Consider the following 144,179-nt stretch of genomic DNA (forward strand, 5'->3'; position numbering starts at 1 on the left):
TCCAGCTGTTGTTGGGCTGCAAGTCTCACTATCGCCTGCTGGCCCTGCCGGCTGGGTCTGATGGGAGCTAGAGTCCTACAACACCTGGAGGACACTCAGTTGGCTATCCCTGCCCTAAAAGCGTAGAACTGGCAGGGGAACATCATCTTTGGAACTCAAAGCTTGAGGAGTACTGCGGTGATAAAGGCATTGCTTAAGGCAGAGGTAGACAACATGGTGCCATCCAGATGTTTTGGACCACAGTTCCAATCAGCCCAATTAAGCAATAGCCAGTGCTGAGAGCTAACACACCTGGAGGGCACCATGTTGGCAACCCCTAAGTTGAGGAAAGCTGCACCCAGCTGTGTATAATTATTTAAAGCAGAGAGGACAACCTCTTGGTCTTGCAGATCTTACTGGACTCCAGCTCTCCAACAGTTTGCCTTCACCTCCAAAGGCTTTTATTGCCTCCCAAGACAGATGGATGCCAACCACCAACTCTCTCTCATAACCTCTGACTGTTGGTTATGCAGAGGATATGGGGCAAAGCTGAAGGAAAAAAGGAGCGATAGTGGAAATCCAGTGTGGTGTAGTGGTTATTGTGTCAGACAGGGACCTGGAAAACCAAGGTTCAAATCCCCCACTCGTGCATGAAGCTCACTGGGTGACCTTGAGGCAGTCACTGCTTCTCAGCCTAGCCTTCCTCACAGGTGTTTTTTTTGGGGGGGTGTTAAATGAGGGAGGGGGTTAGAACCACACACACCACCTTGAGCTCCATGGAGAAAAGTTGGGCTATAAAGGCACTAATTAATTATAATTTGTTGTTGTTCAGTCGTTCAGTCGTGTCCGACTCTTCGTGACCCCATGGACCAGAGCACGCCAGGCACGCCTATCCTTCACTGCCTCTCGCAGTTTGGCCAAACTCATGTTATTAGCTTCGAGAACACTGTCCAACCATCTCATCCTCTGTCGTCCCCTTCTCCTTGTGCCCTCCATCTTTCCCAACATCAGGGTCTTTTCCAGGGAATTAATTATAAACTGATTAATGAAACCTTATTTGATTAACTATATAAGCCAGAAATTGATTAAATAGTACAGGTTTTTTTCTGAAGGTAAAAAAAAGGTTTTCAATGACACCCATTTCTTACACTAGACATCCTCTTTGATGAAGGATTCCATCCTGCATGTGAGGGAAGGAGGAGATGTTTCTTCTAGGCTGGTGCTTGCGGTCTCCAGCTTCTGTAAGTACTTTCAGAACCAGCGTGGTGGTGTGATTACAGTGTTGGACTAGGATTTGATAGACCCAAGTTCAAGTTTACTGAGTCACCTTGGATTGGTCACTATCTCTCAGCCTAACCTACCTCACAGGATTCTTGTAAGGATTTGAAAAATGAGGTGTGGGGGGAACAATATACACTCAGCTCAGTGGAGAAACTTTGGGATATATAAATGTAATAAAATAAGTAAAAGTAAATATAAGTAAATAAGTAAAAAGTTCAGAGAATACTTTGCATGATGAGTTGGGGGACGTTTTCTGCCAGTTCAAATGGTTTTTAATCAATTATCTTGCTTATTAATCTGTGAAATGCTGCAACCCTAATTATAAATCCCTGAATCTCTGGTTTCCTCCTTATGTGCATTTTCAGAGAAGTCAAAAGAGCAATGGCAGTTTATCTCAGTCTGGCCCCTTTTGAATGTTAATTTTAACATAGAAGCTGCAGTAAATGAAAGTGGCAATAAAAACAGCAGCATTCAAAGTTTGTAAAGTATGTAAATACAGCCAGTTCTCTCTCATGCTGTTCTTTGGCAATATGCAATGCTCCCAAGAGTTTGATATTATTATTATTTCTACAAAAGGAAATCTTACACAAGGCTGGATACCCAATTTTAAAACTTTAAAATGACTTTTAAATTATAACCCTTAGACTACCTCATAAGTACTTCTTTTTTTTAAAGTGTGTATTTCCAGGCAGATTTGTAAGCATTTTAGTCTCCTCTGAGAACTGGGATGGATTGGAATTTAATAGGTCCTTCCATCCATACCCATGAGTGTGCGCACCTTGGTTAATAACCTTTGCACTATTAGGGCAGGGCCCAAGTGTCTATAATAGCTCTCTTTGATGGCTCATAACTGTGAATTTCCCTTCCTCTGAAGAATCTCCGAAATCTGATTCCCCACCCCCACCCCAGAAGTGATGCAAGTATTTATTGTTATTATTTGAGCTAGCAAGGGTTAAACAGATGTGAGGAATTTACATTTGTTAGGCTTTAATTTGATTGATTTTGATTGTTAGTTATACAGCATTCATTGAATTAATTATCTGTTCATTTGCTTTTCTGTATCCTGGTCTAGGAAGAATGGGCAGGCTAAAAATCCAAACTGAAATAAATGTATTCATAAACTAAATAGGTCAGGAGGCATCATTAGTCTCAGACACACTGAAGTCCACCGAGTTCAATAAGTTTTTAAGGATGCTTGAATTTTTTGCTGGATTGTAGCCAGTGGCCATTGATGTGAAAATTGACAAAACTTCAGAGTTGTGTACATTTCCAGATTTTACGCGAGTAAGTTACATTTGACTGGTATTTTAAAAAACAAACAGAGCAGAACTCTTCTCATATTCTTTGAAATTCTGGATGTTAACACATTATGGCTTGCATCCAAAGTTACTCCTCCATCCATGTTGAAAGGGGTGGGGGGTTGGTTTCCATCAGGATCTTCTGCCATGGTCCATCCACCTCCAGGAACAGAATTTTAGAAGGGAGGTATACAAGGGGGGGGGGGAAGCAGAGGGAAAGCCTTGTTCTGTGAACATGAACTCTTGTTCTATTTATCTAAGGAAAGTTAGGATCCAAGTTCATGGGTTGGAGATTAATGTTTTATTAAATGAATATGTGCTTTGTTTTGTTTTTACCTCTTGAAAGTCTGTTTCAAGGTGTTTTCTTCTGAAAAATCTGAGAAAAGAATACACACACACACACACACAAAAATCTACCGGTACCTGCTGGGACACGGGTGGTGCTGTGGTCTAAACCACTGAGCTTGCCGTTCAGAAGGTTGGCAGTTTGAATTCCCGTGACAGGGTGAGCTTCCGTTGCTCTGTCCCAGCTCCTGCCAACCTAGCAGTTTTAAAGCATGCCAGTGCAAGTAGATAAATAGGTACTGCTGTGGTGGGAAGGTAAACAGTGTTTCTGTGCGCTCTGGTTTCCGTCAAGGTATCCCATTGCTGGCCACATGACCCTGAAAGTTGTCTGTGGGAAAACGCCAGCTCCCTCGGCCTGAAAGCGAGATGAGTGCCACAACCCCATAGTCGGCTTTGACTGGACTTAACTGTCCAGGGATCTTTTACCTTTACCTTTTCAACCTGCTGGTGTTTCCAAGAGAAGTCCATGAACTTCTGGGTGGGGCACTTGCATTTAAAACCTCAAGAAATGCAGGTAGTGTGTTTGTTTAAAAAGTCCTTTCTGCTAGCCATCAGTGGTGTTGACCACAAAAGAAACATGGAGACACCTACATAAACAATATGATTTCAAGTCAATGCACATTTAAAATGATCCATGTAGTGAGCATTTCATTTCCACACCGTTCTGCTATCTATTTCCTTACACAGAATTCATAGCCTGGAGCCCTGGCACCAGCTGTCAAGGAGAACTCCCTCTGAGGCTGCCTCTAAGCACACATGCCAAAATAAGTTCCACAGGAAATGAATAGGATTTATTCTCACGAAATGTGTTTATGATAAAGATGAAAGAGCTGTGTCCTGCAAACGTCACCCAGTGATTTATTTTTAGCTAAGGTTCAGATGTCAGGCTAAGAAAACCTTCCACGTGGGTGTTCTATTGCTCACATTTTTGCCCCACTTTTCCTCCAAGCAGCTAGGGCTGGTTTCCCCCTCTCCTTTATCTTCACAACAACCCTGTGAGGTGGGTTAGGCTGAAATATAATGGGCAAATATCACTCAGGTCTCCTTAGCTCTTAGCCACTGCACTGACTTGTACTATATAGCTGGTGAACTGTTGGTACTTCTAGTCGGACCTCATAAGGCTGTTCAAAGAACCATGAGAGAGCAGTACACAAGCTACTTTTGCTTTCAGAGAAAAAGTGTCCTGGTTCACACATGGCATTACACCATGGTTTATTTAACCATGTCTTAGTGTTTGAACCCAGCCCAGTAGCTTAACTATGTTTTATTAACTGTTGTTAAAGGTAACTTCTTAACCAATGTTTGCAGCTGGTTTATAAAAGCATAGTTAACATTTAACCTCAGCTTACTGTTATGAGAAAATCCAGACCTCCTCTTTAACCATGGTTAAGGAGTTATCACCACCCAAAATCTACAGAGCCACAAGTGAAGGGCAGCAAAAAAAATCAAATCACTCTCAAAGTTCAGCTGCTGTGTGGGGTAAGAAGTCAACAAGTGTTTGTCTGCCAGATGCTTCAGCTTTAACTATGGTTTATTGACTATGCTTCCTGTTAACTATGGTTAACATTAACCATGGATAGCATACGTGTGAATCAGGTTAATGCCCTAGATTAATTTGAGCCTAAAAACATTTTCCCCAAACTAGCTAGGAGCCATTTTTGTACAGAAGTGGGCTTCTGTATCACAAATGTACCTGGATAGATAGTGAATTGCATGCACAAACTTCAGCTCTACTTAAATGTTGACAAATTTCCATTAGGATTAAAATAAAAATGCAAATTGCTGCAGAAATGTAGAGAACTGACTTTAAGATTGAGCAAAACAAAATAAAAAATATAAAAATTCCTTCCAGTAGTATCTTAGAGACCAACTAAGTTTGTTTCAGCATATTTGAAGAAGTGTGCATGCACACGAAAGCTCATACCAAGAACAAACATAGTTGGTCTCTAAGGTACTACTGGAAGGAATTTTTTATTATTTTATTTTGTTTTGACTATGGCAGACCAACACGGCTACCCACCTGTAACTTTAAGACTGAAAAATGAGAAACTTAAGAGAACTGAAATGGTCATCACTAGCTGTAGCTGCATTGCTGGGTCAAGTCCATGAAGAAGGAGGGCACAGGGTCAGGGGACTGGGAGTATATCTCCTCCGTACTCTCTGGCAGCCATACTTTAGAATGGTCAATGCTCAGCTAGGCTACCAGAAGCCAAATAGAATAGTTTTCTATTCTATTCACCAGGTGGAACAGCCAGTTCGTTGCCACTTGATCATCTCAGGGTTTCTGGATTAAACACTAGAAGTTATGAGAACAGGCTATATACCAGTAAGTAGCTGATGTATTATATTGCATTTGCAGCAGTGAAGCCTTGCTAAGGACATGGTATTTGCTGGGGAAGAGACAGTGAGATAGAGGTGGACTATAAGAGAGAGAGAGAAGCACTGTACATTGTACACAGTACATTTTATGTGAAATTGTGAGGATGGTTTTAGGAAGAAGGAGAAAGAGTGGTGCGACGTTTGGGAAATTGGAGGGGGGGAATAGGGAGAATCCTACTGGAATTCCAGGAGAATGTGAGATCTGGGATAAAAGGAAGGAGTATCAGTTTTAGGAAGGAGAAAAAGTGGGGTAGATAATTAGGTGGGGGATAATGGAATCCTAGGGAGGAGTGAGAGAGCAAGAATGAGGTTGGGGTTAGGATCTTGTGAAAAATGAGATGTCAGGAGAAGGAGAAAGAAGTAGGGTGCGGGTTAAGATATTTGAAGAATTAACAGTAGGAGGGAGCAGGGGGGAAATGGGTTTGTGAGTTGGGACCTTGGAGGGAAGTGAGATCTGAAGGAGGAAATAATGGGGATGCAGTGGGTGAGAGAAGTGGCAAGGGGCAAAGTGGAGGAATTATTCCACAATTTCTTGTTTTACATTGGGCTTGGGTTCATAGGTTTCTACAGGCTTCTAGTAATTCTATTAGGTATCAGTGGGTATCCATTAAGCTTTTAAATGAAATATAATGAATTTGATTAATCAGTCCATATAATTCCAAAGTTGCCTATATTTTTAATTACCTCCTCCCCTCATCAAATATCATGGAAATGAAATATTTGGGTAGCATTGGGGGTGCATGAGCTTAAATTTATTTAACAGTGCATGCATGTCCTCATTTTTCTATAAGATACTAGTGCAAGATATTCATCTTTACGCATTACAGCCATCCTGTCCTCCCTCCCTCCTCTTAAACAAAAAACCTTTAGGTACCACATAAGCACCAGTAAAGTGCCACAATGAAGCATCTAAGACCTTTACACGGAAACAACAACGCTCATTCGACACCACGAATGTGGCTACATGTTAGCCGATTCATTGGTGCAAAGTGTCACCTCTATTCTTATCTCCAAAAGAAAACGCCAAAAAGAAACTTTGTGGCTGCACACACTTTGGAATGCTTTTAAAATGAGAACAACCCTCTCATCAAACGGGGCGATTTCACCTCCGAAGGGGAAGCTCAGCAGCTGCTAGAAACCCTTCGATGGAGACTATTATTATTATTATTATTATTAATCATCGTCATCATCGACGGCGATGATTACTGCTGCTACTGGCACCGAGGCAGCGGCGGGCATACAGGATTATTTCCGTGAGATTAAGTCTGGAGTCTGAGGGAGGCGCTTTTTTTGCGTTTGGCGGAAGGCGCTGGGAGGAATAAAGCCGCCTGGGTCTTTAACTTCTAGGATTCAGGGTTGTTAAGAGCTCTTTCCGCGCGAGTGGGAGACCTCCCAGTGCAGCGCCTCCCCTCTCTCTCCTCCTCTCGAAAAGCCTCTCCAGAGCCAACGGCTTCTCCTCCCCGGCGGCCGCCTGCAAATGGTTAAGAGGGCGCCTGGGCAAGGGGTTGGGCCTGGGGGAGCGAGGCGAGGGGTGCTGGTGTGGAGAGCACCCTTCTCTAACAAGCAAGGACCTTCCCACTTCAGGCTGCGGCTGGGGGAGGAACTCTCTCGCCTTCGCCTTCCCTCGGCAGCAGCAGCCGTCGACTGGAGCACACCCTCCAACGCCACCCCTCTCTCACACACACACCAGCCACCCCCCGCGCGCTCTCCCCTCTCCCCCTCCCCCCGCTCCTCCCTCCCTCTCCCCCGGCCTCCCTTGCGCTCTCGGCACGCACGCACGCACAGAGGCAAGTTAATGGGGAATAAAGAGGCTGGAGTCCGCGGCAAGTGCCTGCTCCTTACAAATGAGCCTCCAGGCAGCTTTTCCCACCCACCCACCGCCCCCCTTGCTCCTCCACAGCCGCCGCCGCCGCCACCCGCCCCTCCGCGGAGGAAGGAGGGGCGGCCAAACGTGGCCTCTCGCTGCGTTGAGCGCGCAGGAGGAGAAGGAGGAGGAGGAGGCGTGGGGGAGGGGATTGGAGAGGGAAAGCGGAGCAGTGGCCCGTGCGCGCCTCTTGTTCCCGGTGTAATTTGCAGCCAATCATCAGTAGGTGTCCACATCCCTGCATCCTCACCTCCCTGGCGCGCCTGAGCCTCTCCCTCTCCCCCCCTCCCGTTTCTCTTCTCTTTCCTCCCCTCCCCCAGCAACCACACACACACAAACAGAGAGGGGGAGAGCGAGGGGGGAGAGAGAGACTCCCCCGGCTGCCTCCCTCCCTCCCTCGCACACAGCGACTGGAGAGACGGACGGAGCGCAACGCGCAGGAAGAGGAGACCACCGAGCAGCACAGCCAAGCGCTCTCACACATTCACGCGCGCACGCACACACACACACACACACACAAGCGCGCGCACACTCACACAGACATTCAGTGCCTGCTCTTTCCTCTCCCCTCTCCCTTCCCCCCTCCTCCTTTCTCTGCAACAAGGGGAGAGAGAGAGAGAGAGAGAGAGGAGGGGGAAAAAAAGAAAGCCACTTACAGGTATTTGCTTAGTGGATCGGCGTCTTTATTCCTTTCCCACCGACCCCCCCTCCCTCATCACCGCCCTTTTACAGTTTGTTTACAAGTATCAAAGTTGTAATTGAGGAGCTGCCAAAGACACATCGGGATATTCTTCCTTTCCCCCCCTTTTTCTTCTTTTTTCCCACCCCCTTCTTCTTTGTGTTAGGGAGTGATGTGCAACTAATTAAAGACAGACAGGCGGGTTAAGCGTCTGCAAAATCCAAGTGTCCCCCCCAAAAATACAGAGACTGGTAAGTGATTGTTTTTGGATCTCTCTCCTTCCTCCTTCACCCCTTTTCTTTCTCTTTTCTTTCTTTTTTTCTCCCTTCCCCCTTCCTGCTATCTCTCCTCTCCTCTCTCTCTCTCTCTCTCTCTCTCTCTCTCTCTCTCTCTCTCCCGCTCTCTCTCTCCCCCCCCCCCCCCCACCTCTTGTGGTCCGCTGGGGTTGTTAAAGTAGATGAATGCTAGGCTTGGGCAATAAAAGGCGCTGCTGTATTAATTTATTAATTAATCTGCACCAGCCCCTCCTCCTGAATGTTAAATATGACCTTTGATCTCTCTGTCTCTAGCAGGAGCAGATATGCAATATTGAACATGTACAGTCACATAGGTTTAAACAGCGAATAGATCGCAGTCTCTTTAGCTGCTTTTAATTATCCCGGTTTGTTTTTTAATTTTTTTTTTTTAAATCGCACTATAGTTTTAATTTAAAAAAGAAAAATCAATAACTGCGTCTTAGGCACCTCTTTCGCGCTCCAGAGATGCATCGATTAAACAATAATGACCTGGTTGGTGGGCACCATAATTTTCTCGTTTCTGGTAGCAGTAAACCTTCAAAGGGGATTTGGTGGTGGCGGTAAGAGAGAAGAGGCTGAAATTGTAGCAGAGGATTTCCTGGAGGGGGAAAAACATTTAAAATGCAACGAAAATAGGGCATAAAAGTGTGTTCTATTGAGAGCCTATGTGATATTACTATTATTATTATTCAAACACTATCACTATCCTTTCCAGTGCGAGTGCCTTGCCTATGCAGAACCAGGAAAACTACTTGTATTAAGTAGTTGCTGTTAATGGAAATGAAGTTATACTTTCTTTTCCTTTTTAAAAAGTAGCCTTATTTCATACACTGAATTTTTCTGTGATTAGGTTGTTTTTGTGCGTGTTTTAAGAATAGGGAGAAGACCTCCTTGTTGCAACCAAATCCTTTCAAGGAGCAGTGGTTTCAGGTCCCCCCCCCCATGTAAAAATGCAGAGGTGGCTATAGTGTGATTAGGGTCTTTCCGTGATTAAAAGATGCATGTTGGTCCCTATATGCCAGACAAGGCTGATGTGACTTTTCTTTCTTTCTAGATTTGCTCTCATAATCTGGATTAGTTTACCTAAAACCCTGCTTTTCAGTCTATCCCAGCAGTTAAATGATGAAGTCCCCCTGCCCCCAAGCTAGTAGGATGGGCTAGAAACGGTTCATTACTCTAATTATGACTGTAATTAGTATAATTGATAACTATTTTTCAACTGTAGGAATCAGGCATAAAACTGTACTGGGGTCCTTTCTTAGTGTCTCTGGGGGACCTAATGTTCTGTTTACAAGTGGAAAAAAAACAGGTTGAGAGAAGGGAAATATTGCAAGTAAAAACATTTTTGGTGGGAGGTGGAACCACATTGTGGATGACAAAGATATGGTACTAGATATCTTGTGTCCAGTTTGGTTTTGGGTTTGTTTTACTTCCTAGAGGTTGGGAGAGTGTACTTCTCCCCTTGTTACAAACTAATACGCCAAAACAAAACAAAACAAAATTTCCTCCCAGTAGCACCTTAGAGATCAACTAAGTTTGTTCTTGGTATGAGCTTTCGTGTGCATGCACACTTCTTCAGATACACCGAAACAGAAGTCACCAGACCCTTATATATAGTACTAATACGCACTCTCTGATATTGGATGGCCTATGTGAAATAAAAACAAAACCCCACAACCCATATGGGAGTAGATAACCCACAGCAAGGGGTATACCTTGTAAATCTTTTTTTTTAAAAAAGGCTGATAAAGCGTATTTGGGAGGTGGTGCGCGCCTCCTTGATATCTATCTCTCTAGATTTTTACATAGCGCCCCTGGCTTGAAGGTTGTGTAGCATGTGAAGTGACTGCGTGGATATTCAGTCCCCATGCAGCTGCAGGATCTCATACCCCAACCTGTGAAATTGCCTTGCATATGTGTGTATAAATATACCCCCCACCTCAACTCAGTCACTTTATTATTTACTTAATTTGGGGGGGGGGGCAAGGACCTTTGCTCCCCCTCTACCAAAGAGACCTGATCTAGGGACCCTGCAACAGATCCAGCTGTGATTCAAAATGATTACCCCCTCCCCCATTCAGAAAGCAATTGCTGCTAATCCTCTAAAGAACCAACTAGGTTAAAAACAAAACAAAATCTCGATATTCCGACGGAGGAAGGTCGACTCTCGGCGGCATTGTGCTTCCTCCTACTTTTTAACGCCTGAACAGACTTTCTCCTCCTCCTCCCCGTGCTCCCTTTGCTAACCCCCCCCACTCCCGCCTGGTTTTCTCCTCCCGAGACCGCTGATCTCCAGCCCCGTCTTGCCCTGGCAACCCGGCTCGTTCACACATTTCCTAAAGCTCCGATGCCCTCTGGTGAGAGGATTGGGAGCCCTTTCCCACCCCTCATTTGCATGTGTTTAGCACTCCGGTTGCCCCTTCTCCCCTGGCATTTGTCAGCCCGCCCTCCCCTCCCTCCCTCTCCCCAGCTATTAAAGCATTTACCGCGGGGTGGAATGGGAGGGGGGCGGCGGCGGAGGGGGGTGGAGGAGGAGGAGAAGGGAAGGTGGCCGGAGAGCGGAGGAGGCACAGGCGGCTGCTGGGCTGGGATCATGTCTTTATTGATTGTTATGCAAACGAGCTGGGGTGACTGACGGGCACCGTCTCTCCCCGCAGCGTGTGTTGTGTAGTGTCTTTTGAACACAACAAAACAAAAACCTCACACGCATAGACAGTCCTTTCGCGCGCACCCCGGATCCTCTTTTCCTTCTTCTGCGTGGACTTTTTCCCGAAATGACTTTCTTTATTTCAGTTGCGACGGTTCCTGGGGAGGAGGAGGACGACGACGACGATGCAAAGGAAGAGGCTGCCTGAGAAGACTTCGCCGTGTGCCGAGATGCCCCCCCAAGAGGATTAGAGGGCACCGCTTCCCCCCCTTCCCTCCCCCTGACCCCCCGGGCTACCCAGCACCCGGCCCGGCCCCCCCGACGGCTCCCGTGGCCCTCCTCCCCGCCCTGCCCTTCCCTCCCCTGGCCCTCCCCGGCCCCCCCTTCCTGTCCTCGCCCCCTCCCTCCTCCTCCTCCTCCTCCTCGTCCTCCTTCCCGCCCACCCTGTTGCCCCAGGCCCACCCGCACCCCCACCCTCACCCTCACCCCCACCACCCCCACCCCCTGGGCACCATGAACACCAACGTGTGCGTGGAGACGGGGCCCACTGCCGAGGCGCCGGGCCTGCCCAAGGAGAACCACCTGCCCGACGGCGCCCTCAACAGCCTTGTGGATTACAACTCGGAGATGGAGAGGTACCGCTCCTTCGCCACCTTCTACAAGACCAACGGCGGCGCGTTCCCGCAGGCGGCCAAGATCGCGCGCATCACCACCCCCATCTTCCCCAGCGCCGCCGCCGCCGCCGCCGCGCGCATCGGCATGTCGCCCTGGAACTGCGACACGGCCACGGCCGCCGCCGCCACCGCCATGCTGTGGGGCAGCGGCGCGGGCGGCGGCGGCGCGGGCGTCGGAGGCCCCGCCAACCCCGCGGCGGCCGTCGCCGGCGGCGTGGCGGCCCGCAAAGCCGCCGCCGCCGCCTCCTCCGCGGCCGCCGCCGCAGCAGCAGCTGCAGCCGCCGTGGTGTCGTCGTCGTCGTCGTCGTCGGTGACCGCCTCGTCGCTGCACGCCGCCGGCAGGAGCAGCAGCGGCGGCGCCGGGGGCAGCGGCCTCCACCACCGCGGCGACTCGCAGCAGCGCCTGGGCAAGCCGGGGGGCTGCACGCCGGCCGAGCAAGCCTCGTTGCAAATGGCCAACAACAATTTCCTCTCCACCTTGGCGCCCGAGCACTGCAGACCTTTGGCGGGGGAATGCATGAACAAGCTCAAATGCGGCGCCGCCGAAGCGGAGATAATGAATCTCCCCGAGCGCGTGGGGACTTTTTCCGCTATCCCGGCTTTAGGGGGCATCTCATTACCTCCCGGGGTCATCGTCATGACAGCCCTGCACTCCCCCGCCGCAGCCTCCGCAGCCGTCACAGACAGCGCGTTTCAAATTGCCAATCTGGCAGACTGCCCGCAGAGCCATTCCTCCTCCTCGTCGTCCTCCTCCTCCCTGGGAGCCGCCGGAGGAGGAGGAGGGGGAGGCGGAGGAGGAGGAGGAGGAGGAGGAGGCGGGGGAGGCGGAGGCGGAGGAGGGGCAGGCAACCCTGCCAAGAAGAAGAGGAAAAGGTGCGGGGTGTGCGTGCCCTGCAAGAGGCTCATCAACTGTGGCGTGTGCAGCAGTTGCAGGAACCGCAAAACGGGACACCAGATCTGCAAATTTAGGAAATGTGAAGAGCTAAAGAAAAAACCTGGCACTTCGCTAGAGGTCAGAGGCGATGATTTCTTTCTTCCCAGCCTGCCGCCGTCCCTCGTGAACCCCCTTCCCCCGCCGCTCCAGTGCTTCTTGTCTAGTTTCAAGATGCAGCATCCCTTCTCTGAAGCCTCCTTCAGATTGTGAGGAGGTGGGGAGAGAGATGGAGAGAGAGAGAGAGAGAGACCCCTGCCTTCTCTCCCTCGGCCCTGCTTGGGTCTCTCCACACACACAACACAGGCGCAAGCCAGCCCCCCCAGCCCCGCAGCCACTGGTTTTTGGATCGCCCATGAACCCAGCTCGTCAAATAGGGTGGCAGGTCCCCTGGAATAAATCTATGGCAGGGGACTTTGGGGGATTTTGTCCCGCTTTTCGTTTTTTTCTTTTCTTTTGGTCCCATGGAAAAGGGGGGGGGGATAAATAAGGGTGGTGGCGGATGGAATCAAGAAGCCCCCTAACTTTTGTTATGTGGAAATGAAAAGAAAAAAAAGTCTGACATAATCATTTAACATCAGAGAAAAGGATTTTTTTATATATTAAAAAATCATTATATGAAGATAAAAAAGAAACACTTCTACACAAGTTGAGCTTATTACACTATAAATTGATCTGAACAAATCCTGTATATTTTTTCTGTTGCTATAAAGAGTTCTGTCTGGTGACATGTAAACTATTTTTTACTTATGTGAAACCAATGGTGAAGGGTGAATCTTTTGAAAACCTGAAATATTTTTTAATGCACATGAAGCATTTATTTTTAAGTTTTAAATTGTGGCCATTTGGAGGGACCCCCCATTGTGTGTGTGTGTGTGTTTTGTTTCATTTGGAGGTTAGGGCAAAAAACTTTTTTTTTTAAGTTGACCCCCAATTTTACCATTGTCATCAGTTCGGAACAAATCAATAGCTAGCTGATTTTTTAGGGTGACTCTTTAGGTGTGACTTGGTGGTAATCAGATGCAAGGAAACATTTGGTGGTAACAGTAAATCAGCTGGTGAATTGGGCTAAGAATAACATACTTTTTTTGCAATGCATCCTTACCAAAAAAATTAACCCTTTTGCAGTATGTTTTACAATTTGATAAAGTACATCTATGACTGAAGTTATTATGTGTGATTGAAATGTATATACATTTATTTTTAAAAAGAATCTTGTCCTCAGAATTGACAATGTATCACAAAGCTGTAAAAGACAACTTTCCCAGTTTGGTAGACAACACAAAAGCAACAGCCAAGAGGGGATGTTGTGGAAATATCAGTTCATTGACGAGGGCCTAGTTTCCCTACAGTTCATGTATTTAGTCTAGCAGAAAGGGGTGGGGGAAGGAAAAAAAAATGTGTAAAATGACTAATGGTATTATTTTTAGATGGAGGAAAACAAGAGGAAAGACTTGTAATCATATTTAAACCCCTGTCATTATTAAAATTATAGTGTTGCTGGTTAGATGAACATATCAGAAGAGACTGTGTGTGGCTGGGGAGAGCTTAAATCAGGCACCCCCAAACTTGGCCCTCCAGATGTTTTAGGACTACAATTCCCATCATCCCTAGCTAACAGGACCAGTGTTCAGGGATGATGGGTATTGTAGTCCCAAAACATCTGGAGGGCTGAGTTTGGGGAAGCCTGGTTTAAATGGTACCAAAAGTTCTTTATAGGCTGAGAGATGTAAAGCAGGGATGAGGAACCTGTGGCCTGAGCAGGGTCAATGGCCAGGTAAGATGGGAGACCTGTAGCCCAACAACACCTTGCAAGGCCACAGGTTCCCCAGTCTTGATGTGAAGTCACCCAAATTAGGAACTTGGTGAGACTTGCAACTGTGACCAACAGGAGTTCTATAAATGGATACATTTCACTGGCATTAAATGTTACCTCTAAGTTAAAAGTTCTCATTTTTTTTAAAAAAACAACTAACACATGATGATTTTTTTTCTTTTCTTTTTAATTTGCCCTTTGCAAGATTGAACTATCCTTTCGGAAAGTTTAATAACTCAGGCTGCAATCCCATGCACACTTTCCTGAGAGTAAGTCTCATTGAACGCAGTGGACCTTACCTCTGCATAAACATGCATAGATTGCATTTGTCATTCTTTCTTCATTTCCCATTGCTGCTTATTGTGCATATATGATAAATGGATGTCACATCAATGCAACACACTCTGTGGATTACGCTTCAGATGGTAGAAATCGGTTGTATATAGATTTGCCTGTTATTTTTGGTTGCGAATGCACTCCTGTTTATTTCATAGAACATTTCAAAAATGTATATTGTGATTTTTACAATAAACGGTAAATGCTGGATTTGAACACTTAACCATAACTAAAAATAATTTATTTTTCTCTTCCTAATGGCAGTAAATGTAATCTCTGCAATTCTGTGATACTTCTCCGTAGACAATGTGGCCCCCCATTCCGTTACTGGTAGTTTAGTTATGTCTCTGGTAAGGCTGCAGTCCTAAGCACATTTACTCAGGAGTAAGCAACATTGAAAACCATGGGACTTACTTTAGAGTAAACCTAGGGAAGAGAGGGCTGAATGTCCCATTCAGATTAGTGGGAAAACTTTTGTAATGATTGAGGTCCCACTGCATTAAACGGATAGCGAATCTAATACTATGCATGTTAACTTTGAAGTATACCCCACTATGTTCAGTGGGGCTTATTCCTAAGTAAGTGTGCGTAGGCCTTGTGACCCTAGCAATTAACTACATGGTTGTCTTGGCAAATGCATGTTTCCAAGCCCATATTTGCTAAAATAATGGAAATGTTGGAGGTAGGGAAAGAGGTGCTTAACCCTTCCTGCACCAGCAGATTTTTGCCTGCAAATGCCCTCACCCTGGTTAAGGTAAAACTGCTTGGGGGAGGCAGTGGAAGGGGATTTGGCAGCAAAATGTGAAGACTTAAGCACTTCTTCCTATCCTCTAGTTTTCCTTAAAGGTAAAGGTAAAGATACCCCTGACCGTTAGGTCCAGTTGCGGAGGACTCTGGGGTTGCGGCGCTCATCTCACTCTATAGGCCAAGGGAGCCGGTGTTTGTCTGCAGACAGCTTCCGGGTCATGTGGCCAGCATGACTAAGCCGCTTCTGGCGAACCAGAGTAGTGCACAGAAATGCCATTTACCTTCCCACCAGAGTGGTACCTATTTATCTACTTGCACTTTGATATGCTTTTGAACTGCTAGGTTGGCAGAAGCAGGGACCGAGCAACGGGAGCTCACCCCGTCACAGGGATTCGAACCACCGACCTTCCGATCGGCAAGCCCTAGGCTCAGTGGTTTAGACCACAGTGCCACCCATGTCCCAAGCTAGTTTTCCTTACATTCCTACAAAAGAGGTTTGAGTCACAGGGTAGGGGCTTCAGGATTCATTCATGCCTCAGTCGCAGCTGAACGTTTTTGCTGGGCTGAGGCCAGGTCTGCTTTCAACAAGTCTGCAATCTTTTGTAAAGCAGCTTGTTTTGTGAACTTTTCCTAAACTTTATAGCCCCACCCCAAGTACTCAGAAATAAGCCCCAATGAATTTAGTTGGCTTTGCTTCCTAGCAACTATGCTCAAAACTGTACCATAAAGTACGGTTGTAATGTAGCTTTGGGGATGTAAATCCTGCAGGATTATTGATCTGTCCAATCAATGAGGCAGTGGGTGGAAACTGATTTATGAATGAAGATTTGGCAGGTGTCTCTGAGTACATTTGATGAACTTTCTGTTTGCTGGACAAAGAAAGCCCTGTACGTTCAAAAATTGCCCAAGCATGTCATATGAGATCATTGCATATTAAAACTGCTTAATAGCTATGGCTAGTAAAAATGCATGGGTTTATTAGTACTTCCTTAACTTTTGTTGTTGTTGCTTGTCTCCTGTTGACACACACACTGTGCTGTTACACCTGAACTAGAAGAAAGGAACCACCCCCTTCTAACTAGTTACCAGTAGTCATTCGCTTTTGTGGATTGTAGCCATTCAGTCTCAAAGGATATCATTGCATGTGGCTAATATCCATATAGGCACATTACTTGTCAGTTAGAAAAAAAGTTTAAATTGACTCATTTTCTATTCAAGTTAGGTCCACTATTTCCCCCCCCCCTTTTATTTCTCTTTTCCCAACTTTTTGTTTTAATTGGATAATAAAGAGTGCCAGAATGACTGCCTAAAGCACATGTGCAGCAACACGGGTCTGGTTGTAAGGCAACCAGCTGGAAGCATGTCAGAGACTGACAGGGCCTACAGGACTGAACTGATGCATCCACAGCGGTTGCAGGTGGGTGAGAATAGCCTCCCCGCTGAACTGGCTTCTCAGGCTGAGATTGGCTCGTGGTGTCTGCCAATCAACGCTTGGGCCAGCGGTGAATCGCTGCAGTCTTGACGGGTTGCTGTCTGAAAGGAGGCAGAAAAAGTAGGGCTCTTCAGTTCTGTTGTGTGTTTTGAAAAAGCTCTGAATGGCGCTTCCCAGTTAGCACAAAATGCATCCTACCTTGCCCGGAAAACCTGGACATGCGTGAAATGGAAGCTACAAACAATGTACCCCATCTTCCAGTTGAACTTCTTCCTCCCCTGCTTTTTCTCCTTTGTATTAATAAAACTTGATTTTAATACAGTTACAGCCCCAGCCAAATGCTCTGGTGTGCAAGCAGAGACTTTGGTGTACAAACAGAACTATCTGAGAGGAAGGATTTCCTATTCACTTCAATAAACTCTGGATATTTTGCTCACATGAGTCTTTTGCATCTATGAAACGGTCCCCAGCTCTAAAGCAGGGATAGGGAAACCCTCTGGTCCTCCAGGTGTTGTTGGACTCTAAATCTCATCATCCTTGGCCATTGGCCATGCCAGCTGGAGCTGGTGGGGAGTTGAATTCCCGCAACATCTGGAGAGTTACAGATTCCCCATCCCTGCTTTAAGCTTGCTGAGTTTAGGATTGGAGCAATGAAGTTCAACACTGCTTCGCGTTTGCATCAGTATGTTTTCCTGGAACATGGGAACATTGACAATATAGCATGTTTTGTGACACTGTGCTATGGTACACCTTCTAAAGGTATGCAGGAGTAGCAAGTCTTGGGGCTTCTCTTAAAGCCTCTTACCCCTCTCTTTTAATATGCAAATAAGTCCGCAAAAGTTTGTGGCCACTTTAATTTGTGTTGCTAGCCACATACCTGGGCAAGTCACTTGTGTTAGTTAGTGGAAGAAATCAACTCTCTTGTTCACAGAAAATGAACAAGAGAGCCACAAGAAGATCAAAAAGCTTCCATCTCCAGGTCTGTGTTTTTATGCATGACCCATAAGCTTTTGAAGAAAGAGTTGCCTCTCTCTCTCTCTCTCTCTCTCTCTCTCTCTCTCTCTCTCTCTGTGTGTGTGTGTGTACACACACACACACACAAAATCTGATTTCATTTTTCTTACATAAATCTCACCCAAAGAGCACTTAGTGACTGAGTGATTTTTAAAAATGTAACATAATAATATGAAAATTTCAGTGCATGCAATTAATAGTAGCAAATGCATAAAATAAGATTGATGTCATGTAGAGCCCTGTGTATTCACACCCATCCACAGTGTTCATTTAGATTTACGGTATGTTTAAAAAGGCATAATCATTATTTATCCAGAGAGACTACTTATTTGCCTCCCATTAGTGTACATTAATATAATTTCTACTGTAAATTATAGACTAAGGGGCATGGCCAACATTGCCTCTTTCACACATTGAAAAATCAAAGGGTCTGCTTCCACTTCATTTTGATTGCCATTATTTTACATTTTGCCCAATGTTATTGATGTTACCAATAAGACACCCCCATTTCCCCCGTTTTGCTTTCCAAACCAGTTCCTGTAGGGCAAAGACAGGCAATCAGAATTTGAGCCATAATGTTTCAAAACAGATTCTTGAACAAAATGATCTTGGTCATATTAAACCTCCATGTTGTTAAATATCACCCCTCACATTGGATCTAATTTTGGCTATTAAATTTTTCACTATGGCAATTTATTCCAAGTATTAAATCTTATTTAATGGTTCAGTTCTAAACACACTCAAAAAGTAAGCTCCATGATAACTTCCAAATATGTTCCATAGAAATCAATGGGACTGAACTTCCAAGCCAGGATACGACCTCACTTCAGAGTGCATGACCATAGTTTTCAGTTTTTATTAACATTGAGGAACATAACTGCTTTTATTTATACCAGCTAGTTATTTGAAAATGAGTTGACTGAGAACCAGAATCTGACCTACTGACTGAAATGAAAGTAGCAGCAGTCTATGACCCTTAAAAATGTAGCATCATCTGCGGTAGCCACTAGGGAGGGGAAAGGTCCCGTAGCTGGTGTTACACTGTCTGCTCCTTGTTTTTCTGGGGAGTGGGAAGGTTGTTAATGCAACTCCACTGAGCTCTGTGAATAGGGATCAATTAGGAAGAGTCTCAGAGGGGATATTTCCCCCTTTTGCCTTTCAGTAGCTGTAGATTGCATTCTGTGATGGCAATCAGCTGTGCAGGGAGATTATTGGAGACGAAAATGGAACAGGCTGCTAACATGATTAGGGTAGCTAACTGGAAATCAGCAGAAAAGCTGGTCTGCTTTCTGGCTCCTAGACTTGCCACAGGGAGAAAAATATTCAGCCAACACACCTGTGTTTGTTTGGTATTCTGTCTTGATTTGCACTACTTGAAACCACGCAAAAAGGCAGGTCACTGGAACATGGGGCCTCCTGCTCAGCCTCGTATTCCAACATTTTTAGATCATTCATGTTAGTGAAAGTTTCATTATGGCAGAATGTGCTGCTGTATTGGCCGGATTCTACCCAATAGGGAGGCACTTCCAGATGACCAGTTTATTGAACAATCGCCCTCATTTGTTTGCAGGGCGTTTAGATGACATTGCCTGTTTAATGAGCATTCACTCTGATTTGTTTGCGGGGAGGCTAGACGATGTTCTGTCAAACCATCTCTCTGTCATTTTTCTCCTTGCAAAAAGTTATTTTTGGAAAACAGGTTGGTTGCATAAGAACTGCCAATCAACTAAATGGTAGAGTCTGTCTAGCATGCCCATAGCTCAGTTGGTAGAGCATAAGACTCTTAATCTCAGGGCCGTGGGTTCAAGTCCCACGTGGGGCAAAAGATGCCATTACTGCATGGGGGTGGAATAGATGATGCTCGATGCACCTTCCAGTTCTATGATTCTATGAATTCACTGGTTTGTGATTGGATCCCACCTGGAAATAGTGACAGCCTGGAAATGCCCTTGGTATTCATCATGGGATAGAAAAATATAACTCAAAACAGGTGCGCTGAATCTGTGGCCCTCTAGATAATGTGGGACTCCAACCCCCATCAGCCTAGAATTCAGCAACATTTAGGAGGCTACAGGTTCCCCATCCTTGAGATAAAATGCATGTACCTTAGCTGTTGTAAAGTGTTTTGTCTATCAATTGCTAAAACAAACATGGATTGGTGTACAGTTGGGCTCCCCTCCCCCTTAAATTGGGTACCGATAGTCACAAATTTCATTGTGAGCAGAGGCAGGGTTTTTTTATATTATAAAACACCTGTTTCATTTTTGTACTCTGCATCGGTATTGTGTACAATACGTCCGTTACAGTAGTGTGTGGATCCTGAATTAATAAGCAGACTGTGCAGCCATTTGAGCTCTCACTAAAGCTATGCATCTCCCTACTTTCAAGGCATATTTTCTGAAATAAGGAAGCAACGCCTTTAGCAATTAATGTGATATTTGTCTCCCTCCTGACTTTAATGGTAACTGAATTCACCCTAAACTTGGACTCCATCAGGTTTATTATTTATATCTTTTCATGGAACCACTGGATTTTCATTTGTGAACTTGAGATTTCTTTTGAGTTTGGTGGGGGGGGGGAGAGATTCAAGAGGTTTTAAATATTGTGATAGGAGTCACTGTGCACCTGGCAATGTCAGACCAATGGATTAAGCAGCAGGATCCGATCTAGAGTCTTTTTGCTGATCAGCTGTTCTAATGGCCCCTTGATCTTTAAAACCCTTAGAGGACTTGATATCCTCTTAAAGACAGCTGAAATTTAATCCCCCTCATTCAGTTTTCCCTTTTCTCACCAATTCCTGCACATGATATTTTTCAACAAAACCACAAAAAATACACTACAGCATGTATAGTGTGGGTGCATGTACTGTGTATGCATTAGTGATTATAAGTAGGTGTGCAACATGGAAACTTGCCCCCAACAAAGCTCTTTGAAGTGAAAATTAATTTCTATAAGAATGTAGTTTTGTTCTGTTCAGTCTCAGTTAATGTGGATGGAGTTCCTTTGGGATTGTGCACAGAAAAATGCCAAACTCTTTTCTTCTGCATCTGTTTTAGAGGAGGACATAGACAGACTTCTATTAAACTCATAGGCAATCCAATTTATATATACATGAATGGAGATAAGTCCAGAAAAATTGCTAGCCCACAACAATTTTTAGTAGCTTGTCTGCTGGCACATCTGTTAATCAACTGTAGTACATAAATACCCTGAAAGAAGAAGGAAGCCAGCTCCTTCCCAATTCATGAAATGTTTTGCGCTAAATACATGCTGAAATTAAATGGATTTTCAGTAGATTACTTTTATAAACTGCAAGCATCCTTCATCCCATTCCAGTAAAACTTCAGAGACTGCTCAATTGCTCTATAAGCTCATGTCTTATTTGAAAATGTATTATGTACTACCCAAAGTTTAAGTTTACATTTGAATTTAGATTCTTAGAAAAAAAGGAAAGACTCTATAAACTAGTGTTGTTTAAAAATGTTTGTCCAATTCCCCACCATTCTCCATCAGTTATTGAGAAAAGTAATTGCATTTTGAAATTGTCAAAAGGAGAGAGGAATCATCAGTGAAATTCTTGTCTTAAGTTTGAGGTGGCTGAGGGGTTTCTGTGAGTGTCCTTTCTACAAGTTCTCTAATGATCTACACTATGCTGTCTTCCTGGGTGCCCACACTTCGGTTAAAGCTCAGGAGAAGACACCATTAGAAAACCACTCTTAAGGTCAGGATATGTGGGCAGCTGGGAAGACTTCAGAGCACTGGGTGGGGAAAAGCTTAATGGAAGAAAATACACACCCTGCAACAAGCAGGTATGCTCAAAATCCCTTACCTGCTGAAATTCTAAAGGAATTTTAAAGCCGCCCAAGACTGAAGCAGAAAAGTGGAAGCTACTTTTGCAGGGGAAGAAACCCCTTTCAAGCAATCAGAGGACAAATTCTGGCGCAACACTATTTTAAGCAGTCCACTGACTGGGTTGGGTTCAACAATGGATCTGGCATGGTATACAGAGGGCCCCTTCACCATTATAAAATACGATGGTTGAGGAGGATTGTTTAGTGACTCAGAGAGTAAATATTATAATATAAAATCTGTTAAACACAATCTGTTCTTGCAGTTTCTGTGTGGTGCGCTGTTACGTGTTTTGTGTCTCTGTCCCACACCACATTTTAAATTATAATTTTAAACAGTTTAGATTAAGAAGCTACTGATATCAGACTAGCTTTAATCAAGTTTGATGGGTTTTTTTTTTGTTTTTTTAAAAGCATTTTCAAACTTTGCATATTCAAACTTTGTTGGATATGTTGCTGTGTTCTTAAACTTTAATATAAGTTTAACATTTGTTTCCATTCTATAGTCCTGGATGATAGCTTTTGCACCCGAGCTGAAATGCCTTTAGACCTAATTCTGGACCATAGCTATTACAAGAGCAAACATAATTTTATCCTGGACCTATGTGCTTACTGCATCCCCTTTCTTCTGCCATTTATGGCCATGAGCAGGAGATTGGAAGCTTCTACTTCCTGAACCCTAAATTGTGGTAACTTTTAACTATGGTTAGTTGAAGCAAGCTAGTGACATAACTAAGGATTTAACCTTGAATTGCTTCAACAATCCATTGTAAAGATAAACCATGGTTTGTTGAGTTTTGGATGACACCAAGAAGTTGCTTTTAGTTTTAAGAATAAGTGAAAGCTTCTTAATAGATGCTTCCAACTGAACCCCAAGGAGGGGAAGAAGGCCAGGCTTGTTCTTATAAGGCTAAGCTATGTTTAAGTGCTGTCCGATTGAGACCAGTGACTATGGCCACATTCTACAGAAAAAATTACAGACCTAAATTGAACATAAGCACATGTAGCTTTCTGTGAATCGCACTGTGCTTCTATTGCTTATATTTTGCCAGTCTGGTCTTATGTAAGTTTACTTTGTTCAAAGTAAGTTTCACTGACTTCAATGGGGCAAATTCCCAAGTAAGTATGCATAGGACTGCAGCCTTAGTTTAGACAAACCAAGTTTTATTCAGTGTGTTCAATCTAGCAACATAAGCACATGAAAGGAGCCCTGCAGGATGAGACCAAACACCCACATAGCCCAGTAATTTGTTTTCACAGAGGCCAACCAGAAGCCTCTAAGAAGCCAACAAGCAGGAAATTGGCACAAAATCCCTCTCCTCAGTTGTGATCACCAGCAACTGGTATTCAGAAGTGCTTTGCCTTCTATAACAAAGTCGTCATAGCTGGTATGAATTTGTCTAAGCCCCTTTAAAATCCATCCAAGTTGCAGGCCATTACTATCTTGTGGTTGTAGATTCCAGAGTTTAACTATGCTGTGCGTGAAGCATATGTGATATTGTATTTGTTTCCTTTGCTACTTGGAATTTGCCTCACTGTGTACCTGTGACACTTATATTTGGAGTTTGCTGTGAATTAGGTACAATTTCCTTTATCCAAATGCCCAGAGGGTCACTAGGTACCCCAGACGGAAGTATGAATGGACAGAATTATTCTTTCTGCAGATTAACATTCTTTTGACTGTTTCCTTTCCAAAGATGCAGAAACTGAGATTTTCAGTTTGTTTGGAGTATTCGTATCACCTATATTTTTTTAAAGTTTCATTCATTTCAGACAGTGCATGGACTTCAGAAGCTGCATGTGTCCCAATAATTAGACATAGCAGACAAATAAGACATTATAATTAACACTGTGTCACTTTCAGTTCAAGTGAGTGCTAACCCCACCAAAGTTAGGGTTTGTAACTTTGATGCAGAAAGTGGAGTGGCATTGGTAAACAGCCTTTCCCACATAAAATGTGAGAAATAAACACAGGAGGGTTGTATTCAACTAATTTATACTCGGTGTAGATCTATTGAAATGAATAGCTGTGATGACTGTCTGAAACCCATTGATATTTATGGGTGTACTGTGAGAACCAGTGTGGTGTAGTGGTTAAGAGTGGTGGACTCTTAATCTGGTGAACCAGGTTTGCATCCCTGCTCTTTCACATGTAGCTGCTGGGTGACCTTGGACTAGTCACACTTCTCTCTGAAGTCTCTCAGCCTCACTCACCTCACAGAGAGTTTGTTGTGGGGGAGGAAGGGAAAGGAATTTTTTAGCCGCTTTGAGACTCCTTAGGGTAGTGATAAAGTGGAATATCAAATCCAAACTTCTCCTCTTCTTCTTCTACTGTGAGAAAATGTTAGTTGAATGCAACTCATAACATGATCCACTCATCTCTTCTGCTCATAGAAGGACTGTGGATGTTGCCAACCAAGCAGATGAGGGTTGCATGAGAAAAATGACCCCAAATCCAGACATACTGTTAAGTTTGCACAAGTTATTTGCTTTGCACAAATGCTTAAGACTTTTTAATGGGCCACTAGATTAAAAAAAAAATGTTGTAGCAGGCACAGGGAACTTGAGGCTTCCAGAAGTTGTTGGACACCAACTCCCATCAACCCCAACCAGCATGACCAGTGATCAGGGAGTGATGGGAGTTGTCATCCAGCAACATCTGGAGGACTACAGGTTCCCCATCCCTGTGTTACAACCTATGTATTCCTTATATGCCATGTTTCTCGTATTGATGCTGCTCTGTGAGTGCCCCATTAGCTTGCACAAGCACTCATAGAACATCAGTAATAGATTTCCTCTGTCCATTCTTGTTTCTTCGGATCCAACCCAATAGCAGCCTTATGTGATATTTGGCAAGATAGACCAGTGTGTGTGTTTGTTGGACCCAAACTGATTTCCTACATTCTTAGGAGTGGTTAAACCAATTAGTTTACTTTTTGAGTTAATCTGGATGAAAGTTACGGTATTAATTTTTAGAATGCTGTATTTTCTTCTATTTTTCTTCATTAAGGTTTGCAGGCTGCACACAGTTTTATTTATTTGTTTTGTTTAGTTTATTAAATTTCTGTATCTCCTTTCACCCAAAGATCATAGGGCAATTTACAATATAAAAAAAACAAAAAATATATAGCATTGTAACAAACAAAAACAATACCCAGTTTTAAAGGTCATAGATTTATTTTATGTACAACTCCCACTGATATTTGTGGGATTCACACATAGCTGACTGGCAGCTGAGGAAGCACTAACACTAGTAAATTTCAGCATTTCTATCCTTTTAATTACTTATAGAAGAGCAGAACTTGGTTGATTTATTTAGCAGTATGCAAAATTTACTGAGTTCTCCCCTCCTCAAGTCAATGGATGTTTTGCTTAAATAAGCAAAGAGGTCTTAACTGTCCTGTAATGAATTGGAAAGCCTTCCCATGTACTATACAATATATTTGGCTTTTAATAAAGTTGTGCACTTCAAAGTGTTTTCAATAAGACTTAATTTCCAGGTAAGTGTGCATAGGATTGCAGTGTATGGATTTTTAAAAATATGTGCTAAACTTGGCCTTGGAGTTGTTTGAGATGTGAGGGGGTTATTATTTTGTAAACTGTAGCTGTGCAATAGGCTGCTTCAAAAGAGAACACTTCTTATCAAGATTGTTGAAACCAGAGATACAAGTTATCAACGAATGACAATTTTTGTCTGGAACTTAGTGGGGAGAGAAAGACTTAACCCTTCGCCCCACTGTTTAGGCTCCAGGTTGCTCAGGTTCCCCTGCAGTTGCTATTTGCATGACAAGCTACATTCAAGCAATTAACCTCCATACCAGGGGTCGGCAACCTAAGGCCCATGGGGCACAATTGGCCCATTGGGGTTGTTTAACCGGCCCATGGACCCCCGCTGCCCACTCAGGGACCCCGTGCACCACACTAAACCCACGCGGAGCAGAGTGGGGACCACCTTCCGCAACACTGATCGACTTCCCATTGGCTGCAGGAAGCTCCTGCAGCCAATGGGAAGCCACACACGCCTCCTCTGTGCCGGAAGGAACGCTGGAAATAGTGTTTCCGGCCCACCACATTGTCTGCGGTACCACGAACCGGCCCAAGCCACTGAAACTTTGCCGACCCCTGCTCCATACAGTTTGGCCCTAATATATCAAGGGGCTCCCAGTCAACATTCATCCTGATTTGCTTGCACAAACCTTATGCCATGCTTAGATGGTGTCTGGTCTTCACTAAGCATTTTTTTTTTTGGCTGGTTGTATGGCAAGCAGCATTAATCATGCATGCATCCTTTTTGCTTGCAGGGGGGTTACATGTCTTCTTGTTAATCATTTGTTCATCCCACTCTTGTGCATTTCACTGTCACTTTTCAAACTGCAAGAAGTTCATTTATTAGAAAAAAAGTGGATTTGTTGAGTTAAGGCAACAGAGTACTTTATTCCACTTCAAATGCATCAATTTAAAGTTCCGGTATGCACATGAAGCCTTCCTGCAAAACAGTGACAGTCTGGAGGCCTTGGAGGCAAGTTTTATAAGCAATAACACACAGCCATGATGACGAGGGATTGCTGGCTACATTTCTTCTGGAGTTGTTTCACCCAGTTACATTTGCTGCTTTGAAACATTACAAAAGTAGCCACAATGTATTATCCATTCTTCTCCATGACTGATTCGCAACATGTTGAAGGGGTGTGGGTGGAGCACCAAACCAAATTACCTCTTGTAGAGAATCGAATTGAATAGGGCTAATGAACAGAGATGGTCCAAAGGCCTCTACAATTGTTTGAAGGTGGATAAAGAATCAGAAATTTCACTCCTCCAAGGAAACTGTAGTAAGGAAATAGTTCATGGGGTGTGTCAGACCCTAAAATTGTTGAGATTTTTCTAGGAACCCCCCCCCAAACGCTGAGTTTTTTAAAAGTTGTCCAGCTCTCCCCTCCCCCAAAACCGCAAAAATATGAGATTTTTCTATTGACAAAGTGCCACCTTCCAGAAATTCCAGACGTATGGCAGCCCTACACTAGACCAACATCCTGACATATGGGGGCACAGTTGCTTACCCTGAGAAGGAAAAGCAAGGCATTGGGAAAGTTGGTGCAGTGCAAACACACTGGCAGGAGTGCTGACCTTCCCACCACCTTGTCCTTCCAGTAAACAACAGAAACCCACCTGTCAGGAAGTGTAGCAGTCCTGCCACACCCCATGACTTGCTTCTGGTGAGGACATTAGGAGTTATTCTTTAAAAGATTTCTATCCTTCACATAGAATTAAGTCCCTCGACACTTAATTTGTATCCAGCTGCTGCTTCTACACCAGTCCAGATATGCACAAAAACTCTCACACGTTTTGTTGGTCTGTATATTTGTGGATGTCTAGTCCCTTGGAAAGTGCATTCTCTCTCTGTTATGTGATACATACCAGGATGAACCATCTGGCCAGAATTTTTTGTACATATTTGGACCAGCATGGAGTCACTACAGAGGTGACAACATCCATATTTGTACAGGTGCATATAAAGAGGGTCTTCGTTTCCAATGGCTCCTTGGCTGTATTCAGCCTGCTTGAAATTGGTTTGCATTTGTAATGTAGATATTCTGTTAGGCCTCATAGTGATTGTTGTAATTTAGGGGTGCTACCTTGTGAAGGACATAGATATGGTAGTTTTGAAATGATCCCTGGAAGAATAGAATGCAGTGTAGCTGAGAGCAGACTGAGAGAGGTGCTCCAACAGATGCCTGGCAATCAAACAGTAACTATTTCTCAGTGTAATCTTTTTGTCAATGGACCTACAACTTATGACATGGCAGTAGGATATAAATTCATGCCTCCATTGGGATATCCCATCCCAAGTAAGGATGTGTCTCCAAACTATAACACTCACTACAGACTTGGTATGTGTTTTACACCTTAATTCAAAAAGGGAAAGGTGTTGGCAAATTCTAACCAGATAGAGCCACTGTCTTGCTGCCAGCCCCATTGCCACCAACTCATCAGCTCAGTGTAGGGTTGCCAGGTCAGAAGAATCCCAGACCTTAAGATTTCAAGGACCAAATCTGAGACATAGGAGTAGTCTTTGCTGATGTCATGGGGGGCTGGCCCTGGTGATTCTTCCTCTGCACTTCCTCCCACCACTGAGTCCTGGAGACAGAGGTTAATTGGGAGAGAGCAGGTGGGAGTGGAGTGGGGCAGACCTTGCAGAGAGTCTGTACAATGATTTGCAGCCAGTTCCTGACAGGCTGAAGCTTGCAAGCTACACATATAGTCTTCTTAATAAAAAAAGAATTTTTCTTGCCCACCTGGAGATTCAAGCCCTCCTTCTGCCTCCTGGAGTGGTTTAGGCAAACCTGGAGACTTCAGCTCAAGCCTGGAGATCTGGCAATCCTAGCTCAATGTGCTTTCTTATTAGCTAGCCCTCCCATAGTTCTTTCAAGGAGCATCTGAGACAAATGTAAACATGTAATCTCCACCAAGATTGCAGAATCTCCCTGCCACTTTCCCCCATCAGCAGGATACCTGAAATGGTGGAGGAGCTTAGCTCCTAATATCTATTTCTATTTTCTTTCCTCTCTTGTCCTGGAGCAAGATAGTTTTGGAGGAGAAACTTCTTTTTACATGCTCATGTTGATGGAGACCCTAATCTCCCAAGGGGTGGTTATTTGGGCTCTGTTTACTCAACCATTTAACTCAGCCTTCATCTCCAGAAGAAGCGCAATCCACTAAATATTTTTGTTTCAAAGAGTTGGGTCAACTGCTTTGGGTGCAATCTTGCTTCTACTCCAGGGGTGACCAAGCAACTGACTCAGGCTGCAATCCTATGCACATCGTATTTAGCAGAGTAAGTCCCATTGTATGCAGTGGGGATTCTCAACAGCTCATCTTGTAGTGAAGTTGCTCCATTCAGGCTGTCCTTCCATATGAAAAGAAACAAACACATATTAAAAACACCTCCTAGATGTCAGGAAAAAAATGTTTTAGCCTAGACAATGTGACATAATTAATTTTCCATGTCCCGGATTCCCTACCCTGTTGGAGGAACAGTCAAGCTTGCAGTTCCCTGCCTGCAATCTGAAGTGCTACAGCCCAGAAACAATTTGACCTGTGATGAGTGGTTTGCCTAGAGCTGAGATGAGGAATCTGTGGCCATTGAATGTTGTTGGACTACAATTCCCATCACCCCTGACCATTGGTCATGTTCAGGCTGGGGCTGATGGGAGCTGAAGGGCTACAGGTTCCCCACCCTTGACATAGTCTCACATTTGCGTGAGAAAGACAGAACTATGGTCGCTCCAGAACACTTTCGGCATGTAGAAAACAGCGTTCTAGATGGAAATAAGCAAACCAGCTACATTCCTTTGAATGATGAGGACTTCCAACCCTTCTCTTTTTGCAGTGATGTTAGCAATCATGTTTGAAAGAGGTCACCGTGCTCTCTTCATCTTTATAAAGGAGATGTGAGCAGGCTTAGGTCAGAGTACAGTACTTTCCATTTGGTGCGAGTCTTTTTCACCACAGTGCCTTCCTTATAGCTGGCAAAGTGATGCAAACTTATTTGACTGATTATAAACAATAGCCATGGCTATTGCCTTATATAGATAAGCAACTGTGCTTTATACACCTACAGTATATTGTTACAATGGAGTGTGCTCTTTTTTGAGGTAGTAAAACAGAAGGTCTGTAACTGTTTTCACAAAAGATACTGCAAGTGCTTTTTTATTTTTAAGTTTCCCCATGTCTGTAATGTAGGTGAATGTGAGACTGGCATTTCTAGAATGCCTATTTGGCCTAAAAATGTCTCTCTTATGCTTTCCGTTCTGCAGCAGCAAAGTCTGCATGCTGTTTCTATATGTATTTTTCACATTTGTATCCATCCTACCTTCAAGGGGCTGACACTATAAGTAGGGCATTACAAGATTAGGCAAAGTGCAACTAGATGCAATGTGTGAGATCTGCAATTAGGATCTCCCACAATGTTAAAATAGGGAGTGTGTGGATGGTGGTGACGGGAGATACCTTTTCTCCCACGCTATTTTACTGGTTAAAATCACTCCCTAAAGTTGTCATTTACCCAGAGGGAAACTTTCAGGAATCATAGTTAGTGTAAAGTGGCTTCTTGTGGTCCAAAGTCAGAAAACTGCTCCCTCTAAGTTCAATGTAGTCTGCACTGATTTACTGTAATTTTCCAGGTCCAAATGTCCCAGGTTTCTATGCTATTCTTCTATGAATGATGTTCAGTCCACAACATCTCCAGCTAGGGCCAGGAGGAAACTCTGTCTATAATCCTAGACAGATGCTGTGAGTCAGTGCAGACAGAGAGTTAGATAGACTAATGGTCTGACTCTGTATAAGGCATCTTCCCAGTTTCCTACTGGTGTTTCAGACAGGAAGACTTTCCTACCTTCAGATGCCAGGGGTTGAACCTGGAAGCTTTTGCATACAAAGCAGGTGCTCTGCTGCTGAGCTGAAAGTAACTGGATAAATATTTGCCCGCAGAGCAAAGAATGGCTTTAAAAAAAAATTGGGGAAATAGCACTGTGTGTTTTGCAAGAAGGGGGTGCATAAACCCTCCTTCCCCAGCACTGTGCTCCTGATCTGATTCTCCTCTCCCTCACCTATTATTATTTTTTAAAAGCAACCATGGGAAATCTGTTATTAGATCTGTCACATCTCGTTACACCCTGAGTGATGGTGACTGTCTGATTCATGGCTGAGCAGGGATTTGAACCAAATCCAAGACCCGATCTACTACATCAAACTGGCTTTCATTCACACAGACGGCAGAAGAGTGGCTCAAAGGTTCATTTGGATTGAGAATTGTGTGTGAGAATGGACCCCTGTGTCTTTGAGCATATCTGCACCACGAATCTGAGCAGGTTTGAGCGTCACAGTTTCCCCCATGGAATCCAAGGAGTTACACCTTTGTGAAGGGTCAGCGGTTCTAACAGAATTCTTCTAACTATACTTACTACAGTTCCCAAGTTTCCTAGGGAACTAATGAGAGAAAACCAATCAATATTGTAGCGTAGATGTGGACAGGTTCTTATTGTTCACTGTGTGGACATTGATGACCATTATTCATGCCTTGTTGTGGTTTTTGGGGAGTGATAGAGTTCATGCACCAGCAAAGCTATGCCTGACATCTTGGAAGCTTTAAGCTTGTTATTTTCCTCCTAGGAAACTTTGAGCATGTGTTAGGATATCCCATGAGCACACTTTTGTTTGTGCCTCAAGAGCTGAATCAGATTTTTGTTTCAGATGGGGCTTAGCAACGGGGCTTATTTATGCTCCACTATAAGGTGGTTATTGCATTTTGTTAAATTAATTCTGCTTCATTCCAATATAAGTATGAATCGGTGTGTACAGAAACATCTGTGCTACTGAATGAATGCCAGTTTGCAAGAATATGTGATTGGGTCTCTTCAGGTGTGAGTTTATAGTATCTGGGGCAAGAATTAATAAGAAGCGCATTTGTGTGCAATGGATAGCATATTGGGGTTGTGCTTTTTTGGGGGGAGGCCACAGGACTGTTAACTGGGGTAGGGCAGATCTACTATTAAATGAATGAAACTTAAGCTTCAGGGTCCCTAATCCTGGAGGGGACCCCCAAGTCCAGGTTGCTTAACAATTTTGCTTTAAAAAGCAAACTGTGCATATATAACATTTCCTTATTTATTTTTCTTAATGTTCACCCCTCCCATAACTCAGAAACTATAAGGCAGAGGAAATTTTTATTCACACCAATGATTTTGGCATGTGAGAAAATCTAGTGCAGCAATTTTAATCAAAGTCTGAGATGATATAGCTGTATATATATTATAAAGTGGTGATCTGTCATGGAACAACCCCATTAAGAAGATAACAGTGGTTACTCAGACCTTGGTGGTTGCAAAGGGCCTCCCATATCCGTTCAGGTTTCAAGACCAAAGATGTAGGTCTGTCACTGAACTGGAGTGCCTTGAGGAACTCTCTATTTCTCTGCACTTGGGAGAATATTTAAAGTTCTCTGTATATTAAAAAGTTCTCTGTATACTAAAAAGCTCTAAAGAGATTCTAAAAATATAAAACAGGTGTCAATCCACCTACAAACAATCTACAAAGTATCATTGGGAATATTTTATCTCAGCACTTCAGATTTTTTATTCTGAAAATTCTAATCCCTTTCCCTCTTATATAATCAACTGCATTTGTCAAGTAAATATTTCAAAAAGAGGTGCTTTAGTGAAAAGAATATTAAAGCATTTAGGAATCTGCCACGAGAAAGATGTTTTAGCATAGACAGGCGCAGGATCTTTAACTTTTAAAATGCAGGTTTTTGTTCGTTTGTTCATCATAGCTTTAAAAAGAGTAGGTTTAAAAAGCCACAAGTACCCCCCCTTTTCCCCCCTGACGAAAGGCTCCAAGGCTACACAACCAATCCACAACAGCAGCAAAGTTGTTGCATGAAATCCTTTGGCATAAATAAACTCCAGCCACAATTAATTTATCCTAAACTCGACAGAGGACCTTGACGTTTGGAATTTAAGAGGTGTCCCCATTGCTTTGGAGCAGTCGGCTTTTTTGCCTGAGGTGCCACACCGAACTCTGTGGCATCAGAGCAGCTGAGCTAATGGCAGCCAGAAGGGCAGTGGCACACAGGGACTTTCATCAAGTCCTTTGATGTCACAGAGGGCCTTGCAAGCCTAGGGCCAAGCAGCTGATTCACTTGCAAGGGTAACGCCAGACCCCGTGAGATCAGAACCAAGAAGCCAAAAGCGCTAGGCAGAGGACTGAAGCAGAGGAGGAAAAAGCAGCTTTGTTGATATACCAGGCGCAATGCATTGCTCATCTCATTATCGGTGCAGTGGGCTGTTCCTTGCCAGTGGCCTTGTTCCCTCGTGTGTTGCTTGTGTGAAGGGAGCATAAGCCCCTGTTGATGTTCGTCGCTTTGAGATTCCAGCTTATGTGTAAATATAAAATATGCATGTTTCCTGCAGGTTTTAGTTTTGGATATTTATGCTATTTTGGAACGGCAAGTTCTGTGTGTCCTTGTTTGTGTGACAGCCTCCTTTTTAGCTGCTCCTCTCCTCCCTCCCACCCCACCCCCCGCCACATTGCTGTATCTTGTTCTCTTATGCAAACACCTGTCCTCAAATTGAATTATTCTGCAGGGTAATCGAAAGCCTCCCCCACTCGGCATCGTATGTTTTCTCTTGTTTATTGAGTTATGTTGCACCATACTTCAGATGCGACAGCCATTTAATAATCTTGAAGCCTTAGCTCTGCAGGGGCTAAAAAGATCCCAGCAGGCTTGTTAACTTCTGCTCTGAAACATTATGGGAAATATTTTCTCCTCCTAGGAATCCATGGGCTTTCGATTAATTTATTTTAAGGCTATAAAAATCCACAGTCAGGTATGTGGTGAGCATATTGAATGCTCCCTCCCCCCTGCCACCCCCTCCACTTGTTAAGGGTGCAATCCTATGCACACAGTGGGTTTTACTTCTGATTAGACATGCATAGGATTGCAGTGTATGTTTCCCTTTTTTCAGGAATTAGCTGGTCAGTTTCATACTGCACACCATACTGGAAAAGAGAACATTGGTAAACTTATGAAATCTACACATTCCTCTCTTTGAATATTCCTTATCAAACATTTAACTACAGTTTACTTAAAACTTAGAATATATCTAAGAATATATCTATATCTGCCTATATGCATAAAAATGTAAGGCTGTCATCATGCAATCCCCATTGGTGGATTTGTAAGTTGCATGGCATAGGAAGGGGAAGTTGTAGCAGGGTTAATCTGGAAGGAATGGCAGAGGGGTTGGTGAGTGGTTTGAGCAGGGACGCAGCCCCCAGTATGTGTGTGTAGATATGTGTGTGTATGTGTGTTTGTGTGTCTACAGACATACGCAAGCACTTTTCTAAGAAGTTTATTATTCAGCTAAAGAAAACAAAGAGGTTTAAACTGGATAAAATTATTCAGAGCGGGGTATGAAAGAGCATTCCTGATTAAATGGTTGCAAAAAAATAAAAAACCAAAAAAACAACAACCCAAGCCTGGCAAATTTTAAGAAAAAAGGAGGTTCAAAGGTAATAGAAACAGTACTGTTGATGAAAATGAGCTGAAAGACAGGCTGGGGTGGAATAAATATATAACATTTCTCATAGTCAGCATTTCTGGTTGGCATTCAGCACCTGCTGAAGCTAACTAATGACAAGCTAAAGAATGGACAGGACAGTTGATGTGCTGTATGAAAAATGTAAAAATCCTTACTGAGAAAGCTTGGCTTCTTAAAACTAAAGCAAAATCTATTCACAGAGCGAGTTATGCAGATCATTTAATTGTATGCTTGTTGGATAGTGTTATTAACCCTCTTATTAAGCACTGAAAAGTTCTAAGCATGCTCAAGGTTCAGAGTCTTGGATGCTAGTTCTGTTACTGCTCCCTCCACCCTGATCTTGCTGCCTTGAGACAGTGTGGTGCAGTGATTAGAGAATAGGACAGGGATGGGGAACCTGTGACCCTCCAGACATTGCTGGATTCCAACTCCTACCAGCCCTTGCCAGCAATACCAATGGTCAGGGATGATGGGAGTTGTTGTAATCCAACTTCAGATGGAGGGACACAGGCTCCCTGCACCCAGACGAGGACTTGGGAGACCAAGGTTCAAATCCCCATTCAGCCATGAAGCTCACTGGATGACCATGGGGCAGTTGCCATGTCTCCGCCTAAACTACTTCCTAGGGCTGTTGTGAGGATAAAATGGGTAGGGGAGAGATACAGCTCAGTTGGTAAAATCATGTATGCCACCTTGAGCTCCTTGGAGGAAAGGCAGCATATAAATGTAAGAGATAATAGCACAATCACCCCTGTCATCAGGAAACCTACAAAATCAGGGTTCCCAACTCAAGGGAAGCTTATATGTACATTCAGGCAAACATTCTTATAAGCCTCCCTTAGACCTTGCAAGGCTGAAAGAGGAGGGGACCAGCACTCTCAGCCCTATGCCTCCTTCATGGTTGTTGTTGTTTAGTCGTTTAGTCGTGTCCGACCTTTTGTGACCCCATGGACCAAAGCATGCCAGGCAATCCTGTCTTCCACTGCCTTCCACAGTTTGGTGAGACTCAGGTTGGTAGCTTCGAGAACACTGTCCAACCATCTCGTCCTCTGTCGTCCACTTCTCCTTGTGCCCTCCATCTTTCCCAACATCAGGGTCTTTTCCAGGGAGCCTTCTCTTCTCATGAGGTAGCCAAAGTATTGGAGCCTCAGCTTCAGGACCTGTCCTTCCAGTGAGCACTCAGGGCTGATTTCCTTAAGAATGGATAGGTTTGATCTTCTTGCAGTCCATGGGACTCTCAAGAGTCTCCTCCAGCACCATAATTCAAAAGTATCAATTCTTCGGCGATCAGCCTTTTTAATGGTCCAGCTCTCACTTCCATACATCACTACTGGGAAAGCCATAGCTTCATGGTTCTTCGTGGTTGCAGCTTCCTAATACCTAGAAAGGGTGTTAAGTTAGTGCCTGAATCTTTATTGGAAAAAGAATGTTCTGCAATAAGAGCCTAGTTGACATATGTATACATGTTGCTTTAATTCTCTGTGCTCGGTGAATCTATGCTTGATGACTGGGAAGTAAACGTTTGAACTGATTCTACTGGAAGAAATAATTGCACTGGAGGGAATGTGAAAGCTCTATCTGTGATGGTGTGTTGCACACATGACCCAGACCAAACATTGCGAGGTGCAGGTTGGGAATGAGCAGACCATCTGTGGTAAAAGAGCTTGAAAAGATCATGCTGGAGGGACTTTTAGCTATGCAGGATATCAAAATATCACCCTCAGATCACTTTGGCCAAATGAACCTGTATATTGGAGGTTGGGAAATTGTGGTCCTCCAGATGTTGCTGAACTACCAACTCCCACCATTCCTGATGATTGGCCATGCTGTCTAAGCATGCTGAAAGTTGTAATCCAACAACATCTGGATGGACATACACACTCCACTCCTGGTGTAAAATTCCCATAATGAGAACTTGCTTTTTGAAAGAAAAAAGAAGAAAAGAAAATATGAAGATTTTGTATCAGTTACCATATACCAATTGTGAAATTGAATAAATAGCTTCAGCCTTATCTTTTGCATGCCACCTAGGGAACTTTATGGTATGGGGCAGCATACAGATATAAAAAATTAAAAATAAATTAAATGGTCTTCCTACTCAGAAAAAAACAACAGCAACATCCAAAGCACAGGACGTTTTTGTATATCAAATCAGACAATGAGTGCATCTTCCTCAATATTCCACACCTGTACGAAACCCTAAAGAGCTACTACCAGTCAGTGTAGAGCAGAGATGGGAATCTATAGTTTTCCAGATGTTTGACTACAACTGCTGTCATCCCTATTGGTCTTGCTGGCTGGGGTTGATGAGAGATGAAGTCCAGCAAAATCTAGAAAGCCATAGATTTCTAATCTCTGGTCTACACTAGCGAGGAGCTGCTCTCCAGGGCTTCATATGTGGGGTCGTGGTGGTGTCTTTCCCAGGTCTAGCTAGAGATGCCATGGATTGACCTTGAGCCTTCCATGCAAGGCAAATGTTCCTCTAATTCCCCCCTATAAATGTTTATGGCCATCCAATTAACTGCTGGGATTCACATAATAAAAGAGGATAATGGATGGTGCTGCTACCACCATCAGAGGCAAACTGGTCTGTACTAAAAAATGGGGGTGGGAGGGAGGAGTGGATGGAATTACTTCCCAAGGGACAATTCACCTGATCATCTCAATTGGTGCTTTTAGAAGGGCTTTGAAGATAACTCTCCTCTGCCAGGCCTTTAAGTGTAGGCTGTTGAGAGCTGATAATTGGTTTTTAGAGGTGGCCTCCTATTTCTACATTACATGTCATTCTTTATATTGTACTTTTGTGTTCTCTTTTTAATGGTTTGTATTAGGGTTTCACTGTGCTTTTGTGGGTTTATTTTGGAAGTACAGTATAATATTGTGCTGATGATACAACCTTGATGGCAGAAAGTGAGGAGGAATTGAAGAACCTTTTAATGAGGGTGAAAGAGGAAAGCGCAAAATATGGTCTGAAGCTCAACATCAAAAAAACTAAGATCATGGCCACTGGTCCCATCACCTCCTGGCAAATAGAAGGGGAAGAAATGGAGGCAGTGAGAGATTTCACTTTCTTGGGTTCCATGATCACTGCAGATGGTGACAGCAGTCACGAAATTAGAAGACGCCTGCTTCTTGGGAGAAAAGCAATGACAAACCTAGACAGCATCTTAAAAAGCAAAGACATCACCTTGCCGACAAAGGTCCGTATAGTTAAAGCTATGGTTTTCCCAGTAGTAATGTACGGAAGTGAGAGCTGGACCATCAAGAAGGCTGATCGCCGAAGAATTGATGCTTTTGAATTATGGTGCTGGAGGAGACTCTTGAGAGTCCCATGGACTGCAAGAAGATCAAACCTATCCATTCTCAAGGAAATCGGCCCTGAGTGCTCACTAGAAGGACAGATCCTGAAGTTGAGGCCACCTCATGAGAAGAGAAGACTCCCTGGAAAAGACCCTGATGTTGGGAAAGATTGAGGGCATAAGGAGAAGGGGACGACAGAGGATGAGATGGTTGGACAGTGTTCTTGAAGCTACTAAAATGAGTTTGGCCAAACTGCGGGAGGCAGTGAAGGATAGGGGCGTGCCTGGAATGCTCTGGTTCATGGGGTCACGAAGAGTCGGACACGACTGAACAACTGAACAACAACAACATAATATTGTGATGGTCATGGTGGTTAGGAACACAGGGTAGAAATTTCTAAAATAAATTAATAAGCAAATAATAAAATGTATGAATTAGGAATGGGAGCCCCAGTGATAGTGTTGTTAAAATTTTCAGCAGAAGCTACTGCTCCAAGAATTTTGGAGCTTGTGCATCGGAAAACTGAGAGATAATAGAAATCTGGGGGGGAAATGCTCGGAGCACAACTTTTATTGCCAAAGACTTTGATCTTTGGAACAAAATTGAGGCTTGAGCTGCTGAGGATAACTGTGGAATCAGAAACATGAGCCTGTGGGATTTATCCAGGAAATAGACTTCTGCCATAGATAGCTTTCTGGAGTAGGATAGGATGGTGTTTGCCAAGAGCTGCAGTTGTGAGGCCAGCATGAGAAACACTGGGAATAGGAGCTGCCTAACAACACAGTGGGGTGGGGGGAAGAAACAGGCCACAGAAGGACCATGTTGAGCCAGGGCAATGCCTTTGGTCTTGGGAAAGGACGAATAATTGGTGACACAAAGAGAGGTACTGGGAACAAGCAGAGGAGAACGATCATTTGCTTAGAGACCAGGCAGTATGTTATTAACTGTTAACTGCTATCCGCTACACGGAGAAGGCATTTTTTTAAAAAACACAACAACCCAGAAGATAAAAAAGCCCCAGATAGAATAAGTCAGGGGTCAGCAAACTTTTCCAGCAGGGGGCACTTTCCCTCAGACCTTGTGGGGGGGGGCAGACTATATTTTGAGGGGGGAAAATGAATGAATTCCTATGCTCTGCAAATAACCCAGAGATGCATTTTAAATAAAAGCACACATTCTACTCATGTAAAAACACCAGGCAGACCCCACAAACAACCCAGAGAAGCATTGTAAATAAAACGACACATTCTACTCATGTAAAAACATGCTGATTCCCGGACTGTCCGCAGGCCGAATTTAGAAGGTGACTGGGCTGGATCCGGCCCCCGGGCCTTAGTTTGCCTACCCATGGAATAAGTTAATTTATTGGGCCTAGCACAGACCTTTAAAAGTTAGGAAATAACTCTTTGTTTAGGACAAAGAGAGGGGAGGTATGCATGGTCCTAACAATTCCTTGGGCAGGGATATTTGTTCTCTGTACCTCCAATGGTGAAACTTGAGCAAATTGTGTTACAATAAGAGCGTAAGAGGAGCCTTTTGAATCAGACTAATGCCCATCTAGTCTCAAGAGAAGAGAAGAGAAGAGAAGAGAAGAGAAGAGAAGAGAGTTGGAAGAGACTCTGAGGATCATCAAGTCCAACCCCAGCAATGCAGGAATATACAGCTGCTCCTTACGGGGATTGAACTTGCCACCTTGGCATGTTAGCACCATGCTTTAAGCAACTGACATGGAATCTACACACATAAAAAAATGTTCTGAAAATGCTTTTTTAAAAAAAGCGTTTTTAAAAATACAAAGTATTTTCCATAGGGCTCACCATCGCCATCTAAGTGTCTCATTGTATATTGCATTTAAAACACACTTAAGACATTTTATTTGCAGCTGTATAGCTGAGTCCTGAGCTATCCAGGCCAGCCTCCTGTTCTTAACCAGATGCCTATGGGAAGCAGGACCCAAGCATTGGTGAATTAGTGCATCCAGCTAGCATTTCCACCTTGAGCCCCTTCAGATATTCAGGATTTCAACTCCCTTCATCCTCAGCCAATCAGGGATGATGGCAATTGTGGTTCAAAACTTCTGGAGGGCACCAGGTTGGGGAAGGTCGGTCTATGAGATAGCATGCTTTCTTCTGCTGCTGCTTCCTCTTTTGTATCTCCTTGGGCTCCTGGAAGCTGATTTTTCCAGAAGCCCGCTGGAAGATTGTAACCTTCAAAGATGCAGTTCCTTAATACAGCCAATCCAAACCTGGCACCCTCTGGGTGTTTCAGACTACAACTCCCAACTGCATCAGCCAGCACACTGCACTAGCAGGGACTGATGGGAGCTGTAGTCCAAAACATCTGCAGAGCAGCAGGATGGTAAAGGCTACCCTAAGTGAAGGCAACAAACAAAGCCGTCTTTCTGATTTTGGATATCCCAACTTGACGAAGGCTTCATTTCACTCAGCTGAAGAAGAGGGCAGATCCACGAGTAATGCTGGAAGAAGGGAATCTGAGAATGAGAAATCATTTTGATGGCGTACTTGAAAGAGGAAGTGTGCTCTAAAGCAGCAGATGTAAAAGAAGTGGCCGGATCTTCAGTAATAAGTACAGTGTTCCTTTCAAGGGCAAGGAATAGGAAACTGCTGCAGAGAAAACAAGGAGCTTTTCTCCTGAATTGTCACCACTTGTTCAGTACCACATAAAGTCACAGAGATTATACATTGTTACTGCAGCACAAAATAAAGGAGAGCTGAGCTGAAAATTCTTGGAAATTTTTTTTTTTCTCCTGCAAAAATGTCGGATAGTTGTCTTTTCCCCAACCCACTAGAAAACTGAGAGCACTTTGCAGAATATTCTGTGATTCTCCCCCCACTAGTTTTTGCAGATAGCTGCAAAACACACACACACACACACACACAGAGAGAGAGAGAGAGAGAGAGAGAGAGAGAGAGAGAGAGAGAGAGAGAGAAGGAAGGAATGACACTAGGTTGGGAGCATTGTGAAAGATGCAAAATGGTGACAGCTCTCCAATACTGTCTCCCTTGCTACTTTTTGCAAAGGGAGCATCATCACTCCCCCTACAAAACCCTTCGGGGAAAAAGAAAGAAGCTGTTGCTGTCAACAGTGAGCCTCAACCCTGAGAAACTGTTGGCAAATTTCTCTTCCCCCTTGAGAAACTGGCGGAAATTTTCATCTCTGTTCCCCTGGCTACACATAAGGCACATCATTTGGGGAGGCTGTATGGTCAATATTATCTCAACATGCTGGTTTATATGTTTGCTCTGATTTAACTATTGCTTGCTGCTAAGTAGCACTTCTGGATGAATATGGGTTCCTTAAAAAAACAAACTCACATCTTACAAAGTTAGTCTTTACATGAGTTTTTGTACACAGCTTTGAATACCTAAGAACAAAATACGGCAGTAGAACCTCAAGTGCACAGGGCACCTTTGCATATTGGTATATCCTTAAAGCGTATGTGTTGGGGGGCGCACACACGCTAAAGGTCACATTCCTGGAAGATGACTACCATCTGATCAGGACCCCAGAAGTGGCCATAACAACATCTCTTGTCTTGCTTCAAAAATATTTTGCGTAAATTTTTTGGATTCTATATGTTTAAAGTCATTTGTGTGTGAGAGAGGGAGAGAAAATGAAGGTGCAGGATTATGCAGTTTACATTGTGAACATAGAATAAAAGGTTCATTTTCTCCTACATGAGTAGCAGCACTGGGTGTTGACATCATCATTCTTAATATTTTGTAGTGATCTGATTACATGAGATCAGATTCAGATCGCATCCTGCACCCAGGTAATTCTAAGAAGAGTTTTGTCCAGTGTTCTCCTGTTTTGATATGGGGGTTTAAAAATCTCCTCCAAAAACATTTTCCCTCCCGCAAACCCTTAGTATCATTTCCCCCTTCAATCCTGCTTTTTGCTTGTCTTATCGGCTTCTGTGCTGATGCCCTTTCAACTTAAAGCTTAGGGCTTCTTTCTTCTTCCTAGATTGATTGTACCCAGTCAGAGATCATATAGAAAAGGTGATAGCATCATGATACGAAGAGGTCAGTCAGATTTGGCTGTCATAATGTTACGGAGGAAAATAGAGGCCCATTCACACATTGAGCAATGCTTCCTGGATTACTCACATTAGACCCTGGCTAATTAAGGATTGGTTAATGAATGGGATGACATCATGATGTTACACAGGCAATTGGTTTGGGTTAGTGCTGACATCAATGAGAGCAAACCAAAGGATTCAGAGGGAGAGCAGTAACTAAAGCATTCCATCTTCTTTCAAAGCAGCCCTTGAAATATCACCAATAGCATTTGTTCACAAAGCTCCTCCAACTCTCCTACTCCTTTTCATCCCACCCTGAACTCTAAGCACATTTTTTTTTTTGGAAGAAAATGTATGGATCACAGTGGAGGACCAGATCTTATTTTCAGGGACCACTGTATGGGCAAAATGCCATTCAGGCCAAAACCATGAAAGCAAAATCCGTTGCTATTTTTATGCAGAATTAAATGTTATGATTTATTCTCTGTGTGTGTGTGAGACTCAGATGAGCTTCTGGTTTCTGTCAATTGAAATATAGGAGATATGTAGCAGAAGAGGAAAAATAGCTGCCAAAGAGTAGATTCATGTCCTTGCTATGCAAACAAAATTCACTTTTTAAAAAAAAGGTAAATCTCAAATAAGATAGCGAGAAAGTAGTAGGGTCTGGTCCTGTTAAGACCCCTTTTCTCAAAGAATGTGGAAAGTTAGCCAGCACTCTAGGACATTATTTTCACATTTCTCCACTTGTAAGAGGGATCTGAAAGTCTTATCTGCAACCTGTCAGAAAAATGCAGCGGTTCCCAAGCACATTCAGTTTCCTCCAGCACAGATATAGGGAGCCTGCGGCCCTCCAAATGTTTTTGGACCCCAAGTCTCAGCACCTGCAGCCAGCATAGCCAAAAGACAGGGATGATGGGGGCTGGAGTCCAAGAACCTTTTGTGGAGGCAGAGGCACACACTTCCCATTCCAGCCCTAGTGAGTCGTTCTGCAAATTGTAGTGGAGATTTCTTACACGTATCTGATCTTAGTTGGAGAAAGTAGCAGACCCTCCCAATACAATGGCATTGGTGCTTGAGTGCAAAGTCTTGCTTTATTAACATAGACATGCCTAGGCTGTTACAAAATAAACACATGCTGCATCAGATGCGCCAGACACATGCGCGCATTTCTCTTGGGCTCTTGCTCATATGCATTTTGAAAGAGATAACCGTGCACACACAATTCACATGTACGTACTTCACATCTGATGCAGCACATGCTGTTTTTGTATTCTGGCATGCGGAGCCCAGTACTAAAAGTAAATTGAGAATTGGCTGGGACTCAGAAGCATGTCAGCAAGTATCCACGGAAGCGACTGCAGCAAAGCACTATGAAACGTTTCTGTAAACAGTTCCTTTTATGTCGTTTGGTGGCCAAGGCAAACAATTTTGCAATTTGTGTGTATGTTGGTGTGTGATTTCTCCTGGTTTTATTCCGTGCTGCTTCTATTTTGACTACTTAGCATAAGGACATCAGAAGCGCATTGCTGGATTAGGCCAAAAGCCCAACTAGTCCAGCATTCTCTTCTCATAGTGGCCAACCATATATTTATGTTAGTCACACAACCAATATTCCCCATTGGTCTCAAGAACGCATGGCCTTTGTTTGGACTGGGATCCCTGCATATTTAGTGTCTCTCCACAGCGTGCTTTCATCACAATGTATAAATTAATTGACAAAAGATGCATTGATGAGTTCTGGCCTAGATGGCTTTGAAAAAGATACATTTGTAGAGGAGAATTGGTCATGATACCCTCCATAGTCAAAGGCAGTATTCCTGATTATTATCGGACACTGTAGATTGTAACAGGGGATTGAAAATCTCTTTTGTGCCCTGGTTGTTAGCTTCCAAGTGGCTTGTTGGACTAAATGGATGTTTGGCAAAGCAGTTCTTGCAGTTTTATATGTTGTTTTGTGTTTTGTAACAGAAGGTGATGGAACTAGAGGAGCAAACCGAACATGCAGTTCCTCAGCTGCAAAGTTGCTTAGTCAGGGAGAAAGTAGACATGATGTGAGAAGACCATGAACTCCTGCATATTATTATTATTATTATTATTATTATTATTATTATTATTATTAAAATTGGGCTGTAGCAGAGCACAAATCAAGTTAGGATCATGGAAGTGGGAAATGGGGAATGCGGCTTAGGACCCTCGTACTTACGGGACCGCCTCTCCTGGTATGACCCACAGAGAATCTTAAGGTCCACAAATAACAATAGTTTAAGGGTCCCGGGCCCAAAAGAAGCCAGATTATCCTCCACAAGGGCCAGGGCTTTTTCAGTGTTGGCTCCGACCTGGTGGAATACTCTGTCCCATGAGACTAGGGCCCTGTGAGACCTGACCTCCTTCCACAGGGCCTGTAAGACAGAGTTATTCCACCTGGCGTTTAATCTAGCCTGTTCCCCTGTTCCTTTTCCCCTTCCCTTTTTTCTGAAGAAACCCTTCTGGGTCCCTACATTAAAATTCCTCCCTGGTCTACCTACTGGCCTAGCATGACTAACCTGGCCAGTTAGCCCTGGGGAGCCCACTGATGTTTGTTTTTATGCTGTTTTTTAGCTGTTTTTTAAAAGTTGTTTTAATCTTTGTCTTATATTTGTTGTTAGCCGCCCTGAGCCCTGTCTTTGGATTGGGAAGGGCGGAGTAGAAATAAAAAATTATTATTATTATTAATGATTCCTCCAGGAGAATCCCTGTAGGTTTTCCTTGGCAGTTCAAATAGCAGCTTCAAGGAGGCTCTTTTAATAGTCTTGCTCTTTGTTGTGACCCAAATGTGACTACTCATTCCCTCCCACCCATGGCTGCTGCTAATTTAAAGGAAGAAAAATAAGGGAGTTCCTAAACACTGATCTGCTTCATCAGATCTAGTTGTATTCTCCTATTACTGATTTCTAGAATAAAATATGGGGAGACTTATATTTATTACAGTTTCTGAATAGCTGCAAATGGTGTGTGTGTGTCCGTGTCCTATGGATGCATGGATAAATATTTGTTGATTCATATAATGGTTGGAAGCATCTGGAGAGGGTTCTATCCTGCATCCCAAAACAAAATCTAAAACATCTAGATTTACAGAATTCCCCTTTATTTCATATAAAGAGAACAATGTGGAGCATAATGGTTGCCCCATATTTCAAAATGTCACGGCCCTGCAGAGCATTGCGTGGAACGCACATTACAGCTTTATTTTCAAAATGTTGACCTGGCAACCTTTCCACCTTCCCTCAAGCAGAGGAAGTGGAGAGACGAGAAGGTGGAGGTGTGAGTAACGCATGGCCTTTCCCCACAGAGCTAAGCTCAACTCTCAAAGACAACTGAATGTAAGCCACACTGCAAGGGGCAGAAAGAAAGGGAAAAGTCAGATTCCTGCTCTCTTTCAGAGAGAGAAGAATATGCTCCAATGCATTAACATAGGAACAGAGGAAGCTGCCTTATGCAGAGTCAGACCATTGGTTCATCTAGCTCAGTATAGTCTACACTGACTGGCAGTGGCTCTCCAAGACTTCAGGGAGGGGTTTTCTCCCAGCCTTACCTGGAGACGATGGGGCTTAAACCAGGGACCTTTTGCATGCAAAGCAGATGCTCTACCAGTAAGCTCTAACCCTCCCCCATTATGTTCTGCTCCTTCCTAACCTGGGTGCTTTCAGTGAGAAGAGAATGTTCAAAGGCTGCCTTTGATTTATGAAGTACTGTATCCCTTGCTTCCACAAATCCCCAATTCCCCACAGGATCCCAGAGCATCTTAGAACAGCAGCTCCCAAAGTGGCAACTAAGGGGAACATTTATTGACTTGCATGTGCTACCTTTGCCTTTCATCCACTCCTCGCTCAAGGATGACATTTCTCTTCTGTCCCCTAATGCTGTATCACACTCAGATGACTGCACAATGCCCTCCTGTAATGCATAGGTGGCAGGTGCCTTGTACTACGAAGGAAAATTTGTATTTTGCATGGCAAGTACTGCCCTGCTTGATCTCTAGAAGGCTGTGTTGGATGTTTGCCACAGGTCTCGGCCAATTTAAGTCATCTGTTCACTCATCTGTTCTGATAGGTCTGCATGATAACCTTGAATCTGTCCTGCATGTGTCTGGCTATCATCCACAGAGACAGCACAAAGGACTTGGTAAGAGTCGTTGAAACCCTGAAAATCAGGGACGGGGAATGTGTCATCCTCCAGATGTTATTAGGATCACTCCAGCTTCCATCAGCTCCAGCCAGCATGGCCATTGTGGTCAGGGACAATGTCAACAATGTGTAGATGGTGCTGAGTTTAAGAACAGATTTGCCCTTTTAAATTAGAAGAAAGGAGAAAAAGTAAGATTCAAAGGATGCTGTTTTGGACGCATAATTTGATGCATCTTTGTGTGGCTTGGAGGCATACAGAAGATTGTACAGCACAGTGCGTTAATTAACTGAAAAGAAATAGCTCCACGTAGTTCTGTGCGCACAGTTATTAGTATAGGTCAGCCTGTTCATCATTTGCGAAGACAATGACTCAATGACTTAGGATGCATTCTCAGGATTGCAGATCAAAGATTAATTTTCCCTTAATGTGCATTAACTGTTCTGTTCCCATATAAACCATTGCAACTTAATGTGGAGTTTCTCTGCTCAGATCTGTGATGATATGTGTGAGGCACCAAAAGGCTGGAGGGTGGGAACACGAGAATTGGCTTTTTCTGTGGTGGCTCTTGATGTGTGGAATGCTGTCCCCAGGGAGGCTCACCTGGTGCCATCATTATATATGTGTTTTGGCACCAGGCAAAAACTTTCCTCTATAACCAGGCCTTTGGCCTTTAACTATCTGTGTCATTTTATAAGTGAGCAGGATGCTTTTAATATATTTCTTTTTCCTCTTGGTCTTAATGTATCTATGCAGGGTTTTTGTCTAACTGTTGCTTGGTTGGTTGTAAGTTGCTTTGGGTTGCCCTGGACAAGGTAAAGCAACCAAAAATTTAAATGAATGAATGAATGAATGAATGAATATCTCTTTTAGGGGGTTAGGCCCAAGTAGGAGGTAGAGCTAGAAGCCCAAAGGAGGAAGCAGCAAATTGAGAGAAGACCAGTTGTACATAGTTCGCCAATAAGACTATGTATTGTTCAGCTCCTCTGACCTGTTCATCATTAACTGATAACATTGCAATGTCTCCCCCAAATACTTGTTGCTATGTCTGGTTGTGTGGAATACCCTGCATCCAAGTCTGGAGCTGGTGGCCATTGGGGCTGGTAGGGTGGCAGACAGAGGGACCAACAGTAAGGGAAACCAGAGCCAGTGGCAGGTTGTAAGTAAGAGGGCAGGCAGGTGGGGGCTGGCTATGGGCAGATGGTGACTGGTAGGACAGTGGCCCATTCTCCCTAATAGCTCAGCCCCCCCCCTATTACTAGCACTTTCATAGCTCTGATGGAGCTGATCATTTCAGAGCCTCTCTCTAATTCCGCCATCTCCAAGCCCCCCTTTCTCCCCCTCACCACATGTGATCAGCACCCTGACCATCTGTTCAGTGATTGGGGGAAGAGATAAGATGTACTCTAGGTACACAGCAGTGAGCACAGCTCTCTGCTGTGCATGTGGACTGGAGCAATGGACTCCACTCCCCGCTCAGATTTCTGGTTGCCTAATCCTTTGTTAATCTACCCCCCGCCATATCAGATTAGGTGTGTCTCTTCACAATAAGTAAGTTATCGCCCCAGAATGTTAAACTTTTTTTGGGGGGGCGCCATTATTTTACCATTCTATAACAAGAAAGACAAAATCTGTTATAAATCGATTTGCTAGTACTCCCTTAGAATCTCTTTGCCTAGTATTTTCCCTGGCACAATACCAAATTCCCATGGTCTCACTAATGTTAGTAAGCAGAGTCCAAAACGTTCACACAGGAAGCAATGCAAGGTGGGTGTTTTCTATCCTGGGCTCAAAAGACCACATTGCTGTCTAAATCTCCCTAGCAATGGGAAAACATGATTCAGGAATCTGCTGGCAACGATCTTCTACGCAGCTTGCCCTTGCCACACATTATTGTGGAGTGGTTGCCCTTTGCTGCTACTTTTGAGATTTTGCCAAGAGTTCTGCTTTGCTCACATATTTAACAACTGAATGTGGGGAAAAGGCATTCCTTGGGAATGTGGCGGCAATCGCTTCGTTAGGGTGGCATTGGGCAATATGCCAGTAAGTTTTGGCATGTTATGTCACTCCAGGAGTGATCAGATGGTCATGTCCAAAATATACCCCACAAGCTTACTCTGCTTGGGTTTACTGACATCTGTGGTTACATTTCAAAGAAAGAGGTTTGTGGATTGAAATCTTGGTTTGAGTATACTTCTGTGTGTGTGTGTTGTTTGAGTCAGTTTCAAGTGTGTCAAGTTTCCTACGCAGAGAGCAGCACTTATACATTGGAGGGAAGAAAAAAAAAATCCATGCAAGCCATGAATAGATCATGTGTCTGTGAGCAAGAGCTCAGAAGCTGCATCTGTGTCTTTCCACTGCATGTAAATCTAGTGCAATAGGTGTGTGCCTGCGCAAATTGTTACACGTGATGACCTGCATATATTTTGTATGCTTCTCCTATGTTGGCTGGGGCAGTAGAGGGAAATACGCTTTAGCTCATGTGATCTCTGAAGAATTTTGTATACAAGCGTCTCAGTATTTGGATGAAAACAATCCGTGTGTATGTGTAATACAGCCAGCAAACAATGGTGTTCAATTTTCTTTTCATGTAAGTTTGCAAAAAACGAATCTGCAAAGTGCAACATAATATAAGTTTTAAGGGCAAATGATCTTTATCTCATAACAATGTAGCTTTGTTTACCCTCCTACCCACTTTTGGGTGCATGGGCCCCATAAGCTATTATATTTTCTTTGAAATATGGAACTTTTTACCCTGGTGTCATGGTTAATTATTTCTAAAAAGGCAATTAGCAGTTGCCAGGGGCTTAGATAGCAACTCTGCTTTTGAGCGGCTTCCCATCTCAGCTGCACAAAATAAACACTTCGGTTTTTAGAAAAATATCCATTCTTGCAACAAAGTGACTGTGTTATTTAAGCTGAGTCTGTGAAGAAGAATAGCAATCATTGGCTGCAGATCATTTTGTTTGAGATACGAGACAGGAGAGGATGGAGTTTGTGCAATGGTTATGGGATACATCCAAACCTTAGGCCAAGAATAGGCAAACTCGGCCCTCCAGATGTTTTGGGACTACAACTCCCATCATCCCTAGCTAACAGGACCAGTGGTAGGGGATGATGGGAGTTGTAGTCCCAAAACATCTGGAGGGCCGAGTTTGCCTATGCCTGCCTTAGGCACTACTATACATGTCGCAGAAGAGAAAATGGCTTTGGAGGAGATAGTTCTGTATCTGAGTTGAACACATCACCGTCCGTCCTGGACCAATTAGGAAATGTGCTGTTTTAAGGCCCCACCCTCCAGAAACAAATAACAGGCACTTTTCAATTATTCCTGGCCACATCCAGGTGTATCCTTGTTTTGAAATTAATCTATGTAAGTAAGAGACTTACTGTAAAAAAAAAACTTTTATTAACATATCATCATAATATATGTCATCAGTGCTTTTTTCTGGGGCAGTACACAGGGGTAAGCACACACCTAAACATTTTGTGAATCTTTGTACTTTTGTCCATTTACTGTATTTATTTTCCCCAATTAGAACTATAAAATTATGGTTTTCTTGAACCAAAATGACAGTACCCCTAAACATTTTTATAGAAAAAAATCACTGTGTGTCATGCATATAATAATATGACTGGTACATAATTTAGCCAGAATATGTATGCCTCGATAACAACGAACGTGCTTCGGTATTATTTACTCTGATTGATAGTAGAGCATTATACAACAATGTAGTCTTGCACAATATTATATAATAATATTCAGTAATTAGAGTTATCCTCATTAGCCCAGCTTCATCTCTAATTGCTATCAAAATATTGTGAACCAATAACCTGTATTTGGTGCTACTTACTGTGATCCCCTACACTTGTTTGTGTGAAAGAGTGTACACTTGTTTGACTGTTCAAGTATTGTGTGCACAGGTTGTGCACTTTGTTAGATGTGCAGGGCTAGGCTGAGAGAGTAAGGTAAAGGTAAAGGTACCCCTGACCCTTAGGTCCAGTTGCGGACGACTCTGGGGTTGTGGCACTCATCTCGCTCTACAGGCCGAGGGATCAGGTGTTTGTCTGCAGGCAGCTTCTGGGTCATGTGGCCAGCATGACTAAGCCACTTCTGGCAAAACCAGAGCAGCACATGGAAACGCCGTTTACCTTCCTGCCAGAGTAGTACCTATTTATCTACTTGCACTTTGACATGCTTTTGAACTGCTAGGTGGGCAGGAGCTGGGACTGAGCAATGGCACCAGGATTCGAACCGCCGACCTTCTGATCGGCAAGCCCTAGGCCAGTGGTTTAGACCACAGTGCCACCCGCATCCAGGCTGAGAGAGTCGCCTGCCTCAAATCACTCAACAAGAGTCACAGCCTCAGTAATAACAACAGAAAATTGTATGTAAGACTTCCTTCTTTTATTTTAGTTTGTGGGAGGGGATGCCCCTTTCTATTAAAATTCACCAACAAAGACACACAGAACAAAGAATTGAAGGCTTGAAGGTTATCAGGCTTATGTTTTGGTAAATTTTCTAGGCTGCCAGTGCTTTTATAGCATTACCTGTTAGCAGAAGCTGGAACAGCAGGATTTTTGAGTTTCCTCCGGGGAACAAGGCTGCTGTTTGTCAGTATTTGCACCTGCACAAGCAGTGAAGGTTGCCTTAAACAATGCTGATCAATTCCAATTTTATTCCTGACTTCCCCTCCCCCTAACTTCCAGAGGAATCTGTCTTTCCTGTCACTCAGGATAATGATCCCCCTGCAAGCATAGCCGAGAATCCAGAAACTCACTGTAATCTCATCAAGACTTTGATTCCCCAGCAGGGACTGTTGAATTTATACAACCAGGAGGTTGGGGCACTTTAGCTTTCCACATCTGTGTGTGTTCAGCCACTAAAATGGGTAGATTTCCTTCTGGCTTTTTAACTCTGCTTGTTTAGAGAGGCAAAACCAAAGGATTTCATTCCACAAACTGAGTTTAAAATGATCTTGGTTTATTCCCCCCCCCCAACTCTAAATGCATTTGATGTTGCTGTTTTTACTTTTAAATGTGATTGGGGTTTTTTTTTGGGTGGGGGGAAGCATAGCAGTGCCCAATCTCTGGATCAAAGATTATCATTATGATTAATAATTTCTGTAGCATTTGGATGCTGCAAGCCTGTTACAAATTGCATGTGTGCAAGCCCTGTGGAAATAAATGGGATTTATATGCATTTAGCTGTGCATTCTGCAAAGTGTACATCCAGATCCTGACAATCTTTACTTGGAAGCAAGTCCCCTGTATTAGGCATGATCCGATCAACCTACTTTCATCCCATATTTGCACGTGTTCATTCATAAGTCTGTATTATAATGTTTCTGTATTCATATATTTTTTTTTTTAAAAAAAATAGCACTGCACAACCATTTGTATTTAAATACATATTTTCTTAATGAACTCATATGCTACATTTTTTTGGGGGGTACCACAAAATTCAGAGTAGTATGCAGTCCAAAGGGTAATTATGTTTTGGTCCATACTTTTGTCTGTCAGTTCACACTGGAATTCACAGAACTCAAATTCCTCCAGCATCCCAAATCTGTAATCCAACGACGTTTATCCCCACCTTGGAAATGCCCCTAGGAGTGTGCCTTTTTGTTTCTTAACTCGTTCCTTCCAACAGCAACCCTGTGAGGCAGATCTCTGGGATTGCCATGGAGAAGTGTGGCAGAGAAAGAATGAATTAGGTCATTCAGCCAACGCATTACAGCTTCCACGTGGAAGCTATTTTAAATTGTACTGTGTGGCAGCTGTTATCATGTGGTAAGCTGATTTTATGCAGTGGTGTCAATGTCATCATCATCATCATCATCATCATCATCATTTGGACTGTTTTGGAGAAAATGCCCATAGAGTGATTTAAAGTAGTTTCCATGTAATATTTACAGTGTCTGTACTCATCCTTCATTATTGACACCCAGGCAATTAATTAATGGCTGGATCTTTCTGGAATCACCACAGAAGCTGCTTGCAGGGTGGGGCAGAGCTGCTATGCTAGCTTGCTGGCAGGTGGCTCAATCTGGCTTACTGGTGAGGAGAGAGGTGAGGCAGCAGAGAGGTCGGCATGGTGCAAATGTAGCAGCAGAGCTAATCTGGCACTCCTGCCAGTGCATTTGCACCATGCTGACCTCCCCACTTTTGCCCCCTCCCAGTAACCAACAGGCAGGGAGGTAAAGTAGTGTCTCTGCTCCCTGATGCTAGCATAGCGGCTCTAACCCAGCCAGCAAGTTGCTTCTGTGTATCTGGATATATATTTATTTATAAATTACATTTTTATCCTCCAAGGAGATCAGGACAGCAACACACATGGCCCCCTCCCTTTTATCCATATAAAAAGTTGGTGAGGGCATTTGGTGAACTTCATGGCTGAGAGGTGACTTGAACCCACTCCCCCCCCCCAGTTCATTCTAGATTTCATTTTCTACAGTGTTTTATTTATATCAGAGTTGCAATGGGGCAAAGTAGAAAGGCAATGGCAGCAGATCAACTGTAGCTCAATCTGCAGTAGATCAGCAAGGGTTTCTGGCTCCCAGTTATTTAACAGCAACAATGAAATGGCTTTTCCCACCTAAATTAGGCTACTTAAATTAAGAATGTTAACCAGGACTATGAGCTCAGTTCTGTTATGATGACAAAAACTGATTCCTTGGCTCCTGATCGGCTCAGAAGCACCTTGCGATTTAATTCTATGTCTTTTGCACTTGGTTCCAGCTGGTGGATCTTGAGGTTCTAGTAAAAAAAGAAAAAAGAAACACAATGTAGATGTGACAAGTTTGAATATGCCCACTTCTGCCTTAGAGCTAGGGATAGGCCAATCTGTCAGTTTTGGGTTCTCTCTTGGTTTTTTCCAATTTGTTGTTCAGTTCTCCACATTTCAACATAAATTTGTGAGACACACATACCCTGCCGCAAAAAAGTCCTTGTAATAATTCACCAGCATTTTAGTGAAAATTTCTCCTAGTATACACATCTTTGTATGCAATGTTACTTAATATACACACTTTTGCAATCAATTATCCCTAAAACAATGCAATTTCACATGCACATTCCCGCTAATATCTGTACTTTTATGCACGTTTTACTGAGCATGTGCATTTTTGTACACATTACTTGTACACATTACATTGCGAAATTTGGAGGAATGCAAATTTTGAAGTATGAGTGTGCTTCGGATTGATTATTGCTTAGGGTAGATAGATTCACCTTTAAATGACAACTGAAACAAATTTCTTACCCATATCTTCCTAGAGCTCAGACAGACAACATTCTTGGGTGGCTTTTAGCTGTCATTTGTGATCTCCAAGCCCCGGTTTTGTACGATCCAGCCCGGGGCAGATTAATGAGAGCCAGGGAATGAAGATCTTGCCAGGGAAATTGGCACTGCGCTCTGATCATTATCCCCACCGCTCATCCTGCCTTTTCTCATTGGGGTAGAATGGAAGCAGGGGAGCTTATGCAAAGGACTTGGCAGGATGCCAACGTTCCTATTCTAGCTTCTGGGGTTAACAAATGGAGAAAGGTGGCTGAGCCTTTTGCCCTCCAGTTCCCATCAATATTTCCCACATCTGGATTATAGAAACAGAAATATTAAAGAGAATCTTAGTTGTTCCAAAATAGCATTTTGCATATTTGGAGCTAAGGTCTGCTTGACCTTTATTTGCTCTCGATTGAGATGCCATGTCTGTTGAAACATGCTGTAGCAAGAAGAAGAAGAAGGGAAAAAAGTCATCTCAAATCCTGTCATTTTCAGGGGAAAGGTGGCTTTTTTATAGTTCTTTTCGATACCTTGCTCAAACAAAGGTGTTATTTACATGTACCCCCTTTTATGTTCCTTTGAATTTGATTTGGGCAGACGTGAGTTGCTTGGCATCGTTCTGAACTCAATATCCTTTTATACTCAACTTCTTTATAAATTATACATCCATGTGCTTGTTTACTATCAGCAGCCATCTTACAGCCTGCGCACTGCTGCATGAAAAGGTCTGGCAGCGATATGTGCCGTGCTCTAGGTAGCTTTGAAAAGCATGTTTACTTTGCTTTGGTACTAGTAACACCTTGCAACCTCAGTGTGTGTCAGTATAGAACAGGGATAGTTAGAGAAAATAAATTCCTACCCTGGGATTCACCAGTACCAAAGAAAACCAGGGAATTCAGAATACCTTTCTGAAACAAAGAAATCTGCAAGTCCTCAGAAAGTAAATATGATTCCCTGTCCCCATATTTAACTAATATAGACATAGAAACATTGGAGGGCAAGGTGGAGCATTGCTTAAGTGCTCACAATGGCTTTGTTAGGGAGGAGAATGGGGAGAAAAGCAAAACAATTTGTTCCTGCCTGTGGGAGCAATGAGGGAGAATTTCAATTCATTTTGCATTTAAAGGTGAGCCTATCTACCGGTAATCTGCACCTTCTGAAACAATATGGGAACCAAAACTGAGACATCCAAAATTCACTTTTCTCTGAATTTTGCAATGTAGTCTTCCAGCCAAGTAATGTGTACAAAATTGACATGCATGTACAATATTTGTGTGTGTGTGTGTGTGTGTGTGTGTGTGTGTATCTACTGTAAATAGCATATAAAAGTTCATTATATTACACATAAGTGCTTTGCAAAAATGTATGTACTGTATTAGGTAAAATTGCATACGAGAAAGTGTATATTAGGAGAAATGTGCACTAAAATGCAAATTTTAGTGGAGAACTGCCTGAGAAATTGAGAAAAAAATACATTTCACCCACCCCTAATCTCCGGTGACCTTCTTGGATGCCCTGCCAGTTTCAGTGGCTACCAGTCACCACTGAAATTCAGTGTCACAGAGTAGACTGTAACAACGTAGTTTTAAAGAGAACTCATGAATAAATACTGGGACAATCTTCTGCCATCTAAATGAATGGCAGCTACATGTGAGCATGATAGGGCTCTCGAACACATTCTGTTCATGGAATCATAGCATTGGAAATGATTTCGGAGATCATCAAGTGCAACTCTCCACTCATTGCAGGCCCTAAACTGCAGTATGCAATTCATGGCGGAGTTGTTCTCTGTTGCTTCAGAGGGCAGGACTAAAACCAATGGGTGGGAATTGCAAGGAGGCAGAATTTCCTAATTAGCAGAAACTTCCCAAAGGTGAGAAGCATTCAAGAGTGCATGGGACAGACTGTCTTGTGACACTATTCACAGATATCTTCTAAGCAGAGGCTCGATGGTCATCTGTCAAGGATATTGTAGCAGTCGGTGGGATGGTAGCACTTATCTGACTTCCCATCACTGACATCACTCTGCCTTACCAGGATGGGGAGGGACAAGATGGTCGTGAGGTCAGCATGGTGCAAGAGCACGGGCAGAACCAATTCAGCACTGTGCCAATCTGACACTGTATTACTTCACCTCTCTCCTTCCTGGTAAGCCACAGCAATGAGAACAAGTCTTTTCTGTCACCTGCATGTTCTGTCCTACTGTCAATCCATCCCTTAATCTCCTTTCCATGCTACATACACCCAGCTCTTTCAACCACTCCTCTAAGCACAGTTTCAATCTTGTCCTCTGGACATGCTCTGCAAAGGTGTTGTGCAGCAGAACATCTGAGCGGGATGGCGGATGTGCCCATGAGTAGCGGAGGCTAAAAAAGGATCTCTTCCATCCATCTGCTGATGTATTAAACTAAGTGGAGCCTTTCCATGTAAGCTAGGTGCTTTTTACTCCTGAGAAGAATGGGAAAAAATTCTCATTGGTCCACTGTGACCGATTTGTGAGGCACTTGGTGGCTAATGTGGTTCATAACTGTTCGGACTTGGATTCTTCATTGTCAATATACATTTGATAGCTGCTCATTTTGTTATGCATTCTTTTCAGCTTTTGCAACCTGAGAATCTGGAGAGGATACGAGGCCCTAGATCCCTGCTCATCCTGGCTAGTTTACAGAGGACAGGCTCAGTGGTTGTAATAAGTGATTAATGCTTCCCTGAGAGACAGAGTGATACAATCTGTTAAAAAATGCAGTGGTTAGGCTTCTGTTTAAGAAACCCTCTTGAGATCCCACCTTACTGGATAATTACTACCCAGTATGCAATATTCCATTCTTCTGTGAGGTGCTTGAACAGAGTTTGAAGCACAACTCCAGGATTCCTTTGATGAGGCAGAATATACATTTAAAAAAATAAATAAATAACTAAATAAATAAATAATTTGTTTATTGATTTTCAATTAAAGACATTCCAATTAATGATAAATTAAATCGAATCATGCCACATTAAAACACAAACAGTAAAACCAATTGTACAATCTGAATTAAATAATTTCAGGGGGCTTCCCACTGTTTTACATCTCAGTTTGGTGACTGAAATGCCTTCAGTTGCCCTCTTGAGTGATCTGCTCTAAGAACTGAAGTGGAGGAATTCATTCCTACTGGTTGTGCTAGACTTCTCAGCAGCTTTTAATGCCACCTGCAATAGAAGGTATGGGGAGCCTATGGCCCTCCAGATGTTGGACTACAAGTGCCACCATCCCTGACCATTGGCTGGGACTGATAGGAGTTGGAATCTAACAACATATGGAAGGACACAAGTTCTCTGTTCCTTAACTGCAGTATCCTTCAAGTGTGTCTTGCTGGAATGAGGCTCGAGGATACTATATTAGTGACTCCATTCTTTCCTGGAGGATAAGATTTCAGAAGGCTGGTGCTGAATAATATCTGTTCAATGCCTTGGCCTTTAGAAACTTTAGGAAAGATTCTCCCAGATATTTGGTGTTGGCAGTGGCGGAGGAAGCCTCTTCGCCGCCCGGGACAGCAGAGCGGAGGCACCCCCCTGGGGGCAGGGCATCACAATGCACGTTGGATGCACTGCGCATGCCTGGAATTTCCGGGCATGCGTAGTGCATCCAGGCTGGCACTTCTGCTCCCACGGCGAGCCAGCGGCGGCTCATGATGCTGCCCCGCCCGTCCGTAAAGAAGCACGGACGGGGTGCTGGGTGGCGGGGGAGTGGCGGGAGGGGCCAGGGAGTGTCACCCCCCTCCCCTGGAACCCGGGGTGGCCCTGTTGTGATATTATAACATGCCGAGCTGCGAACGCTGTAGCAGCAAGGTCACAAGACTTAAGGGTCATGTTTCACCCTGTGGGAGAAACACCGGTCCCACTAATCTTCTCACACATGTGATGTCATTGTAATTTACTGTTGTACTCTTTACTTTCTGTTCTGCGTCAGGAGATGCAGACGCTTTAATAGACAGCTCGTTATTTCAGAAAGGCCCACCCCCTACGCCCCACCCTTCCTACACCACTGGGTGATGGCTGTCATCAATATGCAAATACCCCTCAGTTCTGTATCTCCCTTCCATCTCAGTTTGGGGAGAGCTTCTAAACCATTATCTGAGTGGACAAACACCCAGATAAGATAGAACTGTTCTAGATTAGGAAGGTGACTGGCCCAGCAATGTTAGCTCTTTCTGGAAATGATTGCACTCCCCTTGAAAGACTGCATCTGGTTCTGGCATTGCACTTAATTCCCACATTGCAGTTGTGACCAGAAGTTCTTTTGCTCTGCTTAGACTGGTGCGGCAACTATTCCTGTTTCTGAGAAAAGTGGACCTGTCCACAGCCGTGCCTTGTTTATGTGGAGACTGGATTACTACAACCTGTTATACATGGGGCTGCCTTTGAAGGCTGGAAATGTCAGCAGTACAAAATGCTGTGTGTGGTGCCATGCTTTTGTAGTAGCATGCCACACCATTGTTTTACTAGTCCCACTGGCCACCAGTCTGTTTCAGTGCACAATTCCAAGTCCTGGTTACTGTCGCCTCTAAATCACTAAATAACTTATGACCATGATGCCTAATGGGCTTCTGGTCCCTGTGTTAATCTCCATATCTGTTTATCTGAGGCAGCCCTTCTGTGCATTATGTTACACTCTGAGGTATGCTTGGGATGCACAATGGGTCTTTTTTGTTATGGCATCCAGACTATGGAACTCTCTGGGAGGTTTGCTTGTCTCCTTCTTTCCCATTGTCCCACTGCTGGATGAAGACCTTGCTTTTCCAATAAGCTTTTAATTTATCTGTTGTTTCATTGATGCCCTCTGTTTCTCTAATTATTGATGGGTTTCTTTTAATCTGCTGCCTTTTAAATATTGTTTTTCTTATTGACTTAATTATAGTGCATTATTGATCATTAATTAATTTTCTGTTTATGTATCCCGAGGTAGCCACTGTGATGCTCTCCAGATATTGCACTGCAACTCTAATCAGCCTCACTTACCATGGCCAGGTAGATGATCACAGTAGATGGTCAGGGCTAATGGCAGCTGTAGACCAAAAACAGATGATGTATGACAACCTGAGTGCCCTAATTTTGGAGGCAGAAGGGAGGCTATAAATTATGTAATCCATAAAGTATTAAAAATACCTAATTGGTCTACATATATTTTAGAATGGACTAAGGATCCATGTACCTTTTAACCTACTGGTTGCTTTCAGACATAATGTGAAGCAATGGTTTGGTGCTATGCAAACGAACCTTGAGGAGCCCTAAACTCTTCTTCTCCCCTTCTATCTCCTCCCATGCAATAATTTCCTGCTGCCTGATCCTGATTTGTCGCTTAGTGCAAGCCTTAGTTTCACTGATCAGACATTGGCAAACTCTGATTTGCCTGAAACCAGGATTGAGCATTAGCGAATTGCTGCTCATGAGGTGGGGAGAGCACACAGGCACAAGGTTCCTCTAGGTTTGTTCATATACCACCAAACTGTGGTTTGACCTTATGTTTGAACAACTGCTGGATATCTCATTTTAAGGAAGATTCCCCCCCTATCAGTTATTAAAGAGTTACTGTTAGGAGATTGCCTATTCCCCTCATAGGGGTACAATTCCCAGAATGCCTTGGGAAGTGGGATTGATTGTTAAATCACTTTAGGAATTGTAGGTCTGTTTATGTTTCAGCACCAGGGCCGGATTTAGGTTTGATGAGGCCCTAAGCTACTGAAGGTAATGGGGCCCTTTATATGGCCAGCTGTCCTTTGTCGACAACAAATTGTCACTGTTTTTGTGTGTGTTGAATATATTCTATATGATAATTTATGGACCTAATAGGTATCTAAAGCCACTTGCACACAACAAATTGGAGCCTACACAACACAAAACACCGTTGCTGTATGTAGGTTTTATTTTATTTGTTTTTTATCTTATATTTTGGAAATGTACATCCAGGTGTTTTTTCCTTTAATTTTTTTTGGAGGCCCCCCAAGAGAATGTGGTCCTAAGCTATAGCTTGTTTAGCTTATACATAAATCCATCACTGTTCAGCACCCTTAATAAAGTACAGTTCCCATGATTCTTTGGGGAGGAAACCATTACTATTTAAAGTGATATTTTAACTGTACAGTACAGCAGGGGCCTTAATGCAGGTGTTTTAAAAGAAAGGGGAGAGTGGGGTGCAGACAGAGGCATCCATACAATAACTCTAAGCAAAAGCTTACTATCTTGTGGCTCTGTTACTTGTTGGAATTATCAGTGCTGCTCTTTGGACAAGCAGGTGCCACACTACTTTAAAGTTATCTTGCTCAGGAGCAAACAGAAATGGACACAAATTCACTGTCTATTTTCTTTCCCACATCCACCCTCTTTTTGTGGGGTGGTGGGTGTTGTTGTTTGCTGAATGAGCAGTTGCTTTGCTTCAAGTATGCCTGCATCCCACCAGCTTCATGTACCACCCCGTACAAATCCAACTCTTTGACCTGCATAAGTCACTAAGACTTGAAGTATTCCCCTGGGCTGCAATCCTGCACACAATTAAGCTCCTTAAATCCCATTGAACTCAAGGGGATTTAAGTGGCCTAACCATAAGCAGAATTGCATTCCAAGTCAAGAGCTTATATCTAGAGTAGTAATGTGTGATTATTTGTCATCTACCCAGGATCTTCTGGGTATGTCTGCATTCTATCATAGGAACATAGGAAGCTGCCTTATGGTCGATTGGTCTAGATGCTATAGGGAAACAGTTCCATTGCTGTACCTAGCTAAGGCAATGGGTCTACTCTAGCAGCAGTTCCCCAGGGTTCCATAGAGGGTCTTCCCCAGCCCTAGCTGAAGATGCTAGAGATAGCACCTGGGAGTTTCTGTAAACCATGTGCAGTACGACTGAGTTCAGTTTGTAGTGAAAGGATGTCAATATGTTAATTATACCCAGCTCTGATGTTTGTTTTCATTTCACTGAGGTTCTACAGTTTTAATGTTTACTTGATCTCTCCCTATGATTGGGAACTGGATGTAGGCAAGCCCCAGCAGAGCTGAAACCAGATAAGGCTGAAAACAATGTTTGCCACCATACTTGGTGACCAGTGCTCTGGGGACTGAGGGAGTTCAACAGCCTTTTAGTCAGTCTCGTAATCTTGGATGGTGTGTTGTTGTTGTGCTACTGCTGGTGCTGGACTGCTTATTATGCTAATCAAGTTGTGCAAAAGAAGGTTCTTTCTTTCTTTCTTTCTTTCTTTCTTTCTTTCTTTCTTTCTTTCTTTCTTTCGTTCTTTCGATACTACTTTTCCCTGTAGCACAATGACATAAGAAGTTTCACGCTGCCAGAATGCAATCTTAAAAGTGCAGAAACTCTGTTCTCTCTCTAGCATCTAGCCTTTCTAGATGCAATATTTAACTGTTCCATCCAGAGAAGTGAATGGACATTTTCAAGTACACATTATAATGCACACAGGGCTGTATGAGAGGGTGACAAAATAAAGGTGACCGATTGTGAATGTACTGGCCTAATCTCTCAAGCTATCAAAAGAGTGAGAGAGAGAATGAGAGAGGGAACAATCATGGTCTATATACCACAACAATACTGTCACCTTCATCATTTTGTAAAAGTTCTGGGTTAACTTCTGAAAGCAGGAAGAGAGAGAGAGAGAGAGAGAGAGAGAGAATTCACTTTGCATGAAAGTTGCTGTGTTAGACTGTAGCAGAGTATAATTGTAAAAACAACCTCAAAGGTGAACTCCCCCCCCCCCATGAGATGAGCTTGCTGTCATTTATCCAACATAGGATGGTACAGGTAGAAGGAAAATTGGAACATAATGGCAGCTCTTGATATGCAGTAGACTGCCAATACTTTAACTTCTAATATTCAACAATAGCAAGTAAAAATGCAAGTTTAAAAAAATTCTGCCAAGGTTGACCATCTATTGGTTAATCACCCATGTCATAGCCTCCGTGTTCCTTACCTATAAAATACGAGTATTAACTAGTTGCCCTTGACCATGTCTTTGTGTAAATCAAGTGGCCATTAGAATCTTTTGTCTGTGGTAGCTCAAACATAGATTTGTGCATTGCAGTATCTAGCTCATAGGGTGCAGCAGGTAATTGGTGAGCCAGCATGTTGCACCTGCCTTTACCTCCAAGCTACAGTTTTGTACCTGACTCCACTTGGTGAACCTTGAAGTTTTAGTAACAAAATAAATCACTTAGGCTTGAAACCTGAAGTCCACTAAAGCTCATGCTACAATAAGTTTCTCAGTGATGGATCTTTGATTTAATCATACTTAGAGTAGACACATTGGCATCAGGGGAACTTAAATTAATCATGACAAACTGAAGTCCTGTGGTCAAAACAAAATAATAATAATAATAATAATCCTTACAGTAGCACCTTAGAGACCAGCTAAGTTTGTTCTTGGTATGAGCTTTCATGTGGGAATGGGTGATTTCGTGTGGGAATGGGTGATTGGCTGATAGGTGTGGAAAACCTGTTGATGACTGCAATTGGTCTTAAAGGAAAAAGCAAGGGGTGAGATGGCTAAGAACAGCTTTGTCATGTCAATCACCCATTCCCACCACCTTTCTGAGTAATACCCCTCCCCACTCTCTCACTATATATAAGGGTCTGGTGACTTCTGTTTCAGTGTATCTGAAGAAGTGTGCATGCACAGGACCGGTGCTAGGGTTTCTTGCGCCCTAGGCGAGACCACCTTCTGGCGCCCCCCTTTAGCAGGAGGTGGGGGTGGGGGTGGAGAGGCAAGCAGCAGTTTCTCCGCTGTAGCAGAGAAGCTGCTGCTCGCCCGTCCCGGCCCCCGCCAAAGCCTGGGGTGGTGTAGGGGGCAAGCAGCACCTCTCCGCTACAGCAGAGAAGGTGCTGCTAGCCCATCCCATCCCGTCCCCCCCCCCCGCCCAAGCCTGGCCAGCGCCCCCTCCATCTTGGTGCCCTAGGCAATTGCCTAGTTCGCCTTAATGGACGCGCCGGCCCTATGCATGCACACGAAAGCTCATACCAAGACCCGCTTAAATGCAGCAGGCACGCCCCTGCCGGCCACACCAGTTGGTCGGTTGGGCAGGGCACCACGCCCAGGGCTCGGCCAATGAATGCCAGGGGATAAAGCCATCCCCTGTGCACATGGAGGGCTCGTGATGTCTGCAACCCCCCACTCATTTCTACAGACGGAAGGGGCTATGCATGACTGTGGCTGCAGTCCTAGCCCTACTTACCTGGGAGTTAGCCCTATTGAGCTCAATAGGACTTCCTTCTGAGTAGACATAGTCAGGATGGTGCTACAACAAAATAAAAAAATAAAAAAGTTCATTCCAGTAGCACCTTAGAGACCAACTAAGTTTGTTCTTGGTATGAGCTTTCGTGTGCATGCACACTTCTTCAGATACTGTAAGTCTAGCTCCAACCTTTAGACTTTAAGCTGCCACTGAACTCCTTTGTTTTAATGTGTAGCGAGATGTCTTTGGCTTTTTTTTTTTTAATACTATGCTGCAAATGTGTTTATATCCTACCTTTCTTCCACCTTGGAATCCAAGTGGTTCCAAGATGGTCCCCCATCCAGGCACTGGTTGGTCTCAGCCCTGCTTAGCTTCAGCAAGGTTGTAACCTCATATGCTTTTAGACCATATACTGGAACTCTATTACTATTTCATTTAATTTTTTTGTTACCAAATATGTGCTTCATGGCTAAATATATAAATAAATACATCTCAATCACATATACATTCATCAGAAGGGTGATGTTTGGTTTCCAATTGGTGGGACGTGCTTTGGTTGCCAGCGGTTCCTCCAACAGCGGTTGTGAAATAAAAGGGAGTTTTAAAATATATATATATATAAATAAAACCTGATTACTAAAATGGCACCTTTGCTAAGCTGAGGTATTGCTTTGGATAATTAAAACATCATGAGGTGTTGTATAATACCTAGATAACTGGAGGGCATGATTGACACGTCGAGGAAAGAGCAAAACAAAGCAGGTGAATGAAAAGAAAGAACAAATCTTACAATGCACAATGGAAAGAAAGCTTAACTTGTTTTCTTGCTTTTTTTTATAGAGAACACCAGTTCCCAGCGCCGAAGCATTCCGATGGTTCTTTTAAGCAGTAGTATTATCTTATTTTCAAGGCAGCCTGAAGTGAATGGCAAGCTAAGGTCTTGTTTTAAGAAACTGCTTAGTCCACCACTGAAGAATATATTCAGATAACTATTTTCATTTATGTATAGGGGTTTCCTCAAAAACAAAAAACAAAAAAAACAAATTATGAACTAGGATGGTCTCCGGGTAAGAGGGGAAGGGAAAGCCACTTTGAATAACCTATCGACGATAAAGCAAAACAAAATAAAAAATAAAATAAATCCTTCCAGTAGCACTTTAGAGACCAACTAAGTTTGTCCAAGAACAAACTTAGTTGGTCTCTAAGGTGCTACTGGAAGGATTTTTTTAAAAAAATTGTTTTGACTATGGCAGACCAACACGGCTACCTACCTGTGACGATAAAGCAGACTCCCCCCCCCACTGAAATGCCTGAACATAAGATAGTACTGTTTGAGCTCCTAACTCATCATGTTCACGTTCACTGTCTTGTGTTTTCATGCTGTTCAGAAAAGCCCACCTTGCGGTCACTTGTCCCTCCCTCCACTGCTGCCCACCTTTCCCCCAAATGACCCAGCTGCGTTTTTAGCAACTGGTTCCAGTTTTAGCTGCCGTCATTTGTTTTCCTATCTAAAGACCCCTCCAAATAAAGGAACACACCATATCAGAGGACTCTAACCAGCTCGTGAGGGCCACTCTCTTATCAGGAGACCACCACATCTGGGACCCTGGGGGAATTGGCCAGTTGACTCACATTCAGTACACCAATTCTTTCTTTGATGTAATTTAGCTATACTAGTGAAGTTGTTGTCTATTTTTAAAGTGGCTGTAAAAAAAAAAGTTTGGGTAAACCCCTGCTATAAAATAATGTATCTTTACAAAGTACCATATCTATACTTCATTTTCCAATATATGTGTTTCAGTACTGTAAACTGTACAGATAGCAGCTTGTATTTTGTGTGTTTAGACACAAAGAGACAATCACGTCTGAGCGTCTATGGAGAGTAACTGTTTGTACACAACAGTGTGGTTCTGCAAGTTAAATCCGGAGCAATAAATCCAAGTTTTTTTAAGTATTATTTTTGCCAGTTGTCCAGTAGCAGCACTGTCTTTACCATTTATACCTGATATGAAGTTGTGCAAGAGTAAAGATTATTATGCATCCAACAAATACCTTTTGGACCATACTGTTGTACGAAAAGGAAAGACATAAAATGTAAAAGTTAATTGTTTGTCAGCACGATATTAGAGTAGCAAATGCGTAATTGCATTGCTTCGGAAAGAGCTTTACAGAACGGGATCCGTCCAAAGCATGTACATTTAGCAGACCCACTTTGCACTGCACCACAAAATAGAGTTTACAGCATAAGAGGACACACAGAAAGGATTTAACAGAGAGTTATATCAAAGTTGTTTTAAGATACAAAATGAAAAGAGTACCATACCTTTTTGGGGGCGGGGGGTGGGGAGGTGGAAATTTGTCATTCAATATATTTACCTTCCCTCTGGAAGTTGTTTTATAGACCTTTCCATAGGATTTTTTTTAAAAACCCTTTATAATGTATCTTTAACTATTTTTGCCCTATGTGCAACATTTATTTCTTAGAATAGTTTGTAAGTTTAGATGGTGTTACATCTTCTCTGCAGGTTATTGAGAGCCTGAATATCTTTACAGTGTTCACAAATATTAGCACTTCTAATGCAATTAAAATTGGGGCGGGGGATGTGATTTATATTTTTCCCTGCCTAATTTTGTCCTGTTGGCCCTGCTGGGAGTCAGTGGAATTACTCGACATGGAATTTTAACTGTACCGACAAACCATTGGCTTTGCTGATTAGGTTCTGGTTAAATCGTTCATAGCAAAATCCCATACATGCCCATTCATAAGTAAGCCCCCCCCCCCCCGGAGTTCAATGAGATTGAACAGGTAACTGTGCATAGGATTGCAGTCTCAGAAATGAATTTTAAAAACCCAATGTAGGAGAACGATTTTTAAAAAAATCTCCCCCAGATTACTTCATAGCCATCTTGTTAAGATTAGTACTTTGTTTAATTGGCGGAGGGAGCAATAGCAGGTGGATAGAAACAAATTATTAAGAAAGGTGTTCTGGAGGGTTCATAGCCTCAGTTCTGCTCAAGACTTCTTGAACACAGAGTGTGAGGAATCCCACCTAATCCTGAAATTTTCAGCCAATATTAATTATATATACAACTTTTAGAAATAATAGGCTTATCCCCACCCTTGGATTGCAGAAAAAACTGAAAACATGCCTGCAGTTTGCCAACAGTTTGCAGACCAGAGGTTGTTTGTATGGCGTTTCCCAGTAATTGTGGTGGGAAGGGATGTTGTAATCACTAAACTCACATTCCTATGTAGGCTTTTAAGGGTGCAATTTTGTTTAGTTTACAATTGCCCTGCCATATGCAAAATAATCGGTTTCCCATCCTTGCGGTGCAGGTTTCAGGGTGAAGATTCCAGTCCACATTGACCATTTTGAGTAGAGAACCAGGGGGTGGCAGATATTCCTGGCCAACTAACGTAATACAATTGGGGGTGATCTTGTGCATGCCACTTCACATATGTATTCCCTCCATTAGAGTTTCACAAGCCCTTTTCCTTATTCAAACATACACAGAGCTGGCTATTTTGCATAATGTACTCCTGTCTTGGAATGCCTCGCTGCAGAAATTTAAGTACAGAATCCTAATGCACACACAGGCCCAATAATAGGGCAACATGCCCACAAAACATTTTATTTCGGACTGTTACCTTATCTATTTCCCCTCTCTTTCCTTTCTTTTTTTATCATGGGGGAAACTGACAGGTTTGAAGAGTATTAGATGTTTTGGACAGCATCAAAGAGTTTTGATTTCAGATGAGCAGAAAAGGCCACCACAATGAATCATTTCCTCTCTCTAGCTTGTTTTCAGCTGCCTTTAAAACCAGGAGTGTTGTTATTTTAAAGATTTCTTTTATCATATCAATTTTGTTTAACCCTTGAAAGTAGCATTTGAGGAGTAACACCAGAAGAGTGAATTGGTTCTCTCTCTCACTACACAGCAAGGACATAGCTCTGGCTCAGGCATAGTGCTGCACCATAGCTTAGCATTACAACAGCAAGTCTAGCTTCCACCCCAGGACTATGAGCTTCCTCCGGGGCAACCATGAGGAGTCTGAAAGCTCCCACTTGCATTTTAGTACAATACAACTTGCATTATCCTTGAAATCCAGACAAATTCAGGTTAATCTTAACTATAGTCAGTGGAAACAAGCCAACTTTAAACCATAGTTTATAAAGATAGGATGTTTTCACTAACCATTGTTAATCTTTATTGCACAGCATGCTAAACCACATGTTCTGACAGCATGATAAACTGTGCTTGTCTTGGGTAATGTTAAACCATGGTTTAGTGTTATGTCCGACAACACAATTACATATTATTCCCAGAATTAGTCTCATTGAAAACAATGGAATTTAAGGGTTCAAAAGGAGCTCTTGAGGCACATTATTTTCTATTAGATCCATGGGGTTAACTTTTTGAGGACTGTGTGTGCAGTTCCAGGTTCTTTTCACAGCTCAACTTTATACATCTTTGGAACATTTTCTCTATGGCTTTGTACTGGAAAGCTCAAATGAAAGGATACAATCTTGCTATGAAGAGTTGTAATGTATGAGAAGTGCTCGTGTGAATGTTCCCATGTCCTAGTAGGGGACACCTACCTCTCAGCTGGGCTACTCCTTTTAATTAAATACAGTAAATAGGTTTGTACCAGGTCCCTGTAAAATGATGAGTTCAAGGGCCCTTCCAGGCAGCTTCAACTGTGGAGACCGGAAGCTTCTAATCCCTAGACTTTGGACCCAAGTGTGTGGTATTGTGGCACACAATGATGCCTCTCAGGGCTGGTCTAGGTTTTTGCTGTCCAAAATGGCTACTATACATGTCCTAAGAGGTAAGCCCAAGCATCTCCTGTAGCACCACACAAGTTCTTAAAGTGCACCTCTTGAACTATAAGTAATTTCCCATGGGCACCTTGAAGGCATCTCTGGGTTGAAGAACCAGTTTGGGCTGGCTTGCCAAGATGCTTCTGAAGATATCCCTTTGGAAATATCCCTCTGCCCTTCCCCAGAGATACTTCCTGCACCTCTGGTTGAGTGCCATCCTGGATGTGCCCTTGAAAGTTTCTCTACTTTAAATCTACATAAGTGGGGGAAACCTCAGGTCCAGGGGATTTACCTGTCTCCCGGGACCCTTCCCCACACCACACCTCTCAGCAGCCCTGTTTCACATCTTCCCTGAGGGTTTTTGCCTCACTGAAGTGTATCCTTGAACTCTGATGGTGCCTCTTGTTTACCTGAATGGAGGATAAAGAGGGGCGTGCAAAGGTGTGTAAAAACAAGCTTATCGCACAAAGATCACAATTCCATTTATTGCTCTGTTGGTTTTTGCCTCTGGCCCCATGTACCGCAGGGATGTAGCCCTCTGAAGCTTTCCCTAAAGGGAACATGGGAGGAGGAGAAACCCATATCCTTCTCTAGAGTAAAGAAGTTGTATATGGCCTTTTTTCATTCAAAGAAGAAAAAGCCCCAAACTTTTTATTATTATTAAGAAACAACGGATAATTGATTATCAATATAGCAAATGCTAGAAGCCTTACTGACCCAACTGGCTGTTGAGCTTGCCTTGTTTGGAAGATCTTTTGTGATCGCGGTTAAAAGTAGGGACAGTAAAATTCAGTTCAGGCTACGTTAGGTGTACAATGACTCATAGCAATGTACTAACTGTCTTAATACCCTGATGTTGCATGTGTCAATGTGGTTTCATTTCTGGGTTTTTATGTTTTGTTTTGTTTTGATTGATTTCAGAAGAACTGATGAATTTGTATATCGTAATTGTGATGTTTTTTACATGTCAAATCCGAATGGTTAAAAATTCCAAAACTGTCAATTATAATTATAATTATTAAAAAGGACATGGATACATTTACTTGGATCCCCGCAATTATTATTATTATTGGAATTTCTTTTAGTCTATGTCTACCAGCCTCATCAAGAATTTTTGTTTCATTGACACACAATTTGTATGATGTGTAGTGCATATATTTAGAGTATTTTAGTTGTGAGTGTTTTGAAGAAGGAAATCTCTTTTCTGACCTCTTAGCCTCTTTTCTCCTGTATATGGTTATCATTTGTAACATAGATTATTGTTAGGGGTTTGAATCTCATTTGTGTTTCCCGAAACCTCCTCAAACGATTTAGGCTGCAATCCTAACTGGTGTGTGTTGATGGGGGAGGACAAAGGTGGTTTGACCACCTCATCCAACATTCTGCTAGGATCTCCTGGCTTGGTGGGTGGTAGTGAAGGCAGTGGAAAACTCTACACATACATATCTTAATTTTTTTTTACACCCCCCATTTCCCCTCCATTGTTTCCAATGGGAGGTAAAAAGGAGGGAGGAGTTTAGACATGCTCAGAAGCATATCTGAGTTCCCACCTGACTTGTGGGCAGGACAGGGGACCAGGAGGGCTTGGAATCCTTTAGATCCCACATGGAATGCCTTCCTTATTGCCTCTCCAACATTGGAGCTCCGTCAAAACTTCCTTTCCAAGATCAGAGCTCCACTCTTAACACCACGGAGTTAAGAGTCAATCCAGCCTATAGCAACTTTGATGCCCTCCAATGGATCATACAATTGCACCCTTAACATTTATAATATGGACTTCTAATACTGCTCCTACACACACACACACACACACACACACACACACACACACACTAATTTGGTCCAGCAGTTTTGTGCTGAAGTTCTCCTATTTTTGAGCAAACAGACAACTCTGTGTGAACTAGTGGATGCAATTGCAGAGGTCCCCAATTCCATTGGAGTGAATGGGGAACCAAAACATGTTGTGCGAAAGGTTCTGTGTGTGCCTCACAAAATACAGGAAGAATTGGGACAAAAGACTGCAACTTTGATGTCTTTTAGAACAGAACGCTGAGTCTGCCAAACTGAATGCAGTATTTTTATTTTTTTTACCATACCTCAGATAAACCTGTTCAGCTGTAAGGTTGCAAGTGAAGCATGCCTAGGCATTATAGGACTTAATAATAGTCAACTCTGTAAGAGAAAGGAAATATTCCCTTTTGTTCAGAACCCCCTGGTATGCAAGTCACACAATTAACACTAAAGAATATGAAGTCTTTAAACGGGCTGTGTCTGTAATCAAATAATGAAAGAAAAAATAGAGAGAAAGCAATTAAATGAACATACCATCCAGGGTCGAATACATCCAGCAAAAATCAGTGGTGGGTCTTTGATCATAGTTGGATGCATAGTGATATCAAACGGATGGTTCTCATGTAACAGCTAAATGTTTCAGATTTTGTTTTTATTAAATTTGGCAGTTTCACACTGAGATCTGCTGATTCCTGGCAAATAAAGGACAGCTCAAATGTGAGAAAGTATTCAATTTTCACAATTGCAGGGAGCTAGGATTACTTTTTCCCCCCTCAGAAAAAAAGACCACAAAAATGTACTCCTTTCACACTGTTCTCCTATTTCTGAACTGTGCAGTTATCTATTAAATTTTCTAATAGATCTTTGTGTAAAGTGTATGTATGCTTGTGCAATTATGAAAAAAAGCAGTTTTTGAAAATGGTGTATTTATTTCAGATCACTTATGGGGCATGTACAAAACTGTATAAACCCATTCAATCTGCCCAGTAAAGTTGTTTTTTGTGATATTTCTGTGTTGTTGAATAAAGGAATTTAGTACTCTAAAGATCTCTCTTTTTCCATGAACAGGTTAAACTTGAGGTATCTTAAATAACAAAATGATTATCCTTGATAACAACCATGCAAAAATAACAAAAAATAACCAAAATAGGTTCAGATTCTTAATTCAGACTTACTCCAATAAATGCAATAAGGTTTTGGTGTGAAATATGTTCAGTGTTTTTTTCTTTATTAGCATTCAACAAAAGTCTCTTGAATTGCTTATCACACGTCACTTCCATTATCTATTATTATTATTATTATTATTATTATTATTATTATTATTATTATTATTATTAGAACCAGCGATTTTTTTCTGGGGGGATGCAGGGGTACACATACCTCTAAACATTTTGTGAATCTAAGTTTGGCCTCATTGAGGGGAAGTATTTCAAAGAGTAGGAAAATGAGAGTACCCTCAACATTTTTTTTAAAGAAAAAAACAACACTGAATTGAACTATTAATCCACCTTGCACCAGCAGGCCCCAGATCAAGTTACAATAATTTAAAACAAATTACAGTCACAAGAATAAGGTGGGGCCTGAAAATACACATCTCAGGTGTCAAAGGCCAGGTAAAGAGGTGCATCTTCAGCATCCACTGAAAGTTGTATATTGAAGATGCCAGATGCAACACTGTGCCACAACTGAGAAGCTCTCCTAGGTCACCCCCTGGACATCTGTGGATGGTGGAACTCCCAAAATGGCCCTCCTCTGCTGATCGAAACACCTGAGAAGGTTTGTATGGAAAGGAGGCGGTCTCTCACATATCTGCAGTCTAAGTCATGTAGGGCTATAAATGCTAGTATGGGTCACTTGAATTGGGCCCAAAACCAGACTAGCAGACATTTAAGAAGAGGGGTTATAGAAGTTCTAAAGGCAACCCCGGTTGCTTTCTGAACCAACTGAGGTTTCAGATTTGTCTTTAAGGGCACATTGCAATAACCCATTCTAGAGATCAACAGAGCATGGAATACCATGGTTGATAATCTCGGTCCAAAAGGGGGCATAGCTGGCAAACTAACTGCAGCTGCAAATAGACCTTTTTTAAAATAAAGATCTGGTGTAAATATTTGTATTAAAAAAAGAGTTACTGATTCAGAAGTATATACCTAGGGAATATAAAGAGCTTCATACAATTAATTCCAAAATATTTCTTGGTTGAAGGAGAGCTGATACTTCATGGAGTTACCCACATTGGCGGGGCAGGGGGAGAATTCCACAGAGCTACAACATCAAGCTGTATTATCATTCTGATGATCTCACCATTTTGTTAATCTCTTAAAACATTTCTGGATTGTGAAGCTGTTTCAATACCAGCAGAAGCATTTTAGCTCCATTTTACTGCTTCATAGTACAAAGTCCTGTTCAATAGATGCCTTGTAAACTCCCAAGAGGAAGGAAAAAGAGGTCCCTTTGCCTTGTAAATCCATATTGTGGTTACCAACACCTGGAACGACTTCAAACAGCTTAAAGTTTTTGGGTTCAATCCAACGCTGCGTAAAGTGCACTTAAGCCCAATGATATCAGTCATCTTGAGCATGCCTCATTTTGTGTCGGATTGCATTTTTATTGTTTTTGACATAAAGTTTGAAGTCATATTCTACGGAAATACGAGGAAACCATAGTAACGAGACGACGGCATCAAATGCTAATTGGCTCAGGAAGAAGATAATTTGATTGCTTCCCCGCCCCATTTTCAACAACTTTTGAACTGAACATGCCAAATTGGATCCAGAGTTGGCTTTCCATGAATAGAAACACTCCTTCCATTCAAGGAGTGGACTGAGATCTGGCAGAGGCTCGCCCTGGAACAACAAGGCAAGTTTTATTACATTTATATCCTATCTTTCCTCCAAAGAGCTCAAAGTGTCATACACCGTTCTCCTCCTCCCCATTTTATCTGCTCAACAACCCTGTGAGGTAGTTCAGGCTAAGAGACAGTCACGGGCCCAAGGTCACCCAGCAAACTTCATAGCTGAGTGGGGATTTGAATCCTGGTCTCCAGGACTCTAACCACTACACCACACTGGACCTCTGTTTCCCTGCTGCTGCTGCTGCTGCTGCACCACCACCCACATTATATTCCCAGAGCAGATGTTCAAGAAGTACAGGGAATTGTCAAGAAAGGGATCCCCACTTCCTTTGGTGAGAGTGTCCTGATGAGTGAAGCTCCACTCTCTGGAATGCTGGATCCAGTTCGTTGTTCTTTGCTTTTTTTTTGCTTTCAAATGCCCAACAAAGATGAAAGTGTTTGAAGCCAGGCTTTTCAAAGTGGCGCAGATTTTCATCCATGTCTTTACAGTGATGTGCTGTGGTTGATATGCCGGTTTCAGTTTAAGAAAATTTAAATAGTGAAGGTGAGTCTTCTTCAAGTTTTCCTCTTAACATTTTTGGTGGTGGGGTGGAGTAATGATAACACCAAATCCAAAGATTACTTTTAAAAATTGCTTCTTGGCTATCAGGGATGGGCAGACTTCAGGCTGGTGGGATCTACTTTGTTTGCTTTCTCTTTTTTTAATAGAACCCCATGATCCACCAACAGGAGCCCGCTGGACCTTCAAACCACAGTAGCCAGTTGGCCATGAAGTCCAATGGGAAGGAGACATGCAAATGAACACCTATGGGTTCCCCAGGAAAAGGGATCAAGTTGTACTGCAGGAGCAATGTTCCCTAACAAATACTCCAAGTGACACAGTTGGATTGCGAGGGGAAGAGGAACAAATGCACAAGGATGAGTAGAACCAAAGAAGGGCAGTGCCAAAGAATGCTCCAACTACCGCACAATTGCACTCATTTCACACGCTAGCAAGGTTATGCTTAAAATTCTACAAGGCAGGCTTAAGCAGTATGTGGACCGAGAACTCCCAGAAGTGCAAGCTGGATTTCGAAGGGGCAGAGGAACCAGAGACCAAATTGCAAACATGCGCTGGATTATGGAGAAAGCTAGAGAGTTCCAGAAAAACATCTACTTCTGCTTCATTGACTACGCAAAAGCATTTGACTGTGTCGACCACAGCAAACTATGGCAAGTTCTTAAAGAAATGGGAGTGCCGGATCACCTCATTTGTCTCCTGAGAAATCTCTATGTGGGACAAGAAGCTACAGTTAGAACTGGATATGGAACAACTGATTGGTTCAAAATTGGGAAAGGAGTACGACAAGGCTGTATATTGTCTCCCTGCTTATTTAACTTATATGCAGAATTCATCATGCGAAAGGCTGGACTGGATGAATCCCAAACCGGAATTAAGATTGCCGGAAAAAATATCAACAACCTCAGATATGCTGATGATACTACCCTGATGGCAGAAAGTGAGGAAGAATTAAAGAACCTTTTAATGAGGGTGAAAGAAGAGAGCGCAAAATATGGTCTGAAGCTCAACATCAAAAAAACTAAGATCATGGCCACTGGTCCCATCACCTCCTGGCAAATAGAAGGGGAAGAAATGGAGGCAGTGAGAGATTTCACTTTCTTGGGTTCCATGATCACTGCAGATGGTGACAGCAGTCACGAAATTAGAAGACGCCTGCTTCTTGGGAGAAAAGCAATGACAAACCTAGACAACATCTTAAAAAGCAAAGACATCACCTTGCCGACAAAGGTCCGTATAGTTAAAGCTATGGTTTTCCCAGTAGTAATGTACGGAAGTGAGAGCTGGACCATAAAGAAGGCTGATCGCCGAAGAATTGATGCTTTTGAATTATGGTGCTGGAGGAGACTCTTGAGAGTCCCATGGACTGCAAGAAGATCAAACCTATCCATTCTCAAAGAAATCAGCCCTGAGTGCTCACTAGAAGGACAGATCCTGAAGTTGAGGCTCCAGTACTTTGGCCACCTCATGAGAAGAGAAGACTCCCTAGAAAAGACCCTGATGTTGGGAAAGATGGAGGGCACAAGGAGAAGGGGACGACAGAGGATGAGATGGTTGGACAGTGTTCTCGAAGCTACTAACATGAGTTTGGCCAAACTGCGGGAGGCAGTGAAGGATAGGCGTGCCTGGCGTGCTCTGGTCCATGGGGTCACGAAGAGTCGGACACGACTGAACGACTGAACAACAAAGAGTAGAACCCAGAACAGGAAGTTAATGGGACCAGCTGTAGGAGCTTCAAGAACATTGAGATCAGGAACAACATTTTAAATCCTACCATGGGGAGATGTTAAAGTGGCCATCACAGGATGAAACTTAGTTCTTGAGCGCTCTGCTAGTACCAGTGGTTTTCAGAGGAGGAAGAGAGACTAGGGCAGCAATACTGGAATCCACTTTACATTGCAACTCCTCATCCATGAAACTCTCATTTCCAAAAGTAAGTTATCACAAAGGATGGGAAGCTCTTGTTCAAGAAACACAAGCCCACAAACCCCCTTACATGGGCAGAACCAGTTGTGCAGATCTTTGTCTCCACCCATGTTTTACAGCATAGCTGGGAAAACTCTGGTTCTCCAGGTGTTGTCATGCCTGACCGATAACCATGTTAGCTGGGGTTGTTGGAAGCTGAGGTCCAACCACACTCTGAGAATCACATGCTCCCTGTTCCAGATTTAATGTGTTTTCAGCTCCAATCTGCAGAAAGTCCTCAGCAAGCTTTATGTTATGCCGTCTCAATAACTGTGAGGCAGGTTCCCATTACTCCCAGTTGACAGAATGGGAAATGGGACTGTCATCCAATGAATTGCCCAAGGCCACCCAGTTTGTTGACTCTGCTGCAATTTGAACTAATGCTTCCTGAGTCCAACATGCTATTCATCGAATCATACTGGGCTCTCAGTTTAATCTCATTTTTTCTTCTCCACAAAGAAAATATTATTCTTCAGAGCCGCACATAAGGAAAAACTCAATGGATTCACAGACTCAGCATGGCTGCACAGATAGTCTTATTATAAGAACTGAGCTGCAATGTTGTTTTAACCACTAGCCACTTCCTCTTCTGAAGTATTTCTCCAAGGAACTCCTTGGCAATTATTAATGTCACGATCCTGCAAGGTTCCACATGCTTGCCCAGAGATAGCGATCATCATTAAATTCTCACTTGCAAACTAATCAGGTTCTAATTATATGCATAACTCTTCCTTAAAAGACAATTATTAGTATAATTATTTGGATAAGGAGGAAGGAAGTACCAAAATGAACCCAACTAAGATCTGGCCCCATGGAGGTCATCCATGGTCTAAAAACTTTGTCGTCTAAAGAGACAGGATAAGGAATGTTTGGGAGGGGAAAACAGTGATGAAGTGATTTGCCAGCATGCAATATAAGACATCAGTGGAGACAAAATGGGAATACGGATCTTCTGACTCTTTTGATGATACCTTCTAGAGTTGTTGCTGTTGGCATCTGTCTGTCTCAGGAGACAATGGAGGGGGTGAAGTCAAGCTGCTGGTGGAAGCATTCTAAACTACATCACTACATCAATTGTTGAAGGAACAACAAGGCAAGATGGGGCTCATTTTCCGAAGAGCATGTGTTTAAAGGATTTTCTCTTGCAGTTTTGATGTGCAGATAAGCCCCAAACCACAGGAGGATGGTGCACCCTGTAAAGTGGTAACTGCAATAACTTTGGGAGAAATTCAATGTAGCACTAAGCAGATCACTCAATTGGCACAAACATTTCTACTTCCCTGATGCAACGATTGGCCCTGTACTCCAGCGCTTCCATTCTGGAAGTTCTCCTGACCACTCTGGAGTCAATTTGGGGATGTTGGGAGAAAGAGTTGTGGGAAGCCCTGTTGCGACTAGCAGAAGCTCTTGCTCAGGCTTCCACTGACGGGGCTCATTAGTTGAATCCCATCCCTTATAACTTTCTCTCTCTCTCAACTTACCTGTGGGGATAAAATCAGGCAAGCCAACCAGAGTGCCTTGGAGAAAGGGTGGCCTACACATTTTTCAAACCAGTCAATATGTAGGCCCATGTGCTTCTCTCCAGCTGTTGTGTTCAGTGGCCAGGTAGAGAAGGCAACAGGGCTCTTGCACCTTTAATAATTGTATAGGAGAGAGAATTTCAGCAGGTGTCATTTGTAGAAGTGACAGCTGTTGAAATCCCCTCTTCTGCACAGCTACTCAAGGTGCAGGAGCCCCATCATCTTCATCACCCTACGTGTCCATCTGTGTTGTAATGCTTGGCATTTATGTAGCACATTTCTGCTGTTCAAAGTGCCTCCCATACATCATCCCACTAATCCCTGCAACTCTGTAAAATAAGCCACGTTGCAGGTGGAGGATTGAGGCTGAGAAAACAGGCTTCCCCAGTAGTGGAGGAGGTGCAATTTTTTTAAAAACAGGATTTTGTAGTTCTCACTTTTACTATGTAATTCTATGTACATGTTTACTCGGAAATCAGGCTGACTGTGCTCAGTGCCTAATAAGTGTAGCCAATAGCCCTGATCCTGCACCAGCTGTTTTGATCCAATGTTATGTCTGCATCAGCCCTGATGATGTGCACCTGTCTCCTCTTCATTATTGCATTTCTAATAGACCTTCTAGGTGCTATATATGTAGCTCATTATTCTTCCAGGGCATCATACAATCTACAGAATATCATAGAGTGCCAGTCTGGTGTAGTGGTTAGAGTTTTGGACTAGGACCGGAAAGACAAGGGTTCGAATTCCCACACAGCCAGACCTTGGGCCAGTCACTGTCTCTCAGCCTAACATACCTCACAGGGTTGTTGTATGGAGACAGGGAGAAAAGTGGATGCCACCTTGAGTTCCATTGAGAAACAGTGGAAAAGGGGCTAAAATATGATGCACTCAGTAACACTGCAAGGTGCATTAGATGGAGAGAGAATGTCTGTGACATTTCTCAACTCAATGGGATGAGATCTGAGTCTTTAGACCAGGGATGGGGAGCCTCAGGTCCAAAGAGCCAACTATGGCCCTCCAAACATCTTTCTCTGGCCTTTGGTACTTTCCCTTGGGACACCCTTTCACATACCTCTGTGACCTTGCTCTAAAGCCCTGTGAGTGATTTTCCCTGTCGGCAAAGTGCGACATCTTGCTTGCTTGGACGATGGACAGAGTGCATGTGCAGAAATTCATTTTTCATTGCTTCACCCGTTTTTGCCTCCAGTCCCATTCACCACTGCATGTGGCTCCCAGAAGGTTGCCTAAAAGGGAATGCAGCCCTTCGGTTGGGAAAAAAAAGGAAAACGTTATCCACGCTACTTTAGGCTTACCCAGCGAAGCTGGACACATTTGCCATTCTATCACAATGACTCTGTTCTGTTCTACAAATGGTCCACTTGGGAATGAACCGCCACATCGACAACATACATTTAAAACACTGCAGTACCACTTTAAAAAGTCACAACGTCCCCCAGAGAATTTTGGGAGCTGCAGTTAGTGCTGAGAGTTGTTAGGAGACCCCCTTTTCCTTTCACGGAACTATAGTTCTCAGGGTTCCCAATCTACTCTGGGGATTGTAGGTCTTTGAGAAGAATAGGGGAATCTCCTAATGACTCTCAGCACCCTTAACAAACTACAACATCCAGGTTTCTTTGAGAGAAGCATGGTATCATGGTGCTTTAAATGTGTAGCCATAGTGTGTTGAATAGGCTCCCAGCTAGTATGTCTAAAAAGTACCGGTACTATTCTCAGTGTGCAGCCCTGGAGGCATGATGAAACCTGCCACAAGCATGGAATTCCTCCAGGACTGTGTGAACATTCCTAAAATAGCCTTATTGTTTCAAAATGAAACTTTGCTATCAGTCTTCCTAACATTTCAAACAACAATTAAGGCAAAACCAAAGGCTTCTTTTTGCCTGCTATTTTTGTTCCGAAGAACGGCTGGGTTAGGAGCTACCTTCCTCTCCCCTCCTCAAAATGCTGGCAATTCACTTCCTCAGCAGCCAGTCCAAAGTTTTGTTTTATTTTATTTTCCTGTCGGGGGTGACAGAAATATAACAGCTGGACTATACAGACCTGCTGGGTCTCACTTAACGTCAAGGATCTCAGCTCAAACAGAATTCCAAACAATTTCCCAGTAAAATTGTGCAGATGTTGTGAGGTTAAACAAAGCCACGATTAATTATTTGGTATGGGCCTGCCTGGCTTAAGTTGCAAAGTATAAACATTCCAAAGGAGAAGAGAGTTTTGACCTCTTTATTCTTTGCCTCCCTGCCCCCGCTCCCCGTCAATTTCGGGTCTTCATCCTAAATGGCTCCTCTCCAAGAGAGAACAAGGGGAAGAAGAAAAGAAAACACCGACACCAAACTGCTAGCTCGAGAGATGTTTCTCCAAACGAAGGCTAGAATATTTCAAGTCAGAAGGCTCTGTTCTTTATCCAAACCACCTGACAGTAATCCTTATTAATGCTCCAGTTCCATTATTTTTCACCGCCAGATGTCCCATGCAAGAGTGTAAAAGGGATACAGGAAGTCCAGAAACTAGGCCAGAATTTTCTGTATAGAGGACATTCCCATGTTGGGAAAAGCACAAAAACCCTCATGACCCATCGGTTTATATATGTGCAATGATACATGTGTGACGATGGTACATGGGGCTCTTTCTCCACATATATGTACAATTGGAATCTCTGATTATGAGCATATTAATCAGACCACCAATCTATCTAGCCCACTATTACTTACTCTGACTGGTAGCAGCTCTCCAGAATCTCAGGCAGGAGACTTTCCTATCATTCGCAACATGGCCAGCATTTTTGAGAGGTCTTTCTGCATGCACAAGGCATTCAGCATTATAAGGCTGTGCACAGGCCCCCAGACACAACCTGGGCCAACTCAGGAAACAGTCAACCTGGATCCAGCGCCAAATCTATTTCAAGACGGGACCAATGTTTAATTAGGCCCAGGGGGGAGTGGCATCTCCCCCCCCCCCACCTTGCTCCCTTTTCTCACTGCAAAGGTCAGGAGGGTCAATCCTGCTGGGTGCTGTTTCATCAGCAGACCCTTCAGCCAGCAGCATTGCCTGGTGGGGTGGAGCTGTAGCAATAGCTTCCCAGCAGGGCAATCCCTGTTACTCATGGGGCAGGGGAGGGTCAAGGTAGGAGCTGCACAGGTGCACCAGTGGCAGTGCTGGATTGGCTCCACTGGTGCGCCCATGCAGTCCTGATCTTGCTACTCCCTCACTACCACTGACATCATCACAGGAGGTTGTTGCTGAGGTTCTGCCCCACCAAGTGAGCTGCTCCTGTATGCATAATGCCCTGGACCAATTTCTTCTACGAAGTTCTAACTTCGCTTATCACCTCCCCTTGGAATTTCATTTTTTTCTTTCTTTCTAAACATTAAGATAAAATAAAAAGCTTGCCATTATTTCACTTCTGAATGGAGGGGTGGTGATGACGGCACAGGTTGAAGTGCTATGAAACTTTAGGTTGGGCATAGCAATCATCACTAACTGATGGGAGAGAGGGACACAGATGCTCTGCTACACATCTACTTTCCTTGATATACTTGCCTTGCAACTTCGGCTGCTCTCCTAGCCCATGCTTGGAGGAGGTAAACAAGAGGGCTAACTGCCAGGTGATTTCATGATTTGCAGTTTATAGAAGGTAGCTGCAAATTTGCACCATCCTTTGTCCCATTTTTGGTGTTGATTTAATTCCTCTTTTTAATGAAGCAAATGTGCCAACAATATCCATAAGACTAAAGGCACACAGAGAGAGAGAGAGTAGAATAGAGATCAGAGAGTAGAATAGAGATTTAAACTGAAAAGATGGTCAGGCCAGCCCTATTTCTGAATTACTTTGGGTGTCATTAATTAAGAAATGGCGTAGCAACTTGACAATTGGGGGACACATGAGAAAACTACCACAGGCCAGCGAGATGCAGCTCATTTGCAAGTTTTACTTGTATGCTTGTAAACTATGGCTGGCATTTGACATGCCAAACGAAAACAGCCTCTTCAACATCTGTAAACAAGAGATACCTTTAGAAAGAAATTCAAGTACCTGATTCCCTCCACATATAAATACTGAAGTCCTTGAACTCCTTGCTCTGGAATGTCTGCATTTTTATTTTATAGCAGACTTGTGATACTGGAACTACTATGCCAAGGCAAGTGGAAGAGCAAATTTTTGAATCTTCACATTCACCTAGAATATCAGCGAAAGAAATGGTAACATGTTGATAGTTGTGTTATATATACAGTATTTTTATAGTCCGCCTCCTACCCCTCCCCCCGAAGGGATTCAAGTTAGCTTACAGATATAAACAAGAATGGCTAAAAACATAGAAAAAATAATCATTGAAAAACAAGTAAACGTTGATAGAATTAAAACTATATACATATAGAATAAAAGCTGTTTTAAAAAATAAAGGTAAAGGGACCCCTGACCATTATGTCCAGTCGCGGATGACTCTGGGGTTGCGACGCTCATCTCACTTTATTGGCTGAGGGAGCCAGCGTACAGCTTCTGGGTCATGTGGCCAGCATGACTAAGCCATTTCTGGCAAACCAGAGCAGCGCACGGAAATGCCTTTTACCTTCCTGCCGGAGCGGTACCTATTTATCTACTTGCACTTTTGACGTGCTTCCGAACTGCTAGGTTGGCAGGAGCAGGGACCGAGCAACGGGAGCTCACCCCGTCAAGGGGATGTGAAAAGGATCTAGGAGTCTTGGTAGACCATAAACTTGACATGAGTCAACAGTGTGATGCAGCAGCTAAAAAAGCCAATGCAATTCTGGGCTGCATCAATAGGAGTATAGCATCTAGATCAAGGGAAGTAATAGTACCACTGTATTCCGCTCTGGTCAGACCTCACCTGGAATACTGTGTCCAGTTCTGGGCACCACAGTTCAAGAAGGATACTGACAAGCTGGAACGTGTCCAGAGGAGGGCAACCAAAATGGTCTAAGGCCTGGAAACGATGCCTTATGAGGAATGGCTTAGGGAGCTGGGTATGTTTAGCCTGGAGAACAGAAGGTTAAGGGGTGATATGATAGCCATGTTCAAATATATCAAAGGATGTCATCTAGAGGAGGGTGAAAGGTTGTTTTCTGCTGCTCCAGAGAAGCGGACACGGGGCAATGGATTCAAACTACAAGAAAGAAGATTCCACCTAAACATTAGGAAGAACTTCCTGACAGTGAGAGCTGTTCGGCAGTGGAATTTGCTGCCAAGGAGTGTGGTGGAGTCTCCTTCTTTGGAGGTCTTTAAGTGGAGGCTTGACAGCCATCTGTCAGGAATGCTTTGATGGTGTTTCCTGCTTGGCAGGGGGTTGGACTGGATGGCCCTTGTGGTCTCTTCCAACTCTATGATTCTATGATTCTATGAACTGCCGACCTTCTGATCAGCAAGCCCTAGGCTCAGTGGTTTAGACCACAGCGCCACCTGCGTCCCTAAAAGCTGTTTAAAACTTTCCAATAATTACAATAAAAACAGCACAGCACCTGTCCGTTCATTAAAAGCAGTCAGTTCCCCAAAGCCTGTTGGAACAAGAAGGTTTTCACCAGGACAACAAAGAAGAAGCCAGTCTAGCTTCTCCAGGGAGAGAGTTCCAGAGTCTAGGAGCAGCCACGGAGAAGGCCCTTTCCCACATCCCCACCCAGCATGCCTGTGAGGGTGGTGGGATTGAGAGAAGGGAGCTCCCCTGAAGATCTTAAAACCTGAGCAGGTTCATATGAGGGAATGTGGTCTTTCAAATAGTACTTTGAATTCTGTCCGGAAACAGACCGGTAGTCATTGGAGCGGTTCTAGCAAGGGAGCCATACGCTCCCTATAACCAGCCCCAGTCAGCAATCTGGCTGTAGCTCTTTGAGCCAGTTGAAGTTTCTGAGCACTTTTCAAAGGCAGTCCCACAAAGAGTGCATTACAGTAATCCAAATGGGATGTAACTAAGGCATATGTTGCTGTGGCTAAATCAGACATCTCAGTGATTGAGTGCAGCCGGCGCACTAGCTTTAACAGTGCAAATGTGCTCCTGGCCACCACAGAGACCTGGGCTTCCAGGCTCAGGGCTGAGTCCAGGAGTACACCCAAATTGTGAACCCGTATCTTCAGGAGTGTTACCACATCGAGCACAGGCTGAATCCCTATTCCCTGTTCTGCCTCCTGACTGACCAAGAGCACCTCTGTCTCGTCTGGATCTAGTTTCAGTTTGTTCACCCTCATCCAGTTCATTACTGAGACAGCTTCCTTAGATTTAGGTGGAAAGGAGAATTAGAACTAGGTGTCATCAGCATGCTGGTGACACCAAACCCTGAAACTCTGGACAACCTCTATTAGTGGTTTCGTGTAAATGTTAAATAGCTTGGGGGACAGAACCAAACCCTAGAGGGACACCTGAGGCCAATGGGTTTGCCCCTCTCAGAAGGAACAGTGCAACTATAAAACAGTGCCTCCAAGTTCCATCCCAGCAAGGTGGTCCATAAGAATGCCATGGTTGATGGTATCGAACCCCACCAAGTGGTCCAGCAGAACCAACAGGGACACACTCCCCCTGTCCAGTTCCTGGCATAAGTCATACATCAATGTGACCAAAGACATCTCTGTCCCATAACCAGACCTGAAACCAGATTGAAATCTAGATATTCTAAATAATCACTCTGCTCCAGAAACTCCTGGAGCTGAGATGCTACCACATGCTCTGGTACCTTGCTCAAATGGGATATTGGAGACTGGCTGATAATTATCCAATACGATGGGATTGGGGGGGGGGGGGCTTTTTCAATTAAGGTCTTAGAACTGCCTCCTTTAGGCACACTGGAACCCTACCTTGTTTTAAGGAGACATTGGCTGCTCCCTTCATACATTCAGCCACTCAGCCAGTCTTTGCCTGGCCCTTTTGATAAGACTGTCTGACTGTCTTCTTCTTCTTCTTCTTCTTCTTCTTCTTCTTCTTCTTCTTCTTCTTCTTCTCTCCTCCTCCTCCTCCTCCTCCTCCTCCTCTGATTTGCCCTTTCCTTGGTGAGCACCACATGGACCAATGACTGCTTCCTTCCTTTCTTATGAGCCATCAAACTCCAGACTCCTGCTAACTTAATGCATGCTTTGGGAGATGCCACGTCCCATAAGCATTATTCACATACAGAATTATAGAATCAAAGAATTATAAAATTGGAAGGGTCGCCAAAGTTCATCTAGTCCAACCCCCTGCAATGCGGGAATTTCAACTAAAGCATCCATGACAGATGGCAGTGTGATTAGTTTGCAGATGCAGAATTTTACAGGTTAATAAACATGGGTTAGATTGGGATTAAAAGCAAAGAACTAGCACTTCCCTTCTGCAGCTAAAAGAGCACAAACAAGCATAAGGCACATAAATCTAAAGCCAGCATTGACTGGATGGGACCAGATATTTGTAATTGTGCCTACAGCTGCTTCTGGTAGTAAACTCAGAAATGCCTGCTTATAGAACCCTGATTTTAAAATTCATTTCACATTTGGTCCAAGGAGGGAGGGAGAGACAAGAGAGATTTTGAACCTTTGTGAATTTTTTTGATAGGGGGAGCAAGGAGATTTTGTATGTATATTTGGTGTCTGGCAATATAGCAGGAGTGACTCCAAGATTGGATAAATCTAGTGCTGCACTTACTACAATATCTTTTTCTTCACCTGGTGGAGCCAGATTACGAGATGCCTATTTATGATCAAGTAGGATACGGGCCATGCATACAAAATGACCCACCTTTTTATGAAGAAATCAGTGGACAACTTCTATGCGTTGTCTCTAGGCTGAAGTCGACAGAGACTTTACCTTTTGCTGCAGTGCGCTCAAACTGGAGCTTTATGCCAGGTCAATCTGGGACAGGATCTTGGGTCTTGATCAATAAAACATTTGAAACCAGCTCTGGATTTAGGGCAATGCAACGTGGTTGGTTTCCTCACACAGGGCACTGAGCTGAGCGGGTGAATAACAACAACAACAACAACAACAACAACAACAACAACAACACATCTATTCACATGTTTACCTACTCAAAGTTATGCCCCAGTCAGATGGGCAATTGGGTTGCCATTGGGGGGGGATTTAGGGAGGGCAACAAATTTTGTCCTTGCTTCTGCCGCCATATTACCAAAGCCCGCCCCTGTTGGAACCAGACGCCAGTTAGCTCCTCCTATCAAAGACCAGTGTCCATCTGTATCCATTCCTTCAGGCTGCACTGGGGTGGAGGGTGCAGATGCCTAGGAACAACTGCCAATTGGCTCCCACACTCCCAGGTGCAAGAGGGAAGTTCAGGACGGTACCTCACTCTTGTTGCAGGTACAAAAACCGGCTGGACTGGCTGGCAACTGCATCTTACTTCCACATCGGTGAGAGCATAGCATCCTTTAATGTAACTGAGGACAGAGCAAGTCACATGACACATATACTTCTTTCTGTTCCTCAGTATCGGCCACAGGCAGCCTCATCAATCTGCCTAATGGTAGGGCCAGTCCCGTCCGCCTTCCCTCCTTCTGCTTGAAGGCAGTAGTTCAGTAGGCATTGCTAGGTACTTAATGGATTCATGCAGAGCTGTCAACCTTCCTTTTTTATGCATTGGGAAACGGCCATAGCTGTCAACTTTCCCTTTTTTTGCAATGGGAAATGGCGCTGGAATAAGGGAATTTCCTGCAAAAAAGGGGAAAGTTGACAGCTATGGATTCATGGCACAGGCCCACGACAAAAATTGCATATACTCATTTGTATGTATAGATACAAATTTAGACCTCTGAGCAAATTAAGATGGTGGCTGGCTGGAGTCCCACTTGCTGCATAGTAAAAACTCTTCATGCAAAGTAAAAATGAATTTTTTTTAGAAGGAGAAGAAGAAGAAGAAGAAGAAGAAGAAGAAGAAGAAGAAGAAGAAGAAGAAGAAGAAGAAAGGAGGAAAGGGGTGGGAGATATGGGGCCCAACACAAAAACCTGGGGTTAACACCCCACCCCCGCTAAAAATATCCCTGTTATTTTTATACAATCTCTATTTTATGTGATTTTCTTTTGTAAGCTGCCTTGAAGGGTTGTTTTCTTTTTTTAAGTGCAAAGGTGGCAATACTGGCTGGTTCCCATTGGGACTGGTAGGGACCCTCAGGATAGGTGGACTCAGATCCAATCACAGGCAGAGGTGGAGCCTATGATCGGCAGAGCCAACTAATTTCAGTTTTGTCCCCATCCTTTTTCCATGCTGAGTTCTACAAAGGCAACACTGAGGCTAAAGAGAAGGAAGCTGACAGACAACACCCTTCCCTGGACTGGATGTAGGAAGTCAGGTAGGTGGGGGGGTCAACTGTGGATGATGGCACAGCTTCCCATCCACCCTAATGGACCAGCCTCCATTGGAAGGGAAGGTGTGGTAAAAATACCAAACAAACAAGCAACTATTTGCTTTCAAATCCCAGGAAATCAAGGTCCCAGTGCATACATTTATCACCATTGGAATGATGAAAGACTTTGCTAAGCTATCCAAATGGCCAAAGGAAGTCACTGTGTATGGATAGCACCTATAGTTTTAGACAGGATGTGGATGTGTGGTAACTGCCTGCCTCCATTACCAAATGAGCCACATGTGCCTAATTTTAAGAGACTTCCTATTTAAAATGTTGTGGTTGGTGCCCAGCAGAGCACACCCGGCCTCCATCTCTCCCACCTCAAGAAAGATGCCACTCTAGATTAGTGCGTCATCACACTTTCATATCTTTAGGTTCAGGATGTTTATTTCCAGAGTTGCCTTTCTGGTTTAAGAATGCCCATTTCTTTTTTCATAAAAATTTTATTGAGAAAATTTTAAATCCATACAATTTGTCAACAATACAACCAATTACATTTTTTCCCTTTCCCCCTTCCCCTCCCCCCTCCTGGACTTCCCTCAGCTCCCTTAACTGTTTTGTTAATTCATATTTTTTCTGCATGTTATACAATTGCAAATATCATTTTCCTATTGCTCATATTCATGTTCTACTAATAAAATTTGTGTATGTTTATTCAAAGCCTGCCAATGATTCTAAGTCTCTTTGTTGTTTTCTCAGATAATTTGTAAATAAAATCCCATTCTTCCTTAAAGTCCCGATTGTCCTTTTCCTGTAATTTATATGTTAGTTTTGCCAGTTCCACATAGTTCATCAATTTTTCTTGCCATTGTTCCTTCATTGGTATTTCTTCCTTCTTCCATCCTTGTGCTAGCAAAACCCTTGCTGCAGTTGTAGCATAATAAAAGAATACCTGTTTCCTGATGTTTCCATAAAAATCGCCGTATCCTGTTCTGAATGCAACAGAGACAGAGTTTTTCATGATGCATGAATGGACCGTGCATTAAGACTGCTGCACTTCATTGCCAACACCTGGGAAATAGCACTGCCATACTACTTGGCAATGGTAATAACACACTTGGTTTTAGAGCTCAGGGCCACAGCTCAAGAGAACACAAACACTGGAAAAAGATCCAATGAACAATTAACTGCAACAAAGGTTTCTACATCAGGGTTCCTGGTTCCTAAAAACCCTTTCCTTTAAATTCTGTCTTGCCTTTCCCAGTTGCATTTCATGAGACAGCACATACCTTACAGCTCATAGGAACCAAGCAGTGTGTATTCCCCGCCCCCCAATCTTGATCACCATTATTTATCCAAAAGAAGGTGCCTGCTTTGTTGCTGGTGCAGCTGTTTACAACCACTGCCTGACATTTTATAGCCAATTTCCAACATTTATTTGAAGATAAAGGCACCAAGCACCTTTGTGAATCGGGCCATTTTTCTTTAAGCGCTTATATATTGATACATGAGCTTTAATTTAGATGCTCCGGTTTGCGTATCTACCATGCCTTCCAACAAAAGTAAGCAGATAATAATTTGTGACATTAAACTTATAACCAGCTGGGCAAGTGGCAGCCTTAAGATCTAATTTAAGAACATGGTAATTTGTTATTATCTTTTTAAATTGAGAAAAATTAAACCAACTTACTCTGTCTGTGTTTGCCATTGTCCTCTTTTTACCTGTCAGGCAACATAAAAGTAAACATGCTATTCTACAAAGTGCTAGGTAGGTATTTGGGGAAATGGGTGTACTTAATTATTTAACTTATAGATGGCTTACTATATGGTGTATATAATATCTCAACACTGTCAAGAACTCTAAAGCACTAAAGATCCAAGGACTCCAAAGTAGACAACATCACAATACAGATAATATAAATAACCAGCAACAAATAAATAAACCAAACACGATAAAATCTTTAAATTAACAAACACTATGATTCTGCTGTCAATGGACTGGCTGGATGCGGGGGAGAGGTGGGAGGAAGCAGCTGGGGAACCCCCAAGGGAAGAAGGCTCAGAGCCAGGGGATTGGTGGTGGGACAACAATGAGTGGTCAGGGGGAGAAGGAGCAGGCTGGGAAGAGGAGGTGTGAGAAGCTGAAGAGGCAACAGGGTTTAGTGAGCAGGGAGAGGCTGTGGCAGACAGCAGTCCAGACTCAGAGGCAGGAGAGGAGTGGAGACAGGAGACAGAGATGAGGCAGGCTGCTGAAGAATCCAGGTATTCACTCTCTCCTGCTGCGACCAGCTCCCCTTCCCACATGTCTCCTAGAATTCAAAGATAAATGAAAAGAACAGAGCAGAGATTGGTTGTGTGCAGATGCAGTTTGCAGCTGCTTGGGGAAGACCCTGGAGAGGAGGAGCCTTGATTGGTGAGAAGGTGGGGACCTTCAGTCCACACAACCATCTTATTGGGGCAAGACCTACTGGGAAGAGTTGCTGGGACACAGTTACAGGTAGGTAGCCGTGTTGGTCTGCCATAGTAAAAAAAAAAAAAAATCCTTCCAGTAACACCTTAGAGACCAACTAAGTTTGTTCTTGGTATGAACTTTCATGTGCATGCACACTTCTTCAGATACACTGAAACAGAAGTCACCAGATCCTTATATATAGTGAGAGAGTGAGGAGGGGTATTACTCAGAAGGGCTGTGGGAATGGGTGATCAGCTGATAGGTGTGGAAAACCTGTTGACGACTGTTAATGACTGCAATTGGTCTTACAGGAAAAGGCAAGGGGTGAGATGGCTAAAGATAGTTTTGTCATGTATAATGAAATAAGAATCCAATGTCCTTGTTCAGACCAGGTCTCTCCATGGTTTTAAGTTTGATAATTAGTTGCAATTCAGCAACTTCTCTTTCCAGTCTATTTCTGAAATTCCTTTGTATTAAGACAGCTACTTTGAGATCTTGTATAGAATGTCTTGGGAGACTGAAGTGTTCATTTATGTCCATTTATCCTTTGGCGTAGGGTTTGGCCTGTTTGTCCAATATAGAGAGCTGAAGGGCACTGTTGGCATTTGATGGAATACACAATGTTTGAAGACGAGCAATTAAATAGTCCTGAGATGGTATGTTTGATGTTGTTGGGGCCAGTAATGGTGTTGTCCGGGTTTATGTGGCAGCAAAGTTGGCATCTTGGTTTATTGCAGGCTCTGTTACCAGTGTCCATGTTGAGTCCTGTTGTTGTATTATTGTGGGTGAGGAGTTGTTTAAGATTGGGTGGCTGTCTATAGTCGATGAAAGATCTTCCTCCCAGATACAGGTAGGTAACCATTTTGGTCTGCCATAGTCAAAAAATAAAATAAAAATAAAAAATAAAAATAATCCTTCCAGTAGCACCTTAGAGACCAACTAAGTTTGTTCTTGGTATAAGCTTTTGTGTGCATGCACACTTCTTCAGATACACTGAAATAGAAGTCACCAGACCCTTACCGGTAATTGCTGCTTCAATTATCCCTAGAAGGGTGGTGGGAATGGGTGATTGGCTGATGGGTATGGAAAACCTGTTGATGACTGTTAACGACTGCAATTAGTCCTAAAGGAAAAAATAGCTTTGTCATGTATAATGAGATGAGAATCCAATGTTTTTGTTCAGACCAGGTCTCTCCGTGGTTTTGAGTTTGGTGATTAGTTGCAATTCAGCCACTTCTCTTTCCAGTCTATGCTTAACTCCGGCCTCAACATTATATTTTCAGTAAGCTTCAGAAACACATCTGGAGTTTCCTAGATAGCGGTGAGGAAAACGGTCCAGAGAACTGGTGCCACCCTGGAGAAGGGCAATCTGCAGGTTGCAGTATGGTCAACAGTCTCCTGCGTTGATCTCAATGATTGCACAACTATATATTATGCCATCTCTGAGATGTTATAAACGGATGGCTGCTGTACTTTCATCGCCATACTTCTCTCAGGTACAAACCAACCAGGATTTATGCCAGCACCTAATTTTCGATGTTCAGTCCCCATCTTCCATTAATCCTAGGTAGGCTGAAATTTCTGGAAACATAAACAGGAGTGTATGAAACCAGTGAGAGATTTGCACATACTTAAGATAAGCTTCCCAAGTTTCCTTCCCCTCCTAGATGACATCAAGCGTGTCAAATGAAAGTGGTGGAGGTTTGTGAAGGCTGAACAAGTGTCACTGAATCCCCTAGGCATAACTTTAATCATCATCTTTAAAGGGGAAAAATTGAGGAGCAAATTAATAATAATAAAACCAACTGTTTAAGATGCACATAAAATTACACGATTGTAATCACTGCCCCATCTTAGATTTTTAAAAGATGGGATTTTAGAAGGCATAGGTTAAGAAAAGAGAAAGCAGAAAGGAACTTTAAGACCAGGTATGCAGCTGAGAATTACTGGCATTTGATTAAAATTGTTTGTGCTATGGATATTGCTGGGGGCTCAAAAAGCTATTGAACTAACTGGCAAGCTGCCTTGCTCCGTTTGTGATAAGCAGTAGAGCCTTTTGTAAACATCTACATTTTTCTATAAGATGGGAGGGCATATATTAGTACACACTGTACACCTGAAATTTAGCACAGACCAACTTCAAATGATTATGAGTTCAATCTTGGCTCTTGCAAAGCTATTAGAATTTTGACTTGACCCTCAAGCTGGCTGTGATTATACATACATGGATCCTAAACACATTTACCTGGAACATATACATGTACAAATTTGTCAATTTCAGTTCATCTCAGTTCCCCATTTTCTCAGTTTTCTGTTCAGTTTACTACATTTCTGTATCCATCTGCTTCCCCCTCCTGTATGCTGTTTTCACCAATATATGCATTTTGCTTCATGCTTTCTCCTGATATACACATTTTTTTTTGGTTGGAGAAACGTGCTGCAAAATTTGGAGAACTGTGAATTTTGAAATATAGCTGTGTTTCAGATTCCATATCATTTCAGGAAATGCAAATTGAAAGGTAAACCAAGTTGAATTTCTCCTCCATCCTTACTCAGTGACCTTGATGGAACTTCAAAATATGTGGTATTTTGAAACTTAAACCTAAGAACAGTGACAGCATTGAAATACGGCAAATCAAGGATGGCCTTCCTAACACAGACCCTATCCAGGCCTCTCTCTGTGTAGACTCCATTTTCCTTAGACATCTGTTGCCTTCAGGCTTTGGGGCTTTTTATTGGCCTAGTAAAATCTGTCATTGTAATTGCAAAGATGGAAATGCTCCCTTATGGTGCCTATGTCATTTCCCACTTATAGCTAATTAGTACATTCACAGCCCAAGATCTGTGATGTCCGAACTGCACTTACATCCAGGGCCGGCCCAACCATGAGACAATGTGAAGTGACTGCTTTGGGTGGCAGAATCCACAGGGGTGGCAGATCCAGCCTCCAAGGAACACATTGCCTGCCACCTTCATGGCCGTGGCAGCTGTGGCATACTCCTTGGAAACCAGATCTGTCACATCCTCTGCAGCTCTCTTGACATGCACAGGGGTACCAGCTGTGCTGCATCACCAGCTTCAGGATGCCTGCGCCACGGTGGGTTATGGGGATATGAGATGGGATAGCACGGGTGCACTGAGGCTCCAGCCAGCACTGGAGCATAAGCATAAGCAAGCTTGAAGGCACTGCTGCAAGGGATGAGGAGGTGGCTGGAGCCAAGTGATGCTGGGATCCATTGCAACAAAGCCTATTTCTCCTCCCCTCCCAACCGGCGATGCTGCTTCAGTTCTGAAGACATGTCTGTGCACACCATGTCTGGTGAAAAAAAACATGCTTCAGGTGAAATGTATAAGACTTTCCCTCAATCTTATCAGTTCAATGAGAAGAAAGTATCAATTGTCAATTTCACCAAAGTCCAGAAAGGAGAGGTGGCAATGGAAGTGCCATGTGGCACATTCATACAAAATAAATAAGAATCAGGCAAGAGAGCCACATTACACCTCAATCGCTGTGTGTGATTGGTTGTGTCTACAGTTGTCACAAGACTGTTATCTGGTTCAATTTACCAGTTCATAATGCTTGGCTATATTGCACGTCACACACCATTTTTCCTGGAAATTCTTCTCTGGCTCAGAATGGAAAATCTCATCCAACACATGCACATGTACTACTGAATGAGGGCAGGCATACTGGAAGGAAGACTAAAACATCTGCTTGTAGGCAACACAATGTAATTTGAAATGGAATTGTAAATCCACCTTCCTGAATGGGTATCAGCCAACAAAACCCATTTTAAAAACACCATTGCTGTCTTTCACACATGCACACCAACGTATTCAGAAACAATTCAAAGGTCATCTCAGTGCTCCATTCTAACAGGAGCAGCCAGTCAGTTGAAGAGGACCTTGAAGTCGATTCTTAAGAATTTGAAGAAGAGTATTCTGGATTAGGCTGGTGACCCACCTAGGCCAGCATCCAGTTCTCGCCAGGTTGCCCATCGGAAACCCACAAGCAGAGGTGGAGCTAGCTGCTCCGACAATCCAGAGCGGCAGGGGCGGGGCTAGCCACATGCAGGGGTGGGAGCTGCCCGCGGCAATCGTTGGGGGGTGCTGCCTGTGGCGATCATCGGGGGTGCGCTGCCCATGGTGATCGTCTGGGGAGTGCACCGTCTGTGGCGAGCGTCAGTGGGGTGGGGCAATGTCACCCCCCCTCAGGGATGATACCTAAGGCGGACTGCCCCCACCACACACCCCTTCCTCTACCACTGCCCACAAACAGGACCTGAGTTCAGCAGCACTGTCCCCTCCAGAGGCTTCCAGTAACTGGTATACAGAAACATTTCAGTCATGGAGGCACAGTATAGGCATCGTGGCTAGTAGTCATTGATCATCTCATCCTTCATGAATGTGTCTAATCCTCATTAGACCCATCCTTTAGAGCCGTCCCCATCTTGTGGGAATGAGTTCCATAGTTTAACTGTGTATTGCATGAAGAAGTACTTTCTTTCTTTTTTGTCCTGCATCTTTAAACATTAAGCTTCTTTAGATGTGCACAGATTCTAGTGTTCCAAGAGAGGGAGAAAAAGAAAATTATCTGCCCACTTTATCCATACTCTGCATAGTTTTATAAACTGCTGTCATGTCTCCACTTACTCACCTTTTCTTTAAAGTAAAAGGTAAAGGTAAAGGGACCCCTGACCATTAGGTCCAGTCGCAGATGACTCTGGGGTTGCGGCACTCATCTCGCATTACTGGCCGAGGGAGCCTGTATACAGCTTCCGGGTCATGTGGCCAGCATGACTAAGCTGCTTCTGGCGAACCAGAGCAACACATGGAAATGCCGTTCACCTTCCCACCGGAGCGGTACCTATTTATCTACTTGCACTGTGACGTGCTTTCAAACTGCTAGGTGGGCAGGAGCCGGGACCGAGCAATGGGAGCTCACCCCACCATGGGGATTCGAACCGCCGACCTTCTGATCAGCAAGCCCTAGGCTCTGTGGTTTAACCCACAGTGCCACCTGCATCCCTCCTTTCTTAAAAGTAAGAAGTCTCAAATCCTGCAACCTTTCCTCATAGAGAAGTTGTTCCATCCCTTTGATCATTTTGGTCACCCTTTTCCAGCTTTACAATATCCTTTTTGATGTGAGGTGATTAGAAGTGTACACAGTATTCCAAATATGGTTGCACCATAGATTTGTGTAATGGCATTATGATAGTGGTTGTTTGATTTTCAATTCCTTTCCCAATGATCCTGTGCATGGAATTTGCCTTTTTCACAGTTGCCGTACGCTGAGACAACATTTTCATTGAGCTATCCACTATGACACCAAGGTCTTGTTCCTGGTCAGTCATTCCCAGTTCAGATCCCATGAGCACATATGTGAAATTAAGAACTTTCCCCCCTCTACATGCCTCTCTTTACATGTGTTCACATTGCGTTATATTTGCCATTTTGCACCCCATTCACTTTGTTTGGAGAGGTCTTTCTTGAGTTCTTCACAATCTCTTTTTGTTCTAAGAGCCCTGATCAATGTTGTTATCATCAGCAAACCAGACCACCTCACTGCTCACTTTAGATCATTTACAAACAAGTTAAGAAGCAGAGGTCCCAATACTGACCCTTGAGGGACCCCACTTCCTAGATCCCTCCATTTGGAGAGCTGTCAATTTATTTCTGCTTCCTGAAACTTAGCCAATTCATGATCCACAAGAAGACCTCATCTCTAATTTCAGGACACTTGTTGAAAGTCCAAGTATGCTATGTACTTGAGTTCTGGAGGTCATTAGGCATATTGGAAGAAGAGCAGAAAGTGGTAGGAGCTTTGCCTCCTCAGTCCCTTTCCCACCAGATATCTTACTTATTCCAAGCTGAAAAGGCAACACCCAGCTCAACAGAACAGTAGAAACAAGAGAAGAGTCATCTGGGGAGATTAAGCACACTTATTCACTTGTATGGACTGAGCTCGATAAAAATGAAGTATTCTGGTGGACTTCCAATGAACTCAGTACACTTGCTTCTGAGCAGGATTGCTCTGCAAAGGGGCATCTGGATTACTGAAGGGCTAAATTTGAGAAACCACCAGAGCCTTGCTTGACTTGCAGTTTGAACTGAAATTACAATGGGGCAGCATCCCACTTTTAAAACTTTCGAGGGTTTATTTCCATGAATCTTGAGCTACCCTCTCCCTTCAAGTCCTTATGTCCTTAACTTGCCACATCCTTGATAATAGCCTTCACACACACACACACACACACACACACCAACCAACCACATAAGGCCAGACAAGCAGTCAAGGGGATTTTGCAGAGTTGTCAGGTGGACAGTGATGTGCTAAGTGAAGTGTGCAGAAAGAAGAGATGTGGGGTGGGGGCAGAGGGCGGAAGGGAAGGAATCCATAAGGCTGTGTGTGCCAAATCAACCTTTGGTCGGGTGACAACCTCAAAAGGGCATGGGAGCCAAATGTGGCAGAAAACCCATCCTGGGGGAGGTGGGAGAGAGACTGACTGCTCTCTCCATGTCATCTCTAGCAGGGATTTCAACTCAGCTTTGCTGCGTGTATATATATATATATATATATATATATATATATATATATATATATGCGCATGCAGATAAAAGTATGCACGGATTAGTGATTACCTCCCTCCTTTCCTCCCAATAAAGGTGGTGGGAGAGAAAGAGGGGGAGAGAGAGACTCTCTTTGCAAGTTATTGCTTTTATATGCCGCACCTCTGTGCATTGAACTGAAACAGCTTCCTCTGCGCATTGAACTGAAAACAAAGAGTGAGGAGAAGGAGCGAGAGGGAGGAAGGGAGGAGGGGGAATGAAAGAGCACGAAGCACCGCTCTCTGTGTACACAGGGCTTTCAGACCTGAGCGTCGCGGCGCTATGGGCTGAATGGTGGTTTAAAAAAAAAAAAAAACCTGAAGAAAAAAGAAGCAGATTCGCCTATGTGTGTGTGTGTGCGTGCGCGCGCGCCCATCTACTGGGGGCAGGGCGGGGGGAGGGGGTGTCGGCGCGTTAATGACCCTGTTTCTCTCTGTCTCTCTCCTGCCCACTCAGGGAAGCCAGGCAGATAGGAGGATATAAATGATGACATGACATAATGGTATAATAATGATAAAAAATTAATTTGGGTGGTTATCAATCCCTCCTCCATCGCCACCTTCCAGAGAGAGAGTGAGTGAGGCGGGCGCGCGCACACACATACATTTTAGTGTGCATAAATTAAAGTCAACTTTTTTGTGTTTTTTTTAAGGACAGCCCTGCAGCTCCCAGGTAAAATGGATGAATTATCCAGGGCATTAAGGCAATCTTGCTGTCCCTCTCCCCGGTTATAACCCCCCCCCCCGGACATACAGGATATGGGACAGAGATTTCTTTCCCCTCCCCCACCCAGCTTCCTTTATGATTCCAGAGGAAGGCATTTCCCTTCATTACAGTTACACTTTCATTAAGGTGCTGATTTCTCCCCTCCCCCAACTTTAAGAATTAAAAACGCAGCCAAAAAACCTAAAACACGTCTCCATCCCCCAGCACCCGCACCCCTTCCCAGGAAACCGAAGCAGACAATGCTGCCTTTAAAACGCTAATCCCCAGCGCTGTTGTTTTTATAATCAGGGGCTACACACACACACACACACACGTCCAACGTTAGCTGATTTATATAATTGGTGTGTGCGTGTGTGTGGAGGGATAATTGAAACAGCAACATTTAGGTTCCACCTTAACAGCGCACCTTAAAAGATTATCTCGGTTATTTCACAGGCACCGAGCCGGCACTAATAGTCCAAGGCAGATATTGAAAAGCAGCACAGGGCCAGGCAAGATCTATTAGAAATTCCCATCCACGCGCCTCATACATATTGATTTCTGACACCAAGCAGCAGTGAAAGCCCCCGTGGGAATAATATATTTAGCAGGGTTCGCTGCGAGGAGGTCACAGGGTGCATACAGATTAGCTACAGAGGACCAAGGCACTAGTGTTGGAGCCAAATGCTAGATTTTATATCATTTTAATCTAAACTTTTATAATCCTTTTAGCTCTTCTTCTTTCTCTGGGTGGCAAAGGCAGTGCTCCCCCCGCTTTTATCCCACATATGAGATTGTGGAAATGCTGTTATAATAGGGAAGAATGTATCTTTAACATAAAGCCGCAATTCCAAAATCCATATTAGGGCAATGCCTTTATTAGGCCAACCAGATTGTCACCCAGTAGCGTGACAAAAAGTGGCAAACCGATTTTCTCTTCTCTAATTCCACCCACCCTCTTCAAAGGAGGGGAATAGTCAAACTGAAAGGAAGATATCTGTAAGTAAAGATTTCCTGGCATTGTGGAGATTAAGGTGGCAGAGGAAGAGGTGGAGGAAATAGGCTCAAATCTAAGGTTTTCTGGCTCAGAAATAAAAACCTGGTTTACCTGCTTCCTCCTCCAAACTGGTGTCTGAATGTTAATGTCCGTGTTAATTTAGCAGAAGTTGTACTGGAAAATGTTGAGTTGAGAGAATGACAAAAGAACCCCCAAATGAGAAGTTCCCTTTCTGGGTAATGGATTTATTAATTTTTATTTTTTTTCAAAGCCAGTTTATTATGCCAAGAGTTGTCGCCACTGTTTCAGATGAAAGTGTCAAACAGGCACTTTTTTTTTTCCTTTTAAAAAAGAGTGGGGCAATGCCGCGAGAGCAAAAGGAAAGGTTAGAGTTGACACGCTGTGACAGAAGAGTGAAATATATTCAGACAACAAAGGACGTTAAAGCAACAGATGCATCGTCTTAGGAGCAAATAAATATACAAGATATGCCACCCAGAAAGGTACTTGTTGACAGTTTTGTTCCTGTGGGGGACAAATTTTTGACAAATCACGCAATTAATCAAAACAACATAATGATCAGGCAAGTTCCAGGAAAACTCTCCTGGACGTTTAACCTCTAGCAGAGGATGCTTTTAAGGACATACACCAGGAACCCAACAGTTGTGTCCAGAATGATGGAAATGTTCCATATGAATCTGGAAATATTTCCTTATCCTTACATTTTACTCAGGGTTGTTCAGCTTATTCTCAAAGGTCCCTTTCCTTTTAGACCCATTTGAATCCCATCCTGTCAATAGTTCCAGTTTTGCTGACACCTGTAAGGTCAACAAAGGACAAAGGGTAAGAAAACAGTTCCTTTCTGGTGGATCTTCAATGCCCGATACTTTGAAATTTCAGGGTGTGTGTGTGTAGGAGGACTTTCAACGAAACCATCTAACATTTGTGACATGAAAGCAACAAGCTATGCTGAGACAAGGAGCAGACAGATATGGGTCCTGTCACACTGATTTTTATTTCTGATTGTTGGCTTCTCTGCGAAAAAGATTTGACAAAGTGTCCTAAATGATGGAATAGCTGATGAGATCATTAATTTGTAGTGAGTGACTGGTAGCCACATGGACAGCAATCCAGAGTGCAGAAAATGTACATGCCTTTCTATCACTGTACAGGTGATTATTTAAATCCCACCAAAACCACAACATATCAGCGAGGGAGGCTGCAAACTAATGCCCCACCCACAAGCTGCATTGACATTCACGCTGAGAAAAAACAGAATATTATCAGGGAGGAATTATTGGAATATAGAAGGAGTTATTTAGCAGGTGCAAAATTTGTAGACAAAAAAAGCCGCTGTTAAGTTGTTGTTGTTGTTGTTTTAAAAAAACGTTAAATTCTTAGGGGAAAATATAAATTCTCCATAGCATTATCAATCTGCATAGTGCCTTTAAAACCGCACCTGATTTGCTATGTCATTTCATGGAGAATTCAAAGATGTCCACGCTAGATTATGGTGCTGCAAAACTACTATTTTAGAAAATTGATGCAAAAGTGAGATATTGCTTAGAGGTGAGGCCTTAAGTGGGGAGGGAAAATAAGACCTCGTTAGTCTGATCTCAATGAACATCTTCATATAACTGCTATCTTGTTTTTCCTTGATGGTTCCTCTGCCCTCCTCTTTCGTCCCAGATTTCAAATGAAAAATCAGAACAATTGCATGCTAACCTTCATATTCTGAAAAGGGTCTGGACCATAGTGATTGACCCCCTTTGATTCTTGCATTTTCTTTACCTTTTGCTTTCAGGCCCTAGTTAAAAAAAAAAAAAATGCATCTCCAAGATCTCTTATTTCCTTTTGATAACTACTGCCACAACTTTGTACATCACCCAGACCACTGTACCCTGCTAGTGCCTCCTGCTATAATCTCACCTGTTTCCAGTCGGTTTAGATTCTGCCCCCCGAAACTTAATTCCATCTCTCATCACTATGATTAGTCAACCGCATCTTTAACAGGGCAATGCTACGTAAGCTTACTCATAAGTAAGCCCCACTGTATTCAGTCCCAATGGAGATACTACAGTGGTACCTTGGTTCTTGGAATTTTATCCATTCCGGAAGTCTGTTTGATTCCTGAAACATTCGAAAACCAAGGCATGGCTTCCGATTGGCTGCAGGAGATTCCTGCGCTCAAGTGGAAGCTGTGTTGGACGCTCAGCTCCCTAAAAACATTTGCAAACCAGAACACTTACTTCCGGGCTTGTGACGTTCGGGAGCTGATTTGTTCGGGAGCCAAGCCATTCAAGTGCCAAGATACCACTGTATTGCAGTGTAAGTCTCTGCACCGTTTTGCAAGCACGGCACTTCTTACCAGAATTTGTGGCATCTTGCTTTTAGTTCTGCCAGATGTAGACATGGCTCAACTATAGATATGCATTGCTGCAATGGGGTGAGCACCCCACAGCTTCCATAAATGGTGGCCCTTGGGGACAGGGGAGTGCAGCAGCAGCAGCAGCAGCACAAGTCGGTGAAGAAACAGAATGAAGGAAGAGATTGTGCTGACCGCAAAAAACGTGGGGGAAAGGGAGATAAGTGGATTCCACAAAGGCAAAACCTCAGCTGCTGGATACAGGTAGGTAGCCGTGTTGGTCTGCCATAGTCAAAACAAAATAAAAATTAGAGACCAACTAAGTTTGTTCTTGGCACGAGCTTTCGTGTATCTGAAGAAGCGTGCATGCACACAAAAGCTCATACCAAGAACAAACTTAGTTGGTCTCTAAGGTGCTACTGGAAGGAATTTTTTTAAATTTTTATTTTGTTTCAGCTGCTGAAGAAGCTGCTGGAGCAGAGGAAAGAGAGAAACAGCTGGGAGAGAAAATGAGACAGGTTGGGAGGAAAGACTGAAGCTCCAGCCTCAGTACCAAGCTGGGGGAACCAAGAGAAGAGGGCCAACAAGTGCAAGGATGCTGTGATGAGAAGGGTCTTTCACTGTCTGAAAAGTTAAGGGTCCACCAGAAGGAATCTGAAGTAGGGGGTTCTGAAGTAGGAGATCCCTGGGCAATATCCCTGGGCATACTGATCCCTGAAGTACTTTGCCTCTCCATCCCAGACTATATATCCCAGCTTGTCTCTCATTACTCCACTGTTTGTTCTTTTCTTTCTACTGTTAGGCAGCTCCCTACATTCAATCCATCTTGCTTCATGAGAAAAATACAGGCAGCCATAGGAGCCTACTCTTAGGGGCCCAGGGATCTTTGCCCCCCATAAAATATTTGAGGGACCCAGGAGGCCCCAAAGTTGATGGGCATTGCCATTCAAATGGTGTGTGTACACCATGTCATGTGATTGATTATGCAGGGGAGGGCTTACCTGGGCTCCCCCAATATTTTATTCAAGTTGGCACCCCTGCAGGCAGCTATTTGGGGGGACGGCGACTGTGCCCATTGTATCCTTTGATTGTTGGGCCTAGAGACATCTTCCATCCAGGTTACGCTTCCATGTAAGATCCATCCTTTTCCCTCAGTTCTCTAGTTGCACATAATTGTTGCTGGGGAAAGGCAGTTCTTCCCTCAGCTAGTGCTATGTAATGTGGCTAGTTAACTATCAGAGGCACCTGCTGGAGAATGCTCCTCCCCATCATTATTGTGGCACATGTTTCAAAATGTGTTTGTCATGCACTTGATCTTTAAAGGGCAATCCCTTCTCCACTGGAGTGCCAATATAGCCTGTTAAAAGAGCAAAAGAAAGTCAAAGTACAAGCCATCACTTCATCTACAGCAGGAGTGCATAACCTATGGCCCTCAAGATTTGTTGAACTACAAGTCCCAACATCCTTGATCATTGGCCATGCTGGCTGGGGCTGATGGGAGATGGAGTCCACAACATCTGGGCAGTCACAGATCCCAGATTGTACTTCTAATCCTTGGCAAATACCTAACCCTTTGCACTCTCCCACTGCATCCAGGGCTGACCCAAGACATTCTGCTGTCTGAGGCAAAGGGTGAGAATCCACACATATCCCATTACACATACATAAGCTTATTGGACCAACTGCTGAAGCTAATTTCAACACTGGTGACAGAACAGTGTCTGGGGAAGGGCTGTAGGTTGGTGGTAGACAATACTGAACTAAATGGACCAGTGTTCAGACTCAGTGTAAGGTAGCTGCCCATGAAGAAATGGTCCTTTTCTGCTTCATAATGAGTTACCTTAAAGCTGCATCACGGATGGAGATGATGAGCCATTAGGCCAATTTAATACCCTGCCCGCTAGATAGCTGTGTAGGTAAATAAGTAGTTAATTTCCATGGGATATAATTATGATTATTATTTGAAAATATTGTTGTTTTTATGACCATTATTGTTATGGTAATATTGGGCTGACAACATTCCTCCCTTGATCGTAAATGTATTTTATCTTCATGAGAAGCTTGAAAGAACAATGGGTATAGTATGCGTGGGAATCAAATGCAAATCCATAAACAACTCCTTGAGAGAGAGAGAGAGAGTGTGTGTGTGTGGTCTGCAGTTCCAGATTGTGAGAGTGCCCGTGTTGTAAAAAGCGACCAGAGAATATAGAGATGCCTTTTGTAAAGGGGCCGTGGCGGTGGGTGGGTGGGAGAGCCAGGAAGGGGAGATTGTGCTGAAGGTGGAGAGTTTTCTTTTTTTTACCTTTTTAGTTGAGGACAAAACAAAACACCGACCCACCAACCCACACTCATGTATTGTCTTCCCGTGGAAGTCGACATGTTGAAATCCCTGCTGAGTTGGAGGGAAGGCCTGGCTGAGCTGCCTCAAAAGGCATCTCCCCCTCCTATTAGCCATAAAAATATATCACTTGAAATCACTGCTCTCTGCTACCGCTCTGCATTGCAACGCTGTAGCTTTTGCAGGGTAAAGGAGCACCAGGGCTGTTGAGAAAAGGCCTCATTAAGGGTGTGTGTGTGTGTGTGTGTGGAGGAGGGGGGAGGGGGAGGGCCGGGGGGGAGCAGCGTTCAACCTTTCTGGGAAACATAACAGTTTTGTACCTTCCTTCAGCGTAGCTCCCTCAACCCCTTGGCTTGACATGGCTCTTTTTGCAGGCAGGTTGGCAAAATTCCTCCCAAGTCTCATGTAAAGAGAGCAGCCTGAGCACAGAGCCGCTTACAGTGCTAACTGTTTGTTTGCTCAGGCTTTTTGGAGAATTCCCTTCCTTTTCCCTCTTGGTGTCTCCTGTACAAGGCTCGGCATTCATTCATTCACCCATTCATTCATACATGCTTACCGAGCTGACTGGAGGGAAAGGGGAGGGCTGGTGGGAGAGGGAGGAGGTGGAGGGGAAGGAGCAGGGAACAAATAAATACCACTAAGTCCTTCTGACATGTGGAGGGGAAGGGAGAACCGAATCAATCTCCAAGTCATCAAGCGCAAAGAAGCTGATCTCCAGTCTGCAGAGATTTCGGGTTTGCTCTGCACAGAACTCCTTCTCTTTTTTTTTGCCTGAACTATAATGCAGCCTTGCTGACTGATTTGTTTTCAGGGTGTTGTGTTTACCAGAGGGAAGGGAGGTGGGGAGTCAGTGGTTGCTTGGGCAAGGGCCGTGCCGGATGGTGGCCTCGATGATAGATGGCCTCACAGCCAATGGGTGTGGAAACTATTTGCTGGAGAGACAAAGCACAATTAGGATACAGGGGTGGGAGGAGAAGGAGGAGGAGGACAGCAAGCAAAGAGATTCCTCACTCAGGCTACAGAGGAGACAGTGGGGAGAAATGCAGCATGGCTCATATTTTAGTGTTAACTTATCAACACTTCCCAAAACAACATATACCATGAAACACAGGCATCCTTCAAAATGTGCACTATTCTGAATTTTGCAAGGCAGTCCCCCGAATTTTGCAATGCAATTGCCTGAACAAATAATGTGTACAAAATGCTCACATTACTGAGAAGTGCATATAGTGATGCACGTGTTGGTGAAAAGAACACAGAGAAATTTGCGGTACTCTCTTGCCAAACTACGTATGCTAAACAAAACTGCATACAAAAATGTATACATTGGTGGGCAGGAAGTTTTTTATTGTATTTTTTCCCCCTCTTGGTTTTAATGTATCTGGACAGAGTGGGTTTTCTTTTCTCTTTTTTGTCTGTTTGGTTGGGTGTAAGTTGCTATGGATTGCACTGAGCAAGGCAAAATGTCTTAAAAATAATAATAGAAGAAATACTAAAATTCTGATGAATTTTAATAAGAATTTTGAAGGTGTGGGGGGGATCCCCACAAACTGGTGTGGCAATGTGGATAACTGGAAAAAGAGAAACTGGAACTAGCAGATTCCCCCTTCCGTACTTGCAGATAGCAATATCTGGCAAAAGTTATCCTGAGGATTACCTACCATCTCACACCCCTTTATTATTTTTATTTCCATTTACCATTTATATAGCACCGCATAAATAAATAAATAAATAAATAAATAATCAGCACACATACCTGTAGTGCTGGGTGCGACGAACCTCAATTACTAAAATCATGTCCAAAAGGGTACAGGGTGAAACCAACCCCCCTCCACTTGGTTCGCCTCAAAACAAACCCCTCTTACTTCAAGGGCTTATTAGTAATGAGAGTCTTTTTCCAGCTTTCGTGGCCTGGTATCCTCAATACTCTGGGTTACTTAAATGGACAACCTCTTGCCTACAGTAAAGGGCCTCCCTCAGCTCGGATCCCCACTGTATCGATTTGCCTCAACACTCTGGCAACTTCGTGGTACTCTAGGTTTTTACCATCTAACGCTTTTCTGTGTGACTCTAGGACACAAACTATCACCTCTCTTTCCTCAGGTAAGTTTTGCCCTTTCTTGAGTCCACACCTCTGTGAGATTTGATCCCCTGCTGGACCAATAATGACGATTCCTCCTTGGCACCAAAAAGAACTGAACTTTATTTTCTTGAGAACATAGTTGTTTTAAAGATTCATGCATTCACAATCTTAGTTTTGGTAATACAGAAACATCTTTCGATCTATAGTTTCATTTTAAACTAATCCTAACTTAAACCACCACTATCCTGGCCCCACACCCTTCTTCTTCCCTGTCTCCACACACACCCTCCCTCTTCTCCCCTGTCAAAATGGCTGTTCCCTCCTTTTAAACTGGGGACCGCCCCGGCCCCAAAGGATGAGCTGCCAGTCAAGATGAAGGTGGATTAACTCCTTCTGAGCTGGGAGGTAATAACTCCTCCACCCTAGGGTCAATCCACCACACTGGGCAGAGTATGCAAGGACAAGTTCCAGCCCTGTGGTGCTTCCTACCTAAAGCTGGAAGAGGAAGAAGAGGGATGAGGAAGTAGGGGTAAAAAGGAAATCAATATTCAGTTGCTTTGGTTGCACATGCATAGGATGAGTTGCAGCAAGGTTTGCTGGTTAGGACCATCGGCCCATCTAGTCAAGCATCCTATTCTCACAGAGGCCTGTTGGAAACTGGCAAGGAGGACCTAAGCATGAGAGCCAAGTCCTATGTCTTCCAGCAACTGGTATTCAGAAGCATTTCTGCTTTCAACCAAGGAGGCAGAGCATAGCCATCATGGCTGGTAGCCATGGTAGGGGAACTCATGGGGGTGGGTACTTTACTCCAACAGCTTTACAGCAAAGGGGTATTTGAATGAAGTGCAAGGGGTGGCATGGAAGCTCCTGTAAAATTGCAAAATGTCATGTGTAGGCTTCTGCCATGATGCAGCATGCCTCAACTAGCTTACTCTGGTGCCTCCAGCAAGTGACTAGACAGGCTGAAGGTATCTTGGACTACTATGCCACTTCTCCTCACTACCAAGCCTTCCCCTACAATTCAATTTTATTTGCATTTTGAGGATAAACTACCTAATCCAAGCTCCTTGAACCGATATGTGGCTCGAAACACAATTATCCTTTGAGATTTGCAGTTCTCTGAATTTTGCAATACAGTTTTCCAGCCAAACAATGTGAATGAAAATGCATACATTTGTGGAAAGCAACATAAAATGTATTACATTAGGGGAAATGGCTAGCAAAAATGTATCTATTATGTATGTATATGAGCCAAAACTGTTTGCATGAATGTGTATATTAGTTGAAAATGTGTAGAGTAGGAGAAATTCACAGCAAAATACTGGTGAATTTTCATAAGGGTTTTAAAAAAGTAATTATTGAACTGCTACAGAAATGTGGAGAACTGAATGTAAGATTGGAAAAATGAAATCAAAACGGACAGAAACCAAAACCATCCCTACCTCTGCATAAGGAGAGGGCTTTGCATTCCCTAGAGCTTTGTGTTTGGAGAGTTGCTTGCTGCTATATCTTTTATTTCAAATCCAAGAGACAATGCAGTTAGTGGTTTTGTGGTTTGAATTAGTAGCTCTGAGATTCTCTGGAGAGCCGAAGACCTTGGAAAGTTTGTGAAGCGTGTCGTCTGTAGGGGTGGGAGCGGGGGCCAAGAAATGGAAGTTCTGCCACGAGAACCATTATCCGATACCCCTCCCAGGTTTTTCTGTGATAGACGAGGAGTTGTGAAGTCAGCAATTTCAAATTTCGACTTCCAGCTGCAAACAGAATAAAAGATCAATAGCACCTGAGATATTTTCTTAATGCAAATGCCACTTACAGTAAGAGAAAAGTAGAAGAGTGGGGGTGGGGTGGGGAGAACCACAATAGACATAACAGTATGGAGGAATCGGTTCTCAAATATTCCTCCTGCCCAAGTTCCCCCACTAAAGAATCAGCAGGTCCTTCGTGCACGTGCTATTTTGTTAGAGGGTGTTCATTTCAATTTCAAATGACTGTGTTGCCTCCTCCTTTGTATTTACTAGTATTTTGGATATTGTTCAGAAATGGTGCCGCAATCAGCCTTGCGCTAAACGGCTCGATGGGGATGTAATTAATTATTCTCGCTGCCTTTTGAATGAAAATGTTAAAAAAGGAGGGAGCCAGGGCCTGCCTCCCCCCTCCCCCCCTGTAATCGTACACCACAGCCGGCTTTATTGGTTCTAAGGGAGGAGAACGAGGCACGTTTGCTTCCCTGCTGATACCACGTTAAGCATGCTCACTTCACAGGCAGTGTGGATGAAAGTGTAATTGCATGGAAGGTGAATTGATTGCAATTAACCTCAGGACTTGGCCTCAGGCTGGGGTGTCCCACCTTCTTCCCAGGAAAGGTGCCGTCAGGGGCATAATGCACAGCTGATGAATGCACATATCAGAGAATGAAGCACATACGTTCTGGGCAAAAGTACATAAATCACAGAGAAAAACACGCATTATATCGAAAACGCTCCAATTATAAATGAAACACATAAATCATAAGATTATGCTGCTGAATCATATCAGGAAACATAAATTATATAGCGGGATCATAGGTTTGCCCAAAGGTTCACTGGAAAAAATGAAAACGAGCACCCATAACTTAAGGGAATGGCTACATTTCGTTGAAACTCAAATACAGCCAGTGTGGTGTAGTGGTTAAGAGTGATAGACTCGTAATCTGGGGAACCGGGTTCGTGTCTCCACTCCTCCACATGCAGCTGCTGGGTGACCTTGGGCTAGTCACACTTCTCTGAAGTCTCTCAGCCCCACTCACCTCACAGAGTGTTTGTTGTGGGGGAGGAAGGGAAAGGAGAATGTTAGCCGCTTTGAGACTCCTTCGGGTAGTGAAAAGCGGGATATCAAATCCAAACTCTTCTTCTTCTTCTACATTGCAAGAAAACCTTCAGTGGAAAAGGAGAAGGGTTAGTGATGATAGCTGCATTCTATCCAGCTCTGTTAACGGCCAGATTGTTATATTGGGAGGGGTTGGAGCGGACAGGGCTGTTCCTCATAAAAAGTGAGAGCTGTGCCACATGGGAGCAGCAAAAAAGAGGGCATGCCAATGAATTGCATGGCTGTTTTCCAAACACCAGAAGCTTTGGAGATGTGGGGATGGTTGCCCCATGTAGTGAGCCATGGAACTGCAGGTGGTAGATTCTTAGTGAAGTACCCTCATGCCCTAGACTGACTGTGCCCACTCAGGCTGTCTATTGGATATTGCTGGACAGGAAGGAGTGCAATAGGTCTTTCTGTTCCATTAGAACTTCACTTGAGCAATAAGGTCTTCCTGAGTTCCTGGCATTCTCCTGCATCCATGGTTAGGCTTCTGTCCTGACTTTCCTTTTTGCTCCTGCCTCCTGATTGTTCTCTAGTCACCCACTTGCTTTTTGCTCCTGCCTTTTGGCTTGCTTTTCAACCTTACATTATTATTATTATTATTATTATTATTATTATTATTATCCCAAATCAGATGGAGCAAAGTGGCCTGCAAATGGTAGGGGGAGTCAGGATCCACCCCTCTATTATAATAAGGCTGTTTATAAATATTTCTAAATAATGGTAGGGGCAGGACTATGGGGAATGGGATCTCTTTTTAGCTGGCTTTCTTACATTTATTCTAGTTTTATTGTAGCATAGTTTGTATTGTCTTTGGTCTTTTGTTATTTGTATGACATCCAGATAATTTTATTATCATGAATACAATCAACCAGTAAGCATATTGGGGACAGGAAGGGAATGGAAAAAGGTACAGAATAATCACTGGCATGTCAGGGACCATGCTGAGGAAGGCTGCACTGAGGAAGAATGGTGGGAGCCACCCCCTCCTCCTGATCCTGAATCTTTCCAGGAGCAGGAGGACAGTATAAATTTGGAACAGTGGTTTGCAGAGGGGCATAGTTCAGAAGGCAGAAGCTGGGAAATACTGGATGGGGAACAGTTTGCAGAAGAAACACTAGAAGAGAAAGTGTTAACAGATTCACAGTCTCTGGATAGTATCCACCCCCCTTCCCCAAAGTCCCGGAGAGCTCAGAAAGTGGCAGAACAGAAAACACAGCGGCTCCAAGATCAGATTACAAGAGGTAGAAGTGATGTAGATTAATAGGAACCGGGGGGGGGGATTTATTTGGGAGCACTGCCATTTCTAGGTGATGCGTTTCTTGTACTCTTGCTGTGATTATTAAAGTTTCTAACGGGTAAGAAGACTCCTTTTGCTTTGTTCTGCTTATCTACTGCCACGGGTGGAGGAAGCCAATTCCCTGAAGCCTGACATGGCTCGTTGTTTTCTACTTGAGCTCTCTGAAGCATCTTGGAAGCTCACTGTCCTGGCTGGACACATATTTGCATTTGCCAGATGCTGTAGCCAGGAAAGCAGTGCAGAGAGGAAAGCAGTGCAGAGAGGCCCAGATTCGCCTCACTCGTCCCACACTGGATCCTGTGCTAGATACTGTATGCACTACAGCAACAACAGGAGATCTACTCTGGTTGCCACTTAACATATTAAAGCAGTTGACTAACTTCCTTCCCCCCTAAAACAAAAACAAAAACACCTCCTAACTCTCCTATCAATGGAGTATATATACAGTATAAGCAAAATTATTTTATGAGATGATATATAGGTTTCATTAGATGAGATACACATTTTGCCATAATGAATGTGCTTCGGCAAATGATCTATGCATTCTTTCTGGAATGCATGCGTTTCACTGGAAAAGGTATGTGTTCATCAACTATGAATAATGTTCCTATAACAGCATCACATTATAATAACACTTGACTGATATCAGCACTTCATTGGGTAGCCATTCCCTTGTGACCATGAAAGTTAGCTGCAGTCTGAAAGAAGACACAGATCTGAAAATGTCATGAGGGCCGTAGGTGGACGCAAGAGTGGCACCCCCAAAGAATCACTTGACAATGCAGGAGAGAGTTGGGAGACTTTCTTTTCTTTTTACCAGTAAAATCAGCTTCTTATTTTTTACTTGGGTTTCAATGCAGTGAACTATGGAAGAATATTCCTTATTTAATCTTTGAGAATTTTGGCCATGGTTAGATCATCTACAAAATGCAAGCACTTGCTGAGCAAGAAGTATTGAAAATGATTTGCAGAGATGGGCAGAGTGTTTATTAGCATACTTACAATGACCTTAAACATCATGTTCCTTGAAGGTAAGAGTCACTGTTTTCATTCTCTAAGAGTCTATTTGCCTGCCACCTGTGTATATTTGCATATAAATGTGTGTATATTGGCATGCATGTACTTACAATTTTTTTTAAAAAAATTGTATTTATATCCCACTTTTCCTCCAAGGAGCTCAAGGTGGTGTGCACCATTCTCCTCCTCCTCCTCATTTTATACTTGCAACAACCCTGTGCAACAGGTGGAAAATAGGTGGCTGCCCCAAGCAGAAGTGGAATTAGGGCCAGCGTGACCAGTTCCCCATCACAGGGCGCTGAGCTAAGGAAGCGCCTTCCTACCTCCTTCCCAAAGCCTAGTAAGCACTTGACCAGCTTTGGAAAGGAGACAAGAGGGCTCTTGGACCCTGCCAGAGCCCTCATGCCATCTTCCAAAAGCCTGGCATTTCACTTACCCAGTTTTAGAAAGGTGGTGTGAGGGCTGTCAAATTTTGGCCTCACACAGGAAGCCATATTACCAAGATGCGTCCCTGCCCCAAGGCCATCCTGAGAGCTTCATGGCTGAGTGGAGATTTGAACCCTTAATAATTGTATGTGTGGAATGACTCCATCTTTGGACTTTCTTCCTTCTCCTCTCCCTACATATGCCCTGCACTAACTCAAATCTGTTTTGGAGGGTTGGGGAAACCCCTAGAACAGATTTAGGGGACCCATGGGAATGGGGAGGGGAGGAAAGTCCTGTTGCAGAAGTGAAAGTTGTTCTGCTCATGCAATTATTTAGTTGAATATGACCCCTCATCTCCCAGGTTTTAGTCCAGCACTTTGAAGCACTACACCACAATGGCTACAGTCCAACTGTCATGAACCACCAGCAGGTTCATCTCTTGACAGGCTTTAAACAAACCTGCTGCTTTTCTAGTTGCCTGCCCCTGCTGCAGCGTCTTTAATGGAGAAATCATCCATTCCACATTTTTCAAGTCAATACATGAACCAAAACACAGCCGTTCTTTGAAATTACTCTAAGTTCTGTGATTCCTCCAAATTCAGTTATTCGGTTATTCAGCTAATGTGTACAAAAATGCATGTGCTAGGTGAAAGTGTGAACAGGAATGCATACATTCATAAAATGCAATATATTATAGAATCATAGGACTGTAGTGCTTGGAAGGGACATCACAATCAACTAGTCCAAACACCTGCTATGCAGGAATCACAGATGACCATCCAACCTCTATTTAAAAACCTCCAATGAAGGAGAGTTCCCCTGCTGAACTGCTTGCACCACCAATAAGTTCTTCCTAATGTTTAGTTGAAACCCTCTTTCTTGTAATTTGAACTTGCTGATCCAGGTTGTGCTCTCTGGCAGGGGCGTAGCAAGGGAGGCGTAGGGGGCAGACCGCCCCGAGTTCCATAATGGAGGGGGTGACAAATTATCAAAGAAAAATTACTGCCCTACTAGGGCGGTTCATAAAAAACCTTTATTTTTTTTTGAAAATGCCTGCTCCAAAGGTCTTATCTTACTATACTAGGGATTATATAGCTATATATGAAATTTCATGCATATCGGTTAATATCTTGACCCCCCTCCACCAAAATAGCTGTTTACTTGGCTGTTTTCCTATGTCGTGAAGGCTGAAATTTCAGTTCAGTGGAGCACTTACTGTTCCCAACCCTAACCCTGCGGAAAGCCATCTAATTAGACTTTAATTTGATTTTGAGATGTTTTTAGGAGGTAATTTAATTATTGTTTGATTTTATACCAATGTTACGTATCTGATGTTAGCCACCCTGAGCCCGACTTCAGCCAGGGAGGGTGGGATATAAATAAAAGTTTTATTATTATTATTACTTGTTATTATTCCTTTGTAAGAAAATATGAAATAACATAAAACCATTTTTGCAGGGGGGGGGAGGAATCAATGGGGGGGGGTTGACAAGAAATTTCCCACACCGGATACCACCTGACCTTCCTACGCCGCTGCTCTCTGGCATGCAAAAGCCGGGTGAGAGGGAGAACTGCTCCCACATATTATCTCCCTGAGGGGGAACCTTTGTTTTTCCAGATGTTGCTGAACTACAGCTCCCATAATTCTTGGCTATTGACCCAGGCATTTCCCCCCTAGAGATGGGCACATTTTGAGTAGCGGATTTTGGCTGAGGAGATAATGAAGTGTGTCACGTACAGTTATAGTCTCCAGCATTTGTAAGGTTGTGCTGCAACAATGCTAGGATATGGCTAATTGTATCTAATCCTGAATTTCATATCCCGCCTCTTCTATGGATTTTCAAGGTCTTCATTACACACACATTTTCCTTACTGACCTATTTTCTGCGTTCTCTTCATCTACCTTTTTATTCTTTTCTATTCATTAACGTGTTCAGAAACTACAGCAGGAGAACAAAAAAAAAACAAAAAAACCCACCCCATATTCAAAAAGAAAACCTTCAGACTGGCAAATAATTTACTGTTGGAAATGCATCAGTTTGTGATTTAAGGAAATTGCTGCTCTATTTTTGCTTAATGCTATTAACCGCCCCCTGTCTAAATATGCTTGAGTCTAAAAATGAACTGCAAATTTAATCAAGAACTCATATTATCTGAGAATACTACTCCAAGTGCCAATTCAATTGGAAAAACTGCCCACATTGGACCCCACCTATATGGTCATAGCACTGCAAATTTTACACTAACACAGTCAAATGGGCCCTCATTGAAAAATCGGTTGTACCAGTGTGCCTTGACCACTGTGAGTCTGGCAGGACTTGGGAAGTAATAGTATTTCGCCATGGATTCTCCCCTGCCCCGCTCACTGTACGATTGCTCTGTCCAATGCAGTGTGTGTGTGTGTGTGTGTATAACATCAGGCTCGGTGTGGATTGAATGGTTGATGGAATTTACTCATATGCTCCTTTTCTACAATGAGCTGTGCCCAAAGCAAACATTCTAAACATCCAGTTACAGGTAGGTAGCCGTGTTGGTCTGCCATAGTCAAAACAAAACAAAATAAAAAATAAAAAAAATCCTTCCAGTAGCACCTTAGAGACGAATGTTAATGACTGCAATTGGTCTTACAGGAAAAAAGCAAGGGATGAGATGGCTGTCATGTATAATGAGATAATGAGACCTGGTCTGAACAAAAATATTGGATTCTTATCTCATTATACATGACAACCATCTCACCCCTTGCTTTTTCCTGTAAGACCAATTGCAGTCGTTAACAGTCATCAACAGGTTTTCCACACCCATCAGCCAATCACCCATTCCCACCACCCTTCTGAGTAATACCCCTCCCCACTCTCTCACTATATATAAGGGTCTGGTGACTTCTGTTTCAGTGTATCTGAAGACGTGTGCATGCACATGAAAGCTCGTACCAAGAACAAACTTAGTTGGTCTCTAAGGTGCTACTGGAAGGAATTTTTTTTATTTTTTATTTTGTTTTGACTATGGCAGACCAACACGGCTACCTACCTGTAACTGTGTCCCAGCAACTCTTCCCAGTAGGTCTTGCCCCAATAAGATGGTTGTGTGGACTGAAGGTCCCCACCTTATTTTTTATTTCGTTTTGATTCAAAACATCAACATACAAATATACAAAGCACAGAGCAATTCAAAAGTCACAAAAATCACACTGTTTAAGAAGCACAGAATAAATCTAATATTGGAAAAAAATCAATCAGTCTAGGTTCAAGTACATAAATACATAAATACAAAGCAATACAAGGATGAAGTGACAGCTAAGTTTCTGTCACTGGTCCTCCTGCATTCCAGGCAGCCTGGTTTAGATACAGTACGGAGGAGATGTGGTCACCTCACCAAGGTAGATGAGATACAGCTGGCCCCCTTATCTTTACTCCAGAGGAGGCTGGCTACAGCAAAATGCAAATGTTGGGGAGGGCAATGATGGACAATCTCTTCCCCAGCCTCCTGTCAGAATCAACTGCTGGTGCAGGTCTTATGGTGTGCAGTAGAAGATGGAAACAGATAAGGAGAGGAAAGAGGAGTATGGAACTGGGATCAATATTTCTAGCCTAGCTAGTCTCATCTTTACTGCCCCGTCTGTCCCTGCTGTGACTGACTACGGGTTGCTGAGTCTTTGCTCTGCCTCAGTAAAGATCTTTGCTCTGCCTCAGTAAAGATCTCTTCCTTACTCTCCTTTGTTGTCATGTTCCAAACAGGAGCCAGGGCAGAAGCATGGGAATCTGAGGAGTGTGGTTGCTGATAAGTTTCTAAGGGACATCCTTCCTTTTACCCAATTTCTTTAAAAGCTAAAATAACAATAATATAATAATAGAATAGAATAATAATTTATTTGTACCCGCCCATCTGGTTGGGTCTCCCTGGCTACTCTGGGCGGCTTCCAAAAATATTAAAATACATTAGAATATGCTTAAATAACAATGAATAGCTGTCAGGCAACCCCCACTTTTCCCTGTACTTACAGGAAAACCCAGGTGAGTGTGTCATGGGGTTTTCAGGAAAGCCAAATACCCAGGAAGGCTGCAGGATGCAGATCCCCGGAGAGATGATTTGTAGAGTAATAGATGGACAGTCACAAGCACCTCTCAGTCATCTAGAAAGTAACAATAAGTGCAATCAAATCTCTGTACCCCACCCATGAGAATTACACACTGAACCTATTCTCCCCCCTTTGATAAGTTTTGAAATGTCATTTCCTTTCTTGTTAGTTGTTGGAGAATGGTTGGTAGAAATGTGGGAGAAGTTTTCAGCAGAGCACCAGTGAGCACGTGCAAGAGTGAAAAGGACTGGAAATAAACTCATGCACTCATCCATAGGAACATGATGCAGAGCAAACCCAGGGAGCTATAATAGAATGAAATTGGAAAATTTGCTCAGTTCTGCTTCAAATTCCTCTTTTGAAAAATGCTCGAAACGGTTTGTCACAATACATTTATCTTATTTCCTGGCAAGCTTTGCATTTAATCAACTGCAATTATAATAGCAACTGTATCCTTGGCATCTATTTGTGCCACTGAAACGCCTTAACACGGAGATGGAAGGATCTGTCAGCTAAGTTTCTCTTAGTCTATCATTACTCTAGTCTCAAATTCAGTTCTTCACATTTCTGCAGCAATTTACATATTTTCTTTTTTAAAAATCCTCATGGAAATTCTGCATTTCAGTGTGAATTTCTCCTAATAAACACATTTTGTGTATGTGGTTTTGGTTAAAGCACATATTTTTGCAAGCAATCTCTCCTAATATGCATTTTTGTATGTTCTTTTCACCAATATCTTAATTTTGTGCACACTTTTACCTAATGTCTGCATTATTGTAGACATTGGTTGGAGAACTGCACTGCAAAATTCAGATGTGTGAATTTTAAAAGATGGCTGTGTTTCAGTTTTCATATTGTTTCAGAAAGTGCAAATTTGATAGATCCACAATTAAATGCAAACTGAACGTAATTTCTCCTGCCATAGAACTGTGCACATGGCCTCTCAAAGGTTCCTCACCTAATTTGTGAGTAGAGAAATTGGGTGGGGAGGAGTAGTTCACAATTTTCTCCAGGGGGAGGAGAAATTCGACAACAGCTTCTTGGGGATGTGACTCTCCATTAGCAGATAAGTAGCAGAGTTTCCTTCTCCCCCCCCTCCAAAAAAAAAAGCTTCCTCCCCTGGTAATGCAAGGAGTTACAACACTGGCCACCATTTTGTATCCTCTGCTTTCTTCCTTGAATTTAGCATTGTTCTGGAACATTGTGTGTGTTGGAGGGGAAGAATGACAGTTACCATTTTTTAAAATGGTGGAGAATATTCAGAGAAAATTCTGCAAAGTGGCTTTCCTTTTCTATGTGTGTATTTGTTTCTGTGTGTGAGAGAGAAAGAAATACTTCAGAAATCCCCCCCCAATGTCTCCCAAGGAATATCAACTCAGCTCTAGTTTCCAAAGCTGCAAAGCTGTGACTACATTATGAAGTTGAGTGTGTGTGTGTGTGTGTGTGTGTATATATATATATATGAAGAAATGTGGGGAAGGGGAACTTTCCTGTTTTCAGTACAGGAGCTGTCCATATAGGTGGACAGGATACAAATCAGGGATAGATTTACCACAAAGACATTTCAAATGGATACAGTAATTTCTCTGTGACACTTGTCATCACCCTTGACCACTAGTAGCATCATACCTTTTCAGCCACTGCAATACTCTATCAGCTATTGACATCTCTTGCCAGTAAAGTTGAACTTTAATGGCACGGATGTGTAAAAACTTTTAAAAAATATGAAACTTGCATTGTATACACAGAGGAGAAGTGTATTTGGGACAAACCTATAAAACAGATATCTCAGAAAGCACCCTTTCAAATTCCGTTGGCATGTCCACCTCCTGACATTTCCACATTGGATATGTTTCTTCATGTCATTTATCTAGGGATCCTGGGCTCTCTGAGTGATGCTGGAATATAACTCCCATCATCCCTGGGTTAGTGGTCAAGGATGACGAGAGTTGTAGTTTCAACAACTACTGCAAGGCCAAAGGTTCCCCACCCTTGATTTTGATCAAAGGAAAATAATGAAGCTGCTGAGGCTGTGAAGGAATCTGTAACCCCACAGATGTTGTTGGACTCCAGTTCCCACTGGATCCTGTCAGCATGGCCTTGTTGAGTATGTTCTGTGTGCATGCGCCATGGAAGGTTCAGTCAAGCTAATAAGCTCACCACAAAGAAACAGTTGTTTAACAGAGTTTTCTTAGCACAGAAAAGCACACACTACACTAGACACAGTAGATGTTGCAAGTAGGCATCTCTCTCTGATCCCAGAGAGGGGAGCAGCAATTCCTGAGTTCAACTGCCTTGCAACTCCTTGTGAAGTGTTCTAGGTTCTTCCATGATTCCAACCCATCTTCACTTCTTAGATCTCCCACACGTTCCCAGAACTGACGCTGTATCTTTCACTTATTATCTACACAGGGGCTATGTGCAAATTCTGCCCAGCAACGAAGATAAAACAGCCATCAGATTCAAGATGGTTGTGTTGTGGGGAGTGAGTCAGCATTGCTAATTCATGTGGAATTAACCCATTAAACCATGGGTAAGCAAACTAAGGTCCAGGGGCCGGATCCAGCCCAATCACCTTCTAAATGCAGCACGCAGACGGCCCGGGAATCAGCCTGTTTTTACATGAGTAGAATGTGTCCTTTTATTTAAAATGCACCCCCCAAAAAATATAGTCCAGCCCCCCCCACAAGGTCTGAGGGACAGTGGACCGTCCCCCTGCTGAAAAAGTTTGCTGACCCTTGCATTAAACATTTTCCTTAACAGGCCAACAATTACTGGAAAGCTACAGATTCCTCATCTCTATTTTAAAGCACTAGATGATCCAGGGCCTGGCAATATAAAGAACAGCTTCATCCTACACATGCCTACAAATATGTTCAAGTCACAGCCAAGGCCCTGCTCCATGTCCTCTGCATTCAGAGATAAAGCAGGTGGGCAGAAGAGACAGGGCCTTTTCAGTGGTGGTCCTGCAGCTTTCAATGCCCTTTCAAGGAAGGCCCTGCTGACCTGATTTCAACTTGCCTTTCAATGGGTGGTGAAGGGTTGTCTGCTCATGTGAGCCTCTGGGCTGAAGTGATGCTTGCTGCTGCTGGGTATGGCTGTAGCGTTGGTGCTCTGCAGGTTGTTTTATTGATGTCATTGCTTTTTACAGTGGTTTATTTATCTAAATAAATCAGTTGTCCATATCTACACAGTGATAGGCAGAGTCTAGGTGAGACTTACTGAGCTGTGTGCACAAGCATACCTCTTTCTATGCCCACTGATTTTCCCCTGCAATTGCCCCCCACAAGCTGTTTTTTAAAAAAATTATTTCCACCCAACTGATCTCTGAAAACGAGAATAAGCTAGAAAGGTTAAGCATCTCACCCTCCCCTGGTTTGTTCTTCCCATTGCAAGTTTATTCCCTACTCTCCCTTACACTCTGGATATCTTAGCAACTGCATGTTCTTTGGGGGAGATAATGGCTAGCTCTGCCCTCAATGAATGGCTTAGTGTGCTTAGCAGCAGTGATGTTAGCCATTGGAAACATGCACATAGAAATGCATTCAAGTTGTTTTTCCAAAATGGAAAAAAAACACCTTGTAATGAAATGCAAGATTCATTATCATAGTTCTGTTGAGTTTTTGTAAGCAGGGTGGTCTGAATAAATTTATTTTATTTATTTACATATTTATAAACTGCATTTTCATATGAAATGTCACAATACTACAATAACACCAGCAAAAACATCAATAGCATATCAGTAACATACCTGATGGGTTAAAAAAAAAAACCCTGTTTCAAAAGGCCTGCCTGAATAGTACAGTTTTTAAAAGGTGGCTAAAAGAAAGCAGGGACGACAACATTCTTATGTCTATTGGCAAGCAGTTCCACAGGGCAGGGCCTGCAATACTAAAGGCTTGGTGAAGGCTGACTGGATCTCGTTAGGAATAGGAAAGGTCAGCCAGAGGTTATGGCGGGCATTTAGATGATCCAAGACTACACTGTAAGAACCAAATGTTTCAAAGCCTTAATTCCAAAATTGTCAGCCTATCCCACAATATGGACCTATTAGATAACTGGAAGGGGAGAGAGGGAATCTACCTCTGATTACCCCAAGAATGAAAGAGATGATGGCTACAGCATCACCAACTTGTTAATACATTATGATATCACACTCCCAGACTAAGATCCTACAGCCTAAAACGTTGACAATCTAGCCTTGTAAATTTAGTTATTTGACAAGTTAAATCGAAACAATCTACAATGGAATGGACAAGGCTGTCAGGTTTTGTTCCTCTCAGTTTCTCATTTTCCAGACTCAAATTCAGTTCTCCACATGTCTGCATCATCATTTTAGTACATGTTTCGCTAATTAATACATCTTAATGCAATGTTGCTTAATACACACATTTTTACAAGCAATTAACCCTAACATAATACCCCATTGTATGTCATTCTCACTAGTATATGCATTGTATGTCATTCTCACTAGTATATGCATTTTTATGCAGCTTTCCCGCCAATCTACACGTTTTCCTACACATTCTTTGGTTGTAGAACTGCACTGCAAAATTCAGGGAAATGCAAATTTCAAAGGATTTCAAAGGGTAGCTGTATATATATTTTTTTGTTGGCGTGTTGTTTCAGGAAGTGCAGATTCGGCAGATTTGCATTAAAATGTGCATCGAACCAAAATTCTTCTCCCATTTCCCTCTGACACATGCAGTCAAACTGGGGTACAAAAGTACCTCAAGTTAGCAGACCCAGCAACTGGGGAGTCTCCCCTGATTAATGAAAAGGGCAGCATAGTCTTACCTTAGTAGCACACACAGTGCAGTTACTGCGTGGCCTTGCTAGGAGAGACGTCTCATGTAATTAATGTGACTCTCACCCATTTGCTTTTAACATGCCTCCTAATTAAGCTATTCAGACTCTTAACTTTCACATCTGACCAAAGCCGCTCCAAAATGATAGTTAGTGCTGCCTCCCTCATCTATTTTTATACCTGCCAGCCACTTCTCTGTTCTCAGAGGAAAAGAATGCATCCCCTTTGCTTTGGATAATCTCTTCCCACCCCTCCTTTATTTGTTTCAGTGAAGACTTTTTGGTGTGTGTGTGTCATCAACGTCTTCCTAGATTTAAAAATATCAACATGTGTAAGGGCTGGGGATGTGTTTGTGTGTGTGTGTAAATTCATTTCACTTTGCATTTAAAGGTGAACTGACCTAATTCACACATTGTGAAACAACATATGGACCAAAACACAGACCTTTGAAAGTTGCACCTCTCTGAATTTTGCAATGCCGTTTTCCAGCCAAGTAAGATGTACAAATCAGCATATACTAGTTAGGATAAAGCATGAATAAAAATGCATATATTGGTGGAAAGAATATGCAAAGGTATATCAGAGAAAACTGCGAAAATGTGTCTGTTAGGAAAAATTGCATACAAAAATGTGTATATCTGGATAAATTCACCCTAAAACGCTGGTGAATTTTCATGAGGCTAAGACAGATGTGATGTTAGTTATGTGGCTATCCCTGGTGTGCATGATTATTATTTTTTTAAAAAAATCAAGGATAGCTGGTGTTTGGGGGAGATGGTTTGATTGGGACTGTGCCATGGGGGGGAATGAGAATTATAACACTCTACACTTGCTGAAATCCCTGGGTTCGAGCATCACATTGGGCAAAATATTTCTGGATTGCAGGGAGTTGGACTAAGTGACTCTCGTGGTCCCTTCCAAGTCTTCAGTTCTATGATTCTATAGATGATTGCTGCTTCAGAATAGTTTCTAGCTGGGAACAAGCTCCACTGAATATCGGGGTAAACATGCTCATAGCAAATGCGCACATTTATTTTCTTTATTAAAATATTTGCAAATTAAGTTTCAAAGGAAATATAACAAGGCAGTGTGCATCAAAAGCAACAGCAGCACAATAATAATAGCAACACTGCCCTGCCACCCAGCCCTCAGCTGCATCTGCAGTGGCTGCTCTCCCTTCTGCTCTCTCTTCCTCTTGGCTACCACCATTTGATTCCCTGCTCCTGCTTTTTGGGACCAGAAGGATGGAATAGAGGGCAAAAGTGGCCACTTGGAATGACATCATACATACCCACCCCCTTCTCCCTGCCCACCTCAAAATGCAGCAATTATGGTATTCTCTCTTTGGCCACATTCAAACCTCACATTTAAAGCACTACGGCACCACTATGACACCATACATTTAAAACACTATGACATCACAGTCATGGCTTCTCCCAAACGAATTGTGGAAGCTGTAATTTGTTTAGGGTCCTGGTTAGGAGGCCCCAATTGCCACCCCCTGCTGAGCTCCAATTCCCAGAGTGATTCAACAACCAATCCATCTTCCCAAGTGTGGGTACAGAAACAGGAGCATTGGATTGACTCAGGATCTGTGCCTGTCCCGAGTTCCTCTCTGCGTTGACCCATCCCCTCTCGGTAACCAGCAGTGACACACAGCATTGGGAAGTCAGTTATGCAATACTACCCTGCTGACCGGGACCCAGGTGGCACTGTGGGTTAAACCACAGAGTCTAGGGCTTGCTGATCAGAAGGTTGGCGGTTCGAATCCCTGCCACGGGGTGAGCTCCCGTTGCTCGGTCCCAGCTCCTGCCCACCTAGCAGTTTGAAAGCATGTCAAAGCGCAAGTAGATAAATAGGGACCGCTCCAGCGGGAAGGTAAACGGTGTTTCCATGTGCTGCTCTGGTTCGCCAGAAGCGGCTTTGTCATGCTGGCCACATGACCCAGAAGCTGTCTGCGGACAAACGCCGGCTCCCTCGGCCTATAGAGCGAGATGAGCGCCGCAACCCCAGAGTCGGACACAACTGGACCTGATGGTCAGGGGCCCCTTTAACTTTACCTTACACTGCTGACCAATATTACATACTTTTTTGGGGGAGGGGGTTACTCCAGGCTATAACATGAGCCCGATGAAGCCAGTTTTTATTTCCCCAGAACACCTCTGGGTCCCCTGTGGGTAGATTTTGCACAACAGAAGTGAAGATGGCTGGGAAGGCCGGGAAGCCTCAGTTGGTGGAGCACTTTGATTTGCACGACTTGTAACATAGCCACTATCACTCTGATCTGCCCCCCCTTCCCAGACTACAGGGCCCTCAGTGTTTTCCCCATAGCCCAGAGCTAATGGTCTTACAGGCAGAGGGAACCTGTGGCCCTCTAAACATTGTTTGACTCCAACTCAACCCTGGTCTAGCGCCCCTATCTTGGGCTGATGCTCCTCCGTATACAGAGAAAATTGTTTTAAAAACTTGGCAGAGCATTCAGTCATGTGACCTTTTATCAGTTTTCAGAAGTAGAACTCTCCCAGAAGAGCATTACCAGACAGGATTGACACCTCTGTTGTAGGTCCCTGCATCCCACTATATCATTTGGCACCACTCATGTTGTGAATCATGACTAGTGACGGACAAATCTGTCCATTGCAGCTTCTCTCAGTTTCTGATTTTTCTCAAATTCAGTTCACATTTCTACATCACCATGCAATAATAGTCCTCATGAAACCATATCAGTATTTTAGTGCAAATTTATCCTAAACGTGCACATTTTTTGTTTACAATTTTGCTCAATACACATTTTTAAAGAAATGTTTCCTAGTATAGGGCATTTTGTTGTTTTCACTATCTTATGCCTTTTTATGCACACTTTACCCTAGTATGTGGGTTTTTGTACCTATTACTTGGCTGGAGACCTGCAGTGCAAAATTCAGAGAAGTGTGAAATTTGAGGTATGGCTGCATTTGGGTTGTTTTCAAAAGTGCATTTTTAGGTAAATCCACCTTTACATGTGAACTGAATGGAATTTCTCCCCCATCCCAAATCAGAACCATCACCTAGTGAAATATAGTACATCTTCCCTTTGCCAGGCTTCATAGAAGCATAGGGAGCTGCCCTATAGGAGATCAGACCATTTCTTGTCCTTGCTCAGTATTTATGCAGACCTGAAGCAGCTCTCCGGAGTATCAGGCCCTCTCAGAGTCTTTCATACCACCTGATCTCTGGATTTGCCAGTAACTGGACCTGAGCCTTTGCACGCACAAATAATGGTCTCTGCCACAGCCCGCCCCCATCAGTGTGATGAGTGATCATTCATGGAATTGGGGGAAATCTCACCATGCAATTGTCATCCCAGGGGGGGAGTTTCACTATATATAAAAGATACAGGAAACTTCTCTTGAGAATGCCAGTTCCCCTGACAAATGCAACATTCACCCTGTGCCTTTGATGCCCCAAGAGAGAGGAGGACCACCCTGACACTGACTCCTGAGGAACCAGGTCGCTTCTGACATTGTCACTGCATGTTAACCAGGCACAGGTGCTTAGAGCACCAAAAAGGGATTGGCTGGTGGATTTCAACAAGTCATGGTAATTACACAGCTGTTACCAAATTGTAGCTAAGTGGTTTCAAACTGCCACGGAGCCCCACCCACCTGCGTCGCCAGCCTAAATGAAAAGGATGCGTAGATTGTGATTAGGAGGTGGCGTCTGAATCCCCGAAGCTATGAAGGAGCACTTCCTAATTGTCAGCTGGACTGTGCTGTGCTTGTTGAAAATAATTAGAGTGCGGCAGCTTCGGCAGGCCAGGGCTTCTCCTTGCTTTTTGCTTTTTTTAAAATAACCTTCTCAGTACAGATTTTTATCAGTAACTACCGGCTTCCTGCTTATTTCTGACACCATCATTCTGCCAAGGCTGGGAAGCGTGCAGCAAGCCAGGGGTGGGGGAAGAGAGAGAGAGAGAGAGAGAGGGAGAGGGAGAGAGAGAGAGAGAGGAGAACGAGAGGGAGAGGAAAGGAAGGTATTATCTATAATGCACACAAATAATGCAGCCCTAAAGGAGGCAAGCGGATGAACCGGACTCGACATGTGAGACAGACAGAAACAATTCGCCAAATAAATTCAAAGCCAAACTCCACTGGGGGGGGGAAGGATGGTTGAATGAGCAGGGATGCGGGGAGGGGGGACCCTTCCCCCTTCCTTCCCCCCTCTTTGTTTTCATCTCCCCCCTTTTTTTGCAAGAGAGGGGGTGGATAGCGGAAATCTTTCTTAATTACTGCTTATTTCAATGACAGAATTGTAATTTATCATTTAGTTGTAATTTGACATATGTTCACACCTTTGCCATTTCCAATTTCCTCCTTCATTCTAATTGTCTGCTTCACTCGCCTGTCATGCGCTCCTCTGGGGATTAATTCGAGCTGTCTGTCTGCGCCACGCTGCCAGCACACTTGGGGCTGCCGAGAGCGTGACAGCGCCAATGTGCCCACAGTTTATCTAAGGCATTACTCAGCCATCACGCTCCTGAAGCCTCTCCCTCACTGCACCTCCCACCATCGCACTGTTTATTGTTGATTCCATTATATATATATATCCGGTGACTTTTCAATGTTTTATTAGGCTCTAATTATGCTCGTAGCTGTCAGGGAGGGGTGGGGGGAAGACAGAGGAATTGTTGGTGTTAATTACTGGGAGGAGGCCACCAGAAGAAGCAATAAACAGACCAGTAGATGTCTCTCTCTGTCTCTCGAATCCTCACCAGATTTAAATAGATTCACTCCACTTTTCTCTGCAGCTCATTGGAACCCCCTTTTATGCCCGCTTTTCTACCTCAAGGCCCTCCCCGAGCCCCTTTTGCTCCAGGTACATGATTGTGCTGCATTCAATTTCTTCCGCATGAAATCGAAAATTCTTTCTAGTAGCACCTTAGAGACCAACTGAGTTTGTTCCTGGTATGAGCTTTCATGTGCATGCACACTTCTTCAGATACACTGAAACAGAAGTCACCAGATCCTTAAATATAGTGGGGGAGTGGGGAGGGGTATTACTCAGAAGGGTGGTGGGAATGGGTGATAGGCTGATAAGTGTGGAAAACCTGTTGACGACTCTAAACGGCTGCAATTAGTCTTGCAGGGAAAGGCAAGGGGTGAGATGGCTAAAGATGGCTTTGTTATGTATAATGAGATAAGAATCCAATGTCTTTGTTCAAACCAGGTTTCTCCATGGTTTTAAGTTTGGTGATTAGTTGCAATTCAGCCACTTCTCTTTCCAGTCTATTTCTGAAATTTCTTTGTATTAAGACAGCTACTTTGAGATCTTTTATAGAATGTCCTGGGAGATTGAAGTGTTCTCCTACTGGTTTCTCTGTCTTGTGATTCCTGATATCAGATTTATGTCCATTTATCCTTTGGCGTCCCCTTCATGGATCACTGCCTTGTCGTGGCGAAGGGGCTTGAATTACTCAGGCAAGCTATGGACAGGTCAAGATGGACAGGTCATAGCGGAGAGTTTGGACCAAACGTGATCCACCTGGAGAAGGAACTGGCAAGCCGCTCCAGTATCCCTGCCAAGAAAACTCCATGGACAAAGACAACAGGCATATAAAAGATATGACGCTGGAAGATGAGCCCCTCAGGTCGGAAGGCGTCCAACTTGCTACTGGGGAAGAGCGGAGGACAAGTACAAGTAGATCCAGAGCTGATGAAGCGGCTGGGCCAAAGCCGAAAGGACGCTCAGTTGCGGATATGCCTGGAAGCGAAAGGAAAGTCCAATGCTGTAAAGAAAAGTATTGCATAGGAACCTGGAATGTAAGAACCATGAACCTTGGTAAGCTGGATGTGGTAAAAAATGAGATGGCAAGAATAAACATTGACATCCTAGGCATCAGTGAACTAAAATGGACAGGAATGGGCGAATTCAGTTCGGATGACTATCATATCTACTACTGTGGGCAGGAATCCCGTAAAAGAAATGGAGTGGCCCTCATAGTCAACAAAAGAGTGGCGAAAGCTGTACTGGGATGCAACTTCAAAAATGATAGAATGATCTCGATACGAATCCAAGGCAGTCCTTTTAACATCACAGTAATCCAAGTTTATGCACCAACTACCAGTGCTGAAGAAACCGAAATTGATCAATTCTATGAAGACTTACAACACCTTATAGAAATGACACCAAAGAAGGATGTTCTTCTCATTATAGGGGATTGGAATGCTAAAGTAGGAAGTCAAGAGATAAAAGGAACAACTGGCAAGTTTGGCCTTGGAGATCAAAATGAAGCAGGGCAAAGGCTAATAGAGTTCTGTCAAGAGAACAAGCTGGTCATCACAAACACTCTTTTCCAACAACACAAGAGACGACTCTACACATGGACATCACCAGATGGGCAACATCGAAATCAGATTGATTATATTCTCTGCAGCCAAAGATGGAGAAGCTCTATACACTCAGCAAAAACAAGACCTGGAGCTGACTGTGGCTCAGATCATCAGCTTCTTATAGCAAAATTCCAGCTTAAACTGAAGAAAGTAGGAAAAACCACTGGGCCAGTAAGATTCAATCTAAATCAAATTCCTTATGAATACACAGTTGAAGTGAAGAACAGGTTCAAGGATTTAGATTTGGTGGATAGAGTACCTGAAGAACTGTGGATGGAGGCTCGTAACATTATACAGGAGACAGCAACGAAAACCATCCCAATGAAAAAGAAATGCAAGAAAGCAAAGTGGCTGACCAATGAGGCCTTACAAATAGCGGGGGAGAGAAGACAAGCAAAATGCGAAGGAGATCGTGAAAGATACAGGAAATTGAATGCAGATTTCCAAAGAATAGCAAGGAGAGACAAGAGGGCCTTTCTAAACGAGCAATGCAAAGAAATAGAGGAAAATAACAGAATGGGAAAAACCAGAGATTTATTCAAGAAAATTGGAGATATGAAAGGAACATTTCGTACAAAGATTACCGCAATTAAGGACAAAAGTGGAAAGGACCTAACAGAAGCAGAAGACATCAAGAAGAGGTGGCAAGAATACACAGAGGAATTATACCAGAAAGATATGGAGGTCTCATACACCCCAGGAAATGTGGTTGCTGACCTTGAGCCAGACATCCTGGAGAGTGAAGTCAAATGGGCCTTAGAAAGCCTTGCTAACAACAAGGCCAGTGGAAGTGATGATATTCCAGCTGAACTATTTAAAATTTTAAAAGAGGATGCTGTTAAGGTGCTGCACTCAATATGCCAGCAAGTTTGGAAAACTCAGCAGTGGCCAGAGGATTGGAGAAGATCAGTCTACATCCCAATCCCAAAGAAGGGCAGTGCCAAAGAATGCTCCAACTACCGCACAATAGCACTCATTTCACACGCTAGCAAGGTTATGCTTAAAATTCTACAAGGCAGGCTTAAGCAGTATGTGGACCGAGAACTCCCAGAAGTGCAAGCTGGATTTCGAAGGGACAGAGGAACCAGAGACCAAATTGCAAACATGCGCTGGATTATGGAGAAAGCCAGAGAGTTCCAGAAAAACATCTACTTCTGCTTCATTGATTATGCAAAAGCATTTGACTGTGTCGACCACAGCAAACTATGGCAAGTTCTTAAAGAAATGGGAGTGCCGGATCACCTCATTTGCCTCCTGAGAAATCTCTATGTGGGACAAGAAGCTACAGTTAGAACTGGATATGGAACAACTGATTGGTTCAAAATTGGGAAAGGAGTACGACAAGGCTGTATATTGTCTCCCTGCTTATTTAACTTATATGCAGAATACATCATGCGAAAGGCTGGACTGGATGAATCCCCAAACGGAATTAAGATTGCCGGAAAAAATATCAACAACCTCAGATATGCTGATGATACTACCTTGATGGCAGAAAGTGAGGAAGAATTGAAGAACCTTTTAATGAGGGTGAAAGAAGAGAGCGCAAAATATGGTCTGAAGCTCAACATCAAAAAAACTAAGATCATGGCCACTGGTCCCATCACCTCCTGGCAAATAGAAGGGGAAGAAATGGAGGCAGTGAGAGATTTCACTTTCTTGGGTTCCATGATCACTGCAGATGGTGACAGCAGTCACGAAATCAGAAGACGCCTGCTTCTTGGGAGAAAAGCAATGACAAACCTAGACAGCATCTTAAAAAGCAAAGACATCACCTTGCCGACAAAGGTCCGTATAGTTAAAGCTATGGTTTTCCCAGTAGTAATGTACGGAAGTGAGAGCTGGACCATAAAGAAGGCTGATCGCCGTAGAATTGATGCTTTTGAATTATGGTGCTGGAGGAGACTCTTGAGAGTCCCGTGGACTGCAAGAAGATCAAACCTATCCATTCTCAAAGAAATCAGCCCTGAGTACTCACTAGAAGGACAGATCCTGAAGTTGAGGCTCCAGTACTTTGGCCACCTCATGAGAAGAGAAGAATCCCTAGAAAAGACCCTGATGTTGGGAAAGATGGAGGGCACAAGGAGAAGGGGACGACAGAGGATGAGATGGTTGGACAGTGTTCTTGAAGCTACTAACATGAGTTTGGCCAAACTGCGAGAGGCAGTGAAGGATAGGCGTGCCCGGCGTACTCTGGTCCATGGGGTCACGAAGAGTCGGACACGACTGAACGACTGAACAACAACAACATCCTTTGGCGTAGGGTTTGGCCTGTTTGTCCAATATAGAGAGCTGAAGGGCACTGTTGGCATTTGATTGCATACACAATGTTGGAAGATGAGCAATTAAATAGTCCTGAGATGGTGTGTTTGATGTTGTTGGGACCAGTAATGGTGTTATCCGGGTTTATGTGGCAGCAAAGTTGGCATCTGGGTTTATTGCAGGCTCTGGTACCGGTGTCCATGTTGAGTCCTGTTTTTGTATTATTGTGGGTGAGGAGCTGTTTGAGATTGGGTGGCTGTTTGTATGCGATGAAGGGTCTTCCTCCCAGAGCTTGAGAAAGAGAACTGTCATTGTCTAGGAGAGGTTGTAGATCTCTGATGATGCGTTGTACTGTTTTAACTTGGGAGCTGTATGTGATGACTAGTGGTGTTCTGTTATTTTCTTTTTTGGGTCTGTCTTGCAGCAAGTTCTCTCTGGGTATCAGTCTGGCTCTGTTGATCTGTTGTTTAACTTCATCAGGTGGATATTTTAGTTCTAAAAAGGTTTGCTGTAGATCTCTTAGGTGAGAGTCTCTGTCTGTAGAGTTGGAACAGCAAACCTTTTTAGAACTAAAATATCCACCTGATGAAGTTAAACAACAGATCGACAGAGCCAGACTGATACCCAGAGAGAACTTGCTGCAAGACAGACCCAAAAAAGAAAATAACAGAACACCACTAGTCATCACATACAGCTCCCAAGTTAAAACAGTACAACGCATCATCAGAGATCTACAACCTCTCCTAGACAATGACAGTTCTCTTTCTCAAGCTCTGGGAGGAAGACCCTTCATCGCATACAAACAGCCACCCAATCTCAAACAGCTCCTCACCCACAATAATACAAAAACAGGACTCAACATGGACACTGGTACCAGAGCCTGCAATAAACCCAGATGCCAACTTTGCTGCCACATAAACCCGGATAACACCATTACTGGTCCCAACAACACCAAACACACCATCTCAGGACTATTTAATTGCTCATCTTCCAACATTGTGTATGCAATCAAATGCCAACAGTGCCCTTCAGCTCTCTATATTGGACAAACAGGCCAAACCCTACGCCAAAGGATAAATGGACATAAATCTGATATCAGGAATCACAAGACAGAGAAACCAGTAGGAGAACACTTCAATCTCCCAGGACATTCTATAAAAGATCTCAAAGTAGCTGTCTTAATACAAAGAAATTTCAGAAATAGACTGGAAAGAGAAGTGGCTGAATTGCAACTAATCACCAAACTTAAAACCATGGAGAAACCTGGTTTGAACAAAGACATTGGATTCTTATCTCATTATACATAACAAAGCCATCTTTAGCCATCTCACCCCTTGCCTTTCCCTGCAAGACTAATTGCAGCCATTTAGAGTCGTCAACAGGTTTTCCACACTTATCAGCCTATCACCCATTCCCACCACCCTTCTGAGTAATACCCCTCCCCACTCCCCCACTATATTTAAGGATCTGGTGACTTCTGTTTCAGTGTATCTGAAGAAGTGTGCATGCACACGAAAGCTCATACCAGGAACAAACTCAGTTGGTCTCTAAGGTGCTACTAGAAAGAATTTTCGATTTTGTTTTGACTATGGCAGACCAACACGGCTACCCACCTGTAACTTCCGCATGAAAGCAAGCTTTTATTATGGTCACATCTCTCTGTTACCTTCTGGCCAATTGATCTCCAAGGCCGCTGCCTCAACCAGGAAGGATATGGCCCCAAACCTTTGGTTGACAAGAAGCGGGGTTATTGGGAAAGGCATCTCATTGGGAAAGATGTTTGTGCAGGACCATGAGACGAAAGGATTATGGGGCTGAAGATTAACTTGCTGGGGACTCTGTTGATGTGATCGTCAGTGGGCCTGCCTTTTTGCTAAGCCTGTCCAGGCTCCACAGTGATTGCACTCCTTTTCTTCACTTCCGTCACATCATCTAGCACAGGGGTTTTCCTTCCCGCCTTGTGGTATAACTCTGTTAGCCACCATAAAAGCTTGCAGAACCGACTCTAGTTGTCCATCTGCTTGTCTACACTCTAGATTATTCTGATCAATCAAAGATGTTTTGAAATAAATGCTCAGGCGACTCTGGTGTGAATTGCTACTGATAACATGCATATGAGCATTGCTTATATAGCCCGAAGTTTCTCCATGTTTGCTGGCTCTGGAATAATTTTGATGTTACAAGAAAGAAATATGGTATACTATAGAAGTGCCTCCCGAAAGCAAGACACCCACCTACATGGCAAAAATGAAAAGTAATAAAGATAATAGCTGCAGTAGATCTTTCTCTTGAAAATAAAATAAAAAGACAGGTTTAAAAAGACACACAGCAACTGTGATAAGCATATTAATGCAGGCAGTGCCAGATGTAGGGTGGTACGAGCAGTATATCTATATGGATAATGTTGATAATGTTGTTGTTTAGTTGTGTCCAACTCTTCGTGACCCCATGGACCAGAGCACGGCAGGCACTCCTGTCTTCCACTGCCTCCCACAGTTTGGTCAAACTCATGTTGGTAGCTTCGAGTACACTGTCCAACCATCTCGTCCTCTGTCATCCCCTTCTCCTTGTGCCCTCCATCTTTCCCAGCATCAGGGTCTTTTCCAGGGAGTCTTCTCTTCTCATGAGGTGGCCAAAGTATTGGAACCTCAGCTTCAGGATCTGTCCATGGATAAACACATGGGTAAACTATACCACAAAGAATTATTGTGAAAATAATAAATATTTGTGGGGGGCACTGAATTTTTTCATTGTTCAGGGGGTCATATTACCAAATCCTGCCCCTGGTTCAGGCCATCCCACTCTAAAACAAAACGGTACATAAGCTCATGAACCAGACTTCTAGGAAAGAGACTTCGCTTAGCAAATGATCCAGCAACTATCAACTCCTACGACTTGCCTCTATCACAAATTGAGTTATGTCTGGCTGCTTGGCCCCTAAACTCCCTTACCTCAGAAACATACAAAGCCAGACCACTTGTTTGCCTAGCTCAACTTTCCAGGGATTTAGATAGAATTCTCTCCTAGCCATACCTGAAGATGCTGTGGGTTGAACCTGGGCTTTTCTGTAAGCAAGGTAGATGTTCTACCACCGAGCTATGGATCTTCCAGACTCTCCAAGTGTCCTACTTTTCCTTAGGACATCCCTATTTTCATTGGAGAAATGCTGGCGGGTATAGAGTTATCCGACCCCTGAGCCATCTGAAGGCAATCTTGTATAGGGAAAACAAAATAAAAAATAAAGAAAATCCTTCCAGTAGCACCTTAGAGACCCACTAAGTTTGTTCTTGGTATGAGCTTTCGTGTGCATACACACTTCTTCAGATACACGAAAGCTCACACCAAGAACAAACGTGGTGGGTCTCTAAGGTGCTACTGGAAGGATTTTCTTTATTTTTTATTTTGTTTTGACTATGGCAGACCAACATGGCTACCTACCTGTAACTGTATAGGGAAGGTTTTTTTTTTTTTAAAGTCTAATGTTTTATTATGTTTTTATTTATGTTGGAAGCTACCTAGAGTGGCTAGGGAAACCCAGTAAGATGTGTGGGGTATAAATACAGTGGTACCTTAGGTTAAGAACTTAATTCGTTCCAGAGGTCCATTCTTAACTTGAAACTGTTCTTAACCTGAAGCACCACTTTAGCTTATGGGACCTCCCGCTGCTGCTGCGCTGCCAGAGCACGATTTCTGTTCTTATCCTGAAGCAAAGTTCTTAACCTGAAGCGTTATTTCTGGGATAGCGGAGTCTGTAACCTGAAGCGTCTATAACCTGAGGTACCACTGTAGTAAAATATGAATTGGGACATCCTATTTTCATCAGAGGGTATGAGATTCTCAGTGGGTAACACCAGAGAAAACTAAGGACGAGTACAGGGAAATGCTGCTTGAAAAATCCTGGCACCATATGGACACCATGTTATTTCTACTGCCAATACTGCCATCGAATGTGGTTGCCACTTTGAGGGCCTTTCAGAACTATCAAGGCACACAACAGCTATTTAAGACAAACAGATGGATTATTTGCACCCCAATCATTTGAGGAAACCCAATGGCTTATTTATGGGATGTGGAGAGAAAGGCCTGAGAATACCTACAGGCCCAGTTTTATAAGCTAAGGCAATGAGCTTACAGGCTTTATTGCTGGCCCATTGCTTGCTCAGAGCCAGCTATCAATGTGTTTGTACGCCATGGCAGAAATAAGATATGCAGCACAAATTCCAATGTCGATTACACAGTTCTGCAAGGACAAAGTCTGGTTCCCCCAGTAAGAGAAACATTCAGATCATTCTCTTTTAGGTGAGCTACACAATGAATTTGTTATTTGGAAATGTGGTCTTGATTGTGCATTACAAAGGAATTTATCTGGGGTGAGACAAAGAAAAGGAAAGAAGCTGGCCAGGACAACACCAGGCAGATGCCTGGTTCCACCACCACCACCTTGGACCACCTACCACTCTTTGCCTGGTCAGAAGGAATCCAGTAGAACAGGGGTGGGGATTCTCATGCTTGTCTACCATGCCCTCTTTGAGTGCTTTTGCTTGGCTGGAATATAGCACCTTGCTTGCCAGGATAGAGAGATCAGTGTCTATACAGGTGTGTTGAAACCTCTGACTTCTGTGTCACGGCTAATCTAAATTCTACCATTTATCAATTTCTCATGTTTGGGGTGGGGTGTCTCCCTAATCTATAACAATATATATATATATATATACATATACATACACACACACACACACACACACACACACACATATATATATATATATATATATATATATATACACACACACACACACACACACACACACACACACACAGTATGGTCTATCTTGCTAAGCTCACCAACTATTATATATAAAAAATGAAGGGCTTGACATTACTGAGTTTATAGGGTAAAATACCAGTAAAACCAGCAAGCATAAAATTAAAAACGAAAAGAAATTACCTTTCTGACTTTTTATATCATCAGAAGCTTTTAGAAGAACTACAAGGTTGTTGTTGTTTGTCCTTTTCCAAGTCACCTTTACCTTATTTTCCCATAAACCAGCCACAACTCATCATCACAATTTTTATTTTTATTTTAAGTGCTATGTTTGGGAATCATTTGGCATGTCATCATTTGGCTTCCATCCTATAAAGGGGGATTTTGCATTTTGGGGGTTGCATGCTCTCTAGGTAATACAACACAATTTGGCTTGCGTGGACAGTTTTACCTAGTATACACCACCCAAAACATAATCTCAGCCTTTGGTAAAATGAAGACTACTATGTTTATCTCAGCATCTGCTTTCCTCTTGACCGAAAAACCTCCATGATTTGCTTAAGGCATGAGACACATCTGGGCAACAGTCAGACATTTATGTTTTTGAAAAGGGGGATCAGGCATTGCTTCTCGATCCCAGAAGTCTACATGTAACCTGATACCTGCAAGCAACGAATCTAAGTCAGCAATCTCCGGACTAGGTCTAAATGCAAACCTCAAGGCTTCAGCATCCAACCTAATTTTTGTATTTCCTCCCCTCTCTCCATCTCCCCTGTTCTTGCTTTGTATCTAGCCTGATTTAGCGTTCTGGATAATTTGAACGTTTACACAGGATTGGTCCAAATGAAGCTCTTGTCCAGCTATTGACTTAAGAGCCTGTTCTCTTTCTAAATCATATTAATAGTATTCTTCTTCAGGAACTCAAGTGCATAAAGATATGAATTTTTGAAGGTCAGTCTTGGTATCGATCTTGATACCAAGATTGTGGTATCAAAGAGGATCTCCCTAGTGATCACACCTTGATTTCTTGGTGGTCCAATTTGAGGGACACTGTTTAGGAAACTTCCACAAGAACATGTGCGGCACTATCCAATATGAGGGCTCATTCTTGGATGCCTTCCCTATAAAAAGCGGTGTGAAACAGGGCTGTGTTCTCACCCCAACTCTATTTGGCATATTCTTTTCCCTGTTACTCTCATATGCCTTTAGCTCAAATGAAGACAGTGTGTACATCCATTAAAGGAGGGATGGTGGTCTGTTCAACCTGGCATGTCTGCACCACAAGACAAGTGTGGTGGGTCCTTATCCAAGAGATGTTGTTTGCAGATGACACTGCACACTCCAAGGAAGCTCTACAGAGGGTGACAGTAAGAGCTGTTCAGCAGTGGAACAGACTCCAATGAGAGCTGGTGGACTCTCCTTCATTGGAGGTTTTTAAGCAGAGGTTGTGTGGCCATCTGTCATGGATGTTTTAGCTGAGATTCCTGCATTGCAGGTAGTTGAACTAGATGACCCTTGGGGTCCCTTCCAACTCTAAGATTCTATGATTCATCAACCATTTTGCCCAAGCCTGCAGGGAGTTTTGTCTTACCATCAGCCTGGCAATGACCAACATCCTGTGTGAGGACATTGCCAGTACTCCACACATCAACACTGGTGATCACATGCTTGAGGTGTGTCTACCTGGGCTCCACCATAACCAGCAATCTGTTAGCATTTCACCCCTCCCTTTGTGAGAATCGTATGACTTGTGGTCAGAGAGAAGGGGGAGGGAACTGAGTTTTTGATCTCCCTATTTAACTTCTCTTGTCTAGTCTAGTCTATTCTATTCTATCTCTGCTGTAGATAAGATGTGTGGAAGGAACTTAGCCACACAGGCTGTATAATCTGTATATATATTGTAGCTTCTAGAAATAAAGAAGAACTGTCTCAAGTTAATGTAGCCACAGCGTTTATTGAATCTCTGGAGTTAGTGCAGGTGCTCATAACACACCGTTGTGAGTCCAGTTATCCGGATTGAGCTGAAGGTGTTCCAGTCTAGCCTGGCCCAGTCAGGGCACAAAGAGGGGCACAAGACATGGATAGATCCTGGCTTAAATCCAAACAATCTCCCAACAATGTTGAGCAAGACAAGCATATTGGCAAGGCAGCTATGATAATGGCTCAGCTCTCTAAAAGGGTATTGGAGAATGTGATGCTAACAAACTATACCAAGATGAAGGTCCACCAGCACGTTGAGCATGCTGCTTTATGGAAGTGAGTCATGGAGTGATGCTTCAGTGCTTTCCATATGCACTCTGTCAGGAAGATTTTGGGCACCACATAGCAGGACACATGACGCAATATTTTATTCACTGATTTCAAACAATCAATTTTTACTTATATATTCTCATTTCATAGTCACTGAAAATCAGTTATATATATGTATGTGTGTGTGTGTGTGTGTGTGTGTGTGTATATATATATATATATCAGTATAACTTTGAATATATTAAATATATTTATTGAATGCGTAACTTCTAATATATTAAAAAGATAGATATGAGTTTAGCAAGCCTTACATGTGTCCCTTTTGAATTTAGGGTGCAAATCACCCCTAATTTACAAATTTGCCTAGCTATTTTGTCTGCTGCAAACAATTTCCATACTTTTTCAAGTTGTCCTTTAATAGAATATACCTGAGGGGGGGGGTCATTACTATTGTGAAGCTGAGGCCAGGATGTAAACAAGTGAGTTCCTGGTTTATAGCTCAGCCTCTTAGCTGTAGCTAAACTACATTTACTATAGCTACAAGCTTTTCTACTAATAGTGGTAGGAGAAGAAATGTTAAGCATTAAGAAAATGGTATAATAGAAAATAAATAATGGCCAAGCACCATGTTTCCCTTGTGTCCCTTAAGGTCAGACTGTCTTCCTCCCTCTTTTGCAGCTGCTGCGAATCCACTGAGAAGCTTCCATGTGATTTCAGCTATGTTTTGGTACAGTAGTTCCTATTTTAAATAATCCTCCTTGGAGCACATTAATTGCCACAATGGACAGAGTAATGTATTCCCCTTTCTCTTTAAATTCTTTAAATGAGTCATTAAGGCCCAGATTTTAAATCCTCTTCAATTACAAGAGCTTTGGGAACATTTTCAGCTACAGGCCTGCAGCACATTTAAAGCCACATTGCTTAAAAGTGTTTAATGTTCTTTGGGAGGGGAGAATCTAAAACCCATCGATTAGACACAAGAGTCGTGTAACACCAGGGTCTCATACACTATTATGCTTGAGAGGCTTCACACTCAAATCTGTCCTTCAATCCATGCCTGGATACTTCTGCCTAAACAAAAATGGTTTAAACAGGTGCTGAAAAGAGTACAGTGAAGGTTCCTGCTTGACCTCAATAGACAGGGTGTTCCAAAGTGTAGGTGCTGCCACACTAAAAGAATTTATTACAATTGCAGAATGACCATTATGTGGCAGCTGTAGCAGTGCCAGTCCCACACACGAAAGCAGTTTATATGGGGCAAGGAGATATTGCAAGTACACTGGTCTTAAGTTGCTAAGGGCTTTATATACTCAAAGAAACACATTGAATTCAGCCTGCTAGCAAATGACCAACCAGTGCAGGTCAGAATAGGTTGTATTTCAGAATACAAGAATGCACATTTCCTACAAAAGAGACACATAACTTTTGATTCCTTGGTATGCTAAAGCTATCTAATATTAGAAGTGCTGGAGAAGACAGCAGTATTCTTTCATCACCCCAAGGGTGTGAGGTGGGGGGAAACTAAGAGAAGAAATCCCATCCTTGCTATGGAAGATGTGAAGATGGAAGATGTGAAGGAACCTATAGTGACATTTATTTTGGACAGAATGGGATTGAAGAGTGGGTAAGGAATCTAATAAATAATAATTTATCCAGCTCATGAAGTTGACCTTGTGCCTAGTGTAACTCATTGGCCTTTAAAAGACTTCTCTGAAGTCTCTCAGCCTCACTCACCTCACAGAGTATTTGTTGTGGGGGAGGAAGGGAAAGGAGATTGTAAGCTGCTTTGAGACTCCTTAAGGAGAGTGAAAGACAGGATATCAAGTCCAAACTCCTCCTCCTCCTCCTCCTCCTCCTCCTCCTCCTCCTCCTCCTCCTCCTCTTCTTCTTCTTCTTCTTCTTCTTCTTCTTCTTCTTCTTCTTCTTCTTCTTCTTCTTCTTCTTCTTCTTCTTCTTCTTCTTCTTCTTCTTCCCACTGCAACATTTGTTCCATGCTGGTTTTCTCCTTTTACCCTTCCAAAGGTTCAGGTACAGTATATGCAGCTTCAATAGTGAACAGGAAGAGGTTTCCTCTAACAGAGCATTCTTAGTACCCTCAGTAAGCTACAATTTCCTGAATACTTTGGCAATCAAACAGATGGAAGACAAAATAAAAAAAATTCCTTCCAGTAGCACCTTAGAGACCAACTAAGTTTGTCATTGGTATGAGCTTTCGTGTGCATGCACACTTCTTCAGATATCTATGCATGCACATGAAAGCTCATACCCATGACAAACTTAGTTGGTCTGTAAGGTGCTACTGGAAGGAATTTATTTTGTTTCGACTATGGCAGACCAACACGGCTACCTACCTGTAACTAGAAAGATGGAAGACAGATATACATTTCTGTAGCTCCGGATAATAATGGCACCAATGGCCCAATAAGTCGCTATATCCACTGGAACCATTTGTAGAGTTAACATTTGCTTTACTAAACTTCTGCTACTGTGGACCGGTTACAAATTATTACAAATTATTACAAACTTAGTTGGTCTGTAAGGTGCTACTGGAAGGAATTTATTTTGTTTCGACTATGGCAGACCAACACGGCTACCTACCTGTAACTAGAAAGATGGAAGACAGATATACATTTCTGTAGCTCCGGATAATAATGGCACCAATGGCCCAATAAGTCGCTATATCCACTGGAACCATTTGTAGAGTTAACATTTGCTTTACTAAACTTCTGCTACTGTGGACCGGTTACAAATTATGTGTGAAGGTATTAAAGGGGAAATGCCACTTCCATTGTAATCATGCAGATCCAGAGTGATATAAAGATAGTGATTACAGTAGGTGGGGGTTGGGGGCAAGGAACACTGAATCACCAAGAACAATCTGGTGATAAATGAAGGGCTCTTCATACCTTGGAAGTGAAGAGCTCTTTATCATGTCATGTATTTCATTACCGGCTCAGCATACTCTCCATCACGAGGGGACAAGTTGTTCAGCTCTGTGAGCCACACCAGAAATATAGCATGGACTAGATGCTAACGTGAGTGTTTTGACTCTTGTGCCATTCTTATAATTCACATATCATTTCATCAACCTGGTGGGTGACCAACTACAGTTGGAGCAAATGTCGCACCTATGACTGTTAAATATATGTGCAGAAAGGGTGATCTGAGTGGGATCACTTTGACATATCAGTTCTTGCAAGTATGGCACTTAGAATTATGCGATGAAAAATGTTCTTTAGAGTAAACTTGAGATTATTATTTTTTAAACATATCCATCCCTTCCCTGGGCTTTTCAGAAAGCAATTTTGCCATCCGGCTTCTACACATAATTTTCACAATCAGAATGACTAAATGGATCTCATAGTTCTTGTTCCCTCCTTTTCCCTTCACTTCTTCCCGTTACATCCACATTACACAAAAAAGGTCAACTGCACAGTGGGATGGAAACACGGGAAGATGCCTTATTCTGAATCAGACCACTGACCCAACTAGTTCAGTATTGTTTACTGACTGGTAGCATCTCTCCAGGGTTCCAGGCAGAGGTCATTCCCAGCCCCATCTGAAGACACCAAGAATTGAATTTTGGACCTTCTGCATGCAAGTCTGATGCTTCAACACTGTGCTGAAGCCCTTTCATTATATATGTCATGAGAGAGGAATGGAGGGAAAGACTTCAGGACACAGATTATGGGTCATCTTTTTGTTCAGTCTGCAAATAAAGATGTATTGCCTGTCTCGCATGTATAAGAGATGAGAATCACAGAACTGGCATGGCATATATACAAATTATTTCCTGCAGGGCACATGCTTCCCACCTGGATCTATACCCAGCTTACAACCTCTCAGCTAACTAACTATATACAACATTGGCTTTGTCAGTCCTCCTTCTTTGCTTTAATAGAATATTGATTACTCTCATATTGTATATTTTCATGAAAGGTATATACTTCAAATGGTATTTTATAGCTAAAAACAAAACAAAAAATAGAAACATGAATGTCAGTTTAAAATTTCAAAAGAAAATCAGTGGAATTCGGCACGTTTCTTTCCATTCGGCACGTTTCTTTCTAGCACTCTTTTATTCTGCTGCTTAAGTTGTAACATGATATGCGCATAGAAATGTCATAATTCAGCCCAAATGCGCTGCTTCTCTCTGAGGATAAGTATCAAACTGTTCCTTCTGCTGAATCACATTGCATATGCGCATGTGCATTAGGGATGTGCTCCGATAACTGAATCGAATCCAGGCTCTGATCCAGAGTTTTGGAAAACAACCCACCTTGGGCCAAGGTGCTTCAGAGTCCTACACCCTGGCACTGAGCAAACCAAGCCTCTGTTAGGCTATGGGTGTTCCAATTTAGTCCCAGATTAGGGAAGCAGCAGTGGCTGGTGCATATCAGAATTGGTAAGGCAGAAGGCAGCGAGTCCAGCAGTAGGCGGAGTCAGAACCAATGATTGGCAGAGTGAACAAATTTTAGCTTCATCGCTATTCTCCTTCCTGTTGGGTTCTACTGAGACCCAGGAGGAGAAAGCTGACAAATCATCAGGCAGGCAGGTGGGGGCTGTCTGGGGGCAGATTATGGTTGGTGTGGCAGGGCTCCATTTGTCCTAATGGACCAGCCACAGCTGCAGGTAAGGTGAGATATGCTGTGGTAGCGAAAAGTGTACATTCACATAAAAAAAATCAATCCCAAACTGGAGGGGGTGCAAATTTTATCAGGCAATCTGCAATATACCTCAGATTGTGGAATGCAAGCTCTATTTACTAGTGGTGTAGCATGGGTTGCCTATGGCCACGTGGAATGGGAGGGATGGAGTATGCATGCACATTCAACTGGCTAATGGCATCCATGTCACCCAGGAGGTCGCAGGTACAGAAATAAGAAAAGAAGAGTCGTTCCGTTGTCTGGTGAGGTCATTTCCTGGTTTGCACGGAGAAGCTGTTTTCAGTGGAGCCCAGCAATGGAAGAGCACAGCTGTATTAAGGCAGCACCGGGTGTTGAAATTTTGTGCCCCTAACAATTTTGTGCCTGGGACTTGCACCCCCACACTATGCCACTGCTGTTTGCTGATATCTGTATGTCTTGCAAAAATCTTGCTCTGGAGTCATTCTCTGAATCCTGCTGCCTTCTAACATTGGGTTCCAGAAAGCATATTGCTTTGAGTTGATACCCTAGTTTTGGAATGCCCTCACCAGAAATAGGAACTGGAATCCAAGCTGAAACCCTCTATTTCCCTGAGCATTAGATTAATAGCTTGTCACATTGCTGCTTTTTCTATCACTAAATTTAAGGTGGTTTTTAGATTTTCCTTTTATATTATTCTTGTGGATCCTACTCTTAATCCACCTTCTATCAGCAGCTGCTTTGTGAGCAGAGGGCAAAATGATAGACTATAAATAATTATATATTCATTTAAATAATAAAAAAAACCAACCCTGATCTGCACACATACCTCTGTTTATGCATATCAATACTGTAATGAAAAAAGAAACATGCCTATTCTTCCTGACCCGGTGCCTTCCAGCCAGCGTTGCCATTCAGAGCAAGCAAAAGGAACAGCTGGGGAGAAGAGACAAATGTAGAGCAGCAGCCTGAGTGAACAGGAAGAGAGAGAACGGCTACTGTGGCATTGGCTTGTTCAGCTTCTGAGAAATGCAGTAGGATTGCAACTGGAAACAAGTAAGACATAGCTCATGAGAAAAAGGCTTGGGCAAAAGGACGGCATTGATTGGCTGGCTGGGCTTTTCCTGAGATGCCTCTCTGCACAGACACACATGTCAAGACTTGTCAGTCACAATATCCTCCCTTGCAGACGGATCCTCATGAAAGCCAGAGGAGTGAAGGGAGGAGGGGAAGGGGAAACCCATTAAGGAGATCCATCAACAATTTTTAATTCCAGTTTAGGGCAAGTCCTCAGCTGTATTCTTGCCTTTCCCCCCTGATTTGGGCACTGAAGGTGCAATTCTGCAGGGATTATTATTATTATTATTATTATTATGCGGCATGTTGTTTTCTTCTCCACGTGAGTGAGGCTCACAGGCAGAGATCTGGGTATGCAGGCACATATGCTACTTCCCCATACGTTATTTTATTGCTTCGTTTAATCACTTAGCCTAATTGCACTTTTGCCGGAGAGCTCAATTTGCAGTCAGAACAGGCAGGCTATGCAGAAAGACATATAATTTATTACAAAGAAACTGAAGGCATACTAACATAAAATAGATGGAATAGAAAATCCTGTCTAGGATCATTGGGGGGGGGTACATTTGCAACAGTGGCCACAATCCAGACCCTTCCATCAGTATGAGTGAGGTATTGGGGAGAAACTCAATCCAGTTTGCATTCTTGGAATAATGTACAAATCGAAAAACAACAACACAGCCACCCTGCAAAATCTGCACTTTTCTGAATTCTGCAATGTAGTTCTCTCCAGGAAACCAATGTCTACGAAAACAGATATAACGTAAAAAATATAAAAAATAAGGGAACTGGATGGTTAAGTCCAGTCAAAGGCGACTATGGGGTGCCATGCTCATCTTGCTTCAGGCCGAAGGAGTTGGTGTTTGTCCACAGACAGCTTTCTGGGTCATATGGCCAGCATGACTAAACCACTTCTGGCACACGGAGGACCGTGACAAGTGCCAAAGCACACAGAAACACTGTTTACCTTCCCACTGCAGCAGTACCTATTTATCTACTTGCAGTGGCATGCTTTTGAACTGCTAGGTTGGCAGAATCTGGGATAGAGCAACGAGAGCTCACCCCATTGCGGGGATTCAAACTGCCGGCCTTCCGATCGGCAAGCTCAAGAGGCTCAGTGGTTTAGACCACAGCGCCACCTGCTCCTTTACAAAAGCAGATATATCAGGGTAAAGTGTGTATATAAATGCATATATTGCTGAAAATAGCATTTGTTGTTGTTCAGTCGTTCAGTCGTGTCTGACTCTTCGTGACCCCATGGACCGGAACAGGCCAGGCACGCCTTTCCTTCACTGCCTCTCGCAGTTTGGCCAAACTCATGTTAGTAGCTTCAAGAACACTGTCCAACCATCTCATCCTCTGTCGTCCCCTTCTCCTTGTGCCCTCCATCTTTCCCAACATCAGGGTCCTTTCCAGGGAGTCTTCTCTTCTCATGAGGTGGCCAAAGTACTGGCGCTTCAGCTTCAGGATCTGTCCTTCCAGTGAGCACTCAGGTCTGATTTCTTTGAGAATGGATAGGTTTGATCTTCTTGCAGTCCATGGGACTCTCAAGAGTCTCCTCCAGCGCCATACAAAATAGCATACAAAATGCATTATATTAAGGAAGGTTGCATACAAAAATGTGTATATTAGGGGACATTCACATTAAAATGTAGATTTTAAAATGGATAGATTTTTATTTTTTATTTTTAAAAAGTGGAAAACTGAAGATAGGATTGGAAAAACAAGAAACTGAGAGAATCACAAATTGACAGATTCCCTTATCTCAAGTAGGAGCTTCCAATAGAAGAGAGTTCTTTTATGTCCCTCTTCAGACCTCACACGAAACCATGGTTGAGCACGATGGAAACAAGCCAGGCACATGCAGCCCATTGCCACCAGCAACCTTGTTCAGTAATGGTAGCAGTGGCATTGCCAAAAGAGGGTGCATACACATTTATGTAAAATCTGGATTTTGAGTGCCCCCCACTTCAGCCTTTCCCCAATTTTTGCACTGAGATTGAAAGATACATTTTTTTTAATTGTGAGTTAGTTGTTGGGTTTGTCTCTTTCTACATGCTTCTGGTGGGCTGCCTGCCTTCTCCTAAACTGTGCCGCTTGTGGTTTTATGCAATTTAAAGTCCTTATGGCACTTTATTTTCTAGTTTCAAAGCTTTTCTAGGAAGAGGGTGGGGTGAACCTCTTGATAGTATGAGCTGTTTGACAGTGGAACAGATTGCTTTCAAAAGTGGTGAGCTCTCCTTTGTTAAGAGGGGTTTTTTAAAAAAGAAAGAAAGAAAGAAAGAGAGGCTAGACAGCCAACTGTCGGGAATGCTGTAGCGGCAGGGGTTGGAATAGATTGCCTTTGAGGTTTCTTCCAGCTCTGTATTCTGTGATGTGGGAATATGCATCAAATCCATTGGCCAGCTAATGTTGTGCACGCCATAGTCAGTTTCCGCTTCCAAACTGCAACCACCTGACCTGAGCTCACCCCTAGAAGGGAATATATATGTGTGGGTGTGTATTTGTACAACGCCCTTCATCTGAAGATCTAGGGCTCTTCACAGCCTAAAATACAAAATAAAAACAGAGAATACACAAGAAAAACAAGAACAAGAAAAAAACAACACAAACACTTGGGCTTCCAGAGTGCAGTGATCTTTGTCAGCCATGGCTTCTGTTAAGCTGAGGATGGGTTGATGATAGCAGTTAATGGCTAAAACATTACCCATGCCACATGCAAGGGATCTGCTTAACCCATTTTCAGCAAAAGAGTCATTTCTGCCAGACATCCTGGATGATGTGGAGAGAGAGAGAGAGAGAGAGAGAGAGAGAGAGAGAGAGAGAGAGATGATGGGTCATTAGAAAGTAAATCTGTTTCCCTGCAAATTCCCCTCTTAATTGAAAACAATGCAAGGCAATTGCCAAAAGATCTACAAAATGGCACAGTGTTGGAATCGCTGCCCTATAAAAAACATTCCATACATTTCCTACAGAGCATTAATCATTGCTTCCAGAAGAAATACTCTTTCTTTCTTTCTTTCTTTCTTTCTTTCTTTCTTTCTTTCTTTCTTTCTTTCTTTCTGTCTGCCATTACTTTGCGTTTGGGGCTAAAGCATCTTGGAAGACTAAAAACAAATCCCTGATGCATAGACTTAGTCCACCTTCTCTCTCCCTCTCTCTCTCTCTCTCTCTCTCTCTCTCTCTCTCTCTCTCTCTCTCCTGCCCTACTCCTGCCGCTTTCGATAGGGTGTAAAAATCAAAATAATTTATATGTCTTATTCAAATCTATAAAGTATCATTACAGAAAAATTGTTACTTTTATTATTCTAGCTGAACGTTTTATGAATAGCGACTCGATTGGATTTACACACTGCCTTTTAAAGACAGAAACGATACTGTAAAATATACAAAATGGTTTGCGCTGCCTCGTCATTTTAAAGGCCATTTTACAAAGCCATTTTCTTAACAATCGTTTCTCGGGGCTTTCAGAAAGAAACAACCCTCTCCCGATTATTTTACCTTTCTCCCCCAATTTGGCCTGTCAGGCGTGTGTGTGGTCATGCTATTATGCCTACTCAGCCAAGCTCTCATCTGCCATCATCTGTGATTCATTACTGTCACAAATATATACAACCGGTGAAACCTAAAACTGCAGACAGGTTCCAGCATGCTCTGTGGAGGGAGCAGGTTCTGGTCCCGTGTAAAACTGCCTTTTCGGTTAGCATACAAGGTCAGAATGAAGCTAACTCCACACACAAGGCCTGAGGTATGTGTGTGCTGAGACTGCTTTTAAAATTCCCTTTTCAGACAGGAAGCCTTCATGCTTCCCTTGGAAAGGGTTCACAAACTGCTGAATTCTCAGCAACCGCTTTATTCTCTGGGCAATGACAGTGGGGTGGGTGAGAGAGAACCGCATTTTGCAGTCAGTGGTTCAGAATTATGGCACACAAGTGACCACACACAACAATTTATTTATGCAGTTGTTTATGCATTTATTATCACATTTATATCCTTCCATTCCTCCAGGGAAGGAAAAGACACACACCGTACACATATATACAGTGTTCTAATTTTCTCCATTTTATTCTCACAACAAAATAAGTTGAGGAACCATGAGTGGCGGACCTGACTTCACCCAGTGAGCTTCGTGGCCAAGTAGTCGTTTGAACCCTAGTCTCCCAGTTCCTAGTATGAAACACTAACTTCTATACCACACTTGCTCTTTCACATATTGTGCAGATGCAATGTACAGAATGCAGAAGAGAGGTGTAACATGTATGGAGAAACTTCATTTCCCCCCCCTTTTTCAGTTCCATATAAGTGTACTAGGATCAACTATTGTACCATATATACCCTTGCAGGTGATGAACAAGCTTAGGATCTTCCTCTGGGACCAGAGAGAAGAAAGTTTGCTGAACTGCATAAAGGACCGAACCCCTTTGCTTGTTTGTAATGTGTTACTTCATTAACCTTAAAGACATCACCTTAAAGACATCACCTTGCCGACAAAGGTCCGTATAGTTAAAGCTATGGTTTTCCCAGTAGTAATGTACGGAAGTGAGAGCTGGACCATCAAGAAGGCTGATCGCCGAAGAATTGATGCTTTTGAATTATGGTGCTGGAGGAGACTCTTGAGAGTCCCGTGGACTGCAAGAAGATCAAACCTATCCATTCTCAAGGAAATCGGCCCTGAGTGCTCACTAGAAGGACAGATCCTGAAGCTGAGGCTCCAGTACTTTGGCCACCTCATGAGAAGAGAAGACTCCCTGGAAAAGACCCTGATGCTGGGAAAGATGGAGGGCACAAGGAGAAGGGGACGACAGAGGATGAGATGGTTGGACAGTGTTCTCGAAGCTACTAACATGAGTTTGGCCAAACTGCGGGAGGCAGTGAAGGATAGGCATGCCTGGCGTGCTCTGGTCCATGGGGTCACGAGAGTCGGACACGACTGAACGACTGAACAACAACAACAACAACTTCATTATTTGGCAACATTTATTCTCATTGGAATGAGTGTTTAAGACTGTTCTGCTGTAAAGCTTTGGAACTCATTCTTGCAGTGGAGAGAATTCTTTTCTACACAAGGTTCAGATCAGGGATTCTCCTGAACAACTCTAAGTGTGACATGACAACCTGGCACAGGACACTATTTTGAAAGCTTGTTTTCCCTCTTCCAGCTTGCTTTAACCCAGTTTCTTGTGCATAGGATTTCTCTCTAAGTATGATTTCTTCTTACACACACATTTTCGCATACAATTTTGCCCAATACACCCATTTTTGAAAGCAAAATTTCTCATAAAATTCCTGTCTCTTAGTTTCACAAGTGTGTGCATTTCCATGCACATTTTATTTGGTGTACACATTTTTGTACACATTGCTTGGTTAGGGAACTGCACCACAAAAATCAGAGAAGTGACTGGCTTTCACTTTGCATATTGTTTCAGGAAGTGTGAATTGGAGGGTGAAGTAGAGAGAGGCATGGAGGACCCACATTTGGATCCTGGGCTTGAGGTTTCCCACCCCTAACAAGAAGCAACAGGAAAAAAGGGAGAAGACAGGAGGAAAATGTCTCGCAAATTATATTCATGGGCTGCCAGGAATCCAGAGGCAAAGTATGTTCTGTGTCAAGCTTAAGTCATGTTCCAGAAGTGTGGCAGAACCTTAAAATTAAAGTTCCTAGACTTTAAAGGATACAAGAATGCAAAATCCACAGGATGTTAAAAAAATACTTTTTGTATATTTATAAAAAGTCAATTTCACCACACAACATTGTTTTCTTAGTCCTCATGGGAACTGTTGCTTCTTTTTTCCCTTAATGGAGGCACCACAATAAGACAGAATTATGAAGGAAATTCCTGTCTATGAAAGAAGGATCAGGGTTTTTTCTGCAAAATCCTTGGTCAAAAGAAAATTCCAAAGAACGGAAGAAACTGTCAGATATTTACATGGGCCATAAAAGTAAAAACGAACCAGGGAAGTAAGGAAATAATTCAAAAATGCTGAACTCAACTGATTTTTTTTTTTTTGTCGGGGGGATGGGGAGGGAGCTGAGGGGAATGGTTGAAGTTGGAAGGGCCTGAGGAGACAGGAAAAGCTTTTTTTAGCGTGACAGAATGCAGCGCCCATGTATTATATCCCCATGCATGTTGGAAGCAATTATGAGCAATTTCCTTAAATACAGAGCTGAACAGCAGGAGAGACTTCAGATATCTTTGGCATTTGGCTTCTGAGCTACCCTCCATGACAGAACTGGAATGTGACATTCGGCTCCTTTCGGAAGCATTGTGGTTCAGAGAAATGAACACGGGAACTCACACCCAGGGATTGTACATGGGGCAAGCCTCCCTTCCTCCAAAGCAGCGGGTACGATTATCA

The 144,179-nt window shown here is 43.2% G+C and overlaps 1 protein-coding gene across 1 annotated transcript; it reads left to right on the plus strand.

Moving 5' to 3' along the window:
• The first annotated feature begins 11,251 nt into the window (after positions 1–11,251).
• Positions 11,252–62,719, plus strand: CXXC4 (CXXC finger protein 4). Its single transcript, XM_033160355.1, has 2 exons — positions 11,252–12,454; positions 62,503–62,719. The coding sequence occupies exons 1-2, from the start codon at positions 11,282–11,284 to the stop codon at positions 62,545–62,547; spliced, it is 1,218 nt and encodes a 405-aa protein (XP_033016246.1). The 5' UTR covers positions 11,252–11,281; the 3' UTR covers positions 62,548–62,719.
• The last annotated feature ends 81,460 nt before the right edge of the window (positions 62,720–144,179 follow it).

This window comes from Lacerta agilis, chromosome 9 (genome assembly GCF_009819535.1).
Source record: "Lacerta agilis isolate rLacAgi1 chromosome 9, rLacAgi1.pri, whole genome shotgun sequence".
Taxonomy (NCBI): Eukaryota; Metazoa; Chordata; class Lepidosauria; order Squamata; family Lacertidae; genus Lacerta; species Lacerta agilis.

What these genes read in the sequence shown, in the direction of transcription:
- CXXC4 (XM_033160355.1), top strand. Translation starts at nt 11,282, where the DNA reads ATGAACACCAACGTGTGCGTGGAGACGGGGCCCACTGCCGAGGCGCCG. An exon ending in AACCTGGCACTTCGCTAGAG is followed by an intron (nt 12,455 to 62,502) that starts GTCAGAGGCGAT and finishes TTTTTTTTATAG; the next exon opens with AGAACACCAGTTCCCAGCGC.